The sequence below is a fragment of the Coregonus clupeaformis genome, unplaced genomic scaffold, assembly GCF_020615455.1.
Source record: "Coregonus clupeaformis isolate EN_2021a unplaced genomic scaffold, ASM2061545v1 scaf0178, whole genome shotgun sequence".
Taxonomy (NCBI): Eukaryota; Metazoa; Chordata; class Actinopteri; order Salmoniformes; family Salmonidae; genus Coregonus; species Coregonus clupeaformis.
The window spans coordinates 429750-573928 of record NW_025533633.1 but is presented as its reverse complement, the minus strand read 5'-3'; the positions used below and the strand labels follow the sequence as shown (position 1 = coordinate 573928).

The 144179-nt window shown below is 44.5% G+C and overlaps 2 protein-coding genes and 1 long non-coding RNA gene across 24 annotated transcripts; all 3 read right to left on the bottom strand.

The window, feature by feature from the left end:
• Positions 1-32480: 32480 nt before the first annotated feature.
• Positions 32481-85910, bottom strand: stam (signal transducing adaptor molecule (SH3 domain and ITAM motif) 1). Of its 3 annotated transcripts, none has more exons than XM_045213962.1 (10): positions 85602-85910; positions 83898-83982; positions 78986-79061; positions 77410-77484; positions 63169-63315; positions 62522-62612; positions 57468-57666; positions 40168-40262; positions 37364-37452; positions 32482-33118 (listed from the first exon to the last, which is right to left on the bottom strand). In XM_045213962.1, the coding sequence occupies exons 1-10, from the start codon at positions 85639-85641 to the stop codon at positions 33017-33019; spliced, it is 999 nt and encodes a 332-aa protein (XP_045069897.1). In that variant the 5' UTR covers positions 85642-85910; the 3' UTR covers positions 32482-33016. The 3 variants fall into 3 exon arrangements, with proteins under 3 accessions (XP_045069898.1, XP_045069897.1, XP_045069896.1); XM_045213961.1 differs by having other exon boundaries at positions 32483-33118; positions 77389-77484; positions 85602-85908; XM_045213963.1 differs by lacking the exon at positions 63169-63315 and having other exon boundaries at positions 32481-33118; positions 77389-77484; positions 85602-85909.
• Positions 85911-94974: 9064 nt separating this feature from the next.
• On the bottom strand, positions 94975-127218 carry bag1 (BCL2 associated athanogene 1). 2 transcript variants are annotated; one of them, XM_041870044.1, is made up of 7 exons: positions 127085-127218; positions 126079-126204; positions 102964-103046; positions 102718-102831; positions 100453-100560; positions 95671-95733; positions 94975-95498 (listed from the first exon to the last, which is right to left on the bottom strand). In XM_041870044.1, exons 1-7 carry the CDS (start codon positions 127119-127121, stop codon positions 95406-95408), a joined length of 624 nt encoding a protein of 207 aa, XP_041725978.1. In that variant the 5' UTR covers positions 127122-127218; the 3' UTR covers positions 94975-95405. The 2 variants fall into 2 exon arrangements, with proteins under 2 accessions (XP_041725978.1, XP_041725979.1); XM_041870045.1 differs by lacking the exon at positions 100453-100560.
• LOC121556156 lies at positions 95741-99405 on the bottom strand. Of its 19 annotated transcripts, none has more exons than XR_006658375.1 (7): positions 98602-99405; positions 98191-98539; positions 98024-98155; positions 96828-97898; positions 96692-96761; positions 95916-96660; positions 95741-95853 (listed from the first exon to the last, which is right to left on the bottom strand). It is a non-coding gene; the product is annotated as an uncharacterized LOC121556156 (long non-coding RNA). The 19 variants fall into 19 exon arrangements; XR_006658377.1 differs by having other exon boundaries at positions 95978-96660; XR_006658381.1 differs by having other exon boundaries at positions 95741-95884; positions 96079-96660.
• Positions 127219-144179: the final 16961 nt, after the last annotated feature.

Below are 144179 nucleotides of genomic sequence, written 5' to 3'. Positions count from 1 at the left end.
TAGTCAGTCTTACCCTCTAGCTATAAGAGTTATTTAGTCAGTCTTACCCTCTAGCTGTAAGAGTTATTTAGTCATTCTTACCATCTAGCTGTAAGAGTTATTTAGTCAGTCTTACCCTCTAGCTGTAAGAGTTAGTTAGTCATTCTTACCCTTTAGCTGTAAGAGTTATTTAGTCAGTCTTACCCTATAGCTGTAAGAGTTAGTCATTCTTACCCTCTAGCTGTAAGAGTTATTTAGTCAGTCTTACCCTCTAGCTGTAAGAGTTATTTAGTCATTCTTACCCTCTAGCTGTAAGAGTTATTTAGTCAGTCTTACCCTCTAGCTGTAAGAGTTAGTTAGTCATTCTTACCCTTTAGCTGTAAGAGTTATTTAGTCATTCTTACCCTCTAGCTGTAAGAGTTATTTAGTCAGTCTTACCCTCTAGCTGTAAGAGTTAGTTAGTCATTCTTACCCTTTAGCTGTAAGAGTTTAGTCATTCTTACCCTCTAGCTGTAAGAGTTATTTAGTCAGTCTTACCCTCTAGCTGTAAGAGTTAGTTAGTTAGTCAGTCTTACCCTCTAGCTGTAAGAGTTATTTAGTCAGTCTTACCCTCTAGCTGTAAGAGTTATTTAGTCATTCTTACCCTCTAGCTGTAAGAGTTAGTCATTCTTACCCTTTAGCTGTAAGAGTTAGTTAGTCAGTCTTACCCTTTAACTGTAAGAGTTATTTAGTCAGTCTTACCCTCTAGCTGTAAGAGTTATTTAGTTAGTCATTCTTACCCTCTAGCTGTAAGAGTTATTTAGTCAGTCTTACCCTCTAGCTGTAAGAGTTATTTAGTTAGTCATTCTTACCCTTTAGCTGTAAGAGTTATTTAGTCAGTCTTACCCTATAGCTGTAAGAGTTAGTCATTCTTACCCTCTAGCTGTAAGAGTTATTTAGTCAGTCTTACCCTCTAGCTGTAAGAGTTATTTAGTCATTCTTACCCTCTAGCTGTAAGAGTTATTTAGTCAGTCTTACCCTCTAGCTGTAAGAGTTAGTTAGTCATTCTTACCCTTTAGCTGTAAGAGTTATTTAGTCATTCTTACCCTCTAGCTGTAAGAGTTATTTAGTCAGTCTTACCCTCTAGCTGTAAGAGTTAGTTAGTCATTCTTACCCTTTAGCTGTAAGAGTTATTTAGTCATTCTTACCCTCTAGCTGTAAGAGTTATTTAGTCATTCTTACCCTCTAGCTGTAAGAGTTATTTAGTCATTCTTACCCTCTAGCTGTAAGAGTTATTTAGTCAGTCTTACCCTCTAGCTGTAAGAGTTAGTTAGTCATTCTTACCCTTTAGCTGTAAGAGTTATTTAGTCATTCTTACCCTCTAGCTGTAAGAGTTATTTAGTCATTCTTACCCTCTAGCTATAAGAGTTATTTAGTCATTCTTACCCTCTAGCTGTAAGAGTTATTTAGTCAGTCTTACCATCTAGCTGTAAGAGTTATTTAGTCAGTCTTACCCTCTAGCTGTAAGAGTTAGTTAGTCATTCTTACCCTTTAGCTGTAAGAGTTATTTAGTCAGTCTTACCCTATAGCTGTAAGAGTTAGTCATTCTTACCCTCTAGCTGTAAGAGTTATTTAGTCAGTCTTACCCTCTAGCTGTAAGAGTTATTTAGTCATTCTTACCCTCTAGCTGTAAGAGTTATTTAGTCAGTCTTACCCTCTAGCTGTAAGAGTTAGTTAGTCATTCTTACCCTTTAGCTGTAAGAGTTATTTAGTCATTCTTACCCTCTAGCTGTAAGAGTTATTTAGTCAGTCTTACCCTCTAGCTGTAAGAGTTAGTTAGTCATTCTTACCCTTTAGCTGTAAGAGTTATTTAGTCAGTCTTACCCTCTAGCTGTAAGAGTTATTTAGTCATTCTTACCCTCTAGCTGTAAGAGTTATTTAGTCATTCTTACCATCTAGCTGTAAGAGTTATTTAGTTAGTCAGTCTTACCCTCTAGCTGTAAGAGTTAGTTAGTCAGACTTACCCTCTAGCTGTAAGAGTTAGTCATTCTTACCCTTTAGCTGTAAGAGTTATTTAGTCAGTCTTACCCTCTAGCTGTAAGAGTTAGTCATTCTTACCCTCTAGCTGTAAGAGTTATTTAGTCAGTCTTACCCTTTAGCTGTAAGAGTTAGTCATTCTTACCCTTTAGCTGTAAGAGTTATTTAGTCAGTCTTACCCTCTAGCTGTAAGAGTTAGTCAGTCTTACCCTCTAGCTGTAAGAGTTATTTAGTCATTCTTACCCTCTAGCTGTAAGAGTTATTTAGTCATTCTTACCCTCTAGCTGTAAGAGTTAGTTAGTCAGACTTACCCTTTAGCTGTAAGAGTTAGTCATTCTTACCCTCTAGCTGTAAGAGTTAGTTAAATAATTCTTACCCTCTAGCTGTAAGAGTTAGTTAGTCAGTTAGTCAGTCTTACCCTCTAGCTGTAAGAGTTATTTAGTCAGTCTTACCCTTTAGCTGTAAGAGTTATTTAGTCAGTCTTACCCTCTAGCTGTAAGAGTTATTTAGTCAGTCTTACCCTTTAGCTGTAAGAGTTATTTAGTCAGTCTTACCCTCTAGCTGTAAGAGTTATTTAGTCAGTCTTACCCTCTAGCTGTAAGAGTTATTAAGTCATTCTTACCCTCTAGCTGTAAGAGTTATTTAGTCAGTCTTACCCTTTAGCTGTAAGAGTTTAGTCATTCTTACCCTCTAGCTGTAAGAGTTATTTAGTCAGTCTTACCCTCTAGCTGTAAGAGTTAGTTAGTTAGTCAGTCTTACCCTCTAGCTGTAAGAGTTATTTAGTCAGTCTTACCCTCTAGCTGTAAGAGTTATTTAGTCATTCTTACCCTCTAGCTGTAAGAGTTAGTCATTCTTACCCTTTAGCTGTAAGAGTTAGTTAGTCAGTCTTACCCTTTAACTGTAAGAGTTATTTAGTCATTCTTACCCTTTAGCTGTAAGAGTTATTTAGTCATTCTTACCCTCTAGCTGTAAGAGTTATTTAGTCATTCTTACCCTCTAGCTATAAGAGTTATTTAGTCATTCTTACCCTCTAGCTGTAAGAGTTATTTAGTCATTCTTACCATCTAGCTGTAAGAGTTATTTAGTCAGTCTTACCCTCTAGCTGTAAGAGTTAGTTAGTCATTCTTACCCTTTAGCTGTAAGAGTTATTTAGTCAGTCTTACCCTATAGCTGTAAGAGTTAGTCATTCTTACCCTCTAGCTGTAAGAGTTATTTAGTCAGTCTTACCCTCTAGCTGTAAGAGTTATTTAGTCATTCTTACCCTCTAGCTGTAAGAGTTATTTAGTCAGTCTTACCCTCTAGCTGTAAGAGTTAGTTAGTCATTCTTACCCTTTAGCTGTAAGAGTTATTTAGTCATTCTTACCCTCTAGCTGTAAGAGTTATTTAGTCAGTCTTACCCTCTAGCTGTAAGAGTTAGTTAGTCATTCTTACCCTTTAGCTGTAAGAGTTATTTAGTCATTCTTACCCTCTAGCTGTAAGAGTTATTTAGTCATTCTTACCCTCTAGCTGTAAGAGTTATTTAGTCATTCTTACCATCTAGCTGTAAGAGTTATTTAGTTTCAGTCTTACCCTCTAGCTGTAAGAGTTAGTTAGTCAGTCTTACCCTCTAGCTGTAAGAGTTATTAGTCATTCTTACCCTCTAGCTGTAAGAGTTATTTAGTCAGTCTTACCCTCTAGCTGTAAGAGTTAGTCATTCTTACCCTCTAGCTGTAAGAGTTATTTAGTCAGTCTTACCCTTTAGCTGTAAGAGTTAGTCATTCTTACCCTTTAGCTGTAAGAGTTATTTAGTCATTCTTACCCTCTAGCTGTAAGAGTTAGTCAGTCTTACCCTCTAGCTGTAAGAGTTATTTAGTCATTCTTACCCTCTAGCTGTAAGAGTTATTTAGTCATTCTTACCCTCTAGCTGTAAGAGTTAGTTAGTCAGTCTTACCCTTTAGCTGTAAGAGTTAGTCATTCTTACCCTTTAGCTGTAAGAGTTAGTTAGATAATTCTTACCCTCTAGCTGTAAGAGTTAGTTAGTCAGTTAGTCAGTCTTACCCTCTAGCTGTAAGAGTTATTTAGTCAGTCTTACCCTTTAGCTGTAAGAGTTATTTAGTCAGTCTTACCCTCTAGCTGTAAGAGTTATTTAGTCAGTCTTACCCCTTTAGCTGTAAGAGTTATTTAGTCAGTCTTACCCTCTAGCTGTAAGAGTTATTTAGTCAGTCTTACCCTCTAGCTGTAAGAGTTATTAAATCATTCTTACCCTCTAGCTGTAAGAGTTATTTAGTCAGTCTTACCCTTTAGCTGTAAGAGTTTAGTCATTCTTACCCTCTAGCTGTAAGAGTTATTTAGTCAGTCTTACCCTCTAGCTGTAAGAGTTAGTTAGTTAGTCAGTCTTACCCTCTAGCTGTAAGAGTTATTTAGTCAGTCTTACCCTCTAGCTGTAAGAGTTATTTAGTCATTCTTACCCTCTAGCTGTAAGAGTTAGTCATTCTTACCCTTTAGCTGTAAGAGTTAGTTAGTCAGTCTTACCCTCTAGCTGTAAGAGTTATTTAGTCATTCTTACCCTCTAGCTGTAAGAGTTATTTAGTCATTCTTACCCTCTAGCTGTAAGAGTTATTTAGTCAGTCTTACCCTTTAGCTGTAAGAGTTATTTAGTCAGTCTTACCCTCTAGCTGTAAGAGTTATTTAGTCATTCTTACCCTCTAGCTGTAAGAGTTATTTAGTCAGTCTTACCCTTTAGCTGTAAGAGTTATTTAGTCAGTCTTACCCTCTAGCTGTAAGAGTTATTTAGTCAGTCTTACCCTTTAGCTGTAAGAGTTATTTAGTCAGTCTTACCCTCTAGCTGTAAGAGTTATTTAGTCAGTCTTACCCTTTAGCTGTAAGAGTTATTTAGTCACTCTTACCCTCTAGCTGTAAGAGTTATTTAGTCAGTCTTACCCTCTAGCTGTAAGAGTTATTAAGTCATTCTTACCCTCTAGCTGTAAGAGTTATTTAGTCAGTCTTACCCTTTAGCTGTAAGAGTTTAGTCATTCTTACCCTCTAGCTGTAAGAGTTATTTAGTCAGTCTTACCCTCTAGCTGTAAGAGTTAGTTAGTTAGTCAGTCTTACCCTCTAGCTGTAAGAGTTATTTAGTCAGTCTTACCCTCTAGCTGTAAGAGTTATTTAGTCATTCTTACCCTCTAGCTGTAAGAGTTAGTCATTCTTACCCTTTAGCTGTAAGAGTTAGTTAGTCAGTCTTACCCTTTAACTGTAAGAGTTATTTAGTCAGTCTTACCCTCTAGCTGTAAGAGTTATTTAGTTAGTCATTCTTACCCTTTAGCTGTAAGAGTTATTTAGTCAGTCTTACCCTCTAGCTGTAAGAGTTATTTAGTTAGTCATTCTTACCCTCTAGCTGTAAGAGTTATTTAGTCAGTCTTACCCTATAGCTGTAAGAGTTAGTCATTCTTACCCTCTAGCTGTAAGAGTTATTTAGTCATTCTTACCCTCTAGCTGTAAGAGTTATTTAGTCAGTCTTACCCTCTAGCTGTAAGAGTTATTTAGTCAGTCTTACCCTCTAGCTGTAAGAGTTATTTAGTCAGTCTTACCCTTTAGCTGTAAGAGTTATTTAGTCAGTCTTACCCTCTAGCTGTAAGAGTTATTTAGTCAGTCTTACCCTTTAGCTGTAAGAGTTATTTAGTCACTCTTACCCTCTAGCTGTAAGAGTTATTTAGTCAGTCTTACCCTCTAGCTGTAAGAGTTATTAAGTCATTCTTACCCTCTAGCTGTAAGAGTTATTTAGTCAGTCTTACCCTTTAGCTGTAAGAGTTATTAGTCATTCTTACCCTCTAGCTGTAAGAGTTATTTAGTCAGTCTTACCCTCTAGCTGTAAGAGTTAGTTAGTTAGTCAGTCTTACCCTCTAGCTGTAAGAGTTATTTAGTCAGTCTTACCCTCTAGCTGTAAGAGTTATTTAGTCATTCTTACCCTCTAGCTGTAAGAGTTAGTCATTCTTACCCTTTAGCTGTAAGAGTTAGTTAGTCAGTCTTACCCTTTAGCTGTAAGAGTTATTTAGTCAGTCTTACCCTCTAGCTGTAAGAGTTATTTAGTTAGTCATTCTTACCCTTTAGCTGTACGAGTTATTTAGTCAGTCTTACCCTCTAGCTGTAAGAGTTATTTAGTTAGTCATTCTTACCCTTTAGCTGTAAGAGTTATTTAGTCAGTCTTACCCTATAGCTGTAAGAGTTAGTCATTCTTACCCTCTAGCTGTAAGAGTTATTTAGTCAGTCTTACCCTCTAGCTGTAAGAGTTATTTAGTCATTCTTACCCTCTAGCTGTAAGAGTTATTTAGTCAGTCTTACCCTCTAGCTGTAAGAGTTAGTTAGTCATTCTTACCCTTTAGCTGTAAGAGTTATTTAGTCATTCTTACCCTCTAGCTGTAAGAGTTATTTAGTCAGTCTTACCCTCTAGCTGTAAGAGTTAGTTAGTCATTCTTACCCTTTAGCTGTAAGAGTTATTTAGTCATTCTTACCCTCTAGCTGTAAGAGTTATTTAGTCATTCTTACCCTCTAGCTGTAAGAGTTATTTAGTCATTCTTACCATCTAGCTGTAAGAGTTATTTAGTCAGTCTTACCCTCTAGCTGTAAGAGTTATTTAGTCAGTCTTACCCTCTAGCTGTAAGAGTTAGTTAGTCATTCTTACCCTTTAGCTGTAAGAGTTATTTAGTCATTCTTACCCTCTAGCTGTAAGAGTTATTTAGTCAGTCTTACCCTTTAGCTGTAAGAGTTAGTCATTCTTACCCTTTAGCTGTAAGAGTTATTTAGTCATTCTTACCCTCTAGCTGTAAGAGTTAGTCAGTCTTACCCTCTAGCTGTAAGAGTTATTTAGTCATTCTTACCCTCTAGCTGTAAGAGTTATTTAGTCATTCTTACCCTCTAGCTGTAAGAGTTAGTTAGTCAGACTTACCCTTTAGCTGTAAGAGTTAGTCATTCTTACCCTTTAGCTGTAAGAGTTAGTTAAATAATTCTTACCCTCTAGCTGTAAGAGTTAGTTAGTCAGTTAGTCAGTCTTACCCTCTAGCTGTAAGAGTTATTTAGTCAGTCTTACCCTTTAGCTGTAAGAGTTATTTAGTCAGTCTTACCCTCTAGCTGTAAGAGTTATTTAGTCAGTCTTACCCTTTAGCTGTAAGAGTTATTTAGTCAGTCTTACCCTCTAGCTGTAAGAGTTATTTAGTCAGTCTTACCCTCTAGCTGTAAGAGTTATTAAATCATTCTTACCCTCTAGCTGTAAGAGTTATTTAGTCAGTCTTACCCTTTAGCTGTAAGAGTTTAGTCATTCTTACCCTCTAGCTGTAAGAGTTATTTAGTCAGTCTTACCCTCTAGCTGTAAGAGTTAGTTAGTTAGTCAGTCTTACCCTCTAGCTGTAAGAGTTATTTAGTCAGTCTTACCCTCTAGCTGTAAGAGTTATTTAGTCATTCTTACCCTCTAGCTGTAAGAGTTAGTCATTCTTACCCTTTAGCTGTAAGAGTTAGTTAGTCAGTCTTACCCTCTAGCTGTAAGAGTTATTTAGTCATTCTTACCCTCTAGCTGTAAGAGTTATTTAGTCATTCTTACCCTCTAGCTGTAAGAGTTATTTAGTCAGTCTTACCCTTTAGCTGTAAGAGTTATTTAGTCAGTCTTACCCTCTAGCTGTAAGAGTTATTTAGTCATTCTTACCCTCTAGCTGTAAGAGTTATTTAGTCAGTCTTACCCTTTAGCTGTAAGAGTTATTTAGTCAGTCTTACCCTCTAGCTGTAAGAGTTATTTAGTCAGTCTTACCCTTTAGCTGTAAGAGTTATTTAGTCAGTCTTACCCTCTAGCTGTAAGAGTTATTTAGTCAGTCTTACCCTTTAGCTGTAAGAGTTATTTAGTCACTCTTACCCTCTAGCTGTAAGAGTTATTTAGTCAGTCTTACCCTCTAGCTGTAAGAGTTATTAAGTCATTCTTACCCTCTAGCTGTAAGAGTTATTTAGTCAGTCTTACCCTTTAGCTGTAAGAGTTTAGTCATTCTTACCCTCTAGCTGTAAGAGTTATTTAGTCAGTCTTACCCTCTAGCTGTAAGAGTTAGTTAGTTAGTCAGTCTTACCCTCTAGCTGTAAGAGTTATTTAGTCAGTCTTACCCTCTAGCTGTAAGAGTTATTTAGTCATTCTTACCCTCTAGCTGTAAGAGTTAGTCATTCTTACCCTTTAGCTGTAAGAGTTAGTTAGTCAGTCTTACCCTTTAACTGTAAGAGTTATTTAGTCAGTCTTACCCTCTAGCTGTAAGAGTTATTTAGTTAGTCATTCTTACCCTTTAGCTGTACGAGTTATTTAGTCAGTCTTACCCTCTAGCTGTAAGAGTTATTTAGTTAGTCATTCTTACCCTCTAGCTGTAAGAGTTATTTAGTCAGTCTTACCCTATAGCTGTAAGAGTTAGTCATTCTTACCCTCTAGCTGTAAGAGTTATTTAGTCATTCTTACCCTCTAGCTGTAAGAGTTATTTAGTCAGTCTTACCCTTTAGCTGTAAGAGTTATTTAGTCAGTCTTACCCTCTAGCTGTAAGAGTTATTTAGTCAGTCTTACCCTTTAGCTGTAAGAGTTATTTAGTCAGTCTTACCCTCTAGCTGTAAGAGTTATTTAGTCAGTCTTACCCTTTAGCTGTAAGAGTTATTTAGTCACTCTTACCCTCTAGCTGTAAGAGTTATTTAGTCAGTCTTACCCTCTAGCTGTAAGAGTTATTAAGTCATTCTTACCCTCTAGCTGTAAGAGTTATTTAGTCAGTCTTACCCTTTAGCTGTAAGAGTTATAGTCATTCTTACCCTCTAGCTGTAAGAGTTATTTAGTCAGTCTTACCCTCTAGCTGTAAGAGTTAGTTAGTTAGTCAGTCTTACCCTCTAGCTGTAAGAGTTATTTAGTCAGTCTTACCCTCTAGCTGTAAGAGTTATTTAGTCATTCTTACCCTCTAGCTGTAAGAGTTAGTCATTCTTACCCTTTAGCTGTAAGAGTTAGTTAGTCAGTCTTACCCTTTAACTGTAAGAGTTATTTAGTCAGTCTTACCCTCTAGCTGTAAGAGTTATTTAGTTAGTCATTCTTACCCTTTAGCTGTAAGAGTTATTTAGTCAGTCTTACCCTCTAGCTGTAAGAGTTATTTAGTTAGTCATTCTTACCCTTTAGCTGTAAGAGTTATTTAGTCAGTCTTACCCTATAGCTGTAAGAGTTAGTCATTCTTACCCTCTAGCTGTAAGAGTTATTTAGTCAGTCTTACCCTCTAGCTGTAAGAGTTATTTAGTCATTCTTACCCTCTAGCTGTAAGAGTTATTTAGTCAGTCTTACCCTCTAGCTGTAAGAGTTAGTTAGTCATTCTTACCCTTTAGCTGTAAGAGTTATTTAGTCATTCTTACCCTCTAGCTGTAAGAGTTATTTAGTCAGTCTTACCCTCTAGCTGTAAGAGTTAGTTAGTCATTCTTACCCTTTAGCTGTAAGAGTTATTTAGTCATTCTTACCCTCTAGCTGTAAGAGTTATTTAGTCATTCTTACCCTCTAGCTGTAAGAGTTATTTAGTCATTCTTACCATCTAGCTGTAAGAGTTATTTAGTCAGTCTTACCCTCTAGCTGTAAGAGTTATTTAGTCAGTCTTACCCTCTAGCTGTAAGAGTTAGTTAGTCATTCTTACCCTTTAGCTGTAAGAGTTATTTAGTCATTCTTACCCTCTAGCTGTAAGAGTTATTTAGTCATTCTTACCCTCTAGCTGTAAGAGTTATTTAGTCATTCTTACCATCTAGCTGTAAGAGTTATTTAGTCAGTCTTACCCTCTAGCTGTAAGAGTTAGTTAGTCATTCTTACCCTTTAGCTGTAAGAGTTATTTAGTCATTCTTACCCTCTAGCTGTAAGAGTTATTTAGTCAGTCTTACCCTTTAGCTGTAAGAGTTATTTAGTCAGTCTTACCCTCTAGCTGTAAGAGTTATTTAGTCATTCTTACCCTCTAGCTGTAAGAGTTATTTAGTCGGTCTTACCCTTTAGCTGTAAGAGTTATTTAGTCAGTCTTACCCTCTAGCTGTAAGAGTTATTTAGTCAGTCTTACCCTTTAGCTGTAAGAGTTATTTAGTCAGTCTTACCCTCTAGCTGTAAGAGTTATTTAGTCAGTCTTACCCTTTAGCTGTAAGAGTTATTTAGTCAGTCTTACCCTCTAGCTGTAAGAGTTATTTAGTCAGTCTTACCCTCTAGCTGTAAGAGTTATTAAGTCATTCTTACCCTCTAGCTGTAAGAGTTATTTAGTCAGTCTTACCCTTTAGCTGTAAGAGTTTAGTCATTCTTACCCTCTAGCTGTAAGAGTTATTTAGTCAGTCTTACCCTCTAGCTGTAAGAGTTAGTTAGTTAGTCAGTCTTACCCTCTAGCTGTAAGAGTTATTTAGTCAGTCTTACCCTCTAGCTGTAAGAGTTATTTAGTCATTCTTACCCTCTAGCTGTAAGAGTTAGTCATTCTTACCCTTTAGCTGTAAGAGTTAGTTAGTCAGTCTTACCCTTTAGCTGTAAGAGTTATTTAGTCAGTCTTACCCTCTAGCTGTAAGAGTTATTTAGTTAGTCATTCTTACCCTTTAGCTGTAAGAGTTATTTAGTCAGTCTTACCCTCTAGCTGTAAGAGTTATTTAGTTAGTCATTCTTACCCTCTAGCTGTAAGAGTTATTTAGTCAGTCTTACCCTCTAGCTGTAAGAGTTATTTAGTCATTCTTACCCTCTAGCTGTAAGAGTTATTTAGTCAGTCTTACCCTCTAGCTGTAAGAGTTAGTTAGTCAGTCTTACCCTTTAGCTGTAAGAGTTATTTAGTCATTCTTACCCTCTAGCTGTAAGAGTTATTTAGTCAGTCTTACCCTCTAGCTGTAAGAGTTAGTTAGTCATTCTTACCCTTTAGCTGTAAGAGTTATTTAGTCATTCTTACCCTCTAGCTGTAAGAGTTATTTAGTCATTCTTACCCTCTAGCTGTAAGAGTTATTTAGTCATTCTTACCATCTAGCTGTAAGAGTTATTTAGTCAGTCTTACCCTCTAGCTGTAAGAGTTAGTTAGTCATTCTTACCCTTTAGCTGTAAGAGTTATTTAGTCATTCTTACCCTCTAGCTGTAAGAGTTATTTAGTCATTCTTACCCTCTAGCTATAAGAGTTATTTAGTCATTCTTACCCTCTAGCTGTAAGAGTTATTTAGTCATTCTTACCATCTAGCTGTAAGAGTTATTTAGTCAGTCTTACCCTCTAGCTGTAAGAGTTAGTTAGTCATTCTTACCCTTTAGCTGTAAGAGTTATTTAGTCAGTCTTACCCTATAGCTGTAAGAGTTAGTCATTCTTACCCTCTAGCTGTAAGAGTTATTTAGTCAGTCTTACCCTCTAGCTGTAAGAGTTATTTAGTCATTCTTACCCTCTAGCTGTAAGAGTTATTTAGTCAGTCTTACCCTCTAGCTGTAAGAGTTAGTTAGTCATTCTTACCCTTTAGCTGTAAGAGTTATTTAGTCATTCTTACCCTCTAGCTGTAAGAGTTATTTAGTCAGTCTTACCCTCTAGCTGTAAGAGTTAGTTAGTCATTCTTACCCTTTAGCTGTAAGAGTTATTTAGTCATTCTTACCCTCTAGCTGTAAGAGTTATTTAGTCATTCTTACCCTCTAGCTGTAAGAGTTATTTAGTCATTCTTACCATCTAGCTGTAAGAGTTATTTAGTTAGTCAGTCTTACCCTCTAGCTGTAAGAGTTATTTAGTCAGTCTTACCCTCTAGCTGTAAGAGTTATTTAGTTAGTCATTCTTACCCTTTAGCTGTAAGAGTTATTTAGTCAGTCTTACCCTCTAGCTGTAAGAGTTATTTAGTTAGTCATTCTTACCCTTTAGCTGTAAGAGTTATTTAGTCAGTCTTACCCTCTAGCTGTAAGAGTTATTTAGTCAGTCTTACCCTTTAGCTGTAAGAGTTATTTAGTCACTCTTACCCTCTAGCTGTAAGAGTTATTTAGTCAGTCTTACCCTCTAGCTGTAAGAGTTATTAAGTCATTCTTACCCTCTAGCTGTAAGAGTTATTTAGTCAGTCTTACCCTTTAGCTGTAAGAGTTTAGTCATTCTTACCCTCTAGCTGTAAGAGTTATTTAGTCAGTCTTACCCTCTAGCTGTAAGAGTTAGTTAGTTAGTCAGTCTTACCCTCTAGCTGTAAGAGTTATTTAGTCAGTCTTACCCTCTAGCTGTAAGAGTTATTTAGTCATTCTTACCCTCTAGCTGTAAGAGTTAGTCATTCTTACCCTTTAGCTGTAAGAGTTAGTTAGTCAGTCTTACCCTTTAGCTGTAAGAGTTATTTAGTCAGTCTTACCCTCTAGCTGTAAGAGTTATTTAGTTAGTCATTCTTACCCTTTAGCTGTACGAGTTATTTAGTCAGTCTTACCCTCTAGCTGTAAGAGTTATTTAGTTAGTCATTCTTACCCTCTAGCTGTAAGAGTTATTTAGTCAGTCTTACCCTATAGCTGTAAGAGTTAGTCATTCTTACCCTCTAGCTGTAAGAGTTATTTAGTCAGTCTTACCCTCTAGCTGTAAGAGTTATTTAGTCAGTCTTACCCTTTAGCTGTAAGAGTTATTTAGTCAGTCTTACCCTCTAGCTGTAAGAGTTATTTAGTCAGTCTTACCCTTTAGCTGTAAGAGTTATTTAGTCAGTCTTACCCTCTAGCTGTAAGAGTTATTTAGTCAGTCTTACCCTTTAGCTGTAAGAGTTATTTAGTCACTCTTACCCTCTAGCTGTAAGAGTTATTTAGTCAGTCTTACCTCTAGCTGTAAGAGTTATTAAGTCATTCTTACCCTCTAGCTGTAAGAGTTATTTAGTCAGTCTTACCCTTTAGCTGTAAGAGTTTTAGTCATTCTTACCCTCTAGCTGTAAGAGTTATTTAGTCAGTCTTACCCTCTAGCTGTAAGAGTTAGTTAGTCAGTCTTACCCTCTAGCTGTAAGAGTTATTTAGTCAGTCTTACCCTCTAGCTGTAAGAGTTATTTAGTCATTCTTACCCTCTAGCTGTAAGAGTTATTTAGTCAGTCTTACCCTTTAACTATAAGAGTTAGTTAGTCATTCTTACCCTCTAGCTGTAAGAGTTATTTAGTTAGTCATTCTTACCCTTTAGCTGTAAGAGTTATTTAGTTAGTCATTCTTACCCTTTAGCTGTAAGAGTTATTTAGTCAGTCTTACCCTCTAGCTGTAAGAGTTATTTAGTTAGTCATTCTTACCCTTTAGCTGTAAGAGTTATTTAGTCAGTCTTACCCTATAGCTGTAAGAGTTAGTCATTCTTACCCTCTAGCTGTAAGAGTTATTTAGTCAGTCTTACCCTCTAGCTGTAAGAGTTATTTAGTCAGTCTTACCCTCTAGCTGTAAGAGTTATTTAGTCAGTCTTACCCTCTAGCTGTAAGAGTTAGTCATTCTTACCCTTTAGCTGTAAGAGTTATTTAGTCATTCTTACCCTCTAGCTGTAAGAGTTATTTAGTCAGTCTTACCCTCTAGCTGTAAGAGTTAGTTAGTCATTCTTACCCTTTAGCTGTAAGAGTTATTTAGTCATTCTTACCCTCTAGCTGTAAGAGTTATTTAGTCAGTCTTACCCTCTAGCTGTAAGAGTTATTTAGTCATTCTTACCCTCTAGCTGTAAGAGTTATTTAGTCAGTCTTACCCTCTAGCTGTAAGAGTTATTTAGTCATTCTTACCCTCTAGCTGTAAGAGTTATTTAGTCATTCTTACCCTCTAGCTGTAAGAGTTATTTAGTCATTCTTACCCTCTAGCTGTAAGAGTTATTTAGTCATTCTTACCCTCTAGCTGTAAGAGTTATTTAGTCATTCTTACCATCTAGCTGTAAGAGTTATTTAGTCAGTCTTACCCTCTAGCTGTAAGAGTTAGTTAGTCAGTCTTACCCTCTAGCTGTAAGAGTTATTTAGTCATTCTTACCCTCTAGCTGTAAGAGTTATTTAGTCAGTCTTACCCTCTAGCTGTAAGAGTTATTTAGTCAGTCTTACCCTCTAGCTGTAAGAGTTATTTAGTCAGTCTTACCCTCTAGCTGTAAGAGTTATTTAGTCAGTCTTACCCTCTAGCTGTAAGAGTTATTTAGTCAGTCTTACCCTCTAGCTGTAAGAGTTATTTAGTCAGTCTTACCCTTTAGCTGTAAGAGTTATTTAGTCAGTCTTACCCTCTAGCTGTAAGAGTTATTTAGTCAGTCTTACCCTTTAGCTGTAAGAGTTATTTAGTCAGTCTTACCCTCTAGCTGTAAGAGTTATTTAGTCAGTCTTACCCTCTAGCTGTAAGAGTTATTAAGTCATTCTTACCCTCTAGCTGTAAGAGTTATTTAGTCAGTCTTACCCTCTAGCTGTAAGAGTTTAGTCATTCTTACCCTCTAGCTGTAAGAGTTATTTAGTCAGTCTTACCCTCTAGCTGTAAGAGTTAGTTAGTTAGTCAGTCTTACCCTCTAGCTGTAAGAGTTATTTAGTCAGTCTTACCCTCTAGCTGTAAGAGTTATTTAGTCAGTCTTACCCTCTAGCTGTAAGAGTTATTTAGTCAGTCTTACCCTCTAGCTGTAAGAGTTAGTTAGTCAGTCTTACCCTCTAGCTGTAAGAGTTATTTAGTCAGTCTTACCCTCTAGCTGTAAGAGTTATTTAGTTAGTCATTCTTACCCCTCTAGCTGTAAGAGTTATTTAGTCATTCTTACCCTCTAGCTGTAAGAGTTATTTAGTGTCATCTTACCCTCTAGCTGTAAGAGTTATTTAGTCAGTCTTACCCTCTAGCTGTAAGAGTTATTTAGTCATTCTTACCCTCTAGCTGTAAGAGTTATTTAGTCATTCTTACCCTCTAGCTGTAAGAGTTATTTAGTCAGTCTTACCATCTAGCTGTAAGAGTTATTTAGTTTCAGTCTTACCCTCTAGCTGTAAGAGTTATTTAGTCAGTCTTACCCTCTAGCTGTAAGAGTTATTTAGTCATTCTTACCCTTTAGCTGTAAGAGTTATTTAGTCAGTCTTACCCTCTAGCTGTAAGAGTTATTTAGTCATTCTTACCCTTTAGCTGTAAGAGTTATTTAGTCAGTCTTACCCTCTAGCTGTAAGAGTTATTTAGTCAGTCTTACCCTCTAGCTGTAAGAGTTATTTAGTCATTCTTACCCTCTAGCTGTAAGAGTTATTTAGTCAGTCTTACCCTCTAGCTGTAAGAGTTATTAAGTCATTCTTACCCTCTAGCTGTAAGAGTTATTTAGTCAGTCTTACCCTTTAGCTGTAAGAGTTATTAGTCATTCTTACCCTCTAGCTGTAAGAGTTATTTAGTCAGTCTTACCCTCTAGCTGTAAGAGTTAGTTAGTTAGTCAGTCTTACCCTCTAGCTGTAAGAGTTATTTAGTCAGTCTTACCCTCTAGCTGTAAGAGTTATTTAGTCATTCTTACCCTCTAGCTGTAAGAGTTAGTCATTCTTACCCTTTAGCTGTAAGAGTTAGTTAGTCATTCTTACCCTCTAGCTGTAAGAGTTATTTAGTTAGTCATTCTTACCCTTTAGCTGTAAGAGTTATTTAGTTAGTCATTCTTACCCTTTAGCTGTAAGAGTTATTTAGTCAGTCTTACCCTCTAGCTGTAAGAGTTATTTAGTCAGTCTTACCCTCTAGCTGTAAGAGTTAGTCAGTCTTACCCCTATAGCTGTAAGAGTTAGTCATTCTTACCCTCTAGCTGTAAGAGTTATTTAGTCATTCTTACCCTCTAGCTGTAAGAGTTATTTAGTCAGTCTTACCCTTTAGCTGTAAGAGTTATTTAGTCAGTCTTACCTCTAGCTGTAAGAGTTATTTAGTCAGTCTTACCCTTTAGCTGTAAGAGTTATTTAGTCAGTCTTACCCTCTAGCTGTAAGAGTTATTTAGTCAGTCTTACCCTTTAGCTGTAAGAGTTATTTAGTCACTCTTACCCTCTAGCTGTAAGAGTTATTTAGTCAGTCTTACCCTCTAGCTGTAAGAGTTATTAAGTCATTCTTACCCTCTAGCTGTAAGAGTTATTTAGTCAGTCTTACCCTTTAGCTGTAAGAGTTTAGTCATTCTTACCCTCTAGCTGTAAGAGTTATTTAGTCAGTCTTACCCTCTAGCTGTAAGAGTTAGTTAGTTAGTCAGTCTTACCCTCTAGCTGTAAGAGTTATTTAGTCAGTCTTACCCTCTAGCTGTAAGAGTTATTTAGTCATTCTTACCCTCTAGCTGTAAGAGTTAGTTACATTCTTACCCTTTAGCTGTAAGAGTTAGTTAGTCAGTCTTACCCTTTAGCTGTAAGAGTTATTTAGTCAGTCTTACCCTCTAGCTGTAAGAGTTATTTAGTTAGTCATTCTTACCCTTTAGCTGTACGAGTTATTTAGTCAGTCTTACCCTCTAGCTGTAAGAGTTATTTAGTTAGTCATTCTTACCCTTTAGCTGTAAGAGTTATTTAGTCAGTCTTACCCTATAGCTGTAAGAGTTAGTCATTCTTACCCTCTAGCTGTAAGAGTTATTTAGTCAGTCTTACCCTCTAGCTGTAAGAGTTATTTAGTCATTCTTACCCTCTAGCTGTAAGAGTTATTTAGTCAGTCTTACCCTCTAGCTGTAAGAGTTAGTTAGTCATTCTTACCCTTTAGCTGTAAGAGTTATTTAGTCATTCTTACCCTCTAGCTGTAAGAGTTATTTAGTCAGTCTTACCCTCTAGCTGTAAGAGTTAGTTAGTCATTCTTACCCTTTAGCTGTAAGAGTTATTTAGTCATTCTTACCCTCTAGCTGTAAGAGTTATTTAGTCATTCTTACCCTCTAGCTGTAAGAGTTATTTAGTCATTCTTACCATCTAGCTGTAAGAGTTATTTAGTCAGTCTTACCCTCTAGCTGTAAGAGTTATTTAGTCATTCTTACCCTCTAGCTGTAAGAGTTATTTAGTCATTCTTACCCTCTAGCTGTAAGAGTTATTTAGTCATTCTTACCCTCTAGCTGTAAGAGTTATTTAGTCATTCTTACCCTCTAGCTGTAAGAGTTATTTAGTCATTCTTACCATCTAGCTGTAAGAGTTATTTAGTCAGTCTTACCCTCTAGCTGTAAGAGTTAGTTAGTCATTCTTACCCTTTAGCTGTAAGAGTTATTTAGTCATTCTTACCCTCTAGCTGTAAGAGTTATTTAGTCAGTCTTACCCTTTAGCTGTAAGAGTTATTTAGTCAGTCTTACCCTCTAGCTGTAAGAGTTATTTAGTCATTCTTACCCTCTAGCTGTAAGAGTTATTTAGTCAGTCTTACCCTTTAGCTGTAAGAGTTATTTAGTCAGTCTTACCCTCTAGCTGTAAGAGTTATTTAGTCAGTCTTACCCTTTAGCTGTAAGAGTTATTTAGTCAGTCTTACCCTCTAGCTGTAAGAGTTATTTAGTCAGTCTTACCCTTTAGCTGTAAGAGTTATTTAGTCAGTCTTACCCTCTAGCTGTAAGAGTTATTTAGTCAGTCTTACCCTCTAGCTGTAAGAGTTATTAAGTCATTCTTACCCTCTAGCTGTAAGAGTTATTTAGTCAGTCTTACCCTTTAGCTGTAAGAGTTAGTTAGTCATTCTTACCCTCTAGCTGTAAGAGTTATTTAGTCAGTCTTACCCTCTAGCTGTAAGAGTTAGTTAGTTAGTCAGTCTTACCCTCTAGCTGTAAGAGTTATTTAGTCAGTCTTACCCTCTAGCTGTAAGAGTTATTTAGTCATTCTTACCCTCTAGCTGTAAGAGTTAGTCATTCTTACCCTTTAGCTGTAAGAGTTAGTTAGTCAGTCTTACCCTTTAACTGTAAGAGTTATTTAGTCAGTCTTACCCTCTAGCTGTAAGAGTTATTTAGTTAGTCATTCTTACCCTTTAGCTGTAAGAGTTATTTAGTCAGTCTTACCCTCTAGCTGTAAGAGTTATTTAGTTAGTCATTCTTACCCTCTAGCTGTAAGAGTTATTTAGTCAGTCTTACCCTCTAGCTGTAAGAGTTATTTAGTCATTCTTACCCTCTAGCTGTAAGAGTTATTTAGTCAGTCTTACCCTCTAGCTGTAAGAGTTAGTTAGTCATTCTTACCCTTTAGCTGTAAGAGTTATTTAGTCATTCTTACCCTCTAGCTGTAAGAGTTATTTAGTCAGTCTTACCCTCTAGCTGTAAGAGTTAGTTAGTCATTCTTACCCTTTAGCTGTAAGAGTTATTTAGTCAGTCTTACCCTCTAGCTGTAAGAGTTATTTAGTCATTCTTACCCTCTAGCTGTAAGAGTTATTTAGTCATTCTTACCATCTAGCTGTAAGAGTTATTTAGTCAGTCTTACCCTCTAGCTGTAAGAGTTAGTTAGTCATTCTTACCCTTTAGCTGTAAGAGTTATTTAGTCATTCTTACCCTCTAGCTGTAAGAGTTATTTAGTCATTCTTACCCTCTAGCTGTAAGAGTTATTTAGTCAGTCTTACACTCTAGCTGTAAGAGTTATTTAGTCATTCTTACCCTCTAGCTGTAAGAGTTATTTAGTCAGTCTTACCCTCTAGCTGTAAGAGTTAGTTAGTCATTCTTACCCTTTAGCTGTAAGAGTTATTTAGTCAGTCTTACCCTATAGCTGTAAGAGTTAAGTCATTCTTACCCTCTAGCTGTAAGAGTTATTTAGTCAGTCTTACCCTCTAGCTGTAAGAGTTATTTAGTCATTCTTACCCTCTAGCTGTAAGAGTTATTTAGTCAGTCTTACCCTCTAGCTGTAAGAGTTAGTTAGTCATTCTTACCCTTTAGCTGTAAGAGTTATTTAGTCATTCTTACCCTCTAGCTGTAAGAGTTATTTAGTCAGTCTTACCCTCTAGCTGTAAGAGTTAGTTAGTCATTCTTACCCTTTAGCTGTAAGAGTTATTTAGTCATTCTTACCCTCTAGCTGTAAGAGTTATTTAGTCATTCTTACCCTCTAGCTGTAAGAGTTATTTAGTCATTCTTACCATCTAGCTGTAAGAGTTATTTAGTTAGTCAGTCTTACCCTCTAGCTGTAAGAGTTATTTAGTCAGTCTTACCCTCTAGCTGTAAGAGTTATTTAGTTAGTCATTCTTACCCTTTAGCTGTAAGAGTTATTTAGTCAGTCTTACCCTCTAGCTGTAAGAGTTATTTAGTTAGTCATTCTTACCCTTTAGCTGTAAGAGTTATTTAGTCAGTCTTACCCTATAGCTGTAAGAGTTAGTCATTCTTACCCTCTAGCTGTAAGAGTTATTTAGTCAGTCTTACCCTCTAGCTGTAAGAGTTATTTAGTCATTCTTACCCTCTAGCTGTAAGAGTTATTTAGTCATTCTTACCCTTTAGCTGTAAGAGTTATTTAGTCAGTCTTACCCTTTAGCTGTAAGAGTTATTTAGTCAGTCTTACCCTCTAGCTGTAAGAGTTATTTAGTTAGTCAGTCTTACCCTCTAGCTGTAAGAGTTATTTAGTCAGTCTTACCCTCTAGCTGTAAGAGTTATTTAGTTAGTCATTCTTACCCTTTAGCTGTAAGAGTTATTTAGTCAGTCTTACCCTCTAGCTGTAAGAGTTATTTAGTTAGTCATTCTTACCCTTTAGCTGTAAGAGTTATTTAGTCAGTCTTACCCTATAGCTGTAAGAGTTAGTCATTCTTACCCTCTAGCTGTAAGAGTTATTTAGTCAGTCTTACCCTCTAGCTGTAAGAGTTATTTAGTCATTCTTACCCTCTAGCTGTAAGAGTTATTTAGTCAGTCTTACCCTCTAGCTGTAAGAGTTAGTTAGTCATTCTTACCCTTTAGCTGTAAGAGTTATTTAGTCATTCTTACCCTCTAGCTGTAAGAGTTATTTAGTCAGTCTTACCCTCTAGCTGTAAGAGTTAGTTAGTCATTCTTACCCTTTAGCTGTAAGAGTTATTTAGTCATTCTTACCCTCTAGCTGTAAGAGTTATTTAGTCATTCTTACCCTCTAGCTGTAAGAGTTATTTAGTCATTCTTACCATCTAGCTGTAAGAGTTATTTAGTCGAGTCTTACCCTCTAGCTGTAAGAGTTAGTTAGTCATTCTTACCCTTTAGCTGTAAGAGTTATTTAGTCATTCTTACCCTCTAGCTGTAAGAGTTATTTAGTCATTCTTACCCTCTAGCTGTAAGAGTTATTTAGTCATTCTTACCATCTAGCTGTAAGAGTTATTTAGTCAGTCTTACCCTCTAGCTGTAAGAGTTAGTTAGTCATTCTTACCCTTTAGCTGTAAGAGTTATTTAGTCATTCTTACCCTCTAGCTGTAAGAGTTATTTAGTCAGTCTTACCCTCTAGCTGTAAGAGTTAGTTAGTCAGTCTTACCCTCTAGCTGTAAGAGTTATTTAGTCAGTCTTACCCTCTAGCTGTAAGAGTTATTTAGTCAGTCTTACCCTCTAGCTGTAAGAGATAGTTAGTCAGTCTTACCCTCTAGCTGTAAGAGTTATTTAGTCAGTCTTACCCTCTAGCTGTAAGAGTTAGTTAGTCAGACTTACCCTCTAGCTGTAAGAGTTAGTTAGTCAGTCTTACCCTCTAGCTGTAAGAGTTATTTAGTCATTCTTACCCTTTAGCTGTAAGAGTTATTTAGTCAGTCTTACCCTTTAGCTGTAAGAGTTATTTAGTCAGTCTTACCCTCTAGCTGTAAGAGTTATTTAGTTAGTCAGTCTTACCCTCTAGCTGTAAGAGTTATTTAGTCAGTCTTACCCTCTAGCTGTAAGAGTTATTTAGTCATTCTTACCCTCTAGCTGTAAGAGATAGTTAGTAAGTCTTACCCTCTAGCTGTAAGAGTTATTTAGTCAGTCTTACCCTCTAGCTTTAAGAGATAGTCATTCTTACCCTCTAGCTGTAAGAGTTATTTAGTCAGTCTTACCCTCTAGCTGTAAGAGTTAGTTAGTCAGTCTTACCCTCTAGCTGTAAGAGTTATTTAGTCAGTCTTACCCTCTAGCTGTAAGAGATAGTTAGTCAGACTTACCCTCTAGCTGTAAGAGTTAGTTAGTCAGGGCGGCAGGTAGCTTAGTGGTTAAGAGGGTTGTGCCAGTAACCGAAAGGTCGCTGGTTCTAATCCCCAAGCCGACTAGGTGAAAAATCTGTCGATGTGCCCTTGAGCAAGGCACTTTACCCTAATTGCTCCTGTAAGTCGCTCTGGATAAGAGCGTCTGCTAAATGACTAAAATGTAAAATGTAAATGTTACCCTCTAGCTGTAAGAGTTAGTTAGTCAGTCTTACCCTTTAGCTGTAAGAGTTATTTAGTCAGTCTTACCCTCTAGCTGTAAGAGATAGTTAGTCAGTCTTACCCTCTAGCTGTAAGAGTTAGTTAGTCAGTCTTACCCTCTAGCTGTAAGAGTTAGTTAGTCAGTCTTACCCTCTAGCTGTAAGAGTTATTTAGTCAGTCTTACCCTCTAGCTGTAAGAGATAGTTAGTCAGTCTTACCCTCTAGCTGTAAGAGTTAGTTAGTCAGTCTTACCCTCTAGCTGTAAGAGTTATTTAGTCAGTCTTACCCTCTAGCTGTAAGAGATAGTTAGTCAGTCTTACCCTCTAGCTGTAAGAGTTATTTAGTCAGTCTTACCCTCTAGCTGTAAGAGTTATTTAGTCAGTCTTACCCTCTAGCTGTAAGAGATAGTTAGTCAGTCTTACCCTCTAGCTGTAAGAGTTATTTAGTCAGTCTTACCCTCTAGCTGTAAGAGTTATTTAGTCAGTCTTACCCTCTAGCTGTAAGAGTTTAGTCATTCTTACCCTTTAACTGTAAGAGTTATTTAGTCAGTCTTACCCTCTAGCTGTAAGAGTTTAGTCATTCTTACCCTTTAGCTGTAAGAGTTATTTAGTCATTCTTACCCTCTAGCTGTAAGAGTTATTTAGTCAGTCTTACCCTCTAGCTGTAAGAGATAGTTAGTCATTCTTACCCTCTAGCTGTAAGAGTTATTTAGTCAGTCTTACCCTTTAGCTGTAAGAGTTATTTAGTCAGTCTTACCCTCTAGCTGTAAGAGTTAGTCATTCTTACCCTCTAGCTGTAAGAGTTATTTAGTCAGTCTTACCCTTTAGCTGTAAGAGTTAGTCATTCTTACCCTCTAGCTGTAAGAGTTATTTAGTCAGTCTTACCCTTTAGCTGTAAGAGTTAGTCATTCTTACCCTTTAGCTGTAAGAGTTATTTAGTCAGTCTTACCCTCTAGCTGTAAGAGTTAGTCATTCTTACCCTTTAGCTGTAAGAGTTAGTCATTTTTACCCTTTAGCTGTAAGAGTTATTTAGTCATTCTTACCCTCTAGCTGTAAGAGTTATTTAGTCAGTCTTACCCTTTAGCTGTAAGAGTTAGTCATTCTTACCCTTTAGCTGTAAGAGTTATTTAGTCAGTCTTACCCTCTAGCTGTAAGAGTTAGTCATTCTTACCCTTTAGCTGTAAGAGTTAGTCATTCTTACCCTTTAGCTGTACGAGTTATTTAGTCATTCTTACCCTTTAGCTGTAAGAGTTATTTAGTCAGTCTTACCCTCTAGCTGTAAGAGTTAGTCAGTCTTACCCTCTAGCTGTAAGAGTTATTTAGTCATTCTTACCCTCTAGCTGTAAGAGTTATTTAGTCATTCTTACCCTCTAGCTGTAAGAGTTAGTTAGTCAGTCTTACCCTCTAGCTGTAAGAGTTAGTTAGTCAGACTTACCCTTTAGCTGTAAGAGTTAGTCATTCTTACCCTTTAGCTGTAAGAGTTGTTAAATAATTCTTACCCTCTAGCTGTAAGAGTTAGTTAGTCAGTCAGTCATTCTTACCCTCTAGCTGTAAGAGTTATTTAGTCAGTCTTACCCTTTAGCTGTAAGAGTTATTTAGTCAGTCTTACCCTCTAGCTGTAAGAGTTATTTAGTCAGTCTTACCCTTTAGCTGTAAGAGTTATTTAGTCAGTCTTACCCTCTAGTTGTAAGAGTTATTTAGTCAGTCTTACCCTCTAGCTGTAAGAGTTATTAAGTCATTCTTACCCTCTAGCTGTAAGAGTTATTTAGTCAGTCTTACCCTTTAGCTGTAAGAGTTTAGTCATTCTTACCCTCTAGCTGTAAGAGTTAGTCATTCTTACCCTTTAGCTGTAAGAGTTAGTTAGTCAGTCTTACCCTTTAACTGTAAGAGTTAGTTAGTTAGTCAGTCTTACCCTCTAGCTGTAAGAGTTATTTAGTCAGTCTTACCCTCTAGCTGTAAGAGTTATTTAGTCAGTCTTACCCTCTAGCTGTAAGAGTTAGTTAGTTAGTCAGTCTTACCCTCTAGCTGTAAGAGTTATTTAGTCAGTCTTACCCTCTAGCTGTAAGAGTTATTTAGTCATTCTTACCCTCTAGCTGTAAGAGTTAGTCATTCTTACCCTTTAGCTGTAAGAGTTAGTTAGTCAGTCTTACCCTTTAACTGTAAGAGTTAGTTAGTCATTCTTACCATCTAGCTGTAAGAGTTATTTAGTCATTCTTACCCTCTAGCTGTAAGAGTTATTTAGTCATTCTTACCCTCTAGCTGTAAGAGTTATTTAGTCAGTCTTACCCTTTAGCTGTAAGAGTTATTTAGTCAGTCTTACCCTCTAGCTGTAAGAGTTATTTAGTCATTCTTACCCTCTAGCTGTAAGAGTTATTTAGTCAGTCTTACCCTTTAGCTGTAAGAGTTATTTAGTCAGTCTTACCCTCTAGCTGTAAGAGTTATTTAGTCAGTCTTACCCTTTAGCTGTAAGAGTTATTTAGTCAGTCCCTCTAGCTGTAAGAGTTATTTAGTCAGTCTTACCCTTTAGCTGTAAGAGTTATTTAGTCAGTCTTACCCTCTAGCTGTAAGAGTTATTTAGTCAGTCTTACCCTCTAGCTGTAAGAGTTATTAAGTCATTCTTACCCTCTAGCTGTAAGAGTTATTTAGTCAGTCTTACCCTTTAGCTGTAAGAGTTTAGTCATTCTTACCCTCTAGCTGTAAGAGTTATTTAGTCAGTCTTACCCTCTAGCTGTAAGAGTTAGTTAGTTAGTCAGTCTTACCCTCTAGCTGTAAGAGTTATTTAGTCAGTCTTACCCTCTAGCTGTAAGAGTTATTTAGTCATTCTTACCCTCTAGCTGTAAGAGTTAGTCATTCTTACCCTTTAGCTGTAAGAGTTAGTTAGTCAGTCTTACCCTTTAACTGTAAGAGTTTGTTAGTCATTCTTACCATCTAGCTGTAAGAGTTATTTAGTCATTCTTACCCTCTAGCTGTAAGAGTTATTTAGTCATTCTTACCAACTAGCTGTAAGAGTTATTTAGTCAGTCTTACCCTCTAGCTGTATGAGTTATTTAGTCAGTCTTACCCTCTAGCTGTAAGAGTTATTTAGTTAGTCATTCTTACCCTTTAGCTGTAAGAGTTATTTAGTCAGTCTTACCCTCTAGCTGTAAGAGTTATTTAGTTAGTCATTCTTACCCTTTAGCTGTAAGAGTTATTTAGTCAGTCTTACCCTATAGCTGTAAGAGTTAGTCATTCTTACCCTCTAGCTGTAAGAGTTATTTAGTCAGTCTTACCCTCTAGCTGTAAGAGTTACTTAGTCATTCTTACCCTCTAGCTGTAAGAGTTATTTAGTCAGTCTTACCCTCTAGCTGTAAGAGTTATTTAGTCAGTCTTACCCTCTAGCTGTAAGAGTTAGTTAGTCAGTCTTACCCTCTAGCTGTAAGAGTTATTTAGTCAGTCTTACCCTCTAGCTGTAAGAGTTAGTTAGTCAGACTTACCCTCTAGCTGTAAGAGTTAGTTAGTCAGTCTTACCCTCTAGCTGTAAGAGTTATTTAGTCATTCTTACCCTTTAGCTGTAAGAGTTATTTAGTCAGTCTTACCCTTTAGCTGTAAGAGTTATTTAGTCAGTCTTACCCTCTAGCTGTAAGAGTTATTTAGTTAGTCAGTCTTACCCTCTAGCTGTAAGAGTTATTTAGTCAGTCTTACCCTCTAGCTGTAAGAGTTATTTAGTCATTCTTACCCTCTAGCTGTAAGAGATAGTTAGTCAGTCTTACCCTCTAGCTGTAAGAGTTATTTAGTCAGTCTTACCCTCTAGCTGTAAGAGATAGTTAGTCAGTCTTACCCTCTAGCTGTAAGAGTTATTTAGTCAGTCTTACCCTCTAGCTGTAAGAGTTATTTAGTCAGTCTTACCCTCTAGCTGTAAGAGTTAGTCATTCTTACCCTCTAGCTGTAAGAGTTATTTAGTCAGTCTTACCCTCTAGCTGTAAGAGTTAGTTAGTCAGTCTTACCCTCTAGCTGTAAGAGATAGTTAGTCAGACTTACCCTCTAGCTGTAAGAGTTATTTAGTCAGTCTTACCCTTTAGCTGTAAGAGTTATTTAGTCAGTCTTACCCTCTAGCTGTAAGAGTTAGTCATTCTTACCCTCTAGCTGTAAGAGTTATTTAGTCAGTCTTACCCTTTAGCTGTAAGAGTTAGTCATTCTTACCCTCTAGCTGTAAGAGTTATTTAGTCAGTCTTACCCTTTAGCTGTAAGAGTTAGTCATTCTTACCCTTTAGCTGTAAGAGTTATTTAGTCAGTCTTACCCTCTAGCTGTAAGAGTTAGTCATTCTTACCCTTTAGCTGTAAGAGTTAGTCATTCTTACCCTTTAGCTGTAAGAGTTATTTAGTCATTCTTACCCTCTAGCTGTAAGAGTTATTTAGTCAGTCTTACCCTTTAGCTGTAAGAGTTAGTCATTCTTACCCTTTAGCTGTAAGAGTTATTTAGTCAGTCTTACCCTCTAGCTGTAAGAGTTAGTCATTCTTACCCTTTAGCTGTAAGAGTTAGTCATTCTTACCCTTTAGCTGTAAGAGTTATTTAGTCATTCTTACCCTTTAGCTGTAAGAGTTATTTAGTCAGTCTTACCCTCTAGCTGTAAGAGTTAGTCAGTCTTACCCTCTAGCTGTAAGAGTTATTTAGTCATTCTTACCCTCTAGCTGTAAGAGTTATTTAGTCATTCTTACCCTCTAGCTGTAAGAGTTAGTTAGTCAGTCTTACCCTCTAGCTGTAAGAGTTAGTTAGTCAGACTTACCCTTTAGCTGTAAGAGTTAGTCATTCTTACCCTTTAGCTGTAAGAGTTAGTTAAATAATTCTTACCCTCTAGCTGTAAGAGTTATTAGTCAGTCAGTCATTCTTACCCTCTAGCTGTAAGAGTTATTTAGTCAGTCTTACCCTTTAGCTGTAAGAGTTATTTAGTCAGTCTTACCCTCTAGCTGTAAGAGTTATTTAGTCAGTCTTACCCTTTAGCTGTAAGAGTTATTTAGTCAGTCTTACCCTCTAGCTGTAAGAGTTATTTAGTCAGTCTTACCCTCTAGCTGTAAGAGTTATTAAGTAATTCTTACCCTCTAGCTGTAAGAGTTATTTAGTCAGTCTTACCCTTTAGCTGTAAGAGTTTAGTCATTCTTACCCTCTAGCTGTAAGAGTTAGTCATTCTTACCCTTTAGCTGTAAGAGTTAGTTAGTCAGTCTTACCCTTTAACTGTAAGAGTTAGTTAGTTAGTCAGTCTTACCCTCTAGCTGTAAGAGTTATTTAGTCAGTCTTACCCTCTAGCTGTAAGAGTTATTTAGTCAGTCTTACCCTCTAGCTGTAAGAGTTAGTTAGTTAGTCAGTCTTACCCTCTAGCTGTAAGAGTTATTTAGTCAGTCTTACCCTCTAGCTGTAAGAGTTATTTAGTCATTCTTACCCTCTAGCTGTAAGAGTTAGTCATTCTTACCCTTTAGCTGTAAGAGTTAGTTAGTCAGTCTTACCCTTTAACTGTAAGAGTTAGTTAGTCATTCTTACCATCTAGCTGTAAGAGTTATTTAGTCATTCTTACCCTCTAGCTGTAAGAGTTATTTAGTCATTCTTACCCTCTAGCTGTAAGAGTTATTTAGTCAGTCTTACCCTTTAGCTGTAAGAGTTATTTAGTCAGTCTTACCCTCTAGCTGTAAGAGTTATTTAGTCAGTCTTAACCTTTAGCTGTAATAGTTATTTAGTCAGTCTTACCCTCTAGCTGTAAGAGTTATTTAGTCAGTCTTACCCTTTAGCTGTAAGAGTTATTTAGTCAGTCTTACCCTCTAGCTGTAAGAGTTATTTAGTCAGTCTTACCCTCTAGCTGTAAGAGTTATTAAGTCATTCTTACCCTCTAGCTGTAAGAGTTATTTAGTCAGTCTTACCCTTTAGCTGTAAGAGTTTAGTCATTCTTACCCTCTAGCTGTAAGAGTTATTTAGTCAGTCTTACCCTCTAGCTGTAAGAGTTAGTTAGTTAGTCAGTCTTACCCTCTAGCTGTAAGAGTTATTTAGTCAGTCTTACCCTCTAGCTGTAAGAGTTATTTAGTCATTCTTACCCTCTAGCTGTAAGAGTTAGTCATTCTTACCCTTTAGCTGTAAGAGTTAGTTAGTCAGTCTTACCAACTAGCTGTAAGAGTTATTTAGTCAGTCTTACCCTCTAGCTGTATGAGTTATTTAGTCAGTCTTACCCTCTAGCTGTAAGAGTTATTTAGTTAGTCATTCTTACCCTTTAGCTGTAAGAGTTATTTAGTCAGTCTTACCCTCTAGCTGTAAGAGTTATTTAGTTAGTCATTCTTACCCTTTAGCTGTAAGAGTTATTTAGTCAGTCTTACCCTATAGCTGTAAGAGTTAGTCATTCTTACCCTCTAGCTGTAAGAGTTATTTAGTCAGTCTTACCCTCTAGCTGTAAGAGTTATTTAGTCATTCTTACCCTCTAGCTGTAAGAGTTATTTAGTCAGTCTTACCCTCTAGCTGTAAGAGTTATTTAGTCAGTCTTACCCTCTAGCTGTAAGAGTTAGTTAGTCAGTCTTACCCTCTAGCTGTAAGAGTTATTTAGTCAGTCTTACCCTCTAGCTGTAAGAGTTAGTTAGTCAGACTTACCCTCTAGCTGTAAGAGTTAGTTAGTCAGTCTTACCCTCTAGCTGTAAGAGTTATTTAGTCATTCTTACCCTTTAGCTGTAAGAGTTATTTAGTCAGTCTTACCCTTTAGCTGTAAGAGTTATTTAGTCAGTCTTACCCTCTAGCTGTAAGAGTTATTTAGTTAGTCAGTCTTACCCTCTAGCTGTAAGAGTTATTTAGTCAGTCTTACCCTCTAGCTGTAAGAGTTATTTAGTCATTCTTACCCTCTAGCTGTAAGAGATAGTTAGTCAGTCTTACCCTCTAGCTGTAAGAGTTATTTAGTCAGTCTTACCCTCTAGCTGTAAGAGATAGTTAGTCAGTCTTACCCTCTAGCTGTAAGAGTTATTTAGTCAGTCTTACCCTCTAGCTGTAAGAGTTATTTAGTCAGTCTTACCCTCTAGCTGTAAGAGTTAGTCATTCTTACCCTCTAGCTGTAAGAGTTATTTAGTCAGTCTTACCCTCTAGCTGTAAGAGTTAGTTAGTCAGTCTTACCCTCTAGCTGTAAGAGATAGTTAGTCAGACTTACCCTCTAGCTGTAAGAGTTATTTAGTCAGTCTTACCCTATAGCTGTAAGAGATAGTTAGTCAGACTTACCCTCTAGCTGTAAGAGTTATTTAGTCAGTCTTACCCTTTAGCTGTAAGAGTTATTTAGTCAGTCTTACCCTCTAGCTGTAAGAGTTATTTAGTCAGTCTTACCCTCTAGCTGTAAGAGTTATTTAGTCAGTCTTACCCTCTAGCTGTAAGAGTTATTTAGTCAGTCTTACCCTCTAGCTGTAAGAGATAGTTAGTCAGACTTACCCTCTAGCTGTAAGAGTTATTTAGTCAGTCTTACCCTCTAGCTGTAAGAGTTAGTTAGTCAGACTTACCCTCTAGCTGTAAGAGTTAGTTAGTCAGTCTTACCCTCTAGCTGTAAGAGTTAGTTAGTCAGTCTTACCCTTTAGCTGTAAGAGTTATTTAGTCAGTCTTACCCTCTAGCTGTAAGAGATAGTTAGTCAGTCTTACCCTCTAGCTGTAAGAGTTATTTAGTCAGTCTTACCCTCTAGCTGTAAGAGTTATTTAGTCAGTCTTACCCTCTAGCTGTAAGAGATAGTTAGTCAGTCTTACCCTCTAGCTGTAAGAGTTATTTAGTCAGTCTTACCCTCTAGCTGTAAGAGTTATTTAGTCAGTCTTACCCTCTAGCTGTAAGAGTTTAGTCATTCTTACCCTTTAACTGTAAGAGTTATTTAGTCAGTCTTACCCTCTAGCTGTAAGAGTTTAGTCATTCTTACCCTTTAGCTGTAAGAGTTATTTAGTCATTCTTACCCTCTAGCTGTAAGAGTTATTTAGTCAGTCTTACCCTCTAGCTGTAAGAGATAGTTAGTCATTCTTACCCTCTAGCTGTAAGAGTTATTTAGTCAGTCTTACCCTTTAGCTGTAAGAGTTATTTAGTCAGTCTTACCCTCTAGCTGTAAGAGTTAGTCATTCTTACCCTCTAGCTGTAAGAGTTATTTAGTCAGTCTTACCCTTTAGCTGTAAGAGTTAGTCATTCTTACCCTCTAGCTGTAAGAGTTATTTAGTCAGTCTTACCCTTTAGCTGTAAGAGTTAGTCATTCTTACCCTTTAGCTGTAAGAGTTATTTAGTCAGTCTTACCCTCTAGCTGTAAGAGTTAGTCATTCTTACCCTCTAGCTGTAAGAGTTATTTAGTCAGTCTTACCCTTTAGCTGTAAGAGTTAGTCATTCTTACCCTTTAGCTGTAAGAGTTAGTTAAATAATTCTTACCCTCTAGCTGTAAGAGTTAGTTAGTCAGTCAGTCATTCTTACCCTCTAGCTGTAAGAGTTAGTCATTCTTACCCTTTAGCTGTAAGAGTTATTTAGTCAGTCTTACCCTCTAGCTGTAAGAGTTAGTCATTCTTACCCTCTAGCTGTAAGAGTTATTTAGTCAGTCTTACCCTCTAGCTGTAAGAGTTAGTCATTCTTACCCTCTAGCTGTAAGAGTTATTTAGTCATTCTTACCCTTTAGCTGTAAGAGTTATTTAGTCAGTCTTACCCTCTAGCTGTAAGAGTTAGTCATTCTTACCCTCTAGCTGTAAGAGTTATTTAGTCAGTCTTACCCTTTAGCTGTAAGAGTTAGTCATTCTTACCCTTTAGCTGTAAGAGTTAGTTAGTCAGTCTTACCCTCTAGCTGTAAGAGTTAGTTAGTCAGTCTTACCCTCTAGCTGTAAGAGTTAGTTAGTCAGTCTTACCCTCTATCTGTAAGAGTTAGTTAGTCATTCTTACCCTCTAGCTGTAAGAGTTAGTCAGTCTTACCCTCTAGCTGTAAGAGTTAGTTAATCATTCTTACCCTTTAGCTGTAAGAGTTAGTTAGTCATTCTTACCCTCTAGCTGTAAGAGTTAGTTAGTCAGTCTTACCCTTTAGCTGTAAGAGTTAGTTAGTCAGTCTTACCCTCTAGCTGTAAGAGTTAGTCAGTCTTACCCTCTAGCTGTAAGCGTTAGTTACTTAGTAATAGTTGTTTAGTAAGTCAGTATTTAAATCAGTCTAGCTGTAAGAATTAGTTAGTAAGTCAGTCTTACCCTCTAGCTGTAAGAGTTAGTTAGGTAGTAATAGTTAGTTAGTAAGTCAGTCTTACCCTCCAGCTGTAAGAGTTAGTTAGGTAGTAATAGTTAGTTAGTAAGTCAGTCTCACCCTCTAGCTGTAAGAGTTAGTTAGGTAGTAATAGTTAGTTAGTAAGTCAGTCTTACCCTTCAGCTGTAGCAGTTAGTTAGGTAGTAATAGTTAGTTAGTAAGTCAGTCTCACCCTCCAGCTGTAAGAGTTAGTTAGGTAGTAATAGTTAGTTAGTTAGTTGGTCTCACCCTCTAGCTGTAAGAGTTAGTTAGTAAGTCAGTCTCACCCTCTAGCTGTAAGAGTTAGTTAGGTAGTAATAGTTAGTTAGTAAGTCAGTCTTACCCTCCAGCTGTAGCAGTTAGTTAGGTAGTAATAGTTAGTTAGTTAGTTGGTCTCACCCTCTAGCTGTAAGCGTTAGTTAGTAAGTCAGTCTTACCCTCCAGCTGTAGCAGTTAGTTAGGTAGTAATAGTTAGTTAGTAAGTCAGTCTTACCCTCCAGCTGTAGCAGTTAGTTAGGTAGTAATAGTTAGTTAGTTGGTCTCACCCTCTAGCTGTAAGAGTTAGTTAGTAAGTCAGTCTCACCCTCTAGCTGTAAGAGTTAGTTAGGTAGTAATAGTTAGTTAGTAAGTCAGTCTTACCATCCAGCTGTAGCAGTTAGTTAGGTAGTAATAGTTAGTTAGTAAGTAAGTCAGTCTCACCCTCTAGCTGTAAGAGTTAGTTAGGTAGTAATAGTTAGTTAGTAAGTCAGTCTCACCCTCTAGCTGTAAGAGTTAGTTAGGTAGTAATAGTTAGTTAGTAAGTCAGTCTCACCCTCCAGCTGTAGCAGTTAGTTAGGTAGTAATAGTTAGTTAGTAAGTCAGTCTCACCCTCTAGCTGTAGCAGTTAGTTAGGTAGTAATAGTTAGTTAGGAAGTCAGTATTACCATCCAGCTGTAGCAGTTAGTTAGGTAGTAATAGTTAGTTAGTAAGTCAGTCTCACCCTCTAGCTGTAGCAGTTAGTTAGGTAGTAATAGTTAGTTAGGAAGTCAGTATTACCATCCAGCTGTAGCAGTTAGTTAGGTAGTAATAGTTAGTAAGTCAGTCTCACCCTCCAGCTGTAGCAGTTAGTTAGGTAGTAATAGTTAGTTAGTAAGTCAGTCTCACCCTCTAGCTGTAGCAGTTAGTTAGGTAGTAATAGTTAGTTAGTAAGTCAGTCTCACCCTCCAGCTGTAGCAGTTAGTTAGGTAGTAATAGTTAGTTAGTAAGTCAGTCTCACCCTCTAGCTGTAGCAGTTAGTTAGGTAGTAATAGTTAGTTAGGAAGTCAGTATTACCATCCAGCTGTAGCAGTTAGTTAGGTAGTAATAGTTAGTTAGTTAGTTGGTCTCACCCTCTAGCTGTAGCAGTTAGTTAGGTAGTAATAGTTAGGTAGTAAGTCAGTCTTACCCTCTAGCTGTAAGAGTTAGTTAGGTAGTAATAGTTAGTTAGTAAGTCAGTCTTACCATCCAGCTGTAGCAGTTAGTTAGGTAGTAATAGTTAGTTAGTTAGTTGGTCTCACCCTCTAGCTGTAATAGTTAGTTAGTAAGTCAGTCTCACCCTCTAGCTGTAAGAGTTAGTTAGGTAGTAATAGTTAGTTAGTAAGTCAGTCTCACCCTCCAGCTGTAGCAGTTAGTTAGGTAGTAATAGTTAGTTAGTTAGTTGGTCTCACCTTCCAGCTGTAGCAGTTAGTTAGGTAGTAATAGTTAGTTAGTTAGTTGGTCTCACCCTCTAGCTGTAGCAGTTAGTTAGGTAGTAATAGTTAGTTAGTTAGTCAGTCTTACCATCCAGCTGTAGCAGTTAGTTAGTAAGTCGGTCTTACCCTCCAGCTGTACATTTACATTTACATTTACGTCATTTAGCAGACGCTCTTATCCAGAGCGACTTACATGAGCAATTAGGGTTAAGTGCCTTGCTCAAGGGCACATCGACAGATTTTTCACCTAGTCGGCACTGTAGTAGTTAGTTAGGTAGTAATAGTTAGTTAGTTAGTTGGTCTCACCCTCCAGCTGTAGCGGTTAGTTAGGTAGTAATAGTTAGTTAGTAAGTTGGTCTCACCCTCCAGCTGTAGCAGTTAGTTAGGTAGTAATAGTTAGTTAGTAAGTTGGTCTCACCTTCCAGCTGTAGCAGTTAGTTAGGTAGTAATAGTTAGTTAGTAAGTTGGTCTCACCCTCCAGCTGTAGCAGTTAGTTAGGTAGTAATAGTTAGTTAGTTAGTTGGTCTCACCTTCCAGCTGTAGCAGTTAGTTAGGTAGTAATAGTTAGTTAGTTAGTTAGTAAGTTGGTCTCACCCTCCAGCTGTAGCAGTTAGTTAGGTAGTAATAGTTAGTTAGTTAGTTAGTAAGTTGGTCTCACCCTCCAGCTGTAGCAGTTAGTTAGGTAGTAATAGTTAGTAAGTTGGTCTCACCCTCCAGCTGTAGCAGTTAGTTAGGTAGTAATAGTTAGTTAGTTAGTTGGTCTCACCTTCCAGCTGTAGCAGTTAGTTAGGTAGTAATAGTTAGTTAGTTAGTTAGTAAGTTGGTCTCACCCTCCAGCTGTAGCAGTTAGTTAGGTAGTAATAGTTAGTTAGTTAGTTAGTTAGTAAGTTGGTCTCACCCTCCAGCTGTAGCAGTTAGTTAGGTAGTAATAGTTAGTAAGTTGGTCTCACCCTCCAGCTGTAGCAGTTAGTTAGGTAGTAATAGTTAGTTAGTTAGTTGGTCTCACCTTCCAGCTGTAGCAGTTCACAGGCGTCAGACTGGTTGTCTGTTGGATCTGCACTCTGGATCATCTGCAGCAGCTGGTCCATCTTCTCCTGGAAAAAGAACCACATTGAACTTTAGATTTTTTATAAAAGGAAGTAAAACATTAGTAGAAGTCTAAGAAACCCCTAAAGTCTTAACCCCTAACCCCTAACCCTAAGAACACCTTCCTAATATTTTGCCCTCAGAACAGCCTCCATTCGTCGGGCCACGGACTCTACAAGGTGTCGAAAGCATTCCACAGGGATGCTGGCCCATGTTGACTTCAACACTTCCCACAGTTGTGTCAAGTTGGCTGGATGTCCTTTGGGTGGTGGACCATGCTTGATACACACAGGAAACTGTTGAGCGTGGAAAAACTAGCAGTGTTGCAGTTCTTGACACAAACCGATGCACCTGGCACCTACTACCATACGCCGTTCAAAGGCACTTAAATATTTTGTCTTGCCCATTCCCCTTCTGAATGGCACACACACACAATCCATGTCTCAATTGTCTCAAGAATTAAAAATAATTATTTAATTTGTCTCCCCCACTTCATTGAAGTGAATTTAACAAGTGACATCAATAAGGGCTCATAGCTTTCACCTGGATTCACCTGGATAGTCTATGTCATGGAAAGTTCAGGTGTTCTTAATGTTTTGTATACTAAGTATATCTACTACATGACCAAAAGTATGTGGACACCTTGTCGTCAACCATCTCATTCCAATATCATGGGCATTAATATGGAATTGGTCCCTCCTTTGCTGCTATAACAGCCTCCACTCTTCTGGGAAGGCTTTCCACTAGATGTTGGAACATTGCTGCAGGGACTTGCTTCCATTCAGCCACAAGAGCATTAGTGAGGTCGGGTACTGATGTTGGGCGATTAGGCCTGGCTCGCAGTCGGCGTTCCAATTCATCCCAAAGGTGTTCTATGGGGTTGAGGTCAGGGCTCTGTGCAGGCCAGTCAAGTTCTTCCACACCTATCTCGACAAACCATTTCTGTATTGACCTCGCTTTGTGCACAAGGGCATTATCATGCTGAAACAGGAAAGAGCCTTCCCCAGACTGTTGCCACAAAGTTGGAAGCACAGAATCGTCTAGAATGTCATTGTATGCTGTAGCGTTAAGATTTCCCTTCACTGGAACTAAGGGGCCTAGCCCGAACCATGAAAAACAGCCCCAGACCATTATTCCTCCTCCACCAAACTTTACAGTTGGCACTATGCATTGGGGCAGGTAGAGTTCTCCTGGCATCCACCAAACCCAGATTCGTCCGTCGGACTGCCAGATGGTTAAGCGTGATACATCCCTCCAGAGAACGCATTTCCAGTGCTCCAGAGTCCAATGGCGGCAAGCTTTACACCACTCCAGCCGACACATGACATTTCGCATGGTGATTTTAGGCATGGAAACCCATTATATATGCAGTTCCCGACGAACAGTTCCTGTGCTGGCGTCACTTCCAGTGGCAGTTTGTAACTCGGTAGTGAGTGTTTCAACCGAGGACAAAATATTTTTATGCGCTATGCGGTTCAGCACTCGGCGGTCCCGTTCTGTGAGCTTCTGGCCTATCACTTCGCGGTTGCTCCTAGACGTTTCCACTTCACAATAACAGCACTTACAGTTGACCGGGGTAACTCTAGCAGGGCAGAAATTTTACAAACTGACTTGTTGGAAAGTTGGCATCCTATGACTGTGCCACGTTGAAAGTCACTGAGCGCTTCAGTAAGGCCATTCCACTGCCAATGTTTGTCTATGGAGATGGCATGTCTGTGTGCTCAATTGTATACACCTGTCAGCAACGGCTGTGGCTGAAATAGCTGAATCCACTAATTTCAAAGGGGTGTCCACATACTTTCGTATATACAGTGCATTCGGAAAGTATTCAGACCACCTTCCTTTTTCCACATTTTGTTACGTTACAGCCTTATTATAAAATTGATTAAATACAATAAAATCCTCAATCTACACACAATACCCCATAACGACAAAGCGAAAAAAGTTTTTTAGAAATGTTTGCATGTATTACAAATAAAATACCTTCTTTACATAAGTATTCAGACCCTTTGCTATGAGACTCGAAATTGAGCTCAGGTGCATCCTGTTTCCATTGATCATCCTTGAGATGTTTCTACAACTGGATTGGAGTCCGCCTGTATTAAATGCAATTGATTGGACATGATTTGGAAAGGCACACACCTGTCTATATAAGGTCCCACAGTTGACAGTCTTTCTCAGAGCAAAAATCAAGCCATGAGGTCGATCGACATTTCAGGAGAGCTCCGAGACAGGAATGTGTCAAGGCACAGATCTGGGGAAGGGTACCAAAAAATGTCTGCAGCATTGAAGGTCCCCAAGGACACAGTGGCCTCCATAATTCTTAAATGGAATAAGTTTGGAACCACCAAGACTCTTCATAGAGCTGAGCAATCGGGAGAGAAGGGCCTTGGTCAAGGTGGTGACCAAGAACCTGATGGTCACTCTGACAGAGCTCCAGAGTTCCTCTGTGGAGACTGGAGAACCTTCCAGAAGGACAACCCTCTCTGCACCACTCCACCAATAAGGCCTTTATGGTAGAGTGGCCAGACAGAAGCCACTCCTCAGTAAAAGGCACATTACAGGCCGCTTGGAATTTTCCAAAAGGCACCTAAAGGACTCTCAGACCATGAGAAACAAGATTCTCTGGTCTGATGAAACCAATATTGAACTATTTGGCCTGAATGCCAAGCGTCACATATTGAGGAAATCTGGAACCATCCCTAAGGTGAAGCATGGTGGTGGCAGCATCATGCTGTGGGGATGTTTTTCAGCGGCAGGGACTGGAAGACTAGTCAGGATCGAGGGAAAGATGAACAGAGAAAAGGACCTCAGACTGGGGCGAAGGTTTACCTTCCAACAGGACAACGACCCTAAGCACACAGCCAAGACAATGCAGGAGTGGCTTTGGGACAAGTCTCATTATCCTTGAGTGGCCCAGCCAGAGCCCGGACTTGAACCCGATTGAACATCTCTGGAGAGACCTGAAAATAGCTGTGCAGCGACGCTCCCCATCCAACCTGACAGAGCTTGAGAGGATCTGCATAGAAGAATGGGAGAAACTCCCCAAATACAGGTGTACCAAGCTTGTAGCATCATACCCAAGAAGACTCGAGGCTGTAATCGCTGCCAAAGGTGCTTCAACAAAGTACTGAGTAAAGGGTCTGAATACTTACAGTACCTGTCAAAAGTTTGGACACACCTACTCATTAATTTTTACACTGTAGAATAATAGTTAAGACATCAAAACTATGAAATAACACATCAAGCGCTATGATGAAACTGGCTCTCATGAGGACCGCCACAGGAATGGAAGACCCAGAGTTACCTCTGCTGCAGAGGAAACGTTTATTAGAGTTACCAGCCTCAGAAATTGCAGCCCAAACAAATGCTTCACAGAGTTCATGTAACAGACATCTCAACATCAACTGTTCAGAGGGGACTGTGTGAATCAGGCCTTCATGGTCGAATTGCTGCAAAGAAACCACTATTAATGGACACCAATAATAAGAAGAGACTTGCTTGGGCCAAGAAACATGATCAATGGACATTAGACAGGTGGAAATTTGGCCTGGATATTTGGTTCAAACCACTGTGTCTTTGTGAGACGCGGTGTGGGTGAACGGATGATTTCCGCTTGTGTAGTTCCCACCGTAAAGCATGGAGGAGGTGGTGTGATGGTGTGGGGGTGCTTTGCTGGTGACACTGTTTGTGATTTATTTAGAATTCAAGGCACACTTAACCAGCATGGCTACCACAGCATTCTGCAGCGATACGCCATCCCATCTGGTTTGCGCTTTGTGGGACTATCATTGGTTTTTCAACAGGACAATGACCCAAAACATACCTCCAGGCTGTATAAAGGGCTATTTGACCAAGAAGGTGAGTGATGGAGTGCTGCATCAGATGACCTGGCATCCACAATCACCCAATTGAGATGGTTTGGGATGAGTTGGACCGCAGAGTGAAGGAAAAGCAGCCAACAAGTGCTCAGCATATGTGGGAACTCCTTCAAGACTGTTGGAAAAGCAATCCTCATGAAGCTGGTTGAGTCAAAGAGTGGCTATTTGAAGAATCTCAAATATACTTTGATTTGTTTAACACTTCTTTGGTTACTACATGATTCCATACGTGTTAAATCATAGTTTTGATGTCTTCACTATTATTCTACAATGTAGAAAATAGTAAAAATAAAGAAAAGCCCTTGAATGAGTAGGTGTGTCCAAACCTTTGACTGGTAGGTTACATTAAGCTGTAGAATAAAGCGTTAGTACCTCGTCTATGTAGACCGCTTCAGGTTCAGGCTCTATGCGCTCCACCTGGATCTCCTCACTGAACTGCACTGACTTCTTTTCTGTCTTCACTGTGGACACAGGACAGTCAGGGGGACATGGAGACAGCCAGGGGGACATGGAGACAGCCAGGGGGACATGGAGACAGTCAGTGGGATAGTGTGTTTGTAAGTGCACGTGTGTGCGTGTCAGGATCTCCACACTGAACTGTATTTTCTGTCTTCACTGTGGACACAGGACAGTCAGAGGGACATGGACACAGTCAGGGGGACAGGCCGGGGGGGACACTGAGACAGTCAGGGGGACAGTCAGCGAGTGAGTTGGGGTGACAATCGGGGGACACAGTCGTGGGAGACAGTCGTGGGAGACTGACATGGAGACAGTCGGGGGACAGTCAGGGGGGACAGTCTAGAACATGGAGACAGTCGGGGGGACATGGAGAAAGCCAAGGAGACTGTGTGTTTGTGTGTGTGTCAGGGTTTCTGTTAGCCAGTAATAAACAGCTTTTGGTCAAAATAATAACAACGGCTGCGGCCAGGAGAAGAAAATACTGTTTTTAGCCTATTAAGTTTATTCTAGATAGATAGATAGTCAGTCTTACCCTTTAGCCTATTCGTTGATGGAAATACATTTTACCGGGCATGCTTATCAGTCTATAGGTTCATTTCCATAATTTACTGGAATTAAATTGGTGCGTGTGTATATTCGTTATGTATCCTATTCATCACACAGGCACAGCATTCAGAGCCTTTGAGTGGAAAATCTGCTGCTACAGCATCTCAAACTGCTAATTCGTTAGATGTTTCGAGCCCAATCAATCCTGTGTTAAAATCAGTTTTGATGATTAAAAAGAGCTACTATTTATATTTCTCAACTGGTGATTGAAGCCTGCTTCCCATTTGCCATTAAAATGTACAGGCAACGGAAGGCAGCCTTCATCGGCGCATCACACACCACTTTGCAATGAGCTGGAGGCAGCATGAATTTTGAAAACACATAATTGTTTCAAACCCTAACCCATAAGACATTATGAGGCATGTCTTACCTTGCTTCAAAGTAGCCTACCCAAAATTAGACCATATCCGTGGAGGCAATTATTTAAAAAAAGACTTCCATATGACATTGGAACCAGTAGCCTATTTCTCTCATGTTCTATTGGTTTTCAAATCAACTATCTTTCCTAAAAATATTTGGGCCAAAGGCACAATCCTAGTCATATTAGCAACCCATCCTAGTCATATTAGCATCCCATCCTAGTCATATTAGCATCCCATCCTAGTCATATTAGCATCCCATCCTAGTCATATGCTCAACCCATGCTAGTCATTTAGCATCCCATCCTAGTCATATGTAGCAACCCATCCTAGTCATATTAGCATCCCATCCTAGTCATATTAGCAACCCATCCTAGTCATATTAGCATCCCATCCCTAGTCATATTAGCAACCCATCCTAGTCATATTAGCATCCCATCCTAGTCATATTAGCATCCCATCCTAGTCATATTAGCATCCCATCCTAGTCATATTAGCAACCCATCCTAGTCATATTAGCATCCCATCCTAGTCATATTAGCATCCCATCCTAGTCATATTAGCAACCCATCCTAGTCATATTAGCAACCCATCCTAGTCCTTATTAGCATCCCATCCTAGTCATATTGCAACCCATCCTAGTCATATTAGCATCCCATCCTAGTCATATTAGCATCCCATCCTAGTCATATTAGCATCCCATCCTAGTCATATTAGCATCCCATCCTAGTCATATTAGCATCCCATCCTAGTCATATTAGCATCCCATCCTAGTCATATTAGCAACCCATCCTAGTCATATTAGCAACCCATCCTAGTCATATTAGCAACCCATCCTAGTCATATTAGCATCCCATCCTAGTCATATTAGCAACCCATCCTAGTCATATTAGCATCCCATCCTAGTCATATTAGCATCCCATCCTAGTCATATTAGCATCCCATCCTAGTCATATTAGCATCCCATCCTAGTCATATTAGCAACCCATCCTAGTCATATTAGCAACCCATGCTAGTTGTAGCATCTTTAGATCTCCCCTCTTTCTACATTTCTAACAGATATTTTCCTCTGTCACATGAAACCGCTTGTGCGTTTTTGACAACTGTGTTTTCCCGCTAATTTAATTATGGAACGAACATTAGCGCATAGCCCTACTGCCTTGTGCACATTGCAGCAGTTTTAATGTGAATAAATAATAGTTTATCAACATCTTAAGCTAAACGTATCTGTTGCATCAGACTCCTTGCTTGCTTTTTAATGTTAATGTTTATGTTTATGTATCCTAGGTCTACTGGTTGGATGAACTTGGGATTTATCGTCCCACAACTGTCCCAGAGTCTGATTGGAACAGGCTGTTTCTTTCTCCACAAGCTGACCAATAGAATACGTAAACATTTCTACTATGGGGGATAGTAGACTGACAGCTGGTGATTTGGCTGTTCGTTACTCGTCCTGTTGGCTGAGGAAAAGTAAATGTGGACAGTTATTCTAACATCTTCATAGTGCGCATCAGAATTTGGTGAGGACACACTCGTTGCATCCTGGATTTGGACGTTTTGTTAAGATTAATTACCATATTCTAAATGCGATTTCTTTCATTCTGAGCACCGTGGTGGATGGCCTAATCCAGTTACGCACCCAATACATATGGGTCCAGTAAATGTATCAAATGTCCGGTAAATTAAAATGCTGCCGGTCAAATGTCCAGCGCCACATTTTCCTAACAGAAACCCTGGTGCGTGTGAACTCACTCATCTCAGGCTCTGCAGTCAGATCAGCCGTTACAAAGTTTGAGGGGAATAGTCCAACTCCCTGATACGTTTCTCCTTTCCACCAGTTGGGGTCACTGAAACCCCAAAATACAGCCTGTTAGTGAACAGTAAGGACTGGTTTCCCAGACACACCAGTAGAACCCCTACTCCTGAACTAAACAGAGCCACTACTCCTGGACTAAACAGGGCCCACTACTCCTGGACTAAACAGGACCCACTACTCCTGGACTAAACAGGACCCACTACTCCTGGACTAAACAGGACCCACTACTCCTGGACTAAACAGGACCCACTACTCCTGGACTAAACAGGACCCACTACTCCTGGACTAAACAGGACCCACTACTCCTGGACTAAACAGGGCCCACTACTCCTGGACTAAACAGGACCCACTACTCCTGGACTAAACAGACCCACTACTCCTGGACTAAACAGACCCACTACTCCTGGACTAAACAGAGCCACTACTCCTGGACTAAACAGAGCCACTACTCCTGGAATAAGAAAACCCACTACTCCTGGACTAAACAGACCCACTACTCCTGGACTAAACAGGGCCCACTACTCCTGGACTAAACAGGGCCCACTACTCCTGGACTAAACAGGGCCCCTACTCCTGGACTAAACAGGGCCCACTACTCCTGGACTAAACAGGACCCACTACTCCTGGACTAAACAGAGCCACTACTCCTGGACTAAACAGAGCCACTACTCCTGGACTAAACAGAGCCACTACTCCTGGACTAAACAGGACCCACTACTCCTGGACTAAACAGACCCACTACTCCTGGACTAAACAGAGCCACTACTCCTGGACTAAACAGAGCCACTACTCCTGGACTAAACAGAGCCCACTACTCCTGGACTAAACAGAGCCACTACTCCTGGACTAAACAGGGCCCACTACTCCTGGACTAAACAGAGCCACTACTCCTGGACTAAACAGGGCCCACTACTCCTGGACTAAACAGAGCCACTACTCCTGGACTAAACAGGACCCACTACTCCTGGACTAAACAGAGCCACTACTCCTGGACTAAACAGGGCCCACTACTCCTGGACTAAACAGAGCCACTACTCCTGGACTAAACAGGGCCCACTACTCCTGGACTAAACAGAGCCACTACTCCTGGACTAAACAGGACCCACTACTCCTGGACTAAACAGAGCCACTACTCCTGGACTAAACAGGACCCACTACTCCTGGACTAAACAGAGCCACTACTCCTGGACTAAACAGAGCCACTACTCCTGGACTAAACAGGACCCACTAATCTTGGACTAAACAGGACCCACTAATCTTGGACTAAACAGGACCCACTAATCTTGGACTAAACAGGACCCACTACTCCTGGACTAAACAGGCCCCACTACTCCTGGACTAAACAGGACCCACTAATCTTGGACTAAACAGGACCCACTACTCCTGGACTAAACAGACCCACTACCCCCAAACTAAACAGCACACTGTGGTATGGCAGGGTGAGCTGACTTGTCATCCAGGATAGTGATGATCTCTCCAGAGTTAAAGGGTTAGGGTTGGTATGGCAGGGATAGGTTTTAGGGTTGGTATGGCAGGGATAGGTTTTAGGGTTGGTATGGCAGGGATAGGTTTTAGGGTTGATATGGCAGGGATGGGATTTAGAGGTTGATATGGCAGGGATAGGATTTAGAGGTTAGGGTTGGTATGGCAGGGATAGGGTTTAGGGTTGGTATGGCAGGGATAGGTTTTAGGGTTGATATGGCAGGGATAGGATTTAGAGGTTGATATGGCAGGGATAGGATTTAGAGGTTGATATGGCAGGGATAGGATTTAGAGGTTAGGGTTGGTATGGCAGGGATAGGGTTTGGGTTGGTATGGCAGGGATAGGTTTTAGGGTTGATATGGCAGGGATAGGATTTAGAGGTTAGGGTTGGTATGGCAGGGATAGGGTTTAGGGGTGGTATGGCAGGGATAGGATTTAGGGTTGGTATGGCAGGGATAGGGTTTCGGGGTGGTATGGCAGGGATAGGATTTCGGGGTGGTATGGCAGGGTTAGTGGTATGGCAGGGTTAGTGGTATGGCAGGGTTAGTGGTATGGCAGGGTTAGTGGTATGGCAGGGTTAGTGGTATGGCAGGGTTAGTGGTATGGCAGGGTTAGTGGTATGGCAGGGTTAGTTAGTGGTATGCGTTGAGTTAGTGTTGGTTAGTGGTATGGCAGGGAATTAGTTTAGGTTTTAGTGGTATAGCAGGGTTAGTGGTATACAGGGTTAGTGGTATGGGAGGTTAGTGTATTGCTGGGTTAGTGGTATGGCAGGGTAGTTAGTGGTATGGCGGGTTAGTGGTATAGCAGGGTTAGTGGTATGGCAGGGTTAGTGGTATGATGCAGGGTTAGTGGTATGGCAGGGTTAGTTAGTGGTATGGCAGGGTTAGTTAGTGGTATGGCAGGGTTAGTGGTATAGCAGGGTTAGTGGTATGGCAGGGTTAGTGGTATGGCAGGGTTAGTGGTATGGCAGGGTTAGTGGTATGGCAGGGTTAGTGGTATGGCAGGGTTAGTGGTATGGCAGGGTTAGTGGTATACTATAGCAGGGTTAGTGGTATGGCAGGAGTTAGTGGTATGGCAGGGTTAGTGGTATGTGCAGGGTTAGTGGTATGGCAGGGTTAGTGGTATGGCAGGGGTTAGTGGTATGGCAGGGTTAGTTAGTGGTATGGCAGGAATTAGTGTATGGCAGGGGTTAGTGGTATGGCAGGGGTTAGTGGTATGGCAGGGTTAGTTGAGTGGTATGGCAGGGTTAGTGGTATGGCAGGGGTTAGTGGTATAGCAGGGGTTAGTTAGTGGTATGGCAGGGTTAGTTAGTGGTATGGCAGGGTTAGTGGTATGGCAGGGTTGATTAGTGGTATGGCAGGGTTGTTAGTGGTATGGCAGGGTTGTTAGTGGTATAGCAGGTGTTAAGTAGTATGGCAGGGGTTAGTGGTATGGCAGGGTTAGTGGTATGGCAGGGTTAGTGGTATGGCAGGGTTAGTTAGTGGTATGGCAGGGTTGTTGCATGGGGTTAGTGGTATGGCAGGTTAGTGGTATGGCAGGGTTAGTGGTATGGCAGGGTTAGTGGTATGGCAGGGTAGTTGATTAGTGGTATGGCAGGGTTAGTGGTATGGCAGGGTTTAGTGGTATGGCAGGGTTAGTGGTATGGCAGGGTTAGTTAGTGGTATGGTTGTTTGGCAGGGTTAGTGGTATAGCAGGGTTAGTGGTATGGCGGGAGTTAGTGGTATGGCAGGTTAGTTAGTGGTATGGCAGGGTTAGTAGTTATGGCAGGGTTAGTTAGTGGTATGGCAGGGTTAGTGGTATGGCAGGGTTAGTAGGTATGGCAGGGTTAGTGGTATGGCAGGGTTAGTGGTATGGCAGGGTTAGTGGTATGGCAGGGTTAGTGGTATAGCAGGGTTAGTGGTATGGCAGGGTTAGTTTTTAGTAGTGGTATGGCAGGGTTAGTGGTATGGCAGGGTTAGTGGTAAGCAGGGTTAGTGGTATGGCAGGGTTAGTGGTATAGCAGGGTTAGTGGTATGGCAGGGTTAGTGGTATGGCAGGGTTAGTGGTATGGCAGGGTTGTGGTATGGCAGGGTTGGTGGTATGGCAGTTTAGTGGTATCAGGGTTAGTGGTATGGCAGGGTTAGTGGTATGGCAGGAGTTAGTGGTATGGCAGGGTTAGTGGTATAGCAGGGTTAGTGGTATGGCAGGGTTAGTGGTATGGCAGGGTAGTGTTGTGAGGTTAGTGGTATAGCAGGGTTGGTGGTATGGCGGGTTAGTGGTATAGCAGGGGTTAGTGGTATGGCAGGGTTAGTGGTATGGCAGGGGTTAGTGGTATAGCAGGGGTTAGTGGTATGGCAGGGTTAGTGGTATACAGGGGTTAGTGGTATGGCAGGGTTAGTTAGTGGTATGGCAGGGTTAGTGGTATGGCAGGGTTAGTGGTATGGCAGGGTTAGTGGTATGGCAGGGTTAGTGGTATAGCAGGGTTAGTGGTATGGCAGGGTTAGTGGTATGGCAGGGTTAGTGGTATGGCAGGGTTAGTGGTATGGCAGGGTTAGTGGTATGGCAGGGTTAGTGGTATGGCAGGGTTAGTGGTATGGCAGGGTTAGTTAGTGGTATGGCAGGGTTAGTGGTATAGCAGGGTTAGTGGTATAGCAGGGTTAGTGGTATGGCAGGGTTAGTGTTATGGCAGGGTTAGTGGTATGGCAGGGTTAGTGGTATGGCAGGGTTAGTGGTATAGCAGGGTTAGTGGTATGGCAAGTGGTTAGTGGTATATGGCAGGGTTAGTGGTATGGCAGGGTTGGTGGTATGGCAGGGTTAGTGGTATGGCAGGGTTAGTGGTATGGCAGGGTTAGTGGTATGGCAGGGTTAGTGGTATGCGCGGGTTAGTGGTATGGCAGGGTTAGTGGTATGGCAGGGTTAGTGGTATGGCAGGGTTAGTGGTATAGCAGGGTTAGTGGTATGGCAGGGGTTAGTGGTATGGCAGGGTTAGTGGTATGGCAGGGTTAGTGGTATATGCAGGGGTTAGTGGTATGGCAGGGTTAGTGGTATAGCAGGGTTAGTGGTATGGCAGGGTTAGTTAGTGGTATAGCAGGGTTAGTGGTATGGCAGGGTTAGTGGTATGGCAGGGTTAGTGGTATGGCAGGTTAGTGGTATAGCAGGGTTAGTGGTATGGCAGGGTTAGTGGTATACAGGGTTTGTGAGTATGGCAATGGGTTAGTGGTATGGCAGGGGTTAGTGGTATGGCAGGGTTAGTGGTATGGCAGGTTAGTGGTATGGCAGGGTTAGTGGTATGGCAGGGTTAGTGGTATGGCAGGGTTAGTATACAGGGTTAGTGGTATGGCAGGGTTAGTGGTATGGCAGGAGTTAGTGGTATGGCAGGGTTAGTGGTATGGCAGGGTTAGTATGTATGGCAGGTTAGTGGTATAGGGTTAGTGTGGTATGGCAGGGTTAGTGGTATGGCGGGTTAGTGGTATGGCAGGTTAGTGGTATGGCGGGTTAGTGGTATGGCAGGGTTAGTGGTATGGCAGGGTTAAGTGTATGGCAGGGTTAGTGGTATGGCAGGGTTAGTGGTATGGCAGGTTTAGTGGTATAGCAGGCTTAGTGGTATATGAGGTTAGTGGTATGGCAGGGTTAGTGGTATAGCAGAGTTAGTGGTATGGAGTTAGTGGTATGTGGTTGAGTGGTTGGCAGGTTAGTGTATGCAGGGTTGTGGTATAGCAGGGTTAGTGGTATAGCAGGGTTAGTGGTATGGCAGGGGTTAGTGGTATGGCAGGGGTTAGTGGTATGGCAGGAAGTTAGTGGTATAGCAGGTAATTAGTAGTATGCATGTTAGTTAGTGGTATGGCAGGGTTAGTTAGTAGTATGGCGGGTTATTAGTGGTATGGCAGGGTTAGTTGTGGTATGGCAGGGTTAGTTAGTATGGCAGGTTAGTTAGTGGTATGGCAGGGTTAGTTAGTGGTATAGCAGGGTTAGTTGGTGGTATGGCGGGTTAGTGGTATGGCAGGTTAGTGGTATGGCAGGGTTAGTGGTATGGCAGGGTTAGTGGTATGGCAGGGTTAGTGTATGGTTAGTGGTTGATGGTATAGCAGGGTTAGTGGTATGAGGGTTAGTGGTATGGCAGGGTTAGTGGTATAGCAGGGTTAGTGGTATGGCAGGGTTAGTGGTATGGCAGGTTAGTGGTATGGCAGGTTGTGGTATGCAGGGTTAGTGGTATGGCAGGGTTATAGTAGGGTTAGTGGTATGGCAGGTTAGTGGTATGGCAGGGTTAGTGGTTGGCAGGTTAGTGGTATAGCAGGGGTTAGTGGTATGGCAGGGTTAGTGGTATGGCAGGGTTAGTGGTATGGCAGGTTAGTGGTATGGCAGGGTTAGTGGTATGGCAGGGTTAGTGGTATACAGGGGTTAGTGGTATAGCAGGGGTTAGTGGTATGGCAGGGTTAGTGTGGTATGGCAGGGTTAGTGGTATGGCATGGTTAGTGGTATGGCAGGGTTAGTGGTATGGCGGTTAGTGGTATGGCAGGGAGTTAGTGGTATGGCAGGGTTAGTGGTATCGTTATGTTAGTGGTATGCGGGTTAGTGGTATAGCAGGGTTAGTGGTATAGCAGGTTAGTGTATCGGTTAGTGGTATGGAAGGGGTTAGTGGTATGGCAGGGTTAGTGGTATGCATGGTTAGTGGTATTGTTATGGCAGGAGTTAGCGGTATGGCAGGGGTTAGTGGTTGGCAGGGTTAGTGGTATGGTAAGGTTAGTGGTATGGCAGGGTTAGTGGTATAGCAGGGTTAGTGGTATGGCAGGGTTAGTGGTATACAGGGTTAGTGGTATGGCAGGGTTAGTGGTATGGAAGGTTAGTGGTATGGCAGGGTTAGTGGTATGGCAGGGTTAGTGGTATGGCAGGTTAGTGGTATGGCAGGGTTAGTGGTATGGCAGGGTTAGTGGTATGGCGGTTAGTGGTATGGCAGGGTTAGTGGTATGGCAGGGTTAGTGGTATGGCAGGGTTAGTGGTATAGCAGGGTTAGTGGTATGGCAGGGTTAGTGGTATGGCAGGTTAGTGGTATGGCAGGTTAGTGGTATGGCAGGGTTAGTGGTATAGCAGGGTTAGTGGTATGGCAGGGTTAGTGGTATGGCAGGGTTAGTTAGTGGTATGGCAGGGTTAGTGGTATGGCAGGGTTAGTGGTATGGCAGGGTTAGTTAGTGGTATAGCAGGGTTAGTGGTATGGCAGGGTTAGTGGTATGGCAGGGTTAGTTAGTGGTATGGCAGGGTTAGTTAGTGGTATGGCAGGGTTAGTTAGTGGTATGGCAGGGTTAGTGGTATGGCAGGGTTAGTGGTATGGCAGTGGTTAGTGGTATGGCAGGGGTTAGTGGCATGGCAGGGTTAGTGGTATGGCAGGGTTAGTGGTATGGCAGGGTTAGTGGTATGGCAGGGTTAGTGGTATGGCAGTTAGTGGTATAGGTTAGTGGTATGGCAGGGTTAGTGGTATGGCAGGTAGTGGTATGGCAGGGTTAGTGGTATAGCAGGGGTTAGTGGTATAGCAGGGTTAGTGGTATAGCAGGGTTAGTGGTATGGCAGGGGTTAGTGGCAGGTTGCAGCGTTAGTGGTATGGCAGGGTTAGTGGTATGGCAGGGTTAGTGGTATAGCAGGGTTAGTGGTATGGCAGGGTTAGTGGTATAGCAGGGTTAGTGGTATAGCAGGGTTAGTTTGGGGTATGGCAGGGTTAGTGGTATGGCAGGGTTAGTTAGTGGTATGGCAGGGTTAGTGGTATGCAGGGGTTAGTGGTATGGCAGGGTTAGTGGTATAGTAAGGTTATGGTATAGCAGGGTTAGTGGTATAGCATGGGTTAGTGGTATAGCGGGTTAGTGTATGGCAGGGTTAGTGGTATGGCAGGGTTAGTGGTATAGCATGGTTAGTGGTATAGCGGGTTAGTGGTATGGCAGGGTTAGTGGTATGGCAGGGTTAGTTAGTGGTATGGCAGGGTTAGTGGTATGCAGGTTAGTGTTATGGCAGGGTTAGTGGTATGATGTAGCTATGAGTTAGTGGTATGGCAGGGTTAGTGGTTGGCGGGGTTATAGTGTGGTTAGTGGCATGGCAGGGTTAGTGGTATGGCAGGGTTAGTGGTATGGCAGGGTTAGTGGTATAGCTTAGGGTTAGTGGTATGGCAGGTTAGTTAGTGGTATGGCAGGGTTAGTGGTATAGCAGGTTATGGTATGGCAGGTTTAGTGGTATGCTTTGTGGTGCAGGATTAGTGGTAATGGCGGGTTAGTGGTATGGCAGGGTTAGTGGTAGTAGCAGGGTTAGTGGTATGGCAGGGTTAGTGGTATGGCAGGGTTAGTGGTATGGCAGGGTTAGTGGTATAGCAGGGTTAGTGGTATGGCAGGGTTAGTGGTATAGCAGAGTTAGTGGTATAGCAGGTTAGTGGTATAGCAGGGTTAGTGGTATGGCAGGGTTAGTGGTATAGCAGGGTTAGTGGTATGCTAGGGTTAGTGGTATGGCAGGGTTAGTGGTATGGCAGGGTTAGTGGTATAGCAGGGTTAGTGGTATGGCAGGGTTAGTGGTATGGCAGGGTTAGTGGTATAGCAGGGTTAGTGGTAGGATTCAGGGTTAGTGGTATAGCAGGGTTAGTGGTATAGCAGGTTAGTGGTTGGCAGGGTTAGTGGTATAGCATGGTTAGTGGTATGGCAGGGTTAGTGGTATGGCAGGGTTAGTGGTATACAGGGTTAGTGGTATGGCAGGTTAGTTAGTGGTATAGCAGGGTAGTTTAGTGGTATGGCAGGGTTAGTGGTATGGCAGGGTTAGTGGTATGGCAGGTTAGTGGTATGGCAGGGTTAGTTAGTGGTATAGCAGGGTTAGTTAGTGGTATGGCAGGGTTAGTGGTATGGCAGGGTTAGTGGTATGGCAGGGTTAGTGGTATGGCAGGGTTAGTGGTATGGCAGGGTTAGTTAGTGGTATAGCAGGGTTAGTTAGTGGTATGGCAGGGTTAGTGGTATGGCAGGGTTAGTGGTATGGCAGGGTTAGTTAGTGGTATAGCAGGGTTAGTTAGTGGTATGGCAGGGTTAGTTAGTGGTATAGCAGGGTTAGTTAGTGGTATGGCAGGGTTAGTGGTATGGCAGGGTTAGTGGTCTACAGGGTTAGTGGTATGGCAGGGTTAGTGGTATGGCAGGTTAGTAGTATGGCAAGGTTAGTGGTATGGCAGGTTAGTGGTATAGCAGGGTTAGTGGTATGGCAGGGTTAGTGGTATGGCAGGGTTAGTGGTATGGCAGGGTTAGTGGTATATGCGGGTTAGTGGTATGGCAGGGTTAGTGGTATGGCAGGGTTAGTGGTATGGCAGGGTTAGTGGTATAGCAGGGTTAGTGGTATGGCAGGGTTAGTGGTATAGCAGGGTTAGTGGTATGGCAGGGTTAGTGGTATAGCAGGGTTAGTGGTATGGCAGGAGTTAGTGGTATAGCAGGGTTAGTGTATATAGGATTAGTGGTATGGCAGGGTTAGTGGTATGGCAGGGTTAGTGGTATGGCAGGGTTATTAGTGGTATAGCAGGGTTAGTGGTATCAGGGTTAGTGGTATGGCAGGGTTAGTGGTATTGCAGGGTGTTAGTGGTATGGCAGGGTTAGTGGTATGGCAGGTAGTGGTATGGCAGGGTTAGTGGTATAGCAGGGTTAGTGGTGTAGCAGGGTTAGTGGTATGGCAGGATTAGTGGTATGGCAGGGTTAGTGGTATGGCAGGGTTAGTGGTATAGCAGGGTTAGTGGTATATCAGGTTAGTGGTATGGCAGGGTTAGTTAGTGCATGGCAGGTTAGTGGTATGGCAGGTTAGTTAAGTGGTATGGCAGGGTTAGTGGTATGGCAGGGTTAGTGGTATGTTAGATTAGTGGTATAGCAGGGTTAGTGGTATGGCAGGGTTAGTGGTATGGCAGGTTAGTTAGTGGTATGGCAGGGTTAGTGGTATAGCAGGTTAGTGGTATAGCAGGGTTAGTGGTATGGCAGGGTTAGTGGTATGGCAGGGTTAGTGGTATGGCAGGTTGTTAGCTGGGGTATACAGGTTAGTGGTATGGCAGGGTTAGTGGTATGGCAGGGTTGGTGGTATGGCAGGGTTAGTGGTATGGCAGGGTTAGTGGTATGGCAGGGGTTAGTGGTATGGCAGGGTTAGTGGTGATGGCAGGGTTGGTGGTATGGCAGGGTTAGTGGTATGGCATGGGTTAGTGGTATGGCAGGGTTAGTGTGGTATGGCAGGGTTAGTTAGTAGTATAGCAGGGTTAGTGGTATGGCAGGGTTAGTGGTATGGCAGGTTAGTGGTATAGCAGGTTAGTGGTATGGCAGGGTTAGTGGTATGCAGGGGTTAGTGGTATAGCAGGGTTAGTGGTATGCAGGGAGTTAGTGGTATGCAGGGTTAGTGGTATGGCAGGTTAGTGGTATGGCAGGGTTAGTGGTATAGCAGGGTTAGTTTAGTGGTATGGCAGGGTTAGTGGTATGGCAGGGTTAGTTAGTGGTGTACAGGGTTAGTGGTATGGCAGGAGTTAGTGGTATGGCAGGGTTAGTGGTATGGCAGGGTTAGTGGTATGGCAGGGTTAGTGGTATAGCAGGGTTAGTGGTATGGCAGGGTTAGTGGTATGGCAGGGTTAGTGGTATGGCAGGGTTAGTGGTATGGCAGGGTTGTGGTATGGCAGGGTAGTGTGGTATGGCAGGGTTAGTGGTATGGCAGGGTTAGTGGTATAGCAGGGTTAGTGGTATGGCAGGGTTAGTTAGTGGTATGGCAGGGTTAGTGGTATGGCAGGGTTAGTGGTATAGCAGGGTTAGTGGTATGGCAGGGTTAGTTAGTGGTATGGCAGGGTTAGTGGTATGGCAGGGTTAGTGGTATGGCAGGGTTAGTTAGTGGTATGGCAGGGTTAGTTAGTGGTATAGCAGGGTTAGTTAGTGGTATAGCAGGGTTAGTTAGTGGTATGGCAGGGTTAGTGGTATGGCAGGGTTAGTGGTATGGCAGGGTTAGTGGTATGGCAGGGTTAGTGGTATGGCAGGGTTAGTGGTATGGCAGGGTTAGTGGTATGGCAGGGTTAGTGGTATGGCAGGGTTAGTGGTATGGCAGGGTTAGTGGTATGGCAGGGTTAGTGGTATAGCAGGGTTAGTGGTATGGCAGGGTTAGTTAGTGGTATGGCAGGGTTAGTGGTATGGCAGGGTTAGTGGTATGGCAGGGTTAGTGGTATGGCAGGGTTAGTTAGTGGTATGGCAGGGTTAGTGGTATGGCAGGGTTAGTGGTATAGCAGGGTTAGTGGTATGGCAGGGTTAGTTAGTGGTATGGCAGGGTTAGTTAGTGGTATGGCAGGGTTAGTGGTATGGCAGGGTTAGTGGTATGGCAGGGTTAGTTAGTGGTATGGCAGGGTTAGTGGTATGGCAGGGTTAGTGGTATAGCAGGGTTAGTGGTATGGCAGGGTTAGTTAGTGGTATGGCAGGGTTAGTGGTATGGCAGGGTTAGTTAGTGGTATGGCAGGGTTAGTGGTATGGCAGGGTTAGTGGTATGGCAGGGTTAGTGGTATGGCAGGGTTAGTGGTATAGCAGGGTTAGTGGTATAGCAGGGTTAGTAGCAGGTTAGTTAGTGTATGGCAGGGTTGAAGTGGTATGGCAGGGTTAGTTAGTGGTATGGCAGGGTTAGTGTTATGGGGTTAGTAGTATAGCAGGGGTTAGTTAGTGGTATGGCAGGGTTAGTGGTATGGCAGGGATGGTAGTTAGTAGTGGTATGGCAGGGTTAGTGGTATGGCAGGGTTAGTTAGTGGTATAGCAGGGGTTAGTGGTATGGCAGGGTTAGTGGTATGGCAGGTTAGTGGTATAGCAGGGTTAGTGGTGGTATGGCAGGGTTAGTGGTATAGCAGGGTTAGTGGTATGGCAGGGTTAGTGGTATGGCAGGGTTAGTGGTATGGCAGGGTTAGTGGTATGGCAGGTGTTAGTGGTATGGCAGGAGTTAGTAGTATGGCAGGGTTAGTGGTATGGCAGGGTTAGTGGTATAGCAGGAGTTAGTGGTATGGCAGGGTTAGTGGTATGGCAGGGTTAGTGGTATAGCAGGTTAGTGGTATGGCAGGGTTAGTGGTATGGCAGGATTAGTGGTATAGCAGGTTAGTGGCTAGCAGGGTTAGTGGTATAGCAGGGGTTAGTGGTATGGCAGGGTTAGTGGTATGCGCGACAGGTTAGTGGTATGGCAGGGTTAGTGGTAAAGCAGGGTTAGTGGTATGGCAGGGTTAGTTAGTGGTATGGCAGGGTTAGTTAGTGGTATGGCAGGGTTAGTTAGTGGTATGACAGGGTTAGTGGTATGGCAGGGTTAGTGGTATAGCAGGGTTAGTGGTATGGCAGGGTTAGTGGTATGGCAGGGTTAGTGGTATGGCAGGGTTAGTGTGTATGGCAGGGTTAGTGGTATGGCAGGGTTAGTGGTATGGCAGGGTTAGTGGTATAGCAGGAGTTAGTGGTATAGCAGGGTTAGTGGTATGGCAGGGTTAGTGGTATGGCAGGTTAGTGGTATGGCAGGGTTAGTGGTATAGCAGGGTTAGTGGTATAGCAGGGTTAGTGGTATAGCAGGGTTAGTGGTATGGCAGGGTTAGTGGTATGGCAGGTAGTTAGTGGTATGGCAGGGTTAGTGGTATGGCAGGGTTAGTGGTATGGCAGGGTTAGTGGTATGGCAGGGTTAGTGGTATGGCAGGGTTAGTGGCATGGCAGGGTTAGTGGTATGGCAGGTTAGTTAGTGGTATGGCAGGGTTAGTGTGGTATGGCAGGTTAGTTGAGAGTGGTATGGCAGGGTTAGTGGTATGGCAGGGTGTTAGTGGTATGGCAGGGTTAGTGGTATGGCAGGGTTAGTGGTATGGCAGGGTTAGTGGTATGGCAGGGTTAGTGGTATGGCAGGGTTAGTATATGGCAGGGTTAGTGGTATGGCAGGGTTAGTGGTATGGCAGGGTTAGTGGTATAGCAGGGTTAGTGGTATGGCAGGGTTAGTGGTATAGCAGGGTTAGTGGTATGGCAGGGTAGTGGTAGTAGTTAGTGGCAGGTTAGTGGTATGGCAGGGTTAGTGGTATGGCAGGGTTAGTGGTATGGCAGGGTTAGTGGTATGGCAGGGTTAGTGGTATGGCAGGGTTAGTGGTATGGCAGGGGTTAGTGGTATGGCAGGGTTAGTGGTATGGCAGGGGTTAGGTGGTATGGCAGGGTTAGTGGTATGGCAGGGTTAGTGGTATGGCAGGGAAGTTAGTGGTATGGCAGGAGTTAGTGGTATGGCAGGTTAGTGGTATGGCAGGGTTAGTTAGTGGTATGGCAGGGTTAGTGGTATGGCAGGGTTAGTTAGTGGTATGGCAGGGTTAGTGGTATGGCAGGGTTAGTTAGTGGTATGGCAGGGTTAGTTAGTGGTATGGCAGGGTTAGTGGTATGGCAGGGTTAGTGGTATGGCAGGGTTAGTTAGTGGTATGGCAGGGTTAGTGGTATGGCAGGGTTAGTGGTATAGCAGGGTTAGTGGTATGGCAGGGTTAGTGGTATGGCAGGTAGTGGTATGGCAGGGTAGTTAGTGGTATGGCAGGGTTAGTGGTATGGCAGGGTTAGTGGTATGGCAGGGTTAGTTAGTGGTATGGCAGGGTTAGTTAGTGGTATGGCAGGGTTAGTTAGTGGTATGGCAGGGTTAGTGGTATGGCAGGGTTAGTGGTATGGCAGGGTTAGTGGTATGGCAGGGTTAGTGGTATGGCAGGGTTAGTGGTATGGCAGGGTTAGTGGTATGGCAGGGTTAGTGGTATGGCAGGGGTTAGTGGTATGGCAGGGTTAGTGGTATGGCAGGGTTAGTGGTATAGCAGGGTTAGTTAGTGGTATGGCAGGTTAGTGGCATGGCAGGGTTTAGTAGTATGGCAGGGTTGAAGTGGTATGGCGGGGTTAGTGGTATAGCAGGGTTAGTGGTATGGCAGGGTTAGTGGTATGGCAGGGTTAGTGGTATAGCAGGGTTAGTGGTATAGCAGGGTTAGTTAGTGGTATGGCAGGGTTAGTGGTATGGCAGGGTTAGTGGTATAGCAGGGTTAGTGGTTGCAGGGTTAGTGGTTGCAGGTTAGTGGTATGGCAGGGTTAGTGGTATAGCAGGGTTAGTGTGAGTGGTATGGCAGGGTTAGTGGTATGGCAGGGTTAGTGGTATGGCAGGGTTAGTTAGTGGTATGGCAGGGTTAGGTGGTATAGCAGGTTAGTGGTATAGCAGGGTTAGTGGTATGGCAGGGTTAGTGGTATGGCAGGGTTAGTTAGTGGTATGGCAGGGTTAGTGGTATGGCAGGGTTAGTGGTATGGCAGGGTTAGTGGTATAGCAGGGTTAGTGGTATGGCAGGGTTAGTGGTATGGCAGGGTTAGTGGTATGGCAGGGTTAGTGGTATGGCAGGGTTAGTGGTATGGCAGGGTTAGTGGTATAGCAGGGTTAGTGGTATGGCAGGGAGTGTATGGCAGTTTATGCAGGGTTAGTGGTATGGCAGGCGTTAGTGGTATAGCAGGGTTAGTTAGTGGTATGGCAGGTTTAGTGGTATAGCAGGGTTAGTGGTAGTGGCAGGGTTAGTGGTATGACAGGGTTAGTGGTATGGCAGGGTTAGTGGTATGGCAGGGTTAGTGGTATGGCAGGGTTAGTTGGTATGGCAGGGTTAGTGGTATGGCAGGGGTTAGTGGTATGGCAGGGTTAGTGGTATGGCAGGGTTAGTTAGTGGTATGGCAGGGTTAGTGGTATAGCAGGGTTAGTGGTATAGCAGGGTTAGTGGTATGGCAGGGTTAGTGGTATGGCAGGGTTAGTGGTATGGCAGGGTTAGTGGTATGGCAGGGTTAGTGGTATGGCAGGGTTAGTGGTATGGCAGGGTTAGTGGTATGGCAGGGTTAGTGGTATGGCAGGGTTAGTTAGTGGTATGGCAGGGTTAGTGGTATGGCAGGGTTAGTGGTATGGCAGGGTTAGTTAGTGGTATGGCAGGGTTAGTGGTATGGCAGGGTTAGGTGGTATGGCAGGGTTAGTGGTATGGCAGGGTTAGTTAGTGGTATGGCAGGGTTAGTGGTATGGCAGGCTAGTGGTATGGCAGGGTTAGTGGTATAGCAGGGTTAGTGGTATGGCAGGGTTAGTGGTATAGCAGGAGTGGTTAGTGGTATAGCAGGTAGTGGTATGGAGTTAGTGAATATGGCTAGGGTTAGTTAGTGGCATGGCAGGGTTAGTGGTATGGCAGGGTTAGTTATGGTATAGCAGGGTTAGTGGTATAGCAGGGTTAGTGGTATGGCAGGGTTAGTGGTATGGCAGGGTTAGTTAGTGGTATGGCAGGGTTAGTGGTATGGCAGGGTTAGTGGTATGGCAGGGTTAGTTAGTGGTATAGCAGGGTTAGTTAGTGGTATAGCAGGGTTAGTGGTATAGCAGGAGTTAGTGGTATGGCAGGGTTAGTGGTATGGCAGGAGTTAGTGGTATGGCAGGGTTAGTTAGTGGTATAGCAGGGTAGTTAGTGGTATAGCAGGGTTAGTGGTATGGCAGGTTTAGTGGTATAGCAGGAGTTAGTGGTATGGCAGGTTAGTTAGTGGTATAGCAGGGTTAGTGGTATGGCAGGGTTAGTGGTATAGCAGGGTTAGTGGTATGGCAGGGTTAGTGGTATGGCAGGTTAGTGGTATGGCAGGGTTAGTGGTATGGCAGGGTTAGTGGTATACAGGGTTAGTGGTATACAGGGTTAGTGGTATGGCAGGGTTAGTAGTATGGCAGGGTTAGTGGTATGGCAGGGTTAGTGGTATGGCAGGGTTAGTAGTATGGCAGGGTTAGTGGTATGGCAGGGTTAGTTAGTGGTATGGCAGGGTTAGTGGTATGGCAGGGGTTAGTGGTATGGCAGGGTTAGTGGTATGGCAGGGTTAGTGGTATGGCAGGGTTAGTGGTATAGCAGGGTTAGTGGTATGGCAGGGTTAGTGGTATGGCAGGGTTAGTGGTATGGCAGGGTTAGTGGTATGGCAGGGTTAGTGGTATAGCAGGGTTAGTGGTATGGCAGGGTTAGTTAGTGGTATAGCAGGGTTAGTGGTATGGCAGGGTTAGTTAGTGTTATGGCAGGGTTAGTGGTATGGCAGGGTTAGTTAGTGGTATAGCAGGGTTAGTGGTATGGCAGGGTTAGTGGTATAGCAGGGTTAGTGGTATGGCAGGGTTAGTGGTATAGCAGGTTAGTGGTATGGCAGGGTTAGTGGTATAGCAGGGTTAGTGGTATGGCAGGGTTAGTGGTATAGCAGGGTTAGTGGTATGGCAGGGTTAGTGGTATAGCAGGGTTAGTGGTATGGCAGGGTTAGTGGTATAGCAGGGTTAGTGGTATGGCAGGGTTAGTGGTATAGCAGGGTTAGTGGTATAGCAGGGTTAGTGGTATGGCAGGGTTAGTGGTATGGCAGGGTTAGTGGTATGGCAGGGTTAGTGGTATGGCAGGGTTAGTGGTATGGCAGGGTTAGTTAGTGGTATGGCAGGGTTAGTGGTATAGCAGGGTTAGTGGTATGGCAGGGTTAGTGGTATGGCAAGGTTAGTGGTATGGCAGGGTTAGTGTTATGGCAGGGTTAGTGGTATGGCAGGGTTAGTGGTATGGCAGGGTTAGTTGTATAGCAGGGTTAGTTGTATGGCAGGGTTAGTTAGTGGTATGGCAGGGTTAGTGGTATGGCAGGGTTAGTTGTATAGCAGGGTTAGTTGTATGGCAGGGTTAGTTAGTGGTATGGCAGGGTTAGTGGTATAGCAGGGTTAGTTGTATGGCAGGGTTAGTTAGTGGTATAGCAGGGTTAGTTAGTGGTATAGCAGGGTTAGTGGTATAGCAGGGTTAGTGGTATGGCAGGGTTAGTGGTATGGCAAGGTTAGTGGTATGGCAGGGTTAGTGTTATGGCAGGGTTAGTGGTATGGCAGGGTTAGTGGTATGGCAGGGTTAGTGGTATGGCAGGGTTAGTGGTATGGCAGGGTTAGTGGTATAGCAGGGTTAGTTAGTGGTATGGCAGGTTAGTGGTATGGCAGGGTTAGTGGTATGGCAGGGTTAGTGGTATGGCAGGGTTAGTGGTATGGCAGGGTTAGTGGTATGGCAGGGTTAGTGGTATGGCAGGGTTAGTGGTATGGCAGGGTTAGTTAGTGGTATGGCAGGGTTAGTGGTATGGCAGGGTTAGTGGTATGGCAGGGTTAGTGGTATGGCAGGGTTAGTGGTATGGCAGGGTTAGTGGTATGGCAGGGTTAGTGGTATGGCAGGGTTAGTGGTATAGCAGGGTTAGTGGTATGGCAGGGTTAGTGGTATGGCAGGGTTAGTGGTATAGCAGGGTTAGTGGTATGGCAGGGTTAGTGGTATAGCAGGGTTAGTGGTATGGCAGGGTTAGTTAGTGGTATAGCAGGGTTAGTGGTATGGCAGGGTTAGTGGTATGGCAGGGTTAGTGGTATGGCAGGGTTAGTGGTATGGCAGGGTTAGTGGTATGGCAGGGTTAGTGGTATGGCAGGGTTAGTGGTATGGCAGGGTTAGTTAGTGTTATGGCAGGGTTAGTGGTATGGCAGGGTTAGTGGTATGGCAGGGTTAGTGGTATAGCAGGGTTAGTTAGTGTTATGGCAGGGTTAGTGGTATGGCAGGGTTAGTGGTATAGCAGGGTTAGTGGTATGGCAGGGTTAGTGGTATAGCAGGGTTAGTGGTATGGCAGGGTTAGTGGTATAGCAGGGTTAGTGGTATGGCAGGGATAGGGTTTAGGGTTGGTATGGCAAGGATAGGGTTTAGGGGTTAGGGTTGGAATGGCAGAGTTAGTGGTATGGCAGGGATAGGGTTTAGGGGTTAGGGTTGGAATGGCAGGGTGAGCTGACCTGTCGTCCAGGATAGAGATGATCTCTCCAGACTTGAAGGTGAGCTCGTTGTCCTCTGCAGCCTCAAAGTCATAGATGGCCCTGACCTTCCTGCCCTCAGGCCTCTGGGAAGAGAGGAAATAGGCACTGGGGTACAGCCCTGACCCAGACAGCCCTGACCCAGGCTGACCACGCTGCTCCTTTAGAGACAACTCTATGGCTGGGGGCAGTAGAGGTGGGTCAGAGGAAGGGAGGACATGGTCAGAGATATACAATAACTTATTGCACTAACATACATTTAGAGGAATGGCCAACTGTGGCAAAGCACATAGTCATTTGCTAATTCCATGATCATATTGTTACAAACTTTATTCCAGAACCAGTAGTCTATTTACCTTTAGCCTGGTCTAGTTTTATTCAAGAACCCAGTAGTCTATTTACCTTTAGCCTGGTCTAGTTTTAATCTAGAACCCAGTAGTCTCTCTACCTTTAGCCTGGTCTAGTTTTAATCTAGAACCCAGTAGTCTTTACCTTTAGCCTGGTCTAGTTTTAATCAAGAACCCAGTAGTCTCTCTACCTTTAGCCTGGTCTAGTTTTAATCTAGAACCCAGTAGTCTATTTACCTTTAGCCTGGTCTAGTTTTAATCTAGAACCCAGTAGTCTATTTACCTTTAGCCTGGTCTAGTTTTAATCTAGAACCCAGTAGTCTTTACCTTTAGCCTGGTCTAGTTTTAATCTAGAACCCAGTAGTCTATTTACCTTTAGCCTGGTCTAGTTTTATTCCAGAACCAGTAGTCTATTTACCTTTAGCCTGGTCTAGTTTTAATCTAGAACCCAGTAGTCTTTACCTTTAGCCTGGTCTAGTTTTAATCTAGAACCCAGTAGTCTATTTACCTTTAGCCTAGTCTAGTTTTATTCCAGAACCAGTAGTCTATTTACCTTTAGCCTGGTCTAGTTTTAATCTAGAACCCAGTAGTCTATTTACCTTTAGCCTGGTCTAGTTTTAATCTAGAACCCAGTAGTCTATTTACCTTTAGCCTGGTCTAGTTTTAATCTAGAACCCAGTAGTCTCTCTACCTTTAGCCTGGTCTAGTTTTAATCTAGAACCCAGTAGTCTCTCTACCTTTAGCCTGGTCTAGTTCTAATCTAGAACCCAGTAGTCTTTACCTTTAGCCTGGTCTAGTTTTAATCTAGAACCCAGTAGTCTATTTACCTTTAGCCTGGTCTAGTTTTAATCTAGAACCCAGTAGTCTATTTACCTTTAGCCTGGTCTAGTTTTAATCTAGAACCCAGTAGTCTATTTACCTTTAGCCTGGTCTAGTTTTAATCTAGAACCCAGTAGTCTATTTACCTTTAGCCTGGTCTAGTTCTAATCTAGAACCCAGTAGTCTATTTACCTTTAGCCTGGTCTAGTTTTAATCTAGAACCCAGTAGTCTATTTACCTTTAGCCTGGTCTAGTTTTAATCTAGAACCCAGTAGTCTATTTACCTTTAGCCTGGTCTAGTTCTAATCTAGAACCCAGTAGTCTATTTACCTTTAGCCTGGTCTAGTTTTAATCTAGAACCCAGTAGTCTATTTACCTTTAGCCTGGTCTAGTTTTAATCTAGAACCCAGTAGTCTCTCTACCTTTAGCCTGGTCTAGTTTTAATCTAGAACCAGTAGTCTATTTACCTTTAGCCTGGTCTAGTTTTAATCTAGAACCCAGTAGTCTTTAACTTTAGCCTGGTCTAGTTTTAATCTAGAACCCAGTAGTCTATTTACCTTTAGCCTGGTCTAGTTTTAATCTAGAACCCAGTAGTCTTTACCTTTAGCCTGGTCTAGTTTTAATCTAGAACCAGTAGTCTTTACCTTTAGCCTGGTCTAGTTTTAATCTAGAACCCAGTAGTCTCTCTACCTTTGGCCTGGTCTAGTTTTAATCTAGAACCCAGTAGTCTCTCTACCTTTAGCCTGGTCTAGTTTTAATCTAGAACCCAGTAGTCTCTCTACCTTTAGCCTGGTCTAGTTTTAATCTAGAACCCAGTAGTCTCTCTACCTTTAGCCTGGTCTAGTTTTAATCTAGAACCCAGTAGTCTCTCTACCTTTAGCCTGGTCTAGTTTTAATCTAGAACCCAGTAGTCTCTCTACCTTTGGCCAGGTCTAGTTTTAATCTAGAACCCAGTAGTCTATTTACCTTTAGCCTGGTCTAGTTTTAATCTAGAACCCAGTAGTCTATTTACCTTTAGCCTGGTCTAGTTTTAATCTAGAACCCAATAGTCTATTTACCTTTAGCCTGGTCTAGTTTTAATCTAGAACCCAGTAGTCTATTTACCTTTAGCCTGGTCTAGTTTTAATCTAGAACCCAGTAGTCTATTTACCTTTAGCCTGGTCTAGTTTTAATCTAGAACCCAGTAGTCTCTCTACCTTTAGCCTGGTCTAGTTTTAATCTAGAACCAGTAGTCTATTTACCTTTAGCCTGGTCTAGTTTTAATCTAGAACCCAGTAGTCTTTACCTTTAGCCTGGTCTAGTTTTAATCTAGAACCAGTAGTCTTTACCTTTAGCCTGGTCTAGTTTTAATCTAGAACCCAGTAGTCTCTCTACCTTTGGCCTGGTCTAGTTTTAATCTAGAACCCAGTAGTCTTTAACTTTAGCCTGGTCTAGTTTTAATCTAGAACCCAGTAGTCTCTCTACCTTTAGCCTGGTCTAGTTTTAATCTAGAACCCAGTAGTCTTTACCTTTAGCCTGGTCTAGTTTTAATCTAGAACCCAGTAGTCTCTCTACCTTTAGCCTGGTCTAGTTTTAATCTAGAACCCAGTAGTCTTTACCTTTAGCCTGGTCTAGTTAGTCTAGTTAGTCTCTCTACCTTTGGCCAGGTCTAGTTAGTCTAGTTGGTCTCTACCTTTGGCCAGGTCTAGTTAGTCTAGTTAGTCTCTCTACCTTTGGCCAGGTCTAGTTAGTCTAGTTAGTCTCTCTACCTTTAGCCAGGTCTAGTTAGTCTAGTTGGTCTCTACCTTTGGCCAGGTCTAGTTAGTCTAGTTGGTCTCTCTACCTTTGGCCAGGTCTAGTTAGTCTAGTTGGTCTCTACCTTTGGCCAGGTCTAGTTAGTCTAGTTGGTCTCTCTACCTTTAGCCAGGTCTAGTTAGTCTAGTTGGTCTCTACCTTTGGCCAGGTCTAGTTAGTCTAGTTGGTCTCTACCTTTGGCCAGGTCTAGTTAGTCTAGTTGGTCTCTCTACCTTTAGCCAGGTCTAGTTAGTCTAGTTAGTCTCTCTACCTTTAGCCTGGTCTAGTTAGTCTAGTTGGTCTCTCTACCTTTGGCCAGGTCTAGTTAGTCTAGTTGGTCTCTCTACCTTTGGCCTGGTCTAGTTAGTCTAGTTAGTCTCTCTACCTTTGGCCAGGTCTAGTTAGTCTAGTTGGTCTCTACCTTTAGCCAGGTCTAGTTAGTCTAGTTGGTCTCTCTACCTTTGGCCAGGTCTAGTTAGTCTAGTTAGTCTCTCTACCTTTGGCCAGGTCTAGTTAGTCTAGTTGGTCTCTCTACCTTTAGCCAGGTCTAGTTAGTCTAGTTGGTCTCTCTACCTTTAGCCTGGTCTAGTTAGTCTAGTTGGTCTCTCTACCTTTAGCCTGGTCTAGTTAGTCTAGTTAGTCTCTCTACCTTTGGCCTGGTCTAGTTAGTCTAGTTAGTCTCTCTACCTTTGGCCTGGTCTAGTTAGTCTAGTTAGTCTCTCTACCTTTGGCCAGGTCTAGTTAGTCTAGTTGGTCTCTACCTTTAGCCAGGTCTAGTTAGTCTAGTTGGTCTCTACCTTTAGCCAGGTCTAGTTAGTCTAGTTGGTCTCTACCTTTGGCCAGGTCTAGTTAGTCTAGTTAGTCTCTCTACCTTTGGCCAGGTCTAGTTAGTCTAGTTGGTCTCTACCTTTGGCCTGGTCTAGTTAGTCTAGTTGGTCTCTCTACCTTTGGCCAGGTCTAGTTAGTCTAGTTGGTCTCTACCTTTGGCCAGGTCTAGTTAGTCTAGTTGGTCTCTCTACCTTTGGCCAGGTCTAGTTAGTCTAGTTGGTCTCTACCTTTGGCCTGGTCTAGTTAGTCTAGTTGGTCTCTCTACCTTTGGCCTGGTCTAGTTAGTCTAGTTGGTCTCTCTACCTTTGGCCTGGTCTAGTTAGTCTAGTTGGTCTCTCTACCTTTGGCCAGGTCTAGTTAGTCTAGTTAGTCTCTCTACCTTTGGCCAGGTCTAGTTAGTCTAGTTAGTCTCTCTACCTTTAGCCAGGTCTAGTTAGTCTAGTTGGTCTCTCTACCTTTGGCCAGGTCTAGTTAGTCTAGTTGGTCTCTACCTTTGGCCAGGTCTAGTTAGTCTAGTTGGTCTCTACCTTTGGCCAGGTCTAGTTAGTCTAGTTAGTCTCTCTACCTTTAGCCTGGTCTAGTTAGTCTAGTTGGTCTCTCTACCTTTGGCCAGGTCTAGTTAGTCTAGTTGGTCTCTACCTTTGGCCAGGTCTAGTTAGTCTAGTTAGTCTCTCTACCTTTAGCCTGGTCTAGTTAGTCTAGTTAGTCTCTCTACCTTTGGCCAGGTCTAGTTAGTCTAGTTGGTCTCTACCTTTGGCCAGGTCTAGTTAGTCTAGTTAGTCTCTCTACCTTTGGCCAGGTCTAGTTAGTCTAGTTAGTCTCTCTACCTTTGGCCAGGTCTAGTTAGTCTAGTTAGTCTCTCTACCTTTGGCCAGGTCTAGTTAGTCTAGTTGGTCTCTACCTTTGGCCAGGTCTAGTTAGTCTAGTTGGTCTCTACCTTTGGCCTGGTCTAGTTAGTCTAGTTGGTCTCTCTACCTTTGGCCTGGTCTAGTTAGTCTAGTTAGTCTCTCTACCTTTGGCCAGGTCTAGTTAGTCTAGTTGGTCTCTACCTTTGGCCAGGTCTAGTTAGTCTAGTTGGTCTCTACCTTTGGCCTGGTCTAGTTAGTCTAGTTGGTCTCTACCTTTGGCCAGGTCTAGTTAGTCTAGTTGGTCTCTCTACCTTTAGCCAGGTCTAGTTAGTCTAGTTAGTCTCTCTACCTTTGGCCAGGTCTAGTTAGTCTAGTTGGTCTCTACCTTTGGCCAGGTCTAGTTAGTCTAGTTGGTCTCTACCTTTGGCCAGGTCTTCCTCCTCCTTCTTGTTGGTTAGGGTGGATGGATCCTTGGCCACTAAAGCAGGACTTGCTTTAGCTTTCTCTGCAGCCTAAACAGACCAATATCCAAGAATTAATGCAGCCCTATTCCGCTTCAGAATGAATGCAGCCCTATTCCGCTTCAGAATGAATGCAGTCCTATTCCGCTTCAGAATGAATGCAGCCCTATTCCGCTTCAGAATGAATGCAGTCCTATTCCGCTTCAGAATGAATGCAGTCCTATTCCGCTTCAGAATGAATGCAGCCCTATTCCGCTTCAGAATGAATGCAGCCCTATTCCGCTTCAGAATGAATGCAGCCCTATTCTGCTTCAGAATTAATGCAGCCCTATTCCACTTCAGAATTAATGCAGCCCTATTCCGGTTCAGAATGAATGCAGCCCTATTCCGCTTCAGAATTAATGCAGCCCTATTCTGCTTCAGAATTAATGCAGCCCTATTCTGCTTCAGAATTAATGCAGCCCTATTCCGCTTCAGAATTAATGCAGCCCTATTCTGCTTCAGAATTAATGCAGCCCTATTCCGCTTCAGAATCTTTATAGTCCAGTAACAGCAACGTGTTTAATCTCTAATATTTTATAAGCACACATTAGCCTACCACACCCACCTGAGAGCCCACAGCAGGGAAGGTGACCCCCTGTTCCCTGAGGTTCTTGATCATGGCTGAAATCAGGCTGAGCTGAGGGTCGCTCCTAAAGTCCTCTGCCCACTCTACCATCAGAGCCTTCAACTTCTCACACACCTTAGGGTGGCCCTGGACACACACACACACACCAGTGTTTTCCACAAGTATATAAAGTAGCCAGCCAATTAGAAACAGTAGCCTGCGCCGCGCCCAGGGGCCAGGGGGTTAGTCTTATTTACACGTGTTTTACTTCAACATATTAATTAATTAATTGCCACAATGTTTGTTTTTCAAATTATATATTTGAGTCACAGAAAAATGCAGCAGTTTTTATCTCAATATCAAATCATTTCTGGGGAACAACAGCTTCTTATCAGGCCTGTCTGGGAGTGGTCTGCGTGGGGAGGGGAAAACCAGCTGTTATTGGCAGAGAGGTCTGGGGAACAACAGCTTCTTATCAGGCCTGTCTGGGAGGGGTCTGCGTGGGGAGGGGAAAACCAGCTGTTATTGGCAGAGAGGTCTGGGGAACAACAGCTTCTTATCAGGCCTGTCTGGGAGGGGTCTGCGTGGGGAGGGGAAAACCAGCTGTTATTGGCAGAGAGGTCTGGGGAACAGCTTCTTATCAGGCCTGTCTGGGAGTGGTCTGCGTGGGGAGGGGAAAACCAGCTGTTATTGGCAGAGAGGTCTGGGGAACAACAGCTTCTTATCAGGCCTGTCTGGGAGTGGTCTGCGTGGGGAGGGGAAAACCAGCTGTTATTGGCAGAGAGGTTTGGGGAACAACAGCTTCTTATCAGGCCTGTCTGGGAGGGGTCTGCGTGGGGAGGGGGAAAACCAGCTGTTATTGGCAGAGAGGTCTGGGGAACAACAGCTTCTTATCAGGCCTGTCTGGGAGGGGTCTGCGTGGGGAGGGGAAAACCAGCTGTTATTGGCAGAGAGGTTTGGGGAACAACAGCTTCTTATCAGGCCTGTCTGGGAGTGGTCTGCGTGGGGAGGGGAAAACCAGCTGTTATTGGCAGAGAGGTCTGGGGAACAACAGCTTCTTATCAGGCCTGTCTGGGAGTGGTCTGCGTGGGGGAGGGGGAAAACCAGCTGTTATTGGCAGAGAGGTCTGGGGAACAACAGCTTCTTATCAGGCCTGTCTGGGAGTGGTCTGCGTGGGGAGGGGAAAACCAGCTGTTATTGGCAGAGAGGTCTGGGGAACAACAGCTTCTTATCAGGCCTGTCTGGGAGGGGTCTGCGTGGGGAGGGGAAAACCAGCTGTTATTGGCAGAGAGGTCTGGGGAACAACAGCTTCTTATCAGGCCTGTCTGGGAGGGGTCTGCGTGGGGAGGGGAAAACCAGCTGTTATTGGCAGAGAGGTCTGGGGAACAGCTTCTTATCAGGCCTGTCTGGGAGGGGTCTGCGTGGGGAGGGGAAAACCAGCTGTTATTGGCAGAGAGGTTTGGGGAACAACAGCTTCTTATCAGGCCTGTCTGGGAGTGGTCTGCGTGGGGAGGGGAAAACCAGCTGTTATTGGCAGAGAGGTCTGGGGAACAACAGCTTCTTATCAGGCCTGTCTGGGAGTGGTCTGCGTGGGGAGGGGAAAACCAGCTGTTATTGGCAGAGAGGTCTGGGGAACAACAGCTTCTTATCAGGCCTGTCTGGGAGTGGTCTGCGTGGGGAGGGGAAAACCAGCTGTTATTGGCAGAGAGGTCTGGGGAACAACAGCTTCTTATCAGGCCTGTCTGGGAGGGGTCTGCGTGGGGAGGGGAAAACCAGCTGTTATTGGCAGAGAGGTCTGGGGAACAACAGCTTCTTATCAGGCCTGTCTGGGAGGGGTCTGCGTGGGGAGGGGAAAACCAGCTGTTATTGGCAGAGAGGTTTGGAACTCTTTCTTATTGGTCTATTAACTCATGTACAGCCTGATGATGTCACAAGGCAGGCTAAAACTACATCCCACCAAAACAGGCTGAAATTTCAGGCGGTCTTTTCAAACAGCTCTTACAATGAAAGGGAATTATCATCATTTTCACAATTTCACAGTATTATTCCAACCTCCGTGCGAAAATATATATAAAACACAAGAAAAATCTCAGTTTGACTGCACTGGGCCTTGAAAGGTTCAAATGAAAAAATGTAAAATGGTTACCATCAGTCTTAAGCAGGGCTCGACCTTAACACTTGTCCGGGACAAGTAAAAAAAAAAATGCCGGACAAGAAGTACAGTGGGGGAAAAAAGTATTTAGTCAGCCACCAATTGTGCAAGTTCTCCCACTTAAAAAGATGAGAGAGGCCTGTAATTTTCATCATAGGTACACGTCAACTATGACAGACAAAATACTTATTTTCCACCATAATTTGCAAATAAATTCATTAAAAATCCTACAATGTGATTTTCTGGATTTTTTTTCTCATTTTGTCTGTTCGAATGGACAAGTAAAAAACAAAAATTACACTAAATTCATAATATAAAACAATTACTCAGATCAGAATTGGACCAAGGCTAATAACATTGGAATAATATTCAAATCTATTTTTCAAGGACATAAATAAAAAAGCCTAAGTGCATATTGGCTACAGCCTCATGTTCAAACCAATGCTGACATGACGGAGGGAAATGGAGCCCCACACCAACATAGGATAGGGACTAAAGGTGAAGCATGGTGGTGGTGGTGTGATGGTTCATGTACATACATTTAAAAGCCTACATGTCAAAGTGAAGGTGATCTGCATATTGACTACAGCCTCATGTCCAAACCAATGCTGACATGACGGAGGGGAAATGGAGCCCCACACCAACATAGGATAGGGACTAAAGGTGAAGCATGGTGGTGGTGGTGTGATGGTTCATGTACATACATTTAAAAGCCTACATGTCAAAGTGAAGGTGATCTGCATATTGACTACAGCCTCATGTCCAAACCAATGCTGACATGACGGAGGGAAATGGAGCCCCACACCAACATAGGATAGGGACTAAAGGTGAAGCATGGTGGTGGTGGTGTGATGGTTCATGTACATACATTTAAAAGCCTACATGTCAAAGTGAAGGTGATCTGCATATTGACTACAGCCTCATGTCCAAACCAATGCTGACATGACGGAGGGAAATGGAGCCCCACACCAACATAGGATAGGGACTAAAGGTGAAGCATGGTGGTGGTGGTGTGATGGTTCATGTACATACATTTAAAAGCCTACATGTCAAAGTGAAGGTGATCTGCATATTGACTACAGCCTCATGTCCAAACCAATGCTGACATGACGGAGGGAAATGGAGCCCCACACCAACATAGGATAGGGACTAAAGGTGAAGCATGGTGGTGGTGGTGTGATGGTTCATGTCCAAACCGATGCTGACATGAGGGAGGTATCAGAAAATGGAGCCAAACTTTAATGAGACTTAATTACATAAATATAGGCTAAACGGCAGTCATTTTTCACAAATATAATGAAGGATAATTAACATTTGTATTTATTATGGATCCCCCATTACTCTTCCTGGGGTCCAGCAAAATTAAGGCAGTTCATACAATTTTAAAAACATTACAATACATTCACAACACACTGTGTGCCCTCAGGCCCCTACTCCACTACCACATATCTACAGTACAGAATCCATGTGTAAGTGTGTGTATAGTGCGTATGTTATTGTGTGTGTGTGTGCATGTGTCTGTGTCTATGTTTGTGTTGCTTCACAGTCCCCGCTGTTCCATAAGGTGTATTTTTATCCGTTTTTTTTTAAATCTAATTTTACTACTTGCGTCAGTTCCTTTATGTGGAATAGAGTTCCATGTAGTCAAATCAAATTTGATGATGCAACCAGTCAGGATGCTCTCGATGGTGCAGCTGTATACTTTTTTGAGGATCTGAGGACCCATGCCAAATCTTTTCAGTCTCCTCAGGGGGAATAGGCTTTGTCGTGTTTGGACCATGATAGTTTGTTGGTGATGTGGACACCAAGGAACTTGAAGCTCTCAACCTGTTCCACTACAGCCCCGTTGTAGTCATGGCTCTAAGTAGTACTGTGCACCTCCCATAGTCTGTTCTGGACTTGGGGACTGTGAAGAGACCTCTGGTGGCATGTCTTGTGGGGTATGCATGGGTGTCCGGGCTGTGCACCAGTAGTTCAAACAGACAGCTCGGTGCATTCAACATTTCAATACATAAATACAAGTAGTGATGAAGTCAATCTCTCCTCCACTTTGAGCCAGGAGAGATTGACATGGATATTATTAATGTTAGCTCTCCGTGTACATCCAAGGGCCAGCTGTGCTGCCCTGTTCTGAGGCAATTGCAATTTTCCTAAATCCCTTTTTGTGGCACCTGACCACACGACTGAACAGTAGTCCAGGTGCGACAAAACTAGAGCCTGTAGGACCTGCCTTGTTGATAGTGCTGTTAAGAAGGCAGACAGCACTTTATTATGGACAGACTTCTCCCCATCTTAGCTACTGTTGTTCAATATGTTTTGACCATGACAGTTTACAATCCAGGGTTACTCCAAGCAGTTTATTCTCCTCAACTTGCTCAATTTCCACATTATTTATTACAATATTTAGTTGAGGTTTAGGGTTTAGTGAATGATTTGTCCCAAATACAATGCTTTTAGTTTTTTAAATATTTAGGACTAACTTATTCCTTGCCACCCACTCTGAAACTAGCAGACTATGATCGATAATGTCAAAAGCCGCACTGAAGTCTAACAAAACAGCCCCCACAATCTTTTTATCATCAATTTCTCTCAGCCAATCATCAGTCATTTGTGTCAGTGCTGTGCTTGTTGAATGTCCTTCTCTATAAGCATGCTGAAAGTTTGCTGTCAATTTATTTACTGTAAAATAGCAATGTATCTGGTCAAACACCATTTTTTCCAAATTAAATTTTTTTATTTAACCTTTATTTAACTAGGCAAGTCAGTTAAGAACAAATTCTTATTTACAATGACGGCCTACACCGGCCAAACCCAGATGACACTGGACCAATTGTGCGCCGCCCTATGGGACAAGGGTTGGTAACAGGCTGATTGGTCGGCTGTTTGAGCCAGTAAAGGGGGCTTTACTATTCTTAGGTAGCGGAATGACTTTAGCTTCCCTCCAGGCCTGAGGGCACACACTTTCTAGTAGGCTTAAATTTAAGATATGGCAAATAGGAGTGGCAATATCAGCCACTATTATCTTCAGTCATTATCCATCCAGGTTGTCAGACCCCGGTGGCTTGTCATTGTTGATACATTTTACATTTTAGTCATTTAGCAGACGCTCTTATCCAGAGCGACTTACAGTTAGTGAGTGCATACATTATTATTATTTTTCCATACTGGCCCCCCGTGGGAATCGAACCCACAACCCTGGCGTTGCAAACACCATGCTCTACCAACTGAGCTACATCCCTGCCGGCCATTCCCTCCCCTACCCTGGACGACGCTGGGCCAATTGTGCGCCGCCCCATGGGTCTCCCGGTCACGGCCCGGCTACGACAGAGCCTGGATAACAATCATTTTTTCACCTCTTCCACACTCACTTTACGGAATTCTAAATTACAATGCTTGTCTTGTAATTAATCTCATAATTTGGTCAGATATCCTTGGATGTGTAGTGTTAGCAATTGTAGCTGGCATGTAATGCCTAAGTTTGCTAATCTTGCCAATGAAAAAAAATCATTAAAGTATCAGTTGGTTTTGTGATGAATGAGCCATCTGAGTTTGCCTTTTTTCCCAAACTTTCATTTAAGGTGCTCCAAAGCTTTTTACTATCATTCTTTATGTCATTTATCCTTGTTTTATAGTGTAGTTTCTTCTTCTTTTTATTCAGTTTAGTCACATGATTTCTCAATTTGCAATACGTTTGCCAATCGGTTGTGCAGCCAGACTTATTTGCCATTCCTTTTGCCTCATCCCTCTCAACCATACAATTTCTAAATTCCTCATCAATCCACAGGGATTTAACCGTTTTTACAGTCATTTTCTTAATGGGTGCATGCTTATTAGTACCTGGAATAAGCTATTTCAAAAATGTGTCAAGTGCAGTGTCAACAACATAGGAATCACTACAGAACTTATTGTATGACCTCTTATACACTATATTAGGCCCAGCCTTTGGAGCTTTGGTTTTCCTAGATATGGCTACTATATTGTGATCACTACATCCGATGGATTTGGATACTGCATTCAAACAAATTTCTGCAGCATTGGTAAAGATATGATCAATACATGTTGATGATTTAATTCCTGTACTGTTTGTAACTACCCTGGTAGGTTGATTGATAACCTGAACCAGGTTGCAGGCACTGGTTACAGTTTGAAGCTTTCTCTTGAGTGGGCAGCCCGATGAAAGCCAGTCAATATTTAAATCACCCAGAAAGTATACCTCTCTATTGATATCACATATATTATCAAGCATTTCACACGTTATCCAGATACTGACTGTTAGCACTTTTTTGTTAGTGTCTAGCAGAGAGTCAATCAGCTCTTTAAAATCCAGTTACAACTGTTCAGAGCTGCCCTTCATAATGTCATTAAAACCCACATGGACTACGATACAATCGATTTCCATGTCCTGACGTAGTACATTCGGGACCAGCTTAGTAACGTATTTTACTCGAGCTCCAGGATAGGACATTGTTTTTGTACCAGGAATGGTCACATTTCTTACCATGGAGCTGCCCAAAATCACGGCTGGCGAGAAGGACCAGGAAATCCGCCCACTCCCACTCTTCATAGGATTCGGAGAACGCTTTATGGACGGGTGAGAGGCAGGATCCCTCTATGGACGGGTGAGTGGCAGGATCCCTCTATGGACGGGTGAGAGGCAGGATCCCTCTATGGACGGGTGAGTGGCAGGATCCCTCTATGGACGGGTGAGAGGCAGGATCCCTCTATGGACGGGTGAGAGGCAGGATCCCTCTATGGACGGGTGAGAGGCAGGATCCCTCTATGGACGGGTGAGAGGCAGGATCCCTCTATGGACGGGTGAGAGGCAGGATCCCTCTATGGACGGGTGAGAGGCAGGATCCCTCTATGGACGGGTGAGAGGCAGGATCCCTCTATGGACGGGTGAGAGGCAGGATCCCTCTATGGACGGGTGAGAGGCAGGATCCCTCTATGGACGGGTGAGAGGCAGGATCCCTCTATGGACGGGTGAGTGGCAGGATCCCTCTATGGACGGGTGAGTGGCAGGATAACCTGAGCACGTAGCTCCCGGCGCAGGCCTCTGACAGATGGAGAAGCCCCGCTCGATCCAGAGCAGGGACGGAAGGTTGCCGACATCGACTTCGAAATCGTAGTAGTAGGCACTGCGGCCGCAGACACAGGCACCCCCAGCCACGAAGGAGCAGGAAGATCAGGCTCCAGGAAGGCGAAACTATTCGTTGTTTGTATCCGCTCCGGGCCTCTCGTTGGGAGTGTAGACTGCTTTGCGGGAGGTCGCTGTCTTCGGCTTCCACGGATCCTGACATGCGACCATCGTTGATTGCCTTTCTCCTCATGCTGTGCTCCTTCGACGGCGCTATCAGATGGGGGAGCTCCGGGCAACACCGGCCAGTCGGATAATGACAAACGACAAGGCGGAGATGCATCCAACAAGGGTGAACGCCGTCCAGCCACCGGCGTAGAAAATGTAAACATTCCACTCTGCGTTCTCCCCAGTTTCTTACGTAGGCTGGCGACCTGCGTGATCAAGGAAGCCACCTCAAGACTATAATCCTCGGCAAGTAAACCATTTCCGCATTGGAACTCTGAGTGATCCGGTTTGTCCTGAAACAAAGCGTAATAGATACAGCTCCTACAGCGCTGGAACCGTTCATTTAGTTCTCCAGACAAAAAGGGCTCCATTGGAAAACTCATCTGGTACCAACTTCGTTAGCTTGATGGCTAGCAGCTTAGCGTCTCTGTCAAGCGGGCTTCAGCCTGTCTGTTAAGCGGGATTCAGCCTGTCTGTTAAGCGGGATTCAGCCCGTCTGTTAAGCAGGATTCAGCCTGTCTGTTAAGCGTGATTCAGCCTGTCTGTTAAGCGTGATTCAGCCTGTCTGTTAAGCGTGATTCAGCCTGTCTGTTAAGCGTGATTCAGCCTGTCTGTTAAGCGTGATTCAGCCTGTCTGTTAAGCGTGATTCAGCCTGTCTGTTAAGCGTGATTCAGCCTGTCTGTTAAGCGGGATTCAGCCTGTCTGTTAAGCGGGATTCAGCCTGTCTGTCAAGCGGGATTCAGCCTGTCTGTCAAGCGGGCTTCAGCCTGTCTGTCAAGCGGGCTTCAGCCTGTCTGTCAAGCGGGATTCAGCCTGTCTGTTAAGCGGGATTCAGCCTGTCTGTTAAGCGGGATTCAGCCTGTCTGTTAAGCGGGATTCAGCCTGTCTGTTAAGCAGGATTCAGCCTGTCTGTTAAGCAGGATTCAGCCTGTCTGTTAAGCGGGATTCAGCCTGTCTGTTAAGCGGGATTCAGCCTGTCTGTTAAGCGGGATTCAGCCTGTCTGTTAAGCGGGATTCAGCCTGTCTGTTAAGCGGGATTCAAGGACAAGAAATAGCGGTCCTAGCTAACCGCGTCGTGGAATCCAAGTTCTGTATTTGTATTTAATGAATAGCGGTTTTGTTTAAATCAAAAATAACAAACTGAGTGTTTTCCAGCATACAATGTTCAGCTGATTCAGCTAAAGGCTCCATTCTGTCGACATACTCGAGGCACGGTTCGTTCAGATCAAATAGTCACAAGACCGGAGTGTGAAGGCCAGTGCCTGTGCGCACCTCACTTCACCCACCTTGAATCTGAGAGGAGGCAGTCACCATTTTGAAACTATTTAACCATTAACTTAATTGTTTAAAACCTGGACGTTCTATGTCATTTTATGAAGCATTTCTTGCCTTGTTTCAAAGTAGCCTAGCCAAAATACGACCATAGAAATTTTGATGGAATTATTTTATAAAAGACTTCCATATGCCATTGAAAGCAACATTTTTCTAATGTTCTGGTCATATTATGACCCATGATGGTGCATCTTTAGAGCTCCTCTCTTTCTTAATTTCTACCTAGTATTTTCATCTCTGTCACATGAAACCACTCGCGCATGAGGTGCGCTTTGGAGAACGGTGTTGTCCTGCATTTTGGAACATTCAGCCAGCAATGTGCGCACTGTTGAGCTTATAATATGAATAAATAAAACTATCAACATTTTAAGCTAAATAATCTGATCTGTTGCATCAGCCTCATGGAAGAAAACTAGACTCCATGCGGACCTGGCATCTTTTCACTCCCTCCTCTCTACATTTTCTTCATCTGTTTCTGCTGCTAAGGCCACTTTCTACCACTCTAAATTCCAAGCATCTGCCTCTAACCCTAGGAAGCTCTTTGCCACATTCTCCTCCCTGCTGAATCCTCCTCCTCCCCCCCCTCCTGTCCCTTCCGTCTTCAAGAGAGCGAGAGTTGCACCCCTTCTCAAAAAACCAACACTCGATCCCTCTGATGTCAACAACTACAGACCAGTATCCCTTCTTTCTTTTCTCTCCAAAACTATTGAGCGTGCCGTCTTTAGCCAACTCTCTTGCTATCTCTCTCAGAATGACCTTCTTGATCCAAACCAGTCAGGTTTCAAGACTGGTCATTCAACTGAGACTGCTCTTCTCTGTGTCACGGAGGATCTCCGCACTGCTAAAGCTAACTCTCTCTCCTCTGCTCTTGTCCTTCTAGACCTGTCTGCTGCCTTTGATACTGTGAACCATCAGATCCTCCTCTCCACCCTCTCCGAGCTGGACATCTCCGGCGCGGCTCACTCTTGGATTGCGTCCTACCTGACCGGTCGCTCCTACCAAGTGGCGTGGCGAGAAGCTGTCTCCGCACCATGTGCTCTCACCACTGGTGTCCCCCAGGGCTCAGTTCTAGGCCCTCTCCTATTCTCCCTATACACCAAGTCACTTGGCTCTGTCATATCCTCACATGGTCTCTCCTATCATTGCTACGCTGACGACACACAACTAATCTTCTCCTTTCCCCCTTCTGATAACCAGGTGACGAATCGCATCTCTGCATGTCTGGCAGACATATCAGTATGGATGACGGATCAAACCCCTACAACTCATCCAGAATGCCGCAGCCCGTCTGGTGTTCAACCTTCCCAAGTTCTCTCACGTCACCTCGCTCCTCCGCACACTCCACTGGCTTCCAGTTGAAGCTCGCATCTGCTACAAGACCATGGTGCTTGCCTACGGAGCTGTGAGGGGAACGGCACCTCCGTACATTCAGGCTCTGATCAGTCCCTACACCCAAACGAGGGCATTGCGTTCATCCACCTCTGGCCTGCTGGCTCCCCTTCCTCTGCGGAAGCATAGCTCCCGCTCAGCCCAGTCAAAACTGTTCGCTGCTCTGGCACCCCAATGGTGGAACAAGCTCCCCCACGACGCCAGGACAGCGGAGTCACTCACCACCTTCCGGAGACATTTGAAACCCCACCTCTTTAAGGAATACCTGGGATAGGATAAAGTAATCCTTCTACCCCCCTTACCCCAACCCAAAAAAAAAACATTGTAAATTGGTGATCCCACTGGCTATAAGGTGAATGCACCTATTTGTAAGTCGCTCTGGATAAGAGCGTCTGCTAAATGACGTAAATGTAAATTTAAAAATGTTTATGTGCATTGGTTGTATGAATTTTGGATCTGTCGTCCCAGAACTGTCCCAGTGTCTGTTTTGAATGGTTATCGTCCCAGCGATGATGGGACGCCCTACATTTCGAGCCCTGGAGGGAATCATTTTGTAAAGACAAAGTATTTGGTTGTAATTGTAATGTTGCAATATTTTATAGGCTACCAAGGGTGACCAACCATCCTCCAGGAGAGCCTTAAAAAGGAGAGTGTTGCATTTTGAGACAGGCTTGAATATGCGTCAGAAGCCAAGGCAGTCTACATTTTTTCTGATTCTCTATGGTAAAAAAGATAGTAATGCATTATATTTTGTAAAGTGGCATCCTTGCATTATACAATGACATAAAAATGGTGTTACAGACCTTTTTTGGGGGGGGGGGACAAGTCCTACTTATAGACAAGTAGCTAAAAAAGTGAATGTAAAGCCATATTAAGTATTATATCTTTTTGATTTAACATCACCTAAATTAATTTTAAATGATCATTAGGTAGGGCCCTGATTCCGTTGTGTTCCTTCCCAAATTCCATTCCCTTTCTTTAGTTTTTACAGCTTTCAGTTTTTACCAGTTTTTACTCACAAAAATCACATTTTTTTATAGAAAAACTATTAAATTGGATGTTCTAAGTCGACAAAAATTCTTAAAAACACTTCAGGAGACCACTTTTGAGGTCTGGGAAAATCTGAGAAATTTAGATTTTTGGGTGTATTTAATGGAAGTGAGCACCTAGCATGAGGATGTTGTTTAGCGGTGGTTTTGTAGTGACCATGTGACGGTAGAATAAATACCCAGTGGATTGATGAAAATAATCATGATATAATTCTGTCAGGTACGAATAGGCTACTTTGTAGTTAACATTTAATTGAGAAGGATTGTGGGAAAGCCTTTCCATCTACAAGAAGACCGTTTTCATTAGCATCAATGCTAACGGCTACACAAAGACCGGCATTCTCGTTGCCTCTAGAAAGTTGCAAGAAATACAAATCACTAACGCATTCTGTTCATGTCTTATGATAAACTAACGCATTCTGTTCATGTCTTATGATAAACTAACGCATTCTGTTCATGTCTTATGATAAACTTGGGCAAATTAATAAATTTTCAATACATTTAGTTGATTCCCTACTAAAGGTCAATACATTTTTGAATACTGTTGAATTCCGTTTTAATGTGTGGATTCTCCACTACCTGTTGTTCCTGCAGTGATGATTCACCATCTTCATAAAATGTTTTCATCATTTATCTGCAGATAATTGGTAAAGTCAAATGAACGGCTGTCACACCGATGTGATTCGGTAGGCTACACTGACTGACTAGAGTCACTCACTTTAGCCTCACTGTCTGGCAAGCCCCGACATCCTAGGGTTAGGGTTAGGGTTAGTGAACCCTAACCCTAACCCAAGCCCCGACATCCTAGGGTTAGGGTTAGGGTTAGTGAACCCTAACCCTAACCCAAGCCCCGACATCCTAGGGTTAGGGTTAGTGAACCCTAACCCAAGCCCCGACATCCTAGGGTTAGGGTTAGTGAACCCTAACCCTAACCCCGACATCCTAGGGTTAGGGTTAGGGTTAGTGAACCCTAACCCTAACCCAAGCCCCGACATCCTAGGGTTAGGGTTAGGGTTAGTAAACCCTAACCCAAGCCCCGACATCCTAGGGTTAGGGTTAGGGTTAGTGAACCCTAACCCTAACCCAAGCCCCGACATCCTAGGGTTAGGGTTAGTGAACCCTAACCCTAACCCAAGCCCCGACATCCTAAGGTTAGGGTTAGTGAACCCTAACCCAAGCCCCGACATCCTAGGGTTAGGGTTAGGGTTAGTGAACCCTAACGCTAACCCAAGCCCCGACATCCTAGGGTTAGGGTTAGTGAACCCTAACCCAAGCCCCGACATCCTAGGGTTAGGGTTAGTGAACCCAAGCCCCGACATCCTAGGGTTAGGGTTAGTGAACCCAAGCCCCGACATCCTAGGGTTAGGGTTAGTGAACCCAAGCCCCGACATCCTAGGGTTAGGGTTAGTGAACCCAAGCCCCGACATCCTAGGGTTAGGGTTAGTGAACCCTAACCCAAGCCCCGACATCCTAGGGTTAGGGTTAGTGAACACAAGCCCCGACATCCTAGGGTTAGGGTTAGGGTTAGTGAACCCTAACCCAAGCCCCGACATCCTAGGGCTAGGGTTAGTGAACCCAAGCCCCGACATCCTAGGGTTAGGGTTAGTGAACCCAAGCCCCGACATCCTAGGGTTAGGGTTAGTGAACCCAAGCCCCGACATCCTAGGGTTAGGGTTAGTGAACCCAAGCCCCGACATCCTAGGGTTAGGGTTAGTGAACCCAAGCCCCGACATCCTAGGGTTAGGGTTAGTGAACCCAAGCCCTGACATCCTAGGGTTAGGGTTAGGGTTAGTGAACCCAAGCCCCGACATCCTAGGGTTAGGGTTAGTGAACCCAAGCCCCGACATCCTAGGGTTAGGGTTAGTGAACCCAAGCCCCGACATCCTAGGGTTAGGGTTAGTGAACCCTAACCCAAGCCGACATCCTAGGGTTAGGGTTAGTGAACCCAAGCCCCGACATCCTAGGGTTAGGGTTAGTGAACCCAAGCCCCGACATCCTAGGGTTAGGGTTAGTGAACCCTAACCCAAGCCCCGACATCCTAGGGTTAGGGTTAGTGAACCCAAGCCCCGACATCCTAGGGTTAGGGTTAGTGAACCCAAGCCCCGACATCCTAGGGTTAGGGTTAGTGAACCCAAGCCCCGACATCCTAGGGTTAGGGTTAGTGAACCCAAGCCCCGACATCCTAGGAAAGGAAACCTAGGAAATCCTTCGGTTTACTGTCCCAATCCGATACCATGGACATCCTGTATAACCACGTTGCATGATTTATGAATGGCAAAGGGATATGGGAGATGAATAAAGTCTGACATTTAAGAGTTGCTGTTCAGTTGTCAATCAAAGCACAGTAAATAGCCTACTACACGCCACGACACCGCTGGCTATGGGTTAGGGTTAGGGTTCGGGTTAAGGTTCGGCTATGGGTTAGGGTTCGGGTTAGGGTTAGGGTTAAGGTTCGGCTATGGGTTAGGGTTCGGGTTAGGGTTCGGCTATGTGCCAGAAAACAATAATTAGGCTAAGTGGATTTCCACTCATCATTACCACTTACATTACATGACACATGCAAATTCACCAGCATCATGCTCTCTCCCTCCTCCATGTAAATAAATTAGACTCCAACCAACCACAGTGCACACAAATTGTACCGGGGGCTGGGACAGACAGCCGACTGCGTTTCCCTGTCATCGCTGGCTTTGTGACTGACAGGCGCCTGTCGTATCAATAGATCGCTAGAAGATGCATATCGTTCATTTTAGCAGGAGATGGCGCGACGGACTAGCGAACTGAAACTTTTAAATGAAAATTAGGCTAGTTAATATGAAGTGGAAAACGCAGCTGTAACCGGCTGATTAACAGACGGCCGGCGCTGAAACACAAATACTTACAGTAGTATGGCCCTTCAAACTATATACAACCACAACACGTTTCATACAACAACAATCATCGAAGCACATATTTCCGTAACATTACACATAATGACAGTGAATATCCAGACCTTGTTTAAAACGTTGCTGACCTCACTGGCAAACTCTCTGGAGCACACTTCTAGATGGAATATCTTCCCACAGTTGGAAACACAGGCACCAAGTAGCTGGGAGGGGAAAAAACATGTTTATTTAATAATGTGAAGATAAAGCTGTCTTAAGCTGTCATAAAGCTCTATGAAATATATTTATAGCATAAGACAGCTTCATGACAGCTTTTGAAATATACACCATATCTACAAAGGTATGTGGACACCCCTTCAAATTAGTGGATTTGGCTATTTCAGCCACACCTGTTGCTGACAGGTGTATAAAATCAAGCACACAGTCATGCAATCTCCATAGACAAACATTGGCAGTGACTTTCAACGTGGCACCGTCATAGGATACCACCTTTCCAACAAGTCAGTTCAAATTTCTGCCTGTCTAGAGCTGTCCCGGTCAACTGTAAGTGCTGTTATTGTGAAGTGGAAACGTCTAGGAGCAACAACGGCTCAGCCGCGAAGTGGAAGGCCACACAAGCTCACAGAACGGGACCGCTGAAGCGCGTAAAAATTGTCTGTCCTCGGTTACAACACTCGCTACCGAGTTCCAAACTGCCTCTGGAAGCAACGTCAGCACAATAACTGTTTGTTGGAAACTTCATGAAATGGGTTTCCATGGCCGAGCAGCCGCACACAAGCCTAAGATCACCATGCGCAATGCCAAGCGTCGGCTGGAGTGGTGTAAAGCTCGCTGCCATTGGACTCTGGAGCAGTGGAAACACGTTCTCTGAAGTGATGAATCACACTTCACCAACTGGCAGTCTGACGGACTAATCTGGGTTTGGTGGATGCCAGGAGAACGCTACCTGCCCCTAGCATAGTGCCAACTGTAAAGTTTGGTGGAGGAGGAATAATTGTCTGGGGCTGTTTTTCATGGTTGGGGCTAGGCCCCTTAGTTCCAGTGAAGGGAAATCTTAACGCTACAGCATACAATTACATTCTGTGCTTCCAACTTTGTGGCAACAGTTTGGGGAAGGCCCTTTCCTGTTTCAGCATGACAATGCCCCCGTGCACAAAGCGAGGTCCAGAAATGGTTTGTCGAGATAGGTGTGGAAGAACTTGACTGGCCTGCACAGAGCCCTGACCTCAACCCCATTGAACATCTTTGGAATGAATTGGAACGCCGACTGCGAGCCAGGCCTAATCGCCCAACATCAGTGCCCGACCTCACTAATGCTCGTGGCTGAATGGAAGCAAGTCCTCGCAGCAATGTTCCAACATCTAGTGGAAAGCCTTCCCAGAAGAGTGGAGGCTGTTATAGCAGCAAAGGGGGGACAAACTCCATATTAAAGCCCATGATTTTGGAATGAGATGTTCGACGAGCCGGTGTCCACATACTTTTGGTCATGTAGTGTATTTACAGCATAACACAGAGCTTTATGATTGCTTTATAGGACAACACAGACAGTTTTTCCAACAAGCACTTGTTTGAATCCATAGCTGTGTGTCTGTGTTTACCGTCAGAGCCTGCATGGGTTAGGGTTAGGGTTGGGGTTAGGGTTGGGGTTGGGGTTGGGGTTGGGGTTGGGGTTAGGGTTAGGGTTAGCTTTGTGTCTGTGTTTACCGTCAGAGCCTGCATGGCAACGTGGGGATCCTTGTGGTTAACTCGTCTCATAATGGAACGAAGACATTCTTTAGGCCTTGAATAGAACACACATCATCAACACATAGAGTACCAGTAAAAAGTTTGGACACACCTACTCATTCAACGGTTTTTCTTTATTTTTAGATTGTAGAATAATAGTGAAGACATCAAAACTATGAAATAACACATATGGAATCACGTAGTTACCAAAAAAGTGTTAAACAATTCCAAATATATTTTATATTTGAGATTCTTCAAACAGCCACCCTTTGCCTTGATGACAGCTTTGCACACTCTTGGCATTCTCTGAACCAGTAAAAAAAAAAAAAAAGTATTTAGTCAGCCACCAATTGTGCAAGTTCTCCCACTTAAAAAGATTTTTAATGAATGTATTTGCAAATTATGGTGGAAAATAAGTATTTGGTCAATAACAAAAGTTTCTCAATACTTTGTTATATACCCTTTGTTGGCAATGACACAGTTCAAACGTTTTCTGTAAGTCTTCACAAGGTTTTCACACACTGTTGCTGGTATTTTGGCCCATTCCTCCATGCAGATCTCCTCTAGAGCAGTGATGTTTTGGGGCTGTCGCTGGGCAACACAGACTTTCAACTCCCTCCAAAGATTTTCTATGGGGTTGAGATCTGGAGACTGGCTAGGCCACTCCAGGACCTTGAAATGCTTCTTACGAAGCCACTCCTTCGTTGCCCGGGCGGTGTGTTTGGGATCATTGTCATGCTGAAAGACCCAGCCACGTTTCATCTTCAATGCCCTTGCTGATGGAAGGAGGTTTTCACTCAAAATCTCACGATACATGGCCCCATTCATTCTTTCCTTTACACGGATCAGTCGTCCTGGTCCCTTTGCAGAAAAACAGCCCCAAAGCATGATGTTTCCACCCCCATGCTTCACAGTAGGTATGGTGTTCTTTGGATGCAACTCAGCATTCTTTGTCCTCCAAACACGACGAGTTGAGTTAACAAAAAGTTATATTTTGGTTTCATCTGACCATATGACATTCTCCCAATCCTCTTCTGGATCATCCAAATGCACTCAAACTTCAAATGGGCCTGGACATGTACTGGCTTAAGCAGGGGGACACGTCTCGCACTGCAGGATTTGAGTCCCTGGCGGCGTAGTGTGTTACTGATGGTAGGCTTTGTTACTTTGGTCCCAGCTCTCTGCAGGTCATTCACTAGGTCCCCCCGTGTGGTTCTGGGATTTTTGCTCACCGTTCTTGTGATCATTTTGACCCCACGGGGTGAGCTCTTGCGTGGAGCCCCAGATCGAGGGAGATTATCAGTGGTCTTGTATGTCTTCCATTTCCTAATAATTGCTCCCACAGTTGATTTCTTCAAACCAAGCTGCTTACATATTGCAGATTAAGTCTTCCCAGCCTGGTGCAGGTCTACAATTTTGTTTATGGTGTCCTTGACAGCTCTTTGGTCTTGGCCATAGTGGAGTTTGGAGTGTGACTGTTTGAGGTTGTGGACAGGTGTCTTTTATACTGATAACAAGTTTAAACAGGTGCCATTAATACAGGTAACGAGTGGCGGACAGAGGAGCCTCTTAAAGAAGAAGTTACAGGTCTGTGAGAGCCAGAAATCTTGCTTGTTTGTAGGTGACCAAATACTTATTTTCCACCATAATTTGCAAATCAATTCATTAAAAAATCCTACAATGTGATTTTCTGGAATTTTTTTCCTCAATTTGTCTGTCATAGTTGACGTGTACCTATGATGATAATTACAGGCCTCTCTCATCTTTTTAAGTGGGAGAACTTGCACAATTGGTGGCTGACTAAATACTTTTTTTCCCCACTGTATGCTGAGCACTTGTTGGCTGTTCTTCCTTCACTCTGCAATCCAACTCATCCCAAACCATCTCAATTGGGTTGAGGTCGGGTGATTGTGGATGCCAGGTCATCTAATGCAGCACTCCATCACTCTCCTTCTTGGTCAAATAGCCCTTTATACAGCCTGGAGGTGTGTTGGGTCATTGTCCTGTTGAAAAACAAATGATAGTCCCACTAAGCCCAAACCAGATTGGTTGGCGTATCGCTGCAGAATGCTGTGGTAGCCATGCTGGTTAAGTGTGCCTTGAATTCTAAATAAATCATAGACAGTGTCACCAGCAAAGCACCCCACACCATTACGCCTCCTCCTCCATGCTTCACGGTGGGAAACACACATGCGGAGATCATCAGTTCACCTACTCTGCATCTCACAAAGACACGGTGGTTCGAAACAAAAATCTAAAATGTGGACTTATCAGACCAAAGGACAGATTTCCACCGGTCTAATGTCCATTGCTCATGTCTCTAGGCCCAAGCAAGTCTCTTCTTCTTATTGGTGTCCTTTAGTAGTGGTTTCTTTGCAGCAATTCGACCATGAAGGCCTGATTCACACAGTCCCCTCTGAACAGTTACGTGTTATTTCATAGTTTTGATGTCTTCACTATTAAAAATAAAGAAAAACCCTTGAATGAGTAGGTGTGTCCAAACTTTTGACTGGTACTGTACATATTCTAACCCTACTTCTAGACATACACTACCTTTCAAAAGTTTGGGGTCACTTAGAAATGTCCTTGTTTTGGAAAGAAAAGCAATTTTTTTCTCCATTAAAATAACATCAAATTGATCAGAAATACAGTGTAGACATTGTTAATGTTGTAAATGGCTACTGTAGCTGGAAACGGCTGATTTAACACTAATTTCTAGACTTCTAGACATACATACTCTTATTACAGATACTGTATCACTGACCCGGTAGGAGACTGCCCTATCTTATCACTGACCCGTTAGGAGACTGCCCTATCTTATCACTGACCCGTTAGGAGACTGCCCTATCTTATCACTGACCCGTTAGGAGACTGCCCTATCTTATCACTGACCCGTTAGGAGACTGCCCTATCTTATCACTGACCCGGTATGAGACTGCCCTATCTTATCACTGACCCGTTAGGAGACTGCCCTATCTTATTACTGACCCGTTAGGAGACTGCCCTATCTTATCACTGACCCCGTTAGGAGACTGCCCTCTCTTATCACTGACCCGGTAGGAGACTGCCCTCTCTTATCACTGACCCGGTAGGAGACTGCCCTATCTTATCACTGACCCGTTAGGAGACTGCCCTATCTTATCACTGACCCGTTAGGAGACTGCCCTATCTTATCACTGACCCGTTAGGAGACTTCCCTATCTTATCACTGACCCGTTAGGAGACTGCCCTATCTTATCACTGACCCGTTAGGAGACTGCCCTATCTTATCACTGACCCGTTAGGAGACTGCCCTATCTTATCAATGACCCGTTAGGAGACTGCCCTATCTTATCACTGACCCGTTAGGAGACTGCCCTATCTTATCACTGACCCGTTAGGAGACTGCCCTATCTTATCACTGACCCGTTAGGAGACTGCCCTATCTTATCACTGACCCGTTAGGAGACTGCCCTATCTTATCACTGACCCGTTAGGAGACTGCCCTATCTTATCACTGACCCGTTAGGAGACTGCCCTATCTTATCACTGACCCGTTAGGAGACTGCCCTATCTTATCACTGACCCGTTAGGAGACTGCCCTATCTTATCACTGACCCGTTAGGAGACTGCCCTATCTTATCACTGACCCGTTAGGAGACTGCCCTATCTTATCACTGACCCGTTAGGAGACTGCCCTATCTTATCACTGACCCGTTAGGGAGACTGCCCTATCTTATCACTGACCCGCTAGGAGACTGCCCTATCTTATCACTGACCCGTTAGGAGACTGCCCTATCTTATCACTGACCCGTTAGGAGACTGCCCTATCTTATCACTGACCCGGTAGGAGACGCCCTATCTTATCACTGACCCGTTAGGAGACTGCCCTATCTTATCACTGACCCGTTAGGAGACTGCCCTATCTTATCACTGACCCGTTAGGAGACTGCCCTATCTTATCACTGACCCGTTAGGAGACTGCCCCTATCTTATCACTGACCCGTTAGGAGACTGCCCTATCTTATCACTGACCCGTTAGGAGACTGCCCTATCTTATCACTGACCCGTTAGGAGACTGCCCTATCTTATCACTGACCCGTTAGGAGACTGCCCTATCTTATCACTGACCCGTTAGGAGACTGCCCTATCTTATCACTGACCCGTTAGGGAGACTTCCCTATCTTATCACTGACCCGTTAGGAGACTGCCCTATCTTATCACTGACCCGTTAGGAGACTGCCCTATCTTATCACTGACCCGTTAGGAGACTGCCCTATCTTATCACTGACCCGTTAGGAGACTGCCCTATCTTATCACTGACCCGTTAGGAGACTGCCCTATCTTATCACTGACCCGTTAGGGAGACTGCCCTATCTTATCACTGACCCGTTAGGAGACTTCCCTATCTTATCACTGACCCGTTAGGAGACTGCCCTATCTTATCACTGACCCGTTAGGAGACTGCCCTATCTTATCACTGACCCGTTAGGAGACTGCCCTATCTTATCACTGACCCGTTAGGAGACTGCCCTATCTTATCACTGACCCGTTAGGAGACTGCCCTATCTTATCACTGACCCGTTAGGAGACTGCCCTATCTTATCACTGACCCGTTAGGAGACTGCCCTATCTTATCACTGACCCGTTAGGAGACTGCCCTATCTTATCACTGACCCGTTAGGAGACTGCCCTATCTTATCACTGACCCGGTATGAGACTGCCCTATCTTATCACTGACCCGTTAGGAGACTGCCCTATCTTATCACTGACCCGTTAGGAGACTGCCCTATCTTATCACTGACCCGGTAGGAGACTGCCCTATCTTATCACTGACCCCGTTAGGAGACTGCCCTATCTGGACATACAGTATACATATAATTGATTGACGTATTGATAGATTGTGACTGACCCGGAGCGAGACTGTCCTATCTTATCACAGAGGTCCAGGATGAGGCCCCAGTCCTCCGCTGTGTTCATCTCACTGGTGGCTTTCTCTGAAGAACAAACACAAACACCAGCTCACTGTTGAAGTAGGCTATAACACACACACATCCTGTTAGGGTAAGATAATGTGGGGAACCACTTGTCACATCTAGAGTCAGAGTTCTAACCAGATATGGTGCATCAGTTACCGATACTCAACGTGTATTCATTCCTTGTCTTATAATTTTTATATTTATTCACCAGGTTATTATTATTAAATATTTTCAACTATTTCTCTACATTGTTTGGAAGGGCCTGTAAGTAAGCATTTCACTGTTAGTCTACACCTGTTGTTTTACGAAGCACGTGTAGTGCTAAATTTGAGCCGGATCCTGCCGGAACAGGATCCGGCACCTCTCCGTTTTGGACTGTTTTGTTCCGACACCTATTTGGCTTGATCCCGTACCTCTCCTGGCATGATAAATCATTTTCACTTTCTGCAATGTAAAAATTCTAATAAAAGCGATCATATTTAATTCGAGTTACCTCTTAGTTAGTTCTCCTGCCACCACAAAAAAACGTAATGTGAAAAGGTAGATTTTCAGGCCGGGCCTAATATTCAAAATGTTTATTTGGGTTGGGCCAGCCGGGTTAGGGTTTGCGCAACATTGTAACCTGTTTGAGAAGCGCCAGTATGTCTCAGATAACTAGAATGAGATTAACTTTCTCTCTCCCTCTCTCTACTCTGATAGACATGAGCCTGCAACTCATCTCTCCAGCATTGCACTTCATTTATTTCCTTATATAATCATAGCCACGCGAAGGGTTCTGAACGAACTGCAGCAACCCTGATCAATTTAAATATATTTGCCAAAGTTATAGAATTACTGCTGTCTGTTCAGAAATAAATGAAATCATTCAGAATAGCCTACTACACCATGAGAAGGCCTATAATTTAGCGACAGAGGAATATTCCTAATCCTCTTCGTGTTGTCAATAACATCTCGTCCAGTCTCATCTTCTCCTGTGTAGGCAGCTAAATCTTCCACAAAGTCCTCCTGTCAATCCTTTGACCTGGTGATAGTTAGCTTGCAAGCTACCTTAGCTAGAGACTGCCCTATCTCTAGATAGCTACCCCCTTCACTAATATATGCTTGATAAATCCAAGTTAACGTTAGCAACGATTTTAGCTTATTTGCCTGCATAGTTAGTTATTGTAGTGGCTAGCGTAGCTGACGTTTTTAGCTTAAGATAAAATGCAAGTCACCTTCTCCGTCTGGCACTCTGGAGTATGTTTGCTGCTAGCTACATCTTCATTGTCGCTTATCAAAATGATCTAACTTTGTCGACTAGCATCAACAATCCCTAGGCCAGGTGTCTGACTAACAACAACACTTAACTAGTTAGCTAAGACAACTAGCTAGTGAATGGGCTATCCCCATTGCGCTTACTAGCTAGCTAACTAGACATCTGTTAACTAGCCATGTATGTTGACTGAAAGTGAGCTAACTAGCTAGCTAGTTAACTAAGAAAGGGTGTAGCTAGCTATGGCTACAAAACTTAGACGACGTGATCCTAGCTAGCTACGTTAGGAAAATTAACTCATAGCTGGATACCGTTTTCAGGTAGCTAGCAAAACACAAACAAAGCCGAGGCATCAGCGTAGCTAACGTTAGCGCTCACAACTTACCAACATCTTGTTCAAATGGATTGGACGTGAAGAGAGGCATTGCCGCAATTATTTCAACCACAGTGTTGTAGTTCTCTTCTTATTTTCCCTCGGCTATTCGCTAACGTTAGTTATTACATTAAAATGCATAGCTAGTACAAAAAGTAGGGCAGATGTACGTACTAGCTAGCTAGTCAGTCAGTCAGTCACTCCTTGGTCAGGCAGCAACAAACTAGGCATTCTGGGTAACGGAGAACAGTGCTTTGTGAACATAGACATTAGAGTGAGCAACAATAGTGGAATCGGCGGTTACATTTTAGTCATTTAGCAGACGCTCTTATCCAGAGCGACTTACATGAGCAATTAGGGTTAAGTGCCTTGCTTAAGGGCACATCGACAGATTTTTCACCTAGTCGGCTTGGGGTTTTTAGAACCAGCGACCTTTCGGTTACTGGCACAACGCTCTTACCCACTAAGCTACCTGCCGCCCGGTTCTCCTTCAAAATAAAAGTCCCCCATTGAAACTGATGCAAATGGATACAAATTGTGGAATCATGCCACAATTGGACTAAATAATGCTAAACAAGGTTGGAATATTGTTATATAAATTCAACAAGGAAAGATATTAGTTAATCTTTTGAAATCGCACTGGATGTATTTGAATTCAGAATTGCATTGGGGGCATGCATACTCTATACTATTGCAGCATAGATACTGGAGGCTGAGACAAGGGGGATTGGGGGAGGCTGAGACAAGGGGGATTGGGGGACACTGTGGCCCCGTCCAATGGTACCCCCGGACAGGGCCAACCAGGCAGGATATAACACCACCCACTTTGCCAAAGCACAGCCCCCACACCACTAGAGGGATATCAACAGACCACCAACTGACTACCCTGAGTATAGCCCACGAAGATCTCCTCCACTGCACGAGCCCGAGGGGGCGACAAACCGGACAGGAAGACCACACTCAATCATAGGACCTACTGAAGAGATTAGTTTTCAGTAAAGACTTAGGGCCGAGACCGAGTCTACGTCTCTCACATGGAAATACCAACATGTTTCAAGCAGACCACCATAGTCCCTGTGCCCAAGAACACCAAGGTAACCTGCCTAAAAGACTACCGACCCTTGGCACTCACATCTGTAGATGATGCAATCTCTATTGCACTCCACACTGCCCTTTCCCACCTGGACAAGAGGAACACCTATGTGAGAATGCTATTCATTGACTACAGCTCAGCGTTCAACACCATAGTACCCTCAAAGCTCATCACTAAGCTAAGGACCCTAGGACTAAACACCTACCTCTGCAACTGGATCCTGGACTTCCTGACGGGCCGCCCCCAGGTGGTAAGGGTAGGTAACAACACACCTGCCACGCTGACCCTCAACACCGGGGCCCCACATGGGTGCGTGCTCAGTCCCCTCCTGTACACCCTGTTCACCCATGACTGCATGGCCAAGCACGACTCCAACGCCATCATTAAGTTTTCCGACGACACAACGGTGGTAGGCCTGATCACCGACAACGATGAGACAGCCTATAGGGAGGAGGTCAGAGACCTGGCAGTGTGGTGCCAGGATAACAACCTCTGCCTCAACGTGATCAAGACAAAGGAGATGATTGTGGACTACAGGAAAAGGAGGGCTGAGCACGCCCCCATTCTCGTCGATGGGGCTGTAGTGGAGCAGGTTGAGAGCTTCAAGTTCCTTGGTGTCCACATCACCAACGAACTGTCATGGTCCAAACACACCAAGACAGTCGTGAAGAGGGCACGACAACACCTATTCCCCCTCAGGAGACTGAAAATATTTGGCATGGGTCCTCAGATCCTCAAAAAGTTATACAGCTGCATCATCGAGAGCATCCTGACTGGTTGCATCACCGCCTGGTGGCATTTTACCTCAATTACCTCGACTAACCTGTGCCCCCGTTACTGTTATTTTATTGTTGCTCTTTAATTATTTGTTATTTTTCTATTTCATTTGTATTTGTATTTATTTATTCTTTACTTCCGTTTATTTAGTAAATACTTTCTTAACACTTATTTTTTCTTAAAACTGCATTGTTGGTTAAGGACTTGTAAGTAAGCATTTCATGTTAAGGTCTACACCTGTTGTATTCAGCGCATGCGCGGTGAAGCACGAAGCTAGCTAACCCACTACCTGGACTAGCTAGCGGGTAGCTACTGGTAACTATTAGCAACTGTGGATAGTTGTTTCACGCCTGAGAGTACCTGTAATTACACCAGCTAGCTGCCTACAATAATTACATACAATAATGCCTACCATTCAGCTGTTTTTCTAACCTCATTGTCTGAAGCGTTAACGTTAGGTAGTAAGTGGCTACTGTGCTTGAAATTTAGCTAGCTTTTTGCTACCTGGATAGCTACTAAACAATAGCTGGAACGACCTAGCGAACAGACGCGAACTGGCTGAGTCAATTCAGTGGCTAGCTTTGCATTTGGCTAGCTAACAGTAGCTGCTAGGGGTAAGTTATAACCTACATTTGTGTTTTGTTTTTACATACTGGTAGCCAGAGTCGTTCAAGGGATTTCGGGACATGGGTGACTAGTTAACGTTAGCTTGGCTCTCTCTGTGTGTTCGTGCCGTGGGAGGAGGGGTTTCTTCTTTGTCTGAAAGCAAAGGCTAGCTAGTATGCTAACTATTCTAGCTAACTAACTGGCTGAATAAGTTGACGATGGACTCGCTCAAGCTGTCTGGACTAACCCACAACGTTAGACACGGACACGAATGATCTGCTTGACGTGTTGACACACTGGTGGTTTGTTGTGACCGAGTATTGGTGCTAAACCGTGTTGTTGGAGTCCGGCATGCTAGTTGGCTGTGGCGTCATATGACTAGGTGCCCTGGACGATTTTCACGGAAGAATAATGTACCAAGTTAGCTAGCTGAATAAACTAAGTTAGTCTATTCCTAGAAAACATTGAACCGCTGTAGTTTACAACAATTATAGTTTCTGAGGTGGAAGATTTATATTTGGGTGTTTCAGTGAAACGTAAGTGAGGGAGGCCACGCTCTCTCCTTTCCCAGATGTTTAGTTCATTTCATTCCGATCTCCTTTGCATTATTGTAGCCATTTTCTGTAGCCTGTCAACTATGCCTCTGTCTATCCCTGTTCTCGCCTCTCCGCACAGACTATACAAACGCCTCACACCGCGTGGCTGCTGCCTCTCTAACCTGGTGGTCCCTGCATGCACCACCCACGTGGAGTTCCAGGTCTCAGGCAGCCTCTGGAACTGCCGTTCTGCTGCCAACAAGGCAGAGTTCATCTCAGCCTATGCTACCCTCCAGTCCCTCGACTTCTTGGCGCTGACGGAAACATGGATTACCACTGAAAACACTGCTACTCCTACTGCTCTCTCCTCGTCTGACCATGTGTTATCGCATACCCCGAGAGCATCTGGTCAGCGGGGTGGTGGCACAGAAATCCTCATCTCTCCCAAGTGGACATTCTTTATTTTTCCCCTGACCCATCTGTCTATCTCCTCATTTGAATTCAATGCTGTCACAGTCACTAGCTCATTCAAGCTGAACATCCTTGTCATTTATCGCCCTCCAGGTTCCCTTGGAGAGTTCATCAATGAGCTTGACGCCTTGATAAGTTCCCTTCCTGAGGATGGCTCACCCCTCACAGTTCTGGGTGACTTCAACCTCCCTACGTCTACCTTTGACTCATTTCTCTCTGCCTCCTTCTTTCCACTCCTCTCCTCTTTTGACCTCACCCTCTCACCGTCCCCCCCTACTCACAAGGCAGGCAATACGCTTGACCTCATCTTTACTAGATGCTGTTGTTCTACTAATCTCACTGCAACTCCACTCCATGTCTCCGACCACTACTTTGTATCATTTTCTCTCTCGCTCTCCTCCAACACTACTCACTCTGCCCCTACTCAGATGGTAATGCGCCGTCGCAACCTTCGCTCTCTCTCCCGCTACTCTCTCCTCTTCCATCCTATCATCTCTTCCCTCTGCTCAAGCCTTCTCCCTCCAATCTCCTGATTCTGCCTCCTCAACCCTCCTCTCCTCCCTTTCTGCATCCTTTGACTCTCTATGTCCCCTATCCTCCCGGCAGGCTCGGTCCTCCCCTCCTGCTCCGTGGCTTGATGACTCATTGCGAGCTCACAGAACAGGGCTCCGGGCAGCCGAGCGGAAATGGAGGAAAACTAGACTCCCTGCACCCCTGGCATCTTTTCACTCCCTCCTCTCTACATTTTCTTCATCTGTTTCTGCTGCTAAAGCAACTTTCTACCACTCTAAATTCCAAGCATCTGCCTCTAACCCTAGGAAGCTCTTTGCCACCTTCTCCTCCCTGCTGAATCCCCCCTCTCTGTGGATGACTTCGTCAACCATTTTGAAAAGAAGGTTGACGACAGCCGATCCTCGTTTGTTAAGTCAAATGACACTGCTGGTCCTGCTCACACTGCACTACCCTATGCTTTGACTTCTTTCTCCCCTCTCTCTCCAGATAACAACCTGCCCGCTTGACCCTATCCCCTCCTCTCTTCTCCAGACCATCTCCGGTGATCTTCTCCCTTACCTCACCTCGCTCATCAACTCATCCTTGACCGCTGGCTATGTCCCTTCCGTCTTCAAGAGAGCGAGAGTTGCACCCCTTCTCAAAAAACCAACACTCGATCCCTCTGATGTCAACAACTACAGACCAGTATCCCTTCTTTCTTTTCTCTCCAAAACTCTTGAGCGTGCCGTCTTTAGCCAACTCTCTTGCTATCTCTCTCAGAATGACCTTCTTGATCCAAACCAGTCAGGTTTCAAGACTGGTCATTCAACTGAGACTGCTCTTCTCTGTGTCACGGAGGCTCTCCGCACTGCTAAAGCTAACTCTCTCTCCTCTGCTCTTGTCCTTCTAGACCTGTCTGCTGCCTTTGATATTGTGAACCATCAGATCCTCCTCTCCACCCTCTCCGAGCTGGGCATCTCCGGCGCAGCTCACTCTTGGATTGTGTCCTACCTGACGGTCGCTCCTACCAAGTGGCGTGGTGAGAATCTGTCTCCGCACCACATGCTCTCACCACTGGTGTCTCCCAGGGCTCAGTTCTAGGCCCTCTCCTATTCTTGCTATACACAAAGTCACTTGGCTCTGTCATATCCTCACATGGTCTCTCCTATCATTGCTACGCAGACGACACACAACTAATTTTCTCCTTTCCCCCTTCTGATAACCAGGTGGCGAATCGCATCTCTGCATGTCTGGCAGACATATCAGTGTGGATGACGGATCACCACCTCAAGCTGAACCTCGGCAAGACGGAGCTGCTCTTCCTCCCGGGGAAGGACTGCCCGTTCCATGATCTCGCCATCACGGTTGACAACTCCGTTGTGTCCTCCTCCCAGAGTGCGAAGAGCCTTGGCGTGACCCTGGACAACACCCTGTCGTTCTCCGCTAAAATCAAGGCGGTGACCCGATCCTGTAGGTTCATGCTCTACAACATTCGGAGAGTACGACCCTGCCTTACACAGGAAGCGGCACAGGTCCTAATCCAGGCACTTGTCATCTCCCGTCTGGATTACTGCAACTCGCTGTTGGCTGGGCTCCCTGCCTGTGCCATTAAACCCCTACAACTCATCCAGAATGCCGCAGCCCGTCTGGTGTTCAACCTTCCCAAATTCTCTCATGTCTTGTATTTGCTGGTCTCTCCAGAGATGTTAGATCGGGTTCTGGTCCAGGCTCTGGCTGGGCCACTCAAGGATATTCAGAGACTTGTCCCGAAGCCACTCCTGTACATTGCTCCGTTCATCTTTCCCTCGATCCTGACTAGTCTCCCAGTCCATGCCGCTGAAAAACATCCCCACAGCATGATGCTGCCACCACCATGCTTCACCGTAGGGATGGTGCAAGGTTTCCTCAAGACGTGACGCTTGGCAGTCAGGCCAAAGAGTTCAATCTTGGTTTCATCAGACCAGGGAATCTTGTTTCTCATGGTCAGAGTCCTTTAGGTGCCTTTTGGCTAACTCCAAGCGGGCTGTCATGTGCCTTTTACTGAGGAGTGGCTTCCGTCTAGCTACTCTACCATAAATGCCTGATTGGTGGAGTGCTGCAGAGATGGTTGTCCTTCTGGAAGGTTCTCCCATCTCCACAGAGGAACTCTGGCGCTCTGTCAGAGTGACCATCGGGTTCTTGGTCACCTCCCTCACCAAGGCCCTTCTCCCCCGATTGCCCAGTTTGGCTGGGCTGCCAGCTCTAGGAAGAGTCTTAGTGGTTCCAAACTTCTTCCATTTAAGAATGATGGAGGCCACTGTGTTCTTGGGGACCTTCAATGCTGCAGACGTTTTTTGGTACCCTTCCCCAGATCTTTGCCTCGACGCCATCCTGTCTCGGAGCTCTACGGACAATTCCTTCGACCTCATGGCTTGGTTTGTGCTCTGACATGCACTGTCAACTGTGGGACCTTATATAGGTGGACTCCAATCAAGTTGTAGAAACATCCTCAAGGATGATCAATGGAAACAGGATGCATCTGAGCTCAATTTCAAGTCTCATAGCAAAGAGTCTGAATACTTATGTAAATAAGGTATTTCTTTTTTATTTTTAACCTGTTTTTGCTTTGTCATTATGGGGTATTGTGTGTAGATTGATGAGGATATTTGTATTTAATTAATCAATTTTAGAATAAGTCCAACGTAACAAAATGTGGAAAAAGTGAAGGAGTCTGAATACTTTCCGAATGCACTGTCTTAAGGTGTGAATATGAAGTGAAGACAGATGTTGGATTTGTTAACCTGCTGATTGAATGGATAGAATACACTTGACTGCATTTGAAACGGCACCATATTCACTATGGCAGCCAGCCCAATTCCAGTCTTTTTCCAACTAATTGCATCTTTTGATCAATTAGATTAGCTCTTTTGCCAATAATTGGGGAAAATATCAGAATCCAGCTGCCTGTGTAAATGCAGCCTAAATAGTTGATTCCTTTTGACCAGGGTACTGGGGGCTAGCGCACTATATTATACTGGGGGCTAGCGCACTATATTATACTGGGGGCTAGCGCACTATATTATACTGGGGGCTAGTGCACTATATCATACTGGGGGCTAGTGCACTATATTATACTGGGGGCTAGCACACTATATTATACTGGGGGCTAGCGCACTATATTATACTGGGGGCTAGCGCACTATATTATACTGGGGGCTAGCGCACTATATTATACTGGGGGCTAGCGCACTATATTATACTGGGGGCTAGCGCACTATATTATACTGGGGGCTAGCGCACTATATTATACTGGGGGGCTAGTGCACTATATTATACTGGGGGCTAGTGCACTATATTATACTGGGGGCTAGTGCACTATATTATACTGGGGGCTAGTGCACTATATTATACTGGGGGCTAGCGCACTATATTATACTGGGGGCTAGTGCACTATATTATACTGGGGGCTAGCGCACTATATTATACTGGGGGCTAGTGCACTATATTATACTGGGGGCTAGTGCACTATATTATACTGGGGGCTAGCGCACTATATTATACTGGGGGCTAGTGCACTATATTATACTGGGGGCTAGTGCACTATATTATACTGGGGGCTAGTGCACTATATTATACTGGGGGCTAGTGCACTATATTATACTGGGGGCTAGTGCACTATATTATACTGGGGGCTAGTGCACTATATTATACTGGGGGCTAGTGCACTATATTATAGTGAATAGGGTGCCAGGTCAGTCAGACTACCCTGTATAGCTCACACAATCACAACAGCTTTTTATCTGAAACTACACACAGCGTGACATCAATCAGCAGGACTCCTAAAACATCATGGTTCCACCAGGCAGTCAGGAACCGGTATCTATCTGTATGTCTGACCATTAGTGACATCACATCCTGTCACTGGCCAGACTGACCATTAGTGACATCACATCCTGTCACTGGCCAGACTGACCATTAGTGACATCACATCCTGTCACTGGCCAGACTGACCATTAGTGACATCACATCCTGTCACTGGCCAGACTGACCATTAGTGACATCACATCCTGTCACTGGCCAGACTGACCATTAGTGACATCACATCCTGTCACTGGCCAGACTGACCATTAGTGACATCACATCCTGTCACTGGAAAGCAATACAGGATCAGTCATCAGCTCAATATCAGTCATCTCTTCATAATATCAACACAGATCAGCAAACACCACATATTTTCAAAGTCTGTAGGATTATTTTATTTGGGACTTTTACTTTGTTTGTTAAAATATCCTACATACACAGCACCTTGTCTTAAGTCCCTGAGAACCAAAGGCAGGGGACATCGTTAAGAGGCTGCAACAGTCAGTGTTCTCTTCTCCATCCCACCACACAGACGGAGGGCTCAGTCCTTATGAGGGTACTCTGCTGCATGTTGCCATGCTAAATAAATACATTCAACTGCTCATAAAAGTCACTTTTCCTTATTTAGTGCCCTAGCTTTGGCCAGGGCCTCATCTCTGTCCAAAAGTAGTGCACTATGCAGGAATAGGGTTCCACTAGAGGGTTAGAACTGCTCCAGGCTGAAGACCGTAGTGTTGCTCAGTGAAACATCGGACCAGGACAGAGCCACAGCATAGAGAGACAATCGATATGTTGGGAGATTTATTAGATGGGGAACTCCATTTGAATTCTATCACTTTTTGACAGCATCCCTTTTGATTTAAACAAAACTTTTCATACGTTTACCCCTGGAAGAAGTGGTCAGAAAGGGATATTTGGGACCGGAATGCCAAAACATTCAGGAGATAAAGGTGGTCAAAGTTGATCCATTTTGCATTCCCCACCACACCATGAGACATCCATGTCTTCATCACTGGAAAGGATAAACGGTTGAGGTTGATATCATTTAAAAGCTTACAAACAGGGTTGTCATACTATTTAATACTTTCTTGAAAAAAATATGTTTTAATAAAAATGTGGACATTATTTAACCTTTAACATAAATGATCTAACAAAGTGTAAACCGCATGTTGTAGCTTAGACCCTATTTGACATAATCTGAGGTTGTGTTGTGCCGCCATCGGTTGAGACACAACATGTTCTTCATGTGGGTCAGGGTTAGGTAGAGAGGGTCAGGGTTAGGGTTAGGTAGAGAGGGTTAGGTAGAGAGGGTTAGGTAGAGAGGGTTAGGTAGAGAGGGTTAGGTAGAGAGGGTTAGGTAGAGAGAGGGTTAGGTAGAGAGGGTTAGGGTTAGGTAGAGAGGGTTAGGGTTAGGTAGAGAGGGTTAGGGTTAGGTAGAGAGGGTTAGGTAGAGAGGGTTAGGGTTAGGTAGAGAGGGTTAGGTAGAGAGGGTTAGGGTTAGGTAGAGAGGGTTAGGGTTAGGTAGAGAGGGTTAGGGTTAGGTAGAGAGGGTTAGGGTTAGGTAGAGAGGGTTAGGTAGAGAGGGTTAGGGTTAGGTAGAGAGGGTTAGGGTTAGGTAGAGAGGGTTAGGTAGAGAGGGTTTATAATAGGTCGACTTTGACCACCTTTATGTCTTCAGTGTTTTGGCATTCAGGTCCCAAAAGCCCCTTTCTGACCATATCTACAATGGGCCAATATGTATGGAAGGTTTTGTTCAAATCGAAAGGGATGCTGTCAAAACGTAATTGAAATCAAATGGATTTCCCCAGATCCCAGATGGTGACCCAGTGGAGACCAGGGCAGGACCACAGCAGAGAGGGCTGGTAGGTAGAGCGATCCCAGTGGAGACCAGGGCAGGACCGCAGCAGAGAGGGCTGGTAGGTAGAGAGATGTGGAGCAGCAGACAGATGGACATAGGAGATCCCAGATGGTCATTCAGTAGAACTGTGTGAACTAGTAGATCTAAGAATCTACCAGGGCCAGGTTCTTCGACTGGATCTTAGCCAAGTGGTCTAAAATCCCTGCTTCGATCTTATCACACTGAGCCAGGAACCCCTGGAGGAAGAACAGGAGGAGACAGAGGATATTCTTAGACCTGCGGCTGCTTTGTAGTAACCCTGTAATAACTAGCAACAACGTATTAACAGCATTGTTTTATATTACTCAAGTGGAATAAGGACCTACTTGAACTCTCATTGAGAGTTAATCAGAAATGAAACAGACTCACCTGAATTCTTTTTACTAGTCCCTTTTTCTTCATCCGACAGTCACCGAAGTTGTCTGGTAAAGTCTGTTAACATGACAGTTGTTTTAGTGTTTACAGAGTCAAGACACCCTGTGATAAGACCAGTAGCCAGGGGATTCTACCAGTCCACCTGACTAGAGGGATCTGTGTTACCATAGAGTCCACCTGACTAGAGGGATCTGTGTTACCAGTCCACCTGACTAGACGGATCTGTGTTACCAGTCCACCTGACTAGAGGGATCTGTGTTACCAGTCCACCTGACTAGAGGGATCTGTGTTACCAGTCCACCTGACTAGAGGGATCTGTGTTACCATAGAGTCCACCTGACTAGAGGGATCTGTGTTACCATAGAGTCCACCTGACTAGAGGGATCTGTGTTACCAGTCCACCTGACTAGAGGGATCTGTGTTACCATAGAGTCCACCTGACTAGAGGGATCTGTGTTACCATAGAGTCCACCTGACTAGAGGGATCTGTGTTACCAGTCCACCTGACTAGAGGGATCTGTGTTACCAGTCCACCTGACTAGAGGGATCTGTGTTAGCAGTCCACCTGACTAGAGGGATCTGTGTTACCAGTCCACCTGACTAGAGGGATCTGTGTTACCAGTCCACCTGACTAGAGGGATCTGTGTTACCAGTCCACCTGACTAGAGGGATCTGTGTTACCAGTCCACCTGACTAGAGGGATCTGTGTTACCAGTCCACCTGACTAGAGGGATCTGTGTTACCAGTCCACCTGACTAGAGGGATCTGTGTTACCAGTCCACCTGACTAGAGGGATCTGTGTTACCATAGAGTCCACCTGACTAGAGGGATCTGTGTTACCAGTCCACCTGACTAGAGGGATCTGTGTTACCAGTCCACCTGACTAGAGGGATCTGTGTTACCATAGAGTCCACCTGACTAGAGGGATCTGTGTTACCATAGAGTCCACCTGACTAGAGGGATCTGTGTTACCATAGAGTCCACCTGACTAGAGGGATCTGTATTACCAGTCCACCTGACTAGAGGGATCTGTGTTACCATAGAGTCCACCTGACTAGAGGGATCTGTGTTACCATAGAGTCCACCTGACTAGAGGGATCTGTATTACCATAGAGTCCACCTGACTAGAGGGATCTGTGTTACCAGTCCACCTGACTAGAGGGATCTGTGTTACCAGTCCACCTGACTAGAGGGATCTGTGTTACCATAGAGTCCACCTGACTAGAGGGATCTGTGTTACCATAGAGTCCACCTGACTAGAGGGATCTGTGTTACCATAGAGTCCACCTGACTAGAGGGATCTGTGTTACCATAGAGTCCACCTGACTAGAGGGATCTGTGTTACCATAGAGTCCACCTGACTAGAGGGATCTGTGTTACCAGTCCACCTGACTAGAGGGATCTGTGTTACCATAGAGTCCACCTGACTAGAGGGATCTGTGTTACCATAGAGTCCACCTGACTAGAGGGATCTGTGTTACCAGTCCACCTGACTAGAGGGATCTGTGTTACCAGTCCACCTGACTAGAGGGATCTGTGTTACCAGTCCACCTGACTAGAGGGATCTGTGTTACCAGTCCACCTGACTAGAGGGATCTGTGTTACCAGTCCACCTGACTAGAGGGATCTGTGTTACCAGTCCACCTGACTAGAGGGATCTGTGTTAGCAGTCCACCTGACTAGAGGGATCTGTGTTACCAGTCCACCTGACTAGAGGGATCTGTGTTACCAGTCCACCTGACTAGAGGGATCTGTGTTACCAGTCCACCTGACTAGAGGGATCTGTGTTACCAGTCCACCTGACTAGAGGGATCTGTGTTACCAGTCCACCTGACTAGAGGGATCTGTGTTACCAGTCCACCTGACTAGAGGGATCTGTGTTACCAGTCCACCTGACTAGAGGGATCTGTGTTACCAGTCCACCTGACTAGAGGGATCTGTGTTACCATAGAGTCCACCTGACTAGAGGGATCTGTGTTACCAGTCCACCTGACTAGAGGGATCTGTGTTACCATAGAGTCCACCTGACTAGAGGGATCTGTGTTACCAGTCCACCTGACTAGAGGGATCTGTGTTACCAGTCCACCTGACTAGAGGGATCTGTGTTACCATAGAGTCCACCTGACTAGAGGGATCTGTGTTACCATAGAGTCCACCTGACTAGAGGGATCTGTGTTACCATAGAGTCCACCTGACTAGAGGGATCTGTGTTACCAGTCCACCTGACTAGAGGGATCTGTGTTACCAGTCCACCTGACTAGAGGGATCTGTGTTACCAGTCCACCTGACTAGAGGGATCTGTGTTACCAGTCCACCTGACTAGAGGGATCTGTGTTACCCAGTCCACCTGACTAGAGGGATCTGTGTTACCATAGAGTCCACCTGACTAGAGGGATCTGTGTTACCAGTCCACCTGACTAGAGGGATCTGTGTTACCATAGAGTCCACCTGACTAGAGGGATCTGTGTTACCAGTCCACCTGACTAGAGGGATCTGTGTTACTATAGAGTCCACCTGACTAGAGGGATCTGTGTTACCAGTCCACCTGACTAGAGGGATCTGTGTTACCAGTCCACCTGACTAGAGGGATCTGTGTTACCAGTCCACCTGACTAGAGGGATCTGTGTTACCAGTCCACCTGACTAGAGGGATCTGTGTTACCAGTCCACCTGACTAGAGGGATCTGTGTTACCAGTCCACCTGACTAGAGGGATCTGTGTTACCAGTCCACCTGACTAGAGGGATCTGTGTTACCATAGAGTCCACCTGACTAGAGGGATCTGTGTTACCAGTCCACCTGACTAGAGGGATCTGTGTTACCAGTCCACCTGACTAGAGGGATCTGTGTTACCATAGAGTCCACCTGACTAGAGGGATCTGTGTTACCAGTCCACCTGACTAGAGGGATCTGTGTTGCCAGTCCACCTGACTAGAGGGATCTGTGTTACCAGTCCACCTGACTAGAGGGATCTGTGTTACCAGTCCACCTGACTAGAGGGATCTGTGTTACCATAGAGTCCACCTGACTAGAGGGATCTGTGTTACCAGTCCACCTGACTAGAGGGATCTGTGTTACCAGTCCACCTGACTAGAGGGATCTGTGTTACCAGTCCACCTGACTAGAGGGATCTGTGTTACCAGTCCACCTGACTAGAGGGATCTGTGTTACCAGTCCACCTGACTAGAGGGATCTGTGTTACCAGTCCACCTGACTAGAGGGATCTGTGTTACCAGTCCACCTGACTAGAGGGATCTGTGTTACCATAGAGTCCACCTGACTAGAGGGATCTGTGTTACCATAGAGTCCACCTGACTAGAGGGATCTGTGTTACCAGTCCACCTGACTAGAGGGATCTGTGTTACCAGTCCACCTGACTAGAGGGATCTGTGTTACCATAGAGTCCACCTGACTAGAGGGATCTGTGTTACCAGTCCACCTGACTAGAGGGATCTGTGTTACCAGTCCACCTGACTAGAGGGATCTGTGTTACCAGTCCACCTGACTAGAGGGATCTGTGTTACCAGTCCACCTGACTAGAGGGATCTGTGTTACCAGTCCACCTGACTAGAGGGATCTGTGTTACCAGTCCACCTGACTAGAACTGTGTGTGTTGGTTAATAAGGTTGTGTTACCATAGAGTCCACCTGCTTTAGGAGCAGGCCTAAATACGTGTAGGAGGGTTAGGGGGACCAGTACTAGGTGTAGGAGGGTTAGGGGGACCAGTACTAGGTGTAGGAGGGTTAGGGGGACCAGTACTAGGTGTAGGAGGGTTAGGGGGACCAGTACTAGGTGTAGGAGGGTTAGGGGGACCAGTACTAGGTGTAGGAGGGTTAGGGGGACCAGTACTAGGTGTAGGAGGGTTAGGGGGACCAGTACTAGGTGTAGGAGGGTTAGGGGGACCAGTACTAGGTGTAGGAGGGTTAGGGGGACCAGTACTAGGTGTAGGAGGGTTAGGGGGACCAGTCCTAGGTGTAGGAGGGTTAGGGGGACCAGTACTAGGTGTAGGAGGGTTAGGGGGACCAGTACTAGGTGTAGGAGGGTTAGGGGGACCAGTACTAGGTGTAGGAGGGTTAGGGGGACCAGTACTAGGTGTAGGAGGGTTAGGGGGACCAGTCCTAGGTGTAGGAGGGTTAGGGGGACCAGTACTAGGTGTAGGAGGGTTAGGGGGACCAGTACTAGGTGTAGGAGGGTTAGGGGGACCAGTACTAGGTGTAGGAGGGTTAGGGGGACCAGTACTAGGTGTAGGAGGGTTAGGGGACCAGTACTAGGTGTAGGAGGGTTAGGGGGACCAGTACTAGGTGTAGGAGGGTTAGGGGGACCAGTACTAGGTGTAGGAGGGTTAGGGGGACCAGTACTAGGTGTAGGAGGGTTAGGGGGACCAGTACTAGGTGTAGGAGGGTTAGGGGGACCAGTACTAGGTGTAGGAGGGTTAGGGGGACCAGTACTAGGTGTAGGAGGGTTAGGGGGACCAGTACTAGGTGTAGGAGGGTTAGGGGGGACCAGTACTAGGTGTAGGAGGGTTAGGGGGACCAGTACTAGGTGTAGGAGGGTTAGGGGGACCTGTACTAGGTGTAGGAGGGTTAGGGGGACCAGTACTAGGTGTAGGAGGGTTAGGGGGACCAGTACTAGGTGTAGGAGGGTTAGGGGGACCAGTACTAGGTGTAGGAGGGTTAGGGGGACCAGTACTAGGTGTAGGAGGGTTAGGGGGACCAGTACTAGGTGTAGGAGGGTTAGGGGGACCAGTACTAGGTGTCGGAGGGTTAGGGCTGTGTTACCATAGAGTCCACCTGCTCTAGAAACTTCATGAACTGTTCAGATGCCACCTTCACTCTTTGGTCCAGTCTCCCCAGCGCCTCGGCCTGCAGGTCTTTAGCTAGGAACCCCTATAGAACAACAGTAACAGAATAGAGGGCTAAGAAAAGCTCCTTCCTGTGTATGTGCTGACCAGTGCAGCCTCTGGGCATTATCTGTGCCAACACTATCTGTGCCAACACTACTGCTGGGTCTCAGTTAGTTTGGTAAGGATGCCAGGGTAGAATAGGGAGTGCTGCTTTGGTATTTAATAGGGCCGGGACCATACCAGTATCGCGATACTCCTTAGTATTGTGGCAAGGAAACAAAACATAATTATGTTGTCATCCAGAGTCACGTATTTTTTCCCCAAGCTATAGCACATAATATTTTACATACAAAGAGTTGTCAGCTTCGTGTTTTAATTTTTTATATGGAAGAAATATAGCGATACTGGTATCATCACAGCCCTAGTATATATATTCATGTATATAACCCTAACCCTAGTATATATATTCATGTATATAACCCTAACCCTAGTATATATATATATATTCATGTATATAACCCTAACCCTAGTATATATATTCATGTATATAACCCTAACCCTAGTATATATATTCATGTATATAACCCTAACCCTAGTATATATATTCATGTATATAACCCTAACCCTAGTATATATATTCATGTATATAACCCTAACCCTAGTATATATATTCATGTATATAACCCTAACCCTAGTATATATATTCATGTATATAACCCTAACCCTAGTATATATATTCATGTATATAACCCTAACCCTAGTATATATATTCATGTATATAACCCTAACCCTAGTATATATATTCATGTATATAACCCTAACCCTACAGTGCCTTCAGAAAGTATTCTTACCCCTTGACTTATTCCATTTTGTTGTTTCAGCCTGAATTCAAAATGGATCTAAAAAATGTTTTGTTGATCTCACCCATCCACATAATGGCAAATTGAAAACATGTTTTCAGACATTTTTATAAATGTATTCAAAATGAAATACAGAAATATCTAATTTACTTTGTAGAAGCACATTTGGTAGTGATTACAGCTGTGAGTCTTTTGGGGTAAGTCTCTAAGAGCTTTGCACACCTGGATTTTACAATATTTGCACATTAATCTTTAAAATTCTTCAAGCTCTGTCAAGTTGATTGCTGATCATTCAAGTCTTGACTTGTCAAAACTGTAACTAGGCCACTCAGGAACATTCAATGTCGTCTTGGTAAGCAACCCAGTGTAGATTTGACCTTGTGTTTTAGGTTATTGTCCTGCTGAAAGGTGAATTCATCTCCCAGTGTCTGTTGTAAAGCACACTGAACCAGGTTTTCCTCGAGGATTTAGCCTGTGCTTATAGCTGTATTCCGTTTATTTTATCCTAAAAAACTCAGTAGTCGTTGCCGATGACAAGCATACCCATAACGTGATGCAGTCACCGTCAAAATAAAAAGAGTGGTACTCAGTGATGTGTTGTATTTGCCCCAAACATAATGCTTTGTATTCAGGACGAAAAGTTAATTTCTTTGTGACATTTTTTGCAGTATTACTTTAGTGGCTTGTTACAAACAGGATGCATGTTTTAGAATATCCTTATTTTCACTGTCAATGAGGTTAGTACTGTGCAATAACTACAATGTTGATCCATCCTCTGTTCCCTCCCATCACAGCCATTAAACTCTGTTTTAAAGTCACCATTGGCCTCATGGTGAAATCCCTGATCGGTTTCCTTCCTCTCCGGCAACTGAGTTAGGAAGGACGCCTGTACCTTTGTATTGACTGGGTTTATTGATACACCATCCAAAGTGTCATAACTTCACCATGCTAAAGGGATATTCAGCGTCTGCTTTGTTTTTTTGTTTTCTACACACCTACCAATAGGTGCCATTCTTTCTGAGGCATTGAAAAGCCTCCCTGGTCTTTGTGGTTGAATTTGTGCTTGAAATTCACTACTCGATTGAGGGACCTTACAGATGTGTGGGGTACAGAGATGGGGTAGTCATTCAAAACTCCTGAACTTATTTAGGCTTGCCATAACAAAGGGGGTTGAATACTTGAAATGTTTTATCAATTTTTTTAACATTCTACAAACAAAATGTCACTTTGACATGGGGTATTGTGTGTAGATCAGTGACACTACATCTTAATTTAAGTAATTTTAAATTCAGGTTGTAACAACAAAAATATATATGTAGATATAAAGTATCAGAACATACATTCTTCAGGCCTGTCAGCTCTCCATCCACCTTCTCCAGTTTCTTAGCAGTCTCTTCTACTGACTTCTCAATGTCCTTCAACTTCTTCAGCTCGGACTCCTCCTCTGGGCTGTTCTGAGAGGAGACAACACACAGGTCTGTATTCAAACCATTTTAGGAATGAATGAACGAACGAATGAATGATTGACCGAATGAATAAACAAATGAGTGAGTGCCAGTCAGACAGCAGAACTACGAAGGTCTTACCCTCTTCCCAATCATCATGAGTTTACATCCCTGTTTGATTCCAAAGCTGGACAGACTCTCCTCCATCTCCTTCAGTGACTTCCCTGAAACAACAGGACAGCAGAGGCATCAAGGTGGAGCTTGAACCAGCTACCCTGTGGTTAGAGGTGAGTGCAATATAGTACGACCTGTGCCATACAGGCCAGTCTTCTTGGCAGAGGCAGTAGTAATAGTCTGTTTCTGCTCTGTTGCCAACACCTTAGAAAAGTGTCCAGCCTAATGGATCTCTCTTACTACAACTTTAATTAGGTCAGGTCAAGATGTCGCTGCAGTGGATTCTGCTATTTTGTGTGGGGGGTTTTCACGCTGATTTTAACATTTTTTGTACCTAATATTTCCACCATCGTTTCCTATGACCGAAAACAGCTTCTGGGCATTAGAACAGCAGCTGTGGTATGACTGCTCATTCCAGACCAGGCCCTAATCTCCGGGACTAGAGGGGCAAACGAGCGGGCCCCCTGACGAGACAGCTCCAGGTAAGGTTAAGGGGGAGGTGTGTGTCTCTTTGTTAACAACAGCTGGAGCGCGATCTCTAATGTTAAGGAAGTCTGGAGGTTCTGCTCACCTGAGTTAGACTACCTCATGATAAGCTGTAGACCACACTGTTTACCAAGAGAGTTAATCTACACTACCAGTCAAAAGTGTGGACACACCTACTCATTCAAGGGTTTTTCTTTATTTTTTTACAAAACGATGAAATAAAACATATGGAAAGCAAAAAAGTGTTAAACAAATCAAAATATATTTTATATTCAAAGTAGCCACCCTGAACCTTGATGACAGCTTTGCAAACTCTTGGCATTCTCTCAACCGGATTCATGAGGTAGTCACCTGGAATGCATTTCAATTAACAGGTGTGCCTTCTTAAAAGTTAATTTGTGGAGTTTCTTTCCTTCTTAATGCGTTTGAGCCAATCAGTTGTGTTGTGACAAGGTAGGGGGGTATACAGAAGATAGCCCTATTTGGTAAAAGACCAAGTCCATATTATGGCAAGAACTGCTCAAATAAGCAAAGAGAAACGACAGTCCATCATTACTTTAAGACATGAAGGTCAGTCAATATGGAACATTTCAAGAACTTTGAAAGTTTCTTCAAGTGCAGTTGCAAAAACCATCAAGCGCTATGATGAAACTGGCTCTCATGAGGACCGCCACAGGAATCGAAGACCCAGAGTTACCTCTGCTGCAGAGGATAAGTTCATTAGAGTTACCAGCCTCAGAAATTGCAGCCCAAATAAATGCTTCACAGAGTTCAAGTCACAGACACATCTCAACATCAACTGTTCAGAGGAGACTGTGTGAATCAGGCCTTCATGGTCGAATTGCTGCAAAGAAACCACTACTAAAGGACACCAATAAGAAGAAGAGACCTGCTTGGGCCAAGAAACACGAGAAATTGACATTAGACCGGTGGAAATGTGTCCTTTGGTCTGGAGTCCAAATGTGAGATTTTTGGTTCCAACTGCCGTGTCTTTGTGAGACGCGGTGTGGGTGAACGGATGATCTCCACGTGTAGTTCTCACTGTAAAGCATGGAGGAGGGCGTGTTATGGTGTGGGGGTGCTTTGCTGGTGACACTGTCTGTGATTTATTTAGAATTCAAGGCACACTTAACCAGCATGGCTACCACAGCATTCTGCAGCGATACGCCATCCCATCTGGTTTGGGCTTAGTGGGACTATTATTTGTTTTTCAACAGGACAATGACCCAAAACACACCTCCAGGCTGTGTAAGGGCTATTTGACCAAGAAGGAGAGTGATGGAGTGCTGCATTAGATGACCTGGCCTCCACAATCCCCCGACCTCAACCCAATTGAGATGGTTTGGGATGAGTTGGACCGCAGAGTGAAGGAAAAACAGCCAACAAGTGCTCAGCATATGTGGGAACTCCTTCAAGACTGTTGGAAAAGCATTCCTGGTGAAGCTGTCATTACATTTACATTTTAGTCATATAGCAGACGCTCTTATCCAGAGCGACTTACAGTTAGTGAGTGCATACATTTTTCATACTGGCCCCCCGTGGGAATCGAACCCGCAAGCGCCATGCTCTACCAACTGAGCTACAGGAGGCCTGTCATCAAGGCAAAGGGTGGCTATTTGAAGAATCTCAAATATAAAATATATTTTGATTTGTTTAACACTTTTTTGGTTACTACATGATTCCATATGTGTTACTTCATAGTTTGTCTTCACGATTATTCTACAATGTAGAAAATAGTAAAAAATAAAGAAAAACCCTTGAATGAGTAGGTGTGTCCAGACTTTTGACTGGTACTGTATAGTTTTCGTAGCGGTCTATGTACCACCACAAACTGATGCTGGCACTAAGACCACACTGAACGAGCTGTGTAAGGCCATAAGTAAACAACAATATGCACATCCAGAGGTGGCGCTCCTGGTGGCCGGGGACTTTAATGCAGGGAAGCTAAAATCAGTCTTACCTAATTTCTACCAGCATGTCACCTGTGCAACTAGATGTGAAAAACTCTAGATCACCTTTACTCCACACATAGAAATGCATTCAAAGCTCTCCCAAAGCTCTTCCTCGCCTACCAGACAGGCTAAATGCCTTCTATGCTCGCTTTGAGGCAAGCAACACTGAACCATGCATGAGAGCACCAGCTGTTCCGGATGACTGTGTGATCACGCTCTTCATAGCCGATGTGAGTAATACCTTTAAACAGGTTAGGGATCGGTGTCCCATATACGGGACGGTTGAGCTAACGTGCACTAATGTGATTAGCATGGCTGTTGTAAGTAACAGCAAACTTTCCAGGACATAGACATGTCTTATATGGGCAGAAATATAAAATTATTGTTAATCTAACAGTACTGTCCAATTTACAGTAGCTATTACAGTGAAAAAAGACCATGCTATTGTTTGAGGAGAGTGCACAACAACAAAAAAGTCATCACCGCAACTGGTTTGATACATTCACCTCTGAAGGTAAATAATGTACTTACATTCAGTAATCTTGCTCCGATTTGTCATCCTAAGGGTCCCAGAGATAAAATGTAGCATAGTTTTGTTTGATAAAATAAATGTGTATATTCAAATGTAGGAACTGGGTTCTACAGTTTGAACCCCTGCTGTCTCTGGCTCCACACCCACCCCGCCCGGCCATCTAGATGTGTGAAAGTTAGTGTATAAGCTAATGATCCATCATGAATGACATTCCTGGGAGTGTGTAAACTTACATTTTGTATTACCATATCATTTTTGTATGTTCTCTATAGATATATACTTGAAAATATATCAATTGACCAATTCGGCACATTTGGGCAGATTTGATACAAAATAGTCCAGTATTGCAATGCTTCACTGGATCAATCTGAAACTTTGCACACACTGTTGCAATCTATTGGCCAAAATCTTAATTGCGCCTAAACTGCAATATTATATTGAGGCCTTTCTCTTGCATTTCAAAGATGATGGAACAAAAAATATAGAAAACGCATGTTTTTTTGTTTGTATTATCTTTTACCAGATGTAATGTGTTATATTCTCCTACATTCATTTCACATTTCCACAAACTTCAAAGTGTTTCCTTTCAAATGGTACCTGAAGCATATCCTTGCTTCAGGTCCTGAGCTACAGGCAGTTAGATTTGGGGATGTCATTTTAGGGAACAATTGAAAAAAAAGGGTCCGATACTTAAGAAGTTAACGTTCACATTCATTAACATTCCTCAGGGCCAGATGGATTACCAGGATACATACTCAGAGCTTCACAAGGCCTCAGGGCCAGATGGATTACCAGGATACATACTCAGAGCTTCACAAGGCCTCAGGGCCAGATGGATTACCAGGATACATACTCAGAGCTTCACAAGGCCTCAGGGCCAGATGGATTACCAGGATACATACTCAGAGCTTCACAAGGCCTCAGGGCCAGATGGATTACCAGGATACATACTCAGAGCTTCACAAGGCCTCAGGGCCAGATGGATTACCAGGATACATACTCAGAGCTTCACAAGGCCTCAGGGCCAGATGGATTACCAGGATACATACTCAGAGCTTCACAAGGCCTCAGGGCCAGATGGATTACCAGGATACATACTCAGAGCTTCACAAGGCCTCAGGGCCAGATGGATTACCAGGATACATACTCAGAGCATGGTCTGACCAGCTGACAAGTGTCTTCACTGACATGTTCAACCTCTCCCTGACCCTGTCTGTAATACCTACATGTTTCAAGCAGACCACCACAGTCTCTGTGCCCAAGAACGCCAAGGTAACTTGTCTAAATGACTAATCGCCCTGTAGCCATGAAATGCTTTGAAAGGCTGGTCATGGCTCACATTTTTTATTTTTATTTAACCTTTATTTAACCAGGTAAACCAGTTGAGAACAAGTTCTCATTTACAACTGCAACCTGGCCAAGATAAAGCAAAGCAGTGCGATTAAAAACAACAACACAAGAGTTACATATGGGGTAAAACAAAACATAAAGTCAAAAAATACAACAGAAAATATATATACAGTGTGTGCAAATGTAGTAAGTTATGAATAGTTACAATTTCGTAATTAACACTGGAATGATAGATGTGCAAAATATGATGTGCAAATAGAGATACTGGGGTGCAAATGAGCAAAATAAATAACAATATGGGGATGAGGTAGTTGGGTGGGCAAATTTCAGATGGGCTGTGTACAGGTGCAGTGATCGGTAAGCTGCTCTGACAACTGACGCTTAAAGTTAGTGAGGGAGATAAGAGTCTCCAGCTTCAGAGATTCTTGCAGTTCGTTCCAGTCATTGGCAGCAGAGAACTGGAAGGAATGGCGGCCAAAGGAGGTGTTGGCTTTGGGGATGACCAGTGAGATATACCTGCTGGAGCGCAGACTACGGGTGGGTGTTGCTATGGTAACCAGTGAGCTAAGATAAGACGGGGATTTGCCTAGCAGTGATTTATAGATGACCTGGAGCCAGTGGGTTTGGCAACGAATATGTAGTGAGGGCCAGCCAACAAGGGCGTACAGGTCACAATGGTGGGTAGTATATGGGGCTTTGGAGACAAAACGGATGGCACTGTGATAGACTACATCCAATTTGCTGAGTAGAGTGTTGGAGGCTATTTTGTAAATGACATCGCCGAAGTCAAGGATCGTAGGATAGTCAGTTTTACGAGGGCATGTTTGGCAGCATGAGTGAAGGAGGCTTTGTTGCGAAATAGGAAGCCGATTCTAGATCCAACTTTTGATTGGAGATGCTTAATGTGAGTCTGGAAGGAGAGTCTAACCAGACACCTAGGTATTTGTAGTTGTCCACATACTCTACGTCAGACCCGCCGAGAGTAGTGATTCTAGTCGGGTGGGCGGGTGCAAGCAGCGTTCGGTTGAAGAGCATGCATTTAGTATTACTAGTGTTTAAGAGCAGTTGGAGGCTACTGAAGGAGTGTTTTATGGCATTGAAGCTCGTTTGGAGGTTTGTTAACACAGTGTCCAATGAAGGGCCAGATGTATACAAAATGGTGTCGTCTGCGTAGAGGTGGATCCGTGCGTCACCAGCAGCAAGAGCGACATCATTGATATACACAGAGAATAGAGTCGGCTCGAGAATTGAACCCTATAGAGACGGCCAGAGGTCCAGACAACAGGCCCTCCGATTTGACACATTGAACTCGATCTGAGAAGTAGTTGGTGAACCAGGCGAGGCAGTCATTAGAGAAACCAAGGCTATTTAGTCTGCCAATAAGAATGCGGTGGTTGACAGAGTCGAAAGCCTTGGCCAGGTCAATGAAGACGGCTGCGCAGTACTGTCTTTTATCGATCGCGGTTATAATACCGTTTAGGACCTTGAGCGTGGCTGAGGTGCACCCATGACCAGCTCGTAAACCGGATTGCATAGCGGAGAAGGTACGGTGGGATTCGAAATGGTCGGTGATCTGTTTGTTAACTTGGCTTTCAAATACTTTCGAAAGGCAGGGCAGGATGGATATAGGTCTGTAACAGTTTGGATCCAGAGTGTCACCCTCTTTGAAGAGGGGGATGATCGCAGCAGCTTTCCAATCTCTGGGGATCTCAGACGTTACGAAAGAGAGGTTGAACAGGCTAGTAATAGGGGTTGTGACAATTTCGGCGGCTAATTTTTAGAACGAAAGGGTCCAGATTGTCTAGCCGAGCTGATTTGTAGGGGTCCAGATTTTTCAGCTCTTTCAGAACATCAGCTGTCTGAATTTGTGTGAAGGAGAAACAGGGGGGGGGGCATGGGCAAGTTGCAGCGGAGGGTGCAGAGCTGGTGGCCGGGGTAGTGGTAGCCAGGTGGAAAGCATGGCCAGACGTAGCAAAATGCTTGTTGAAATTCTCAATTATTGTAGATTTATCGGTGGTGATAGTGTTTCCTAGCCTCAGTGCAGTGGGAAGTTGGGAGGAGGTGCTCTTATTCTCCATGGACTTTACAGTGTCCCAAAACGTTTTGGAGTTTGTGCTACAGGATGCACATTTCTGTTTGAAAAAGATAGCCTTTGCTTTCCTAACTGATTGTGTATATTGGTTCCTGACTTCCCTGAAAAGTTGCATATCGTGGGGGCTGTTCGATGCTAATGCAGTACACCACAGGATGTTTTTGTGCTGGTCAAGGGCAGTCATGTCTGAGGAGAACCAGGGGCTATATATGTTCTTAGTTCTGAATTTTTTGAATGGGGCATGCTTATTTAAGATTGAGAGGAAAGCACTTTTAAAGAACAACCAGGCATCCTCTACTGATGGAATGAGGTCAATATCCATCCAGGATACCCGGGCCAGGTCAATTAGAAAGGCCTGCTCGCTAAAGTGTTTTAGGGAGCGTTTGACAGTGATGAGGGGTGGTCGTTTGACCGCGGACCCATTATGGACGCAGGCAATAAGGCAGTGATCGTTGAGATCCTTGTTGAAGACAGTGGAGGTGTATTTAGAGGGTACATTTGTCAGGATGATATCTATGAGGGTGCCCATGTTTACAGATTTAGGGTTGTACCTGGTAGGTTCCTTGATAATTTAGATTGTAGGTTGGCCGGGGTGTTAAGCATATCCCAGTTTAGGTCACCAAGCAGTACGAACTCTGAGGATAGATGGGGGGCAATCAGTTCACATATGGTGTCCAGGGCACAGCTCAGGGCTGAGGGGGGTCTGTAGCAAGCGGCAACAGTGAGAGACTTATTTCTGGAAAGGTTGATTTTTAAAAGTAGAAGCTCAAACTGTTTGGGCACAGACCTGGATAGTACGATAGAGCTCTGCAGGCTATCTCTACAGTAGATTGCAACCCCACCCCCTTTGGCAGTTCTATCGAGATGGAAAATGTTGTAGTTGGGGATGGAAATTTCAGAATTTTTGGTGGCCTTCCTAAGCCAGGATTCAGACTCTGCTAGAACATCAGGGTTGGCGGAGTGTGCTAACGCAGTGAATAACTCAAACTTAGGAAGGAGGCTTCGGATGTTAACGTGCAAGAAACCAAGGCGCCTGGGGAGTAGGAGTGATACTGGGGGCTACAGGGCCTGGGTTAACCTCTACATCACCAGAGGAACAGAGAAGGAGTAGAATAAGGATACGGCTAAAGGCTTTAAGTACATCAACACCATCATCCCAGACACCCTGGACCCACACTCCAAGTCGCATACCTCCCCAACAGATTCACAGATTGCACTCCACACTGTACTTTCCCACCTGGACAAAAGGAACACCTACGTGAGAATGCTGTTCATTGACTACAGCTCAGCATTCAACGCCATAGTGCCCTCCAAGCTCATCACTAAGCTCAGGACCCTGGGACTGAACACATTCCTTTGCAACTGGATCCTGGACTTCCTGACGAGCCGCACCCAGATGGTGAGGATAGCCCACAGCACATCCACCACGCTGACCCACAACACGGGGGCCCCTCAGTGGTGTGTGCTTAGTGCCATCCTGTACTCCCTGTTCACCCACGACTGCGTGGCCGCGCACGGCTCCAACACCATCATCAAGTTTGCCGACAACCCAACGGCGGTAGGCCTGATCACCGACGACGATAAGACAGCCTATAGGGAGGAGGTCAGAGACCTGGCAGTGTGGTGCCAGGACAACAACCTCTCCCTCAATGAGAGCAAGACAAAGGAGCTGATCTTTGACTATAGGAAATGGATGGCCGAGCACGCTCCCATTCACATAGATCGATGGCTGTAGTGGAGCGGGTCGAGAGCTTCAAGTTCCTCGGTGTCCACATCACTAAGGACCCATCATGGTCCAAACACACCAACACAGTCGTGAAGAAGGCACGACAACTCCTCTTCCCCCTCAGGAGGCTGAAAAGATGTGGCATGGGCCCTCAGATCCTCAAGAAGTTATACAGCTGCACCATTGAGAGCATCTTGACTGGCTGCATCATCGCTTGGTACGGCAACTGCTTGGCATCCAACCGTAAGGAGTTAAAGAGGATAGTGTGTACGGCCAGCACATCACTTGGGCCGAGCTCCCTGCCACCCAGGACCTCTATACCAGGTGGTGTCAAAGGAAGGCCCTAAAAATGGTCAAAGACCGCAGTCACCCAAATCATTGACTGTTCTCTCTTCTATAGCATGGCAAGCGGTACCGGAGCGCCAAGTCTGGGACCAAAAGGCTCCTGAAAAGCTTCCACCCCCAAGCCATAAGACTGCTGAACAGTTAATCAAATGGCTACCTGGACTATTTGTATTGACCCCCTCTTTGTTGTTGCACTGACTCTCTTGCACCGGCTCTTTACACACTACACTGGACTCTACCCACACACTCACTGGACTCTACCCACACACTCACTGGACTCTACCCACACACTCACTGGACTCTACCCACACACTCACTGGACTCTACCTACACACTGGACTGGACTCTACCTACACACTGGACTGGACTCTACCTACACACTGGACTCTACCTATACACTACACTGGACTCTACCTATACACTACACTGGACTCTACCTATACACTACACTGGACTCTACCTATACACTCACTGGACTCTACCTATACACTACACTGGACTGGACTCTACCTATACACTACACTGGACTGGACTCTACCTATACACTACACTGGACTGGACTCTACCTATACACTACACTGGACTCTACCTACACACTACACTGGACTCTACCTATACACTACACTGGACTCTACCTATACACTACACTGGACTCTACCTATACACTACACTGGACTGGACTCTACCTATACACTACACTGGACTCTACCTATACACTACACTGGACTGGACTCTACCTATACACTACACTGGACTCTACCTATACACTACACTGGACTGGACTCTACCTATACACTATACTGGACTCTACCTATACACTACACTGGACTCTACCTATACACTACACTGGACTCTACCTATACACTACACTGGACTCTACCTATACACTACACTGGACTCTACCTATACACTACACTGGACTGGACTCTACCTATACACTACACTGGACTGGACTCTACCTATACACTGGACTGGACTCTACCTATACACTGGACTGGACTCTACCTATACACTACACTGGACTGGACTCTACCTATACACTACACTGGACTGGAATCTACCTATACACTACACTGGACTCTACCTACACACTACACTGGACTCTACCTATACACTACACTGGACTGGACTCTACCTATACACTACACTGGACTCTACCCACACACTCACTGGACTCTACCTATACACTACACTGGACTCTACCTATACACTACACTGGACTCTACCCACACACTCACTGGACTCTACCTATACACTACACTGGACTCTACCTATACACTACACTGGACTCTACCCACACACTCACTGGACTCTACCTATACACTACACTGGACTCTACCTATACACTACACTGGACCGGACTCTACCCACACACTACACTGGACTCTACCTATACACTACACTGGACTCTACCTATACACTACACTGGACTGGACTCTACCTATACACTACACTGGACTCTACCCACACACTCACTGGACTCTACCTATACACTCACTGGACTCTACCTATACACTACACTGGACTCTACCTATACACTACACTGGACTGGACTCTACCTATACACTCACTGGACTGGACTCTACCTATACACTACACTGGACTCTACCTATACACTACACTGGACTCTACCTATACACTACACTAGACTCTACCTATACACTACACTGGACTCTACCTATACACTACACTGGACTCTACCTATACACTACACTGGACTGGACTCTACCTACACACTCACTGGACTGGACTCTACCTATACACTACACTGGACTCTACCTATATACTACACTGGACTCTACCTATACACTACACTGGACTCTACCTACACACTACACTGGACTCTACCTATACACTACACTGGACTCTACCTATACACTACACTGGACTCTACCTATACACTACACTGGACTCTACCTATACACTACACTGGACTCAAACCTATACACTACACTGGACTGGACTCTACCTATACACTACACTGGACTCTACCTATACACTACACTACACTGGACTCTACCTATACACTACACTGGACTCTACCTATACACTACACTGGACTCTACCTATACACTACACTGGACTCTACCTATACACTACACTGGACTCTACCTATACACTACACTGGACTCTACCTATACACTACACTGGACTCTACCTACACACTACACTACACTGGACTCTACCTACACACTACACTACACTGGACTCTACCTATACACTACACTGGACTCTACCTATACACTACACTGGACTCTACCTATACACTACACTGGACTCTACCTATACACTACACTGGACTCTACCTATACACTACACTGGACTCTACCTATACACTACACTGGACTCTACCTACACACTACACTGGACTCTACCTACACACTACACTGGACTCTACCTACACACTACACTGGACTCTACCTATACACTACACTGGACTCTACCTATACACTACACTGGACTCTACCTATACACTACACTGGACTCTACCTATACACTACACTGGACTCTACCTATACACTACACTGGACTCTACCTATACACTACACTGGACTCTACCTATACACTACACTGGACTCTACCTACACACTACACTGGACTCTACCTATACACTACACTGGACTGGACTCTACCTATACACTACACTGGACTGGACTCTACCTATACACTGGACTGGACTCTACCTATACACTGGACTGGACTCTACCTATACACTACACTGGACTCTACCTATACACTACACTGGACTCTACCTATACACTACACTGGACTCTACCTATACACTACACTGGACTCTACCTATACACTACACTGGACTCTACCTATACACTACACTGGACTCTACCTATACACTACACTGGACTCTACCTATACACTACACTGGACTCTACCTATACACTACACTGGACTGGACTCTACCCACACACTACACTGGACTCTACCTACACACTACACTGGACTCTACCTATACACTACACTGGACTGGACTCTACCCACACACTACACTGGACTCTACCCATACACTACACTGGACTCTACCTATACACTACACTGGACTCTACCTATACACTACACTGGACTCTACCTATACACTACACTGGACTCTACCTATACACTACACTGGACTCTACCTATACACTACACTGGACTCTACCTACACACTACACTGGACTGGACTCTACCTATACACTACACTGGACTCTACCTATATACTACACTGGACTCTACCTATACACTACACTACACTGGACTCTACCTATACACTACACTGGACTCTACCTATACACTACACTGGACTGGACTCTACCTATACACTACACTGGACTGGACTCTACCTATACACTACACTGGACTCTACCTATACACTACACTGGACTCTACCTACACACTACACTGGACTCTACCTATACACTACACTGGACTGGACTCTACCTATACACTGGACTGGACTCTACCTATACACTACACTGGACTCTACCTATACACTACACTGGACTCTACCTATACACTACACTGGACTCTACCTATACACTACACTGGACTCTACCTATACACTACACTGGACTCTACCTATACACTACACTGGACTCTACCCATACACTACACTGGACTGGACTCTACCTATACACTACACTGGACTCTACCTATACACTACACTGGACTCTACCTATACACTACACTGGACTCTACCTATACACTACACTGGACTCTACCTATACACTACACTGGACTCTACCTATACACTACACTGGACTCTACCTATACACTACACTGGACTCTACCTATACACTACACTGGACTCTACCTATACACTACACTGGACTCTACCTATACACTACACTGGACTCTACCTATACACTACACTGGACTGGACTCTACCCACACACTACACTGGACTCTACCTACACACTACACTGGACTCTACCTATACACTACACTGGACTGGACTCTACCCACACACTACACTGGACTCTACCTATACACTACACTGGACTCTACCTATACACCACACTGGACTCTACCTATACACTACACTGGACTCTACCTATACACTACACTGGACTCTACCTATACACTACACTGGACTCTACCTACACACTACACTGGACTGGACTCTACCTATACACTACACTGGACTCTACCTATATACTACACTGGACTCTACCTATACACTACACTACACTGGACTCTACCTATACACTACACTGGACTCTACCTATACACTACACTGGACTGGACTCTACCTATACACTACACTGGACTGGACTCTACCTATACACTACACTGGACTCTACCTATACACTACACTGGACTCTACCTATACACTACACTGGACTCTACCTACACACTACACTGGACTCTACCTATACACTACACTGGACTGGACTCTACCTATACACTGGACTGGACTCTACCTATACACTACACTGGACTCTACCTATACACTACACTGGACTGGACTCTACCTATACACTATACTGGACTCTACCTATACACTACACTGGACTCTACCTATACACTACACTGGACTCTACCTATACACTACACTGGACTCTACCTATACACTACACTGGACTCTACCTATACACTACACTGGACTGGACTCTACCTATACACTACACTGGACTGGACTCTACCTATACACTACACTGGACTGGACTCTACCTATACACTACACTGGACTGGACTCTACCTATACACTACACTGGACTGGACTCTACCTATACACTACACTGGACTCTACCTATACACTACACTGGACTCTACCTATACACTACACTGGACTGGACTCTACCTATACACTGGACTGGACTCTACCTATACACTGGACTGGACTCTACCTATACACTACACTGGACTGGACTCTACCTATACACTACACTGGACTGCTACCTACACACTACACTGGACTCTACCTACACACTACACTGGACTCTACCTATACACTACACTGGACTGGACTCTACCTATACACTACACTGGACTCTACCCACACACTCACTGGACTCTACCTATACACTACACTGGACTCTACCTATACACTACACTGGACTCTACCCACACACTACACTGGACTCTACCTATACACTACACTGGACTCTACCTATACACTACACTGGACTCTACCCACACACTCACTGGACTCTACCTATACACTACACTGGACTCTACCTATACACTACACTGGACCGGACTCTACCCACACACTACACTGGACTCTACCTATACACTGGACTGGACTCTACCTATACACTACACTGGACTGGACTCTACCTATACACTACACTGGACTCTACCCACACACTCACTGGACTCTACCTATACACTCACTGGACTCTACCTATACACTACACTGGACTCTACCTATACACTACACTGGACTGGACTCTACCTATACACTCACTGGACTGGACTCTACCTATACACTACACTGGACTCTACCTATACACTACACTGGACTCTACCTATACACTACACTCAGACTCTACCTATACACTACACTGGACTCTACCTATACACTACACTGGACTCTACCTATACACTACACTGGACTGGACTCTACCTACACACTCACTGGACTGGACTCTACCTATACACTACACTGGACTCTACCTATATACTACACTGGACTCTACCTATACACTACACTGGACTCTACCTATACACTACACTGGACTCTACCTATACACTACACTGGACTCTACCTATACACTACACTGGACTCTACCTATACACTACACTGGACTCTACCTATACACTACACTGGACTCTACCTATACACTACACTGGACTGGACTCTACCTATACACTACACTGGACTCTACCTATACACTACACTACACTGGACTCTACCTATACACTACACTGGACTCTACCTATACACTACACTGGACTCTACCTATACACTACACTGGACTCTACCTATACACTACACTGGACTCTACCTATACACTACACTGGACTCTACCTATACACTACACTGGACTCTACCTATACACTACACTGGACTCTACCTACACACTACACTACACTGGACTCTACCTATACACTACACTGGACTCTACCTATACACTACACTGGACTCTACCTATACACTACACTGGACTCTACCTATACACTACACTGGACTCTACCTATACACTACACTGGACTCTACCTATACACTACACTGGACTCTACCTATACACTACACTGGACTCTACCTATACACTACACTGGACTCTACCTACACACTACACTGGACTCTACCTACACACTACACTGGACTCTACCTACACACTACACTGCACTCTACCTATACACTACACTGGACTCTACCTATACACTACACTGGACTCTACCTATACACTACACTGGACTCTACCTATACACTACACTGGACTCTACCTATACACTACACTGGACTCTACCTATACACTACACTGGACTCTACCTATACACTACACTGGACTCTACCTACACACTACACTGGACTCTACCTATACACTACACTGGACTCTACCTATACACTACACTGGACTGGACTCTACCTATACACTGGACTGGACTCTACCTATACACTGGACTGGACTCTACCTATACACTACACTGGACTCTACCTATACACTACACTGGACTCTACCTATACACTACACTGGACTCTACCTATACACTACACTGGACTCTACCTATACACTACACTGGACTCTACCTATACACTACACTGGACTCTACCTATACACTACACTGGACTCTACCTATACACTACACTGGACTCTACCTATACACTACACTGGACTGGACTCTACCCACACACTACACTGGACTCTACCTACACACTACACTGGACTCTACCTATACACTACACTGGACTGGACTCTACCCACACACTACACTGGACTCTACCTATACACTACACTGGACTCTACCTATACACTACACTGGACTCTACCTATACACTACACTGGACTCTACCTATACACTACACTGGACTCTACCTATACACTACACTGGACTCTACCTACACACTACACTGGACTGGACTCTACCTATACACTACACTGGACTCTACCTATATACTACACTGGACTCTACCTATACACTACACTACACTGGACTCTACCTATACACTACACTGGACTCTACCTATACACTACACTGGACTGGACTCTACCTATACACTACACTGGACTGGACTCTACCTATACACTACACTGGACTCTACCTATACACTACACTGGACTCTACCTATACACTACACTGGACTCTACCTACACACTACACTGGACTCTACCTATACACTACACTGGACTGGACTCTACCTATACACTGGACTGGACTCTACCTATACACTACACTGGACTCTACCTATACACTACACTGGACTCTACCTATACACTACACTGGACTCTACCTATACACTACACTGGACTCTACCTATACACTACACTGGGCTCTACCTATACACTACACTGGACTCTACCCATACACTACACTGGACTGGACTCTACCTATACACTACACTGGACTCTACCTATACACTACACTGGACTCTACCTATACACTACACTGGACTCTACCTATACACTACACTGGACTCTACCTATACACTACACTGGACTCTACCTATACACTACACTGGACTCTACCTATACACTACACTGGACTCTACCTATACACTACACTGGACTCTACCTATACACTACACTGGACTCTACCTATACACTACACTGGACTGGACTCTACCCACACACTACACTGGACTCTACCTACACACTACACTGGACTCTACCTATACACTACACTGGACTGGACTCTACCCACACACTACACTGGACTCTACCTATACACTACACTGGACTCTACCTATACACTACACTGGACTCTACCTATACACTACACTGGACTCTACCTATACACTACACTGGACTCTACCTATACACTACACTGGACTCTACCTACACACTACACTGGACTGGACTCTACCTATACACTACACTGGACTCTACCTATATACTACACTGGACTCTACCTATACACTACACTACACTGGACTCTACCTATACACTGGACTGGACTCTACCTATACACTACACTGGACTCTACCTATACACTACACTGGACTGGACTCTACCTATACACTACACTGGACTCTACCTATACACTACACTGGACTCTACCTATACACTACACTGGACTCTACCTATACACTACACTGGACTCTACCTACACACTACACTGGACTCTACCTATACACTACACTGGACTGGACTCTACCTATCCTGGACTGGACTCTACCTATACACTGGACTGGACTCTACCTATACACTGGACTGGACTCTACCTATACACTACACTGGACTCTACCTATACACTACACTGGACTCTACCTATACACTACACTGGACTCTACCTATACACTACACTGGACTCTACCTATACACTACACTGGACTCTACCTATACACTACACTGGACTCTACCCATACACTACACTGGACTGGACTCTACCTATACACTACACTGGACTCTACCTATATACTACACTGGACTCTACCCACACACTGGACTGGACTCTACCTATACACTACACTGAACTCTACCTATACACTACACTGGACTCTACCTATACACTACACTGGACTCTACCTATACACTACACTGGACTCTACCTATATACTACACTGGACTCTACCCACACACTGGACTGGACTCTACCTATACACTACACTGGACTCTACCTACACACTACACTACACTGGACTCTACACTGGACTCTACCTATATACTACACTGGACTCTACCCACACACTGGACTGGACTCTACCTATACACTACACTGGACTCTACCTACACACTACACTACACTGGACTCTACCTATACACTACACTGGACTGGACTCTACCTACACACTACACTACACTGGACTCTACCTATACACTACTCTGGACTCTACCTATACACTACACTGGACTCTACCTATACACTACACTGGACTCTACCTATACACTACACTGGACTCTACCCACACACTGGACTGGACTCTACCCACACACTGGACTGGACTCTACCTATACACTACACTGGACTCTACCTATACACTACACTGGACTCTACCTACACACTACACTACACTGGACTCTACCTATACACTACACTGGACTCTACCTATATACTACACTGGACTCTACCCACACACTGGACTGGACTCTACCTATACACTACACTGGACTCTACCTACACACTACACTACACTGGACTCTACCTATACACTACACTGGACTGGACTCTACCTACACACTACACTACACTGGACTCTACCTATACACTACACTGGACTCTACCTATACACTACACTGGACTCTACCTATACACTACACTGGACTCTACCTATACACTACACTGGACTCTACCTATACACTACACTGGACTCTACCTATACACTACACTGGACTCTACCTACACACTACACTGGACTCTACCCACACACTGGACTGGACTCTACCTATACACTACACTGGACTCTACCTATACACTACACTGGACTCTACCTATACACTACACTGGACTCTACCTATACACTACACTGGACTCTACCTACACACTACACTACACTGGACTCTACCTATACACTACACTGGACTCTACCTATATACTACACTGGACTCTACCCACACACTGGACTGGACTCTACCTATACACTACACTGGACTCTACCTATACACTACACTGGACTCTACCTACACACTACACTACACTGGACTCTACCTATACACTACACTGGACTGGACTCTACCTATACACTACACTGGACTCTACCTACACACTACACTACACTGGACTCTACCTATACACTACACTGGACTGGACTCTACCTACACACTACACTACACTGGACTCTACCTATACACTACACTGGACTCTACCTATACACTACACTGGACTGGACTCTACCTATACACTACACTGGACTGGACTCTACCTATACACTACACTGGACTCTACCTATACACTACACTGGACTGGACTCTACCTATACACTACACTGGACTGGACTCTACCTACACACTACACTACACTGGACTCTACCTATACACTACACTGGACTCTACCTATATACTACACTGGACTCTACCCACACACTGGACTGGACTCTACCTACACACTACACTACACTGGACTCTACCTATACACTACACTGGACTGGACTCTACCTATACACTACACTGGACTCTACCTACACACTACACTACACTGGACTCTACCTATACACTACACTGGACTGGACTCTACCTATACACTACACTACACTGGACTCTACCTATACACTACACTGGACTGGACTCTACCTATACACTATTCTGGACTCTACCTATACACTACACTGGACTGGACTCTACCTATACACTACACTGGACTCTACCTATACACTACACTGGACTCTACCTATACACTACACTGGACTCTACCTATACACTACACTGGACTCTACCTATACACTACACTGGACTCTACCTATACACTACACTGGACTCTACCTATACACTACACTGGACTCTACCTATACACTACACTGGACTCTACCTATACACTACACTGGACTCTACCTATACACTACACTGGACTCTACCTATACACTACACTGGACTCTACCTATACACTACACTGGACTCTACCTATACACTACACTGGACTCTACCTATACACTACACTGGACTCTACCTATACACTACACTGGACTCTACCTATACACTACACTGGACTCTACCTATACACTACACTGGACTCTACCTATACACTACACTGGACTCTACCTATACACTACACTGGACTCTACCCACACACTGGACTGGACTCTACCCACACACTGGACTGGACTCTACCTATACACTACACTGGACTGGACTCTACCTATACACTACACTGGACTGGACTCTACCCACACACACTGGACTGGACTCTACCCACACACTGGACTGGACTCTACCTACACACTGGACTGGACTCTACCTATACACTACACTACACTGGACTCTACCTACACACTGGACTGGACTCTACCCACACACTGGACTGGACTCTACCTATACACTACACTGGACTCTACCTATACACTACACTACACTGGACTCTACCTACACACTGGACTGGACTCTACCCACACACTGGACTGGACTCTACCTATACACTACACTGGACTCTACCTATACACTACACTACACTGGACTCTACCTACACACTGGACTGGACTCTACCCACACACTACACTGGACTCTACCTACACACTGGACTGGACTCTACCCACACACTGGACTGGACTCTACCTATACACTACACTGGACTGGACTCTACCCACACACTACACTGGACTCTACCTACACACTGGACTGGACTCTACCCACACACTGGACTGGACTCTACCTATACACTACACTGGACTGGACTCTACCCACACACTACACTGGACTCTACCTACACACTGGACTGGACTCTACCCACACACTGGACTGGACTCTACCCACACACTGGACTGGACTCTACCTATACACTACACTGGACTGGACTCTACCCACACACTGCACTGGACTCTACCCACACACTGGACTGGACTCTACCCACACACTGGACTGGACTCTACCCACACACTGGACTGGACTCTACCCACACACTGGACTGGACTCTACCTATACACTACACTGGACTGGACTCTACCCACACACTACACTGGACTCTACCTACACACTGGACTGGACTCTACCCACACACTGGACTGGACTCTACCCACACACTGGACTGGACTCTACCTATACACTACACTGGACTGGACTCTACCCACACACTACACTGGACTCTACCTACACACTGGACTGGACTCTACCCACACACTGGACTGGACTCTACCCACACACTGGACTGGACTCTACCCACACACTGGACTGGACTCTACCCACACACTGGACTGGACTCTACCCACACACTACACTGGACTCTACCCACACACTACACTGGACTCTACCCACACACTGGACTGGACTCTACCTATACACTGGACTGGACTCTACCCACACACTACACTGGACTCTACCCACACACTACACTGGACTCTACCTATACACTACACTGGACTGGACTCTACCTATACACTACACTGGACTCTACCCACACACTACACTGGACTCTACCCACACACTACACTGGACTCTACCTATACACTACACTGGACTCTACCTACACACTACACTGGACTGGACTCTACCTATACACTACACTGGACTCTACCTATATACTACACTGGACTCTACCTATACACTACACTACACTGGACTCTACCTATACACTACACTGGACTCTACCCACACACTACACTGGACTCTACCTATACACTACACTGGACTGGACTCTACCTATACACTACACTGGACTCTACCCACACACTACACTGGACTCTACCCACACACTACACTGGACTCTACCTATACACTACACTGGACTCTACCTATACACTACACTGGACTCTACCTATACACTACACTGGACTCTACCTATACACTACACTGGACTCTACCTATACACTACACTGGACTCTACCTATACACTACACTGGACTCTACCTATACACTACACTGGACTCTACCTATACACTACACTGGACTCTACCTATACACTACACTGGACTCTACCTATACACTACACTGGACTCTACCTATACACTACACTGGACTCTACCTATACACTACACTGGACTCTACCTATACACTACACTACACTGGACTGGACTCTACCTATACACTACACTGGACTGGACTCTACCTACACACTACACTGTCCCTTCAACACACACACAGACATATTTTCACATGCGCTGCTGCTACTCTGTTTATTATCTACCCTGATTGTCTTGCTCCTACATACATGTCAGAGCACCTGAAATCTCTGAAGCTGGAGACTCTTATCTCCCTCACTAACTTTAAGCATCAGTTGTCAGAGCAGCTTACCGATCACTGCACCTGTACACAGCCCATCTGAAATTAGCCCACCCAACTACCTCATCCCCATATTGTTCTTTATTTTGCTCATTTGCACCCCAGTATCTCTATTTGCACATCATCTCTTGCACATCTATCATTCCAGTGTTAATACTAAATTGTAATTATTTTGCACTATGGCCTATTTATTGCCTTACCTCCATAACTTGCTACATTTGCACACACTGTATATATATATTTTCTGTTGTATTTTTGACTTTATGTTTTGTTTACCCCATATGTAACTCTGTGTTGTTGTTTTTATCGCACTGCTTTGCTTTATCTTGGCCAGGTCGCAGTTGTAAATGAGAACTTGTTCTCAACTGGCTTACCTGGTTAAATAAAGGTGAAATAAAAAAAATACCTGTCAAAAGTGGACACCTACTCATTCAAGGGTTTTTATTTTTTACTATTTTCTACATTGTAGAATAATAGTGAAGACATCAAAACTATGAAACAACACATATGGAATCATGTAGTAACCAAAAAAAGTGTTAAACAAATCAAAATATATTTTAGATTTTTCAAAGTAGCCACCCTTTGCCTTGATTACAGCTTTGCACACTTGGCAGTCTCTTGCCTGGTCTGTGAGTTTTGGTGGGCAGCCCTCTCTTGGCAGGTTTGTTGTGGTGCCATATTATTTCTGTTTTTTAATAATGGATTTGATGGTGCTTCGTGGGATGTTCAAAGTTTCTGATATTTGTTTATAACCCAACCCTGATCTGTACTTCTCCACAACTTTGTCCCTGACCTGTTTGGAGAGCTCCTTGGTCTTCATGGTGTCGCTTGCTTGGTGGTGCCCCTTGCTTAGTGGTGTTGCAGACTCTGGGGCCTTTCGGAACAGGTGTGTATATATACACTGAGATCATGTGACACTTAAGATTGCACACAGGTGGACTTTATTGAACTAATTATGTGACTTCTGAAGGTAATTGGTTGCACCAGATCTTATTTAGGGGCTTCATAGCAAAGGGGGTGAATACATATGCACGCACCACTTCTCCATTATTTTTTTTGGAAACAAGTTTTTTTCATTTCACTTCACCAATTTGGACTATTTTGTGTATGTCCATTACATGAAATCCAAATAAAAATAAATTTAAATGACAGGTTGTAATGCAACAAAATAGGAAAAACGCCAAGGGGGATGAATACTTTTGCAAGGCACTGTATTTAGCGTTGTTATTTTCTGTTACTATTTCCTGTTTTTATTTTGCTCATTTTTCTTACTTTTTAACTCAATATTGTTGGGAAAGACTCGTAAGTAAGCATTTCACAGTAAAGTCTACAACTGTTGTATTAGGCGCAAGTTAACAAAAATTTGATTTGCTACTGTTTTATCTATCCTGGTGCCTAGTCACTTGATCCCTAGTTATATGTATCTACCTCAATTACCTCGTACACCTGCACATGGACTTGGTACTGGTACCGTGTATATAGCCATGGTGGATTTATTCCTCATATCATTATTTCTCTATTATCTCTCTTTTCTCTTTGCATTGTTAGGAAGGGCACATAAGTAAGCATTTCACTGTTAGTCTACACCTGTTGTTTCCGAAGCATGTGAAACATAACATTTTGATTTGTTACTCTACCTTTAAAGATGAGTTTCTGCGCGGGCATCGGGACCCCGGTTAGCTGAACGAGAGCATCAGAAAGGTCCTTCAGTATCGGTTCGTTCCCGTCCAGCCCCGTTACCGTGATGCTGTGTTTCGTAGAACCTGCATGTATAGTGGCTACTTTTATATAGTGGCTACATCAGAGACATTAGCTAGCTAGCCAGCTCAGTATCCGATAGGTGCTTTTAGCAACATACACTAGCGTTGCTTTCAATTGTATTGGTTTGCACAAAAACAGTCCATGGGAAGCCAGATGTTAAATACAATTCCATTTCAACTTACTGTGCCATTGGGCAGGACGGTTGTCATTATGACCGGGGGGAATTTGAGAACAAATATCTAAAAGAATCATATTATTAAACAGACTTTCCAAATCCACTTCCTCTCTGTTTACCTCATGTCAAAATGAAAATCGTGCACCATATGTGGACAAAAAATTTATAACTTGTAGGGGACTTTGTTTTGACATGAGGTAACGTTAGGCAGAGAGGAACAACAGACCCACGTTTGGAATGTATTTAATAATACGATATTTTGTCTCAAATTCCTCCGTTATAATGACCAACCGCCCTGCCTACCCACCGACAGTAAATGTAATTGTATTGATGCCGCGTTCACGTGACAGTCGGAACTAGGCAATTCGGAAATGTATATTCGGAGTTTCCTAGTTCCGTCTAGCATGTGAACGAGGCATTAACATCTGGCTTCCCAAAATCTGTTTTTGTGCAACCCAATACAATTTAAAACAACGCTAGTGTACGTAAATACACCAGGATTTCTAAAAGTACCTAGTTACGTATCTGACAACTACTTGGCTAGCTATGTAGCTAGCTAGCTAGCTATCCCTCCTGCTGTGTGTAACTAGCTAGCTAGCCTGCAGACCCCGACTATCCGACTACCAGTACCATCTCTTTGTCTTCGTTTTACGGAGTGAAATACATTAAACAACCTACAACATTCAAAGCAATGTGTTTGACTTTACCGTAAACAACAGTCACCGTCACATTATTCTCCGCCATTTCTATGTAGCATGAGTGAAAACCCAAGGGGCCACGGTTCCGGTTGGGAAGCACCGAGGCGACTGGCGGTTGAACTGACGCCCCGCCCCCTGTCCGATTCGAGAAGGGCGCTCCTCCCACTACTATTGCCGTGACGTCACGATCCCACCCCATCCAGAACCAACATCAGAAATCACGCGAGAAAAGATGGCGGAAGCGGATGATGAAGTGGATTCTGAATCTAATGGCGGTAGAATCAAGGAGAATTTGAATATTGTCCAAAATAATGGAAAACGGAGCAAAGTAGTGTACAGTGATGAGAATGTATCTTGTAGGAGTACGGTTTGTTAATGAGGAGCAGCTGATCTAATTACCAATCTTGAGGAATCCATTTGAGATATCCAAACTGGTAGAGTGAAGGCTGTGAGGTTCACTAGAGGCAGGCTTGTTTTGAATTTTTGTGCTTCTGCGAATCAGAAGAAAGGTGTGTTACGTCTCACCTGATTTGATAAGTTTGAAGTGTCATGTACAAGGCCATTAATCAACAGGAAAACGCTCATCCAGATGCAGCGCTCCTAGTGGCCGGGGACTTTAATGCAGGGAAACTTAAATCCGTTCTACCTAATTTCTACCAGCATGTCAAATGTGCAACCAGAGGGAAAAAAACTCTAGACCACCTTTACTCCACACACAGAGACGCATACAAAGCTCTCCCTCGCCCTCCATTTGGCAAATCTGACCATAACTCTATCCTCCTGATTCCTGCTTATAAGCAAAAACTGAAGCAGGAAGCACCAGTGATTCGGTTAATAAAAAAGTGGTCAGATGACGCAGATGCCAAGCTACAGGACTGTTTTGCTAGCACAGACTGGAACATGTTCCGGGATTCTTCAGACAGCATTGAGGAGTACACCACATCAGTCACTGGCTTCATCAATAAGTGCATCGATGATGTCGTCCCCCACAGTGACCGTACGTACATACCCCAACCAGAAGCCATGGATTACAGGCAACATCCGCACTGAGCTAAAGGGTAGAGCTGCCGCTTTCAAGGAACGGGACTCTAACCCGGAAGCTTATAAGAAATCCCGCTATGACCTCCGACGAACCATCAAACAGGCAAAGAGTCAATACAGGTCTAAGATTGAATCATACTACACTGGCTCTGACGCTCGTCGGATGTGGCAGGGCTTGAAAACTATTACAGACTACAAAGGGAAGCACAGCCGCGAGCTGCCCAGTGACACAAGCCTACCAGACGAGCTAAACCACTTCTATGCTCGCTTCGAGGCAAGCAACACTGAAGCATGCATGAGAGCACCAGCTGTTCCGGACGACTATGTGATCACGCTCTCCGTAGCCGATGTGAGTAAGACTTTTAAGCAAGTCAACATTCACAAGGCCGCTGGGCCAGACGGATTACCAGGGCGTGTACTCCGAGCATGTGCTGACCAACTGGCAAGTGTCTTCACTGACATTTTCAACATGTCCCTGACCGAGTCTGTAATACCAACATGTTTCAAGCAGACCACCATAGTCCCCGTGCCCAAGAACTCTAAGATAACCTGCCTAAATGACTACCGACCCGTGGCACTGACGTCTGTAGCCATGAAGTGCTTTGAAAGACTGGTCATGGCTCACATCAACAGTATAATCCCAGAAACCCTAGACCCACTCCAATTTGCATACCGCCCCAACAGATCCACAGATGATGCAATCTCTATCGCACTCCACACTGCCCTTTCCCACCTGGACAAGAGGAACACCTACGTGAGAATGCTATTCATTGACTACAGCTCAGCATTCAACACCATAGTGCCCTCTAAGCTCATCACTAAGCTAAGGATCCTGGGACTAAACACCTCCCTCTGCAACTGGATCCTGGACTTCCTGACGGGCCGCCCCCAGGTGGTAAGGGTAGGTAACAACACATCTGCCACACTGATCCTCAACACGGGGGCCCCTCAGGGGTGCGTGCTCAGTCCCCTCCTGTACTCTCTGTTCACCCATGACTGCATGGCCAGGCACGACTCCAACACCATCATTAAGTTTGCCGACGACACAACAGTGGTAGGCCTGATCACCGACAACGATGAGACAGCCTATAGGGAGGAGGTCAGAGATCTGGCCGTGTGGTGCCAGGACAACAACCTCTCCCTCAACGTGACCAAGACAAAGGAGATGATTGTGGACTACAGGAAAAAAAGAGGACTGAGCACGCCCCCATTCTCATCGACGGGGCTGTAGTGGAACAGGTTGAGAGCTTCAAGTTCCTTGGTGTCCACATCACCAACGAACTATCATGGTCCAAGCACACCAAGACAGTCGTGAAGAGGGCACGACAAAGCCTATTCCCCCCTCAGGAGACTAAAAAGATTTGGCATGGGTCCTCAGATCCTCAAAAAATTCTACAGCTGCACCATCGAGAGCATCCTGACTGGTTGCATCACCGCCTGGTATGGCAACTGCTTGGCCTCTGACCGCAAGGCACTACAGAGGGTAGTGCGTACGGCCCAGTACATCACTGGGGCAAAGCTCCCTGCCATCCAAGACCTCTATACCAGGCGGTGTCAGAGGAAGGCCCTCAAAATTGTCAAAGACTCCAGCCACCCTAGTCATAGACTGTTCTCTCTGCTACCGCACGGCAAGCGGTACCGGAGTGCCAAGTCTAGGTCCAAAAGACTTCTCAACAGCTTCTACCCACAAGCCATAAGACTCCTGAACAGCTAATCATGGCTACCCGGACTATTTGCACTGCCCCCCCCCCCCATCCTTTTTACGCTGCTGCTACTCTGTTAAGTATTTATGCATAGTCACTTTAACTCTACCCACATGTACATATTACCTCAACTACCTCAACTAGCCGGTGCCCCCGCACATTGACTCTGCACCGTTACCCCCCTGTATATATAGCCTCCCTACTGTCACTTTATTTTACTTCTGCTCTTTGTTTTTCTCAACACTTTTTTTTTGTTGTTGTTTTATTCTTACTTTTTTTGTTTAAAATAAATGCACTGTTGGTTAAGGGCTGTAAGTAAGCATTTCACTGTAATGTCTGCACCTGTTGTATTCGGTGCATGTGACCAATAAAATTTGATTTGATTTGATTTGACTTGAGTAGGGAGAGAGTCCATATAAAAAAAACTAAACAGATAGACTTCACTTTTTCTTCATTCACCACATGATTCCCCCGATGTGCATCAATCACTCCAGGAATATTGTTTCTCTCTTCAACATCGACTTCCCACGAGACGCCAGATATAACCCCCTTGAGGGGTGCCCTGTTCCTAAGAGACACACATCAAATCAAATCAAATCAAATTTTATTGGTCACATGTGCCGAATACAACAAGTGCAGACATTACAGTGAAATGCTTACTTACAGCCCTTAACCAACAGTGCATTTATTTTAAACAAAAAAAGTAAGAATAAAACAACAACAAAAAAAGTGTTGAGAAAAAAAGCGCAGAAGTAAAATAAAGTGACAGTAGGGAGGCTATATATACAGTAAAATAAAGTGACAGTAGGGAGGCTATATATACAGGGGGGTACCGTTGCAGAGTCAATGTGCGGGGGCACCCGCTAGTTGAGGTAGTTGAGGTAATATGTACATGTGGGTAGAGTTAAAGTGACTATGCATAAATACTTAACAGAGTAACAGCAGCGTAAAAAGGATGGGGTGGGGGCAGTGCAAATAGTCCGGGTAGCCATGATTAGCTGTTCAGGAGTCTTATGGCTTGGGGGTAGAAGCTGTTGAGAAGTCTTTTGGACCTAGACTTGGCACTCCGGTACCGCTTGCCGTGCGGTAGCAGAGAGAACAGTCTATGACTAGGGTGGCTGGAGTCTTTGACAATTTTGAGGGCCTTCCTCTGACACCGCCTGGTATAGAGGTCCTGGATGGCAGGGAGCTTTGCCCCAGTGATGTACTGGGCCGTACGCACTACCCTCTGTAGTGCCTTGCGGTCAGAGGCCAAGCAGTTGCCATACCAGGCGGTGATGCAACCAGTCAGGATGCTCTCGATGGTGCAGCTGTAGAATTTTTGAGGATCTGAGGACCCATGCCAAATCTTTTTAGTCTCCTGAGGGGGGAATAGGCTTTGTCGTGCCCTCTTCACGACTGTCTTGGTGTGTTTGGACCATGATAGTTCGTTGGTGATGTGGACACCAAGGAACTTGAAGCTCTCAACCTGTTCCACTACAGCCCTGTCGATGAGAATGGGGCGTGCTCAGTCCTCTTTTTTTCCTGTAGTCCACAATCATCTCCCTTTGTCTTGGTCACGTTGAGGGAGAGGTTGTTGTCCTGGCACCACACGGCCAGGTCTCTGACCTCCTCCCTATAGGCTGTCTCATCGTTGTCGGTGATCAGGCCTACCACTGTTGTGTCGTCGGCAAACTTAATGATGGTGTTGAGTCATGCCTGGCCATGCAGTCATGGGTGAACAGAGAGTACAGGAGGGGGACTGAGCACGCACCCCTGAGGGGGCCCCCGTGTTGAGGATCAGTGTGGCAGATGTGTTGTTACCTACCCTTACCACCTGGGGGCGGCCCGTCAGGAAGTCCAGGATCCAGTTGCAGAGGGAGGTATTTAGTCCCAGGATCCTTAGCTTAGTGATGAGCTTAGAGGGCACTATGGTGTTGAATGCTGAGCTGTAGTCAATGAATAGCATTCTCACGTAGGTGTTCCTCTTGTCCAGGTGGGAAAGGGCAGTGTGGAGTGCGATAGAGATTGCATCATCTGTGGATCTGTTGGGGCGGTATGCAAATTGGAGTGGGTCTAGGGTTTCTGGGATTATGCTGTTGATGTGAGCCATGACCAGTCTTTTACTCAAGTGCAGTTACGGTATATTAACTACAGAGTCAGAGCATTTATCCCATTTTTACATTTACATTTTAGTCATTTAGCAGACGCTCTTATCCAGAGCGACTTACAGTTAGTGAATACATATATATATATATTTTTTTTATACTGGCCCCCCGTGGGAAACGAACCCACAACCCTGGCGTTGCAAACGCCATGCTCTATCAACTGAGCTACATCCCAAGACCAATGCAGTGTGATCACTGTAAAGCTTTTGGTCATGTTTCAAGTGTTTGCAGAAGGGAGAAGCCGAGATGTCCGAAGTTGTGGAAAATATCATATCATGTGTTATAAAAGTGATGAAAATGTGACATGCTGCAATTATACATTCGCAGTTATAAATGAGAACTTGTTCTCAACTGGCTTACCTGGTTAAATAAAGGTGAAATAAAAAAATAATCTAAAAAATTATGGTGGGAACCATGAAGCCACTTCTTTCGAATGCCCCACAAAGGTGAAAGAGAATGAGGTGGCCAAAGTCAGGGCTGTCCAGAGCATTTAATATGCAGCAGCTGTTAAAAGGGTTGAGGGTTTGAATGGTGCTCCTGAAGAGTCCATGGTGGTGGATAGGCCTTCACTGCAGGCTGCAGGGGTAGTCCCCTGTAGCTCAGTTGGTAGAGCATGGCGCTTGCAACGCCAGGGTTGTGGGTTCGTTTCCCACGGGGGGCCAGTATGAAAATGTATGCACTCACTAACTGTAAGTCGCTCTGGATAAGAGCGTCTGCTAAAATGACTTTAAAAAATGTTGCCTTTCACCAGCAGGATCCTGACATTTTAAAGGTTAAGAAGGTGGACTTTGTGGCCTTTATAGCTATGGTGATTAATAGCACTGCCAAGGTGGAGAGAAGGTCCAGGAAGATAGAAATCATTGCGGTTCCTGGGGCTGAAAGATTTCTCGGCGAAGGAGTTACATGGAATATTATCACAAGCCGTACCACCCCCTCAGGGCCTAGAGCCCAAGAAGGGAGATATGGAGAACTGGAAGAAGGAAGAAGAGGGAGTTTTGTTTTGTCAATGTACTATTTTTATTTGGGTGGATTAAGTTAGTTTCCATATTACGTATGGATTTTCTTTTTACCTTGTTTTGGTTTCAACCCATCCAGTTGGTGGCGGCAACGCTAGGGTTGTGGGTTCGATTCCCACGGGAAAAATATATGCACTAACTGTAAGTCGCTCTGGATAAGAGCGTCTGCTAAATGACGTAAATTTGACGGCAATACACCTTTTGGGGTTGTAGTCCGCCATGAAACCCACAGAAGAAGAAATCGCGCGATATCAGACAGTGGGGCGCCGCCTGACCACTAGTTAATAATAATAAAAAAGCAGTAACATGAAAAAAACAAAACAGCCGTGATGGTTCTCAATTATATCGACTGTATGGGGTGACCGGCCATAGCTGAGTGCTCAGTGGCTCAGGTTAAAAGACCTCTCTCAGTGTTGGCACTGCTACTTCCTACCTGACAGGTAAGAGGACATCAAAACACACTACTAGGAGTGCTCCCCTATTGACATGTTTGGGTGCATGTGCCAGTGTTTGGGAAGAAGCTTCTGGTATGTTAGGAGGACATGCAGATGCACTCCAATTTCCTGGACAGAAAGGTGACATCGCAGATAGAACAATGAGTTATAAAAATCTTTGGTGACATTAGTCTTTCCCTACCCCCTACCCCCTACACCCTAACCCCTACCCCCTACCCCCTACCCCCTACCCCCCTACACCCTAACCCCTACCCCTACCCCCTACCCCCTACCCCCTACCCCCCTACCCCCTACACCCCTACCCCCTACCCCCTACCCCCTACCCCCTACCCCCTACCCCCTACCCCCTACACCCTACACCCCTACCCCCTACCCCCTACACCCTACCCCCTACCCCCTACACCCTACCCCCTACCCCCTACCCCCTACCCCCTACACCCCTACACCCTACCCCCTACCCCCTACACCCCTACACCCTACCCCCTACCCCCTACACCCTACCCCCCCTAACCCCTACCCTAACCCCTACCCCCTACCCCCTACCCCCCTACCCCCTACCCCCCAACCCCCTACCCTACCCCTACCCTACCCCTACACCCCTACCCCCTACCCCCTACCCCCTACCCCCTACACCCCCTACCCCCCCTACCCCCTACCCCCTACCCCCTACCCCCTACCCCCTACACCCCTACCCCCTACCCCCTACACCCCCTACCCCCTAACCCCCTACCCCCTACCCCCTACCCCCTACCCCCCAACCCCCTACACCCTACCCCCTACACCCCTACCCCCTACCCCCTACCCCCCTACCCCCTAACCCCCTACCCCCTACCCCCTACCCCCTACCCCCTACCCCCTACACCCCTACCCCCTACCCCCCTACCCCCTACCCCCCTACCCCCTACCCCCTACCCCCTACCCCCTACCCCCCTACCCCCTACCCCCTACCCCAACCTACACCCTACCCCCTAACCCCTACCCCCTACACCCCCTACCCCCTACCCCCTACCCCCACCCCCTACCCCCTACCCCCTACCCCCACCCCCTACACCCTACCCCCTACCCCTACACCCTACCCCCTACACCCTACCCCCTACACCCTACCCCCTACCCCCTACCCCCTACACCCTACACCCTACCCCCTACACCCTACACCCTATCCCCTACTCTCACTCTGGCCTAGCCCTTTACTTTCAAACCACTATTGCAGCGTTCAAAACTGGGATTTCGGAACTGGGAAATCTCAGACTTCAGTGAGTTCAAGACAACTGGGAACTCGGAACAAAACGAGTTCCGACTGGGAAAATACGTTTTGAACGGTCATCCAACTGGGAATTCCAACTCGGGAACTCGGGCCTCTTTCTACAGCTCCGACTTTCTGACCTGAAGATCACTGACGTCATGATTTGACCTGGTATTTTTCAGAGTTCCCAGTTGTTTTGAACGTGGCATAAGTTTCCAACATGACCTGACCTGTGTTACACATGGTGTTACAGGAGGAGTTGAACGCGGAGCATGCCTCGTACCTGCGGCAGTACCCAGATCTCCGCGCCATGATGGCCGACTTCTTGCACTTCCTGTTACTACAAAAACCGAACAACGTACCTATGAAGGCAATTCTTAATCCAATTCCAAACTTGCCTTGAGGCCACAGGTATGTGATACCGTAGTCAGACACGCTTCCAAAGCAACCACAGAACAGGGAATCCAAAGTTCCAATCGTGTAAAACAAACATTCATATTCCATTCACCCAGCTCAATTTAACATCAATAGGTTTAGGCTACTATATGATACTCAAATGTTCCCTGTACCTATCATGAGGTTGCTACAACCTAGCCTATGAATGAAAGTTTATAATGTAGGTGCACATGTCGAGAGAAATTAGAGTAATCGAGGTGACAGACAGTGACACATTCAATACCACCTTGCACACTCTTGCCTGCATCTAGCTGATCTAGGATGTAATCATTAGTCCAACAGTTGCAAACAAGAGTTTCTATTGGACAAATTCTGGTATTTTTATCCCCATTTTGTCCGGTTTGCTTCCATTTAAGAAACGTTTTAACAGAATCAGCGGAATGAATGCACCCCTGATCATACGCAAATAGTTCACTTTCATAGCAGCCACATACAAACAGCATGATCCCTTTGCTCGTTGTAGAGTGCATTCAGAAAGTATTCAGACCCCTTGACTTTTTCCACAGTTTGTTACGTTACAGCCTTATTCTAAAATAGATAATCATTTTTTTCCTCATCAATGTACACATACTACCCCATAATGACAAGGCAATAACAGGTTTGTAGAGATTTTTGCAAATGTATTAAATATAAACGGAAATATTACTTTTACATAAGTATTCAGACCCTTTACTCAGTACTTTGTTGAAGCACCTTTGGCAGCGATTAGAACCTTGAGTCTTCTTGGGTATGACGCTACAAGCTTGGCACACCTGTATTTGGGGAGTTTCTCCCATTCTTCTCTGCAGATCTTGTCAAGCTCTGTCAGGTTGGATGGGGAGCGTCGCTGCACAGCTATTTTCAGGTCCCTTCAGAGATGTTCGATTGGGTTCAAGTCTGGGCTCTGGCTGGGCCACCCAAAGACATTCAGAGACTTGTCCCGAAGCCACTCCTGCGTTGTCTTGGCTGTGTGCTTAGGGTCGTTGTCCTGTTGGAAGGTGAACCTTCGCCCCAGTCTGAGGTCCTGAGCGCTCTGGAACAGGTTTTTATCAAAGATCTCTCTGTACATTGCTCCGTTCATCTTTGCCTCGACTAGTCTCCCAGTACCTGCTGCTGAAAAACATCCCACAACATGATGCTGCCACCACCATACTTCACCGTAGGGATGGTGCCAGGTTTCCTCCAGGCGTGACGCTTGGCATTCAGGCCAAATAGTTCAATCTTGGTTTCATCAGACCAGAGAATCTTGTTTCTCATGGTCTGAGAGTCTTTAGGTGCCTTTTGGCAAACTCCAAGCGGGCTGTCATGTGCCTTTTACTGAAGAGTGGCTTCCGTCTGGCCACTATACCATAAAGGCCTGATTGGTGGAGTGCTGCAGAGATGGTTGTCCTTCTGGAAGGTTCTCCCATCTCCACAGAGGAACTCTAGAGCTCTGTCAGTGACCATCAGGTTCTTGGTCACCTCCCTCACAAAGGCCCTTCTCCCCCGATTGCTTAGTTTGGCCGGGCGGCCAGCTCTAGGAAGAGTCTTGGTGGTTCCAAACCTCTTCCATTTAAGAATGATGGAGGCCACTGTGTTCTTGGGGACCTTCAATGCTGCAGACATTTTTTGGTACCCTTCCCCAGATCTGTGCCTTGACACAATCCTGTCTCGGAGATCTACGGACAATTCCTTCGACCTCATGGCTTGGTTTTTGCTCTGACATGCACTGTCAACTGTGGGACCTTATATAGATAGGTGTGTGCCTTTCCAAAACATGTCCAATCAATTGAAGTTACCACAGGTGGATTCTAATCAAGTTGTAGAAACATCTGAAGGTCTGAAAACTTATGTAAGTACGGTATTTCTGTATTTTTTTTATTTTTATAAATTTGCGAACATTTCTAAAAACCTGTTTTCACTTTGTCATTATGGGGTATTGTGTGTAGATTGAGGGCAAAAAAATATGTAATCAATTTTAGAAAAAGGCCGTAACGTAACAAAATGTGGAAAAAGTCAATGGGTCTGAATCCTTTCAGAATGCCCTGTATATATAATTTCTACGCGCTCTCCTCTCACCTTTCCCTTCTCTTGTGGACTTCAGTGCACAACACATCAGCTGTCTGTGACCAGGCAAAAAACAACATTTCCAAGTGAAACCTTCATATCATGACCGCTAACCGCTACACACAGCCTACATCCAAACCTTCATATCATGACAGCTAACCGCTACACACAGCCTACATCCAAACCTTCATATCATGACAGCTAACCGCTACACACAGCCTACATCCTTTCATATCATGGCCGCTAACTGCTACACACAGCCTACATCCAAACCTTCATATCATGACCGCTAACCGCTACACACAGCCCACATCCAAACCTTCATATCATGGCCGCTAACCGCTACACACAGCCTACATCCAAATCTTCATATCATGACCGCTAACCGGTACACACAGCCCACATCCAAATCTTCATATCATGACCGCTAACCGCTACACACAGCCTACATCCAAATCTTCATATCATGACCGCTAACCGGTACACACAGCCTACATCCAAACCTTCATATCATGACCGCTAACCGCTACAGACAGCCTACATCCAAACCTTCATATCATGACCGCTAACCGCTACACACAGCCTACATCCAAACCTTCATATCATGACCGCTAACCGGTACACACAGCCTACCTCGTTGTCACGTCATAATCAACTAGAACTACTAGAACTAACGTCTGCAGGCCAGTCAAGTTCTTCCACACCGATCTTGACAAACTATTTCTGTATGGACCTCGCTTTGTGCACGGGGGCATTGTCATGCTGAAACAGGAAAGGGCCTTCCCCAAACTGTTGCCACAAAGTTGGAAGCACTGAATCGTCTAGAATGTCATTGTATGCTGTAGCATTAAGATTTCCCATCACTGGAACTAAGGGGCCTAGCCCGAACCATGAAAATCAGCCCCAGACCATTTTTCCTCCTCCCCCACCAAACTTTACAGTTGGCACTTACCGCCCCAATAGATCCACAGACGATGCAATTGCCATCACACTGCACACTGCCCTATCCCATCTGGACAAGAGGAATACCTATGTAAGAATGCTGTTCATTGACTATAGCTCAGCATTCAACACATTTACATTTACATTTTAGTCATTTAGCAGACGCTCTTATCCAGAGCGACTTACAGGAGCAATTAGGGTTAAGTGCCTTGCTCAAGGGCACATTTACGTCATTTAGCAGACGCTCTTATCCAGAGCGACTCACCAATTGGTGCGTTCACCCTATAGCCAGTGGGATAACCACTTTACAATTTGGGGGGTAGAAGGATTACTTTATCCTATCCCAGGTATTCCTTAAAGAGGTGGGGTTTCAAATGTCTCCGGAAGGTGGTGAGTGACTCTGCTGTCCTGGCGTCGTGAGGGAGCTTGTTCCACCATTGGGGTGCCAGAGCAGCGAACACCATAGTACCCTCCAAGCTCATCATTAATCTTGAGGCCCTGGGTCTGAACCCCGCCCTGTGCAACTGGGTCCTGGACTTCCTGACGGGCCGCCCCCAGGTGGTGAAGGTAGGAAACAACATCTCCACTTCGCTGATCCTCAACACTGGGGCCCCACAAGGGTGCGTGCTCAGCCCCCTCCTGTACTCCCTGTTCACCCATGACTGCGTGGCCAAGCACGCCTCCAACTCAATCATCAAGTTTGCAGACGACACAACAGTAGTAGGCTTGATTACCAACAATGACGAGACAGCCTACAGGGAGGAAGTGAGGGCTCTGGGAGTGTGGTGCCAGGAAAATAACTTCTCACTCAGAGTCAACAAAACAAAGGAGATGATCGTGGACTTCAGGAAACAGCAGAGGGTGCACCCCCCTGTCCACACCAACGGGACCACAGTGGAGAAGGTGGAAAGCTTAAGCACAGACAGTGTGGTGAAGAAGGCGCAACAGAGCCTCTTCAACCTCAGGAGGCTGAAGAAATGTGGCTTATCACCTAAAACCCTCACAAACTTTTACAGATGCAAATTGAGAGCATCCTGTCAGGCTGTATCACCGCCTGGTACGGCAACTGCACCGCCCACAACCGCAGGGCTCTCCAGAGGATGGTGCGGTCTGCGGACCGCATTACCGGGGACAAACTATCCGCCCTCCAAGACACCTACAGCACCCGATGTCACAAGAAGGCCAAAAAGATCATCAAGGACATCAACCACCCGAGCCACTGCCTGTTCACCCTGCTATCATCCAGAAGGCGAGGTCTGCACAGGTGCATCAAAGCTGGGACCGAGAGAATGAAAAACAGCTTCTATCTCAAGGCCATCAGAATGTTAAATAGCCATCACTAGCACATTAGAGGCTGCTGCTGCCTATTGAAATCACTGGCCACTTTAAGAAATGGAACACTAGTCACTTTAATAATGTTTACATATCTTGCACTACTCATCTCATATGTATATACTGTATTCTGTTCTATAATATTCTACTGTATCTTAGTCCATGCCGCTCTGTCATTGCTTGTCCATATATGTATATATTCTATAGCCTCCTGTAGCTCAGTTGGTAGAGCATGGCGCTTGCAACGCCAGGGTTGTGGGTTCGATTCCCACGGGGGGCCAGTATGAAAAATGTATGCACTAACTGTAAGTCGCTCTAGATAAGAGCGTCTGCTAAATTACTAAAATGTAAAATGTAAAATATTCTTAAATCCCATTCCTTACTTTTTTGGGTATATGTTGTGAAATTGTTAGATATTACTGCACTGTCGGAGCTAGAAGCACAAGCATTTCGCTACACTCGCTAAAACATATTCTAAACACGTGTATGTGACAAATACATTTTGATTTGATTGGGGCAGGTAGTGTTCTCCTGGCATCCGCCAAACCCAGATTCGTCCGTTGGACTGCCAGATGGTGAAGTGTGATTCATCACTCCAGAGAACATGTTTCCACTGCTCCAGAGTCCAATGGCAGCGAGCTTTACACCACTCCAGCCGATGCTTGGCATTGCGCATGGTGATCTTAGGCTTGTGTGCGGCTGCTCGGCCATGGAAACCCATTTCATGAAGCTCCCGACAAACAGTTATTGTGCTGATGTTGCTTCCAGAGGCAGTTTGGAACTCGAGTGTTGTAACCGAGGACAGACGATTTTTATGCGCTTCAGCACTCAGCGGTCCCGTTCTGTGAGCTTGTGTGGCCTTCAACTTCGCGGCTGAGACGTTTCCACTTCACAGTAACAGCCCTTACAGATGACCGGGGCAGCTCTAGCAGGGCAGAAATCTGATGAACTGACTTGTTGGAAAGGTGGCATCCTATGATGGTGCCACGTTGAAAGTCACTGAGCTCTTCAGTAAGGCCATTCTACTGCCAATGTTTGTCTATGGAGATTGCATTGCTGTGTGCTTGATTTTATATACCTGTCAGCAAGGGTGTGGCTGAAATAGCCGAATCCACTAATTTGAAGGGGTGTCCACATACTTTTGTATATATAGTGTATGATTATTATATAATTATATTATAGACATTCATGTGTTCGTGGTGTGCGACACGGTACTGTGTTGACTGCCTGAGAGGACACTTTATTGAGCTATCCAGAGACATGCCACAAGTGTTTCCAGGTTAGTAGAGATCCATCATGTAGAACTGGTTAGTTGGCCCATAGAGTTCAGTCCATCATGTAGAGCTGGTTAGTTGGCCCACAGAGTTCAGTCCATCATGTAGAGCTGGTTAGTTGGCCCATAGAGTTCAGTCCATCATGTAGAGCTGGTTAGTTGGCCCACAGAGTTCAGTCCATCATGTAGAGCTGGTTAGTTGGCCCACAGAGTTCAGTCCATCATGTAGAGCTGGTTAGTTGGCCCACAGAGTTCAGTCCATCATGTAGAGCTGGTTAGTTGGCCCACAGAGTTCAGTCCATCATGTAGAGCTGGTTAGTTGGCCCACAGAGTTCAGTCCATCATGTAGAGCTGGTTAGTTGGCCCACAGAGTTCAGTCCATCATGTAGAGCTGGTTAGTTGGCCCACAGAGTTCAGTCCATCATGTAGAGCTGGTTAGTTGGCCCACAGAGTTCAGTCCATCATGTAGAGCTGGTTAGTTGGCCCACAGAGTTCAGTCCATCATGTAGAGCTGGTTAGTTGGCCCACAGAGTTCAGTCCATCATGTAGAGCTGGTTAGTTGGCCCACAGAGTTCAGTCCATCATGTAGAACTGGTTAGTTGGCCCACAGAGTTCAGTCCATCATGTAGAGCTGGTTAGTTGGCCCACAGAGTTCAGTCCATCATGTATTAATTAATATTAATATGCCATTTAGCAGACGCTTTTATCCAAAGCGACTTACAGTCATGCGTGCATACATTTATTTATTTTTTTGTGTATGGGTGGTCCCTGGGATCGAACCCACTACCCTGGCGTTACAAGCGCCGTGCTCTACCAGCTGAGCTACAGAGGACCACCATGTAGAGCTGGTTAGTTGGCCCACAGAGTTCAGTCCATCATGTAGAGCTGGTTAGTTGGCCCATAGAGTTCAGTCCATCATGTAGAGCTGGTTAGTTGGCCCATAGAGTTCAGTCCATCATTTAAAACTGGTTAGTTGGCCCACAGAGTTCAGTCCATCATTTAAAACTGGTTAGTTCACTCCATATACTGTAGATAACCTACTGTAAGTTTACCAGACGATGAGGATCCATACCAACAAAACATTTTGGGAGAATATTTTTTGAGTGAGTTTGTTGTTTCTTACAGGACAGCTGTCGGGTGAGATTAAATGTAAAGGTAATTTCTGATTGACCAGACATGTGCAGCGTTTACCGTGAATGCAGTCTTCCGCTAAAACGGGATCATTGTCTTTACATTTCATTCACGCTGTAAAGCTGAACTTCAGCAGATTGAACTTCAGACTCCAGTAGACAACAGATAGCTCTAACCCTAACCACAAAGCTAAAACATCCACCAAGAAGAAGATATCAACCAAACAAAAGAAACCTGTCAAAAAGAGAAAATAAAGCACCACAATATCATGTTGATGAACATTTAGAACTCCTTTCATTTATTATAAACAACACACATTTTACAGACAGAAAGGAAATACATTTCAGTCTTGATGACTTGGTAGAAAATGGTTTCAGTCATCATACAGAGCACTGTTATATTAATACAGCCTAATTAATACTGTACAGGACAATACTTACTGAGGATATGACAGGGAAGAGGGGGGTGGAGGGGGAGGAGGGGGGAGGAGGGGGGTGGAGGGGGAGGAGGGGAGGAGGGGGAGGAGGGGGGTGGAGGGGGGAGGAGGGGGAGGGGGAGGAGGGGGAAGGAGGGGGAGGGGGGGGAGGGGGAGGAGGGGGAAGGAGGGGGAGGAGGGGGGTGGAGGGGGAAGGAGGGGGGGAGGAGGGGGAAGGAGGGGTGGAGGGGAAGAGGGGGAGGAGGGGGGTGGAGGGGGGTGGAGGGGGAAGGAGGGGGAAGGAGGGGGGTGGAGGGGTAGCCTGAGTGCCAGTCTGTTTGTACTGTCATGCCAACTCCCCTGTCATGCCAACTCCCCTGTCATGCCAACTCCCTGTCATGCCAACTCCCCTGTCATGCCAACTCCCCTGTCATGCCAACTCCCTGTCATGCCAACTCCCCTGTCATGCCAACTCCCCTGTCATGCCAACTCCCTGTCATGCCAACTCCCTGTCATGCCAACTCCCCTGTCATGCCAACTCCCCTGTCATGCCAACTCCCCTGTCATGCCAACTCCCTGTCATGTCAACTCCCTGTCATGCCAACTCCCCTGTCATGCCAACTCCCTGTCATGCCAACTCCCCTGTCATGCCAACTCCCCTGTCATGCCAACTCCCCTGTCATGCCAACTCCCCTGTCATGCCAACTCCCCTGTCATGCCAACTCCCTGTCATGCCAACTCCCCTGTCATGCCAACTCCCCTGTCATGCCAACTCCCTGTCATGCCAACTCCCCTGTCATGCCAACTCCCCTGTCATGCCAACTCCCCTGTCATGCCAACTCCCCTGTCATGCCAACTCCCCTATCATGCCAACTCCCCTGTCATGCCAACTCCCTGTCATGCCAACTCCCCTGTCATGCCAACTCCCCTGTCATGCCAACTCCCCTGTCATGCCAACTCCCCTGTCATGCCAACTCCCTGTCATGCCAACTCCCCTATCATGCCAACTCCCCTGTCATGCCAACTCCCCTGTCATGCCAACTCCCCTGTCATGCCAACTCCCTGTCATGCCAACTCCCCTGTCATGCCAACTCCCCTGTCATGTCAACTCCCTGTCATGCCAACTCCCCTGTCATGCCAACTCCCCTGTCATGTCAACTCCCTGTCATGCCAACTCCCCTGTCATGCCAACTCCCCTGTCATGTCAACTCCCTGTCATGCCAACTGTTTGGCAACAATGGAGATGGAACAAACACGGGTTCAAACAGATCAAGCGTTAACGGCGATAGCAGACACCCACATAACAGATGTTTTGTCGGAACTGCATCGGAGCCGTCAAATCGGTGAGCAGCTGCTGTCACGAAGCCACACTTATGTTAGAAGTTCAGAGAGAGAGAAAGTGTATATTCAACACTCTATTTCCCTACACTGGGTTAGTAACCCTAACCCTAACCCTAACCCGGGTTAGTAACCCTAACCCTAACCCTAACCCATTTCCCTACACTGGGTTAGTAACCCTAACCCTAACCCTAACCCATTTCCCTACACTGGGTTAGTAACCCTAACCCTAACCCATTTCCCTACACTGGGTTAGTAACCCTAACCCTAACCCTAACCCTAACCCCTAACCCCTAACCCCTAACCCATTTCCCTACACTGCACCACTATATTCAGTCATCATCAGTACATTTTAGTCATTTAGCCCCAGAGCCACTACAGTAGTGAGTCATTTAGCAGACGCTCTTATCCAGAGCCACTACAGTAGTGAGTCATTTAGCAGACGCTCTTATCCAGAGCCACTACAGTAGTGAGTCATTTAGCAGACGCTCTTATCCAGAGCCACTACAGTAGTGAGTCATTTAGCAGACGCTCTTATCCAGAGCCACTACAGTAGTGAGTCATTTAGCAGACGCTCTTATCCAGAG

Bases quoted from the DNA above. Each gene is read 5' to 3' on its own strand.
- stam (XM_045213961.1), bottom strand. From the start codon at position 85,641: ATGCCTCTCTTCACGTCCAATCCATTTGAACAAGATGTTG. The intron at 37,453-40,167 runs GTGAGTTCACAC...CTGTGTCCACAG, and splicing joins GACTGCAGAGCCTGAGATGA to TGAAGACAGAAAAGAAGTCA. The intron at 33,119-37,363 runs GTACTAACGCTT...TTCTTTTTCCAG, and splicing joins AAGCGGTCTACATAGACGAG to GAGAAGATGGACCAGCTGCT.
- bag1 (XM_041870044.1), bottom strand. From the start codon at position 127,121: ATGGCGGAGAATAATGTGACGGTGACTGTTGTTTACG. The intron at 126,205-127,084 runs GTAAAGTCAAAC...CTATACATGCAG, and splicing joins GACGGTGACTGTTGTTTACG to GTTCTACGAAACACAGCATC. The intron at 95,499-95,670 runs GTGAGTCTGTTT...TTCTTCCTCCAG, and splicing joins GACTAGTAAAAAGAATTCAG to GGGTTCCTGGCTCAGTGTGA.